Genomic DNA, 118653 nt, shown 5'->3' with positions numbered 1-118653 from the left:
TACATATACTTTAATGTAAACTTCAACTAGTATACCACTTTTATGACTTATGGACAAACTGTTTGACTCAAATAAATTAGGTTGAAGAAAAAAATAATACAATTGTGTAAAATGACCCGAATTTAATCCGGACGAATTTCGGAAATTGTTGTGCCATTCATCTGCCACCATCACCAGGCAAAGTTAATCTCCCTCGGTAGGTAATAACCTGAAATATTCAAAAGATTAGCCAGCTGGTCTGTTTGCTGGTTCTGGATTTGTCATATGCATTGATTGAGGTAAATCTTCGCCACTGATGGAACCACCTTCGCCAGCTATTGTTAATCTTTTGAATATTTCATATTATTACCTGCCGAGGGGGATAAAACTTGAGGAACTTTTTCAGATCTGAAGACTCAATACTTGTTGCCACTGTCTTTCAGGGGAAGGGTCCTGGTCGCTAACAACTTTGCCGCTTCAATGCTCTGGCACAGGCTGATGGTGTTGGACACCCACAGTCTCGTCAAGCCACTGCAGAGGATTCTGGCAGATTTATTTTGGTCAACACTGGACACGCACAGCAGTGTTAGACCTCCCTTTGCATGAGGGGGGCCAAGGGCTGGTGGTGACGGTGTCCAGAGTGAAAGCCTGTATACAAGCTGCACAGAGAGTTCTGTACCAGCAGGGGGTGTGCTGGAGAGACTGTTTGGGCAGTTCTGAGGAGAGCAGGAGATCTTGGTTACGACAGGCACTTGCTCTTGTTGAATGTTGAGCAAGTCGATATGTCAGCCATTACTTTGTTCTACCGTGCTGTGCTCGGAGGTGTGGGAGAAAAATAAAATAAAACTCTGTTCAGAGATGTTTCACAGGAGCATGGATAATGGAGGAGCCACTCCTTCACAACCAACTCATCCAGAACAGTGTGCTGACCTGTTGCTTGTGGGCCAGGCTTGTGAGTGGGGTTCACTAACTAGGGTGACCTGCAAGAATTGGCTGGGTGTAAATCTGTACGCAATGACTGAAGGTGGCTCAGAAAGACCATCTGCATGGGCTGAGGGCAATGGGACAGATGGGCCCGGGCTCTTCTCTGAGAGGATGTTGGTGCTCGGTGTATAAGCCTCCCATAGAGAAGTGTATTGCTGATCCATCTACAGCGGGGATTATTCACAGGGCTATCGCTACGAACGGATAGGTGTCACACCTTGATCCATCAGTGTGGGGGGGGTGTCTGTCCTGTTGGGAGGAGTGACGCATCTTTTATGTTGTTCCAGGCTGTAAGGGTTGTTTTCTGTCCTTGGTGGATGGTGTACAGGCCTAGGGTTGGGGCTGACTCGGGAACTATATGTTGGAGGGCCTAGGTAATGCATAGCCAAAAGGTGAAGGGACTGCATAGTAAATTGACATTTTTGCATGCCCCAACAGGTAATGTGGAAGATCAGGAAACATGAGATGCAGGGGGCGGAGTGTACGGGCCCCAGAGCTATGCTGCTGGGGAGGGCTCTGCTGGTTTGTGGATTTTCAAATGGTGTGAGGCGTCGGGGGGGCAAGCAAGCCTTTGTGCCAGCAACACTGCAGAATCCATAAAAATAAAAAAAAGACAAGATGAATCAAAGTAGTCATCACATTTCAAAGCATTGCATCTGTAGCAAAGTGCCTGTAACTCTCTGAATGGGACGGGAGGTGTGCACGCATGCATGTCTACTGTATGAACTACTCCAGTGTCATGTGTAGCCGCCTGGCTCCCAACCAACAGGCAAACACATACTTCTCCACTTGCCTCACCCTTCTATAGCAGTGTGCCCCGACCCCTCACAATGCAGCATTCCGCAAGCCCACGACTATCAGCTCTCCTAAAATAAGACCGTGACATTTTCCATCTCAGGACAGACAAACAGCAACAACAAAAAAGGTGGTGATAAAGCTGCAATGGGTAAATTGTTGAAAGACTCAGACTATACCTTGACACTAATCTTTTAGCATTGAATGCAATGTATTGACTTACAGTTGAAGTCAGAAGTTAACATACACCTTAGCCTAATACATTTAAACTCAATTTCACAATTCCTGACATTTAATGCTAGTAAAAATTCCCTGTCTTAGGTCAGTTAAAATAAAGTGGTGATCCTAAGGATGTGAAATGTCAGAATAATAGTAGAGAGTATTTCTTTCATCACATTCCCTGTGTGTCAGAAGTTGACACACTCAATTAGTATTTGGTAGCATTGCCGTTGAATTGTTTAACTTGTGTCAAACGTTTCAGGTAGCGTCCCACAATAAGTTGGGTGAATTTTGGGCCATTCCTACTGACAGAGCTGGTGTAACTGAGTCAGGTTTGTAGGCCTCCTTGTTCACACACGCTTTTTCAGTTTTGCCCACACATTTTCTATGGGATTGAGGTCAGGGCTTTGTGATGGCCACTCCAATACCTTGACTTCGTTGTCCTTAAGCCATTTTGCCACAACTTTGGAAGTATGCTTGGGGTCATTGTCCATTTGGAAGACCCATTTGCGACCAAGCTTTAACTTCCTGACTGATGTCTTGAGGTGTTGCTTCAATATATCCACATCATTTTGCTTCCTCATGATGCCATCTATTTTGTGAAGTGAACCAGTCCCTCCTGCAGCAAAGCACCCCCACAACATGACACTGCCACCCCCGTGCTTCACGGTTGGGATGGTGTTCTACGGCTTGCAAGCCTCCCCCTTTTTCCTCCAAACATAACAATGGTCATCATGGCCAAACAGTTCTATTTTTGTTTCATCAGACCAGAGGACATTCCTCCAAAAATTACAATATTTTTTCCCATGTGCAGTTGCAAACTGTAGTCTGGCTTTTTTAATGGCGGTTTTGGAGCAGTGGCTTCTTCCTTGCTGAGCGGCCTTTCAGGCTATGTCGATATAGGACTCGTTATACTGTGGATATATACAATTTGTACCCGTTTCCTCCAGCATCTTCACAAGGTCCTTTGCTGTTGTTCTGGGATTGATTTAAACTTTTAGCACCAAAGTACGTTCATCTGTAGGAGACAGAACACGTCTCCTTCCTGAGCGGTATGACGGCTGAGTGGTCCCATGATGTTTATACTTGCGTACTATTGTTTGTATAGATAAACGTGGTACCTTCAGGCGTTTGGAAATTGCTCCCAAGGATGAACCAGACTTGTGGAGGACTACCCCCCCGAGGTCTTGGCTGATTTCTTTTGATTTTCCCATTATGTCAAGCAAAGAGGCACGGAGTCTGAAGGTAGGCCTAGAAATACATCCACAGGTACACCTCCAATTGATGTCAATTAGCCTATCAGAAGCTTCTAAAGCCATGACATTTTCTGGAATTTTCCAAGCTGTTTAAAGGCACAGTCAACTTAACGATTGTAAACCTCTGACCCACTGGAATGATAGTGAATTATAAGTGAAATAATCTGTCTAAACAAATTGTTGGAAAATTTACTTGTGTCATGCACAAAGTAGATGTCCTAACCGACTTGCCAAAACTAGTTTGTTAGAAAGAAAACCAGCCCCGTCGCGGACCACGATGTCCTGCTCCCAGACAAACTAAACTTCTTTGCTCGCTTTGAGGACAATACAGTGCCAACGACACGGTCCGCTACCAAAACCTGTGGGCTCTCCCTTCACCGCAGCCAACCTGAGTAAAGCATTTAAACGTGTTAACCCTTGCAAGGCTACCAGCCCAGACAGCATCCCTAGCCGCGTCCTCAGAGCATGCGCAGACCAGCTGGCTGGTGTTTTTATGGACATATTCAATCAATTTTTATCCCAGTCTGCTGTTCCCACATGCTTCAAGAGGGCCACCATTATTCCAGTTCCCAAGAAAGCTAAGGTAACTGAGCTAAACGACTATCGCCCCGTAGCACTCACCTCCGTCATCATGAAGTGCTTTGAGAGACGAGTCTAGGATCATTTCACCTCCACCCTACCTGACACCCTAGATCCACTCCAATTTGCTTACCGCACCAATAGGTCCACAGACGACGCAAGCACACTGCCCTAACCCATCTGGACAAGAGGAATACCTATGTAAGAATGCTGTTCGTCGACTACAGCTCAGTATTTAACACCATAGTACCCTCAACTCGTCATTAAGCTCGAGACCCAGGGTCTCAACCCCGCCGTGTGCAACTGGGTCCTGGACTTCCTGACGGGCCACCCCCAGGTGGTGAGGGTAGGAAACAACATCTCCACCCTGCCGATCCTCAACACTGGGGCCCCACAAGGGTGCGTTCTCAGCCCTCTTCTGTATTCCCTGTTCACCCACGACTGCGTGGACATGCACGCCTCCAACTCAATCATCAAGTTCGCAGACGACACTACAGTGGTAGGCTTGATTACCAACAACGACGAGACGGCCTACAGGGAGGAGGTGAGGGCCCTCGGAGTGCGGTGTCAGGAAAATAACCTCACACTCAACGTCAACAAAACAAAGGAGATGATCGTGGACTTCAGGAAACAGCAGAGGGAGCACCCCCCTATCCACATCGACGGGACAGTAATGGAGAAGGTGGAAAGTTATAAATTCCTCGGCGTACACATCACGGACAAACTGAAATGGTCCACCCACACAGACAGCGTGGTGAAGAAGGCTCAACAGCCTTCTTTTGGGAGAAAAAAAAATAACCATTCCACCATGCTTCATCTTAGGGATGGTGCCAGGTTTCCTCCAGACGTGACACTTGGCATTCAGGCCAAAGAGTTCAATCTTGATTTCATCAGGCCAGAGAATCTTGTTTCTGATGGTTTGAGTCTTTAGGTGCCTTTTGTCAAACTCCAAGCAGGCTGTCATGTGCCTTTTACTATAGAGTGGCTTCCGTCTGGCCACTAACATAAAGGCCTTATTGGTGGAGTGCTGCAGAGATGGTTGTCCTTCTGGAAGGTTCTCCCATTTCCACAGAGGAACTCCAGAGCTGTCAGAGTGACCATCAGGTTCTTGGTCACCTCCCTAACCAAGGCCCTTCTCCCCCGATTTCTCACTTTGTCCGGGCGGCCATCTCTAGGAATAGTGTTGGTGGTTCCAAACTACTTCCATTTAATAAAGATGGAGGCCACCGTGTTCTTAGGGACCTTCAATGCCGCAGAAATATTTTGGCACCCTTCCCCAGATCTGTGCCACGACACAATCCTGTCTCAGATTCCTTTGACATCATCACTTGTTTTTTTTCTCTGACATGCACTGTCAACTGTGGGACTTTATATAGACAGGCATGTGCCTTTCCAAATCATGTCCAATCAATTGAATTTACCACAGGTGGACTTCAATCAAGTTGTAGAAACATCAAGGATGATCAATGCAAAATGATTTAATCAATTTTAGAATAAGGTTGTAATGCAACAAAAAGTCAAGGGGTCTGATTACTTTCCAAATCCACTGTAAAACCATACTTGCCAACGAGCTGCCTGTAAGTTACTGTCAAATTCACTCCCTCACCTTTACAGTGTAGTGTAGGCTATAGCCTAGCTGAGAATTTTCAACTCCACTAAATGCAAATCACATCTATGGAATTGAGTGGCAGCCGACACTTGTAAAAACGTAAAAAAATTATTTAATGGCTACTTGTACAGAGGTCCCAGTGTTGTAAAGCACTTAAGTAAAAATACATTTTTTTTGGGGGGGGGGGCTGTATCTGTACTTTACTAGTTATAATTGACAACTTTTACTCCACTACATTCCTAAAGAAAATAATGTACACTTCCCGAGTTACGCTTACACACAGATGTTTGGCGAATGCTAGATAACTAATTAGCACTTTGAAATATCAAATTAAATTTGTATTGGTCACATACACGTGATTAGCAGATGTTATTGCGGGTGTAGCGAAATGCTTGTGTTTCTAGCTCCGACAGTGCATTAATATCTAACAGTTTCACAACATATACCCAAAATACACATAAATCTAAGTAGGAATAAATTAAGACTATATACACATATGTTTGAGTGATGTGAGAGTGGAACAGACTAAGATACAGTAGAATACAGTATATACTATACATATGAGATGAGTAATGCAAGATATGTAAACATTAAGTGACTAAGATAGCGTAGATTACAGCGTAGATAACAGCACACACACTATTAGTGACTAGTATTCCATTCCTTAAAGTGGCCAGTAATTTCTAGTCTATGCCTCTAGGCAGCAGCCTCTAATGTGCTAGTGAAGGCTGTTTAGCAGTCTGATGGCCTTGAGATAGAAGCTGTTTTTCAGTCTCTTGGTCCCAGCTTTGATGCACCGCTACGGACCTCGCCTTCTGGATGGTAGTGGTGTGAACGGGTAGTGACTCGGGTGGTTGATGTCCTTGATGATCTTTTTGGCCTTCCTGTGACATTGGGTGCTGTAGGTATCCTGGAGGGCGGGAAGTTTGCCCCCGGTAATGCGTTGGGCAAACCACACTACCCTCTGGAGAACCTTGCGGTTGCGGGCAGTACAGCCCAACAGGATGCTTTCAATTGTGCATCTGTAAAAGTGTGTGAGGGTTTTAGGAGACAAGCCAAATTTCTTTAGCCTTCTGAGGTTGATGAGGCTCTGATGCACCTTCATCACACTGTCTGTGTGGGTGGTCCATTTCAGTTTGTCAGTGATGTGTACGCCAAGGAACTTGAAGCTTACCACCTTCTCCACTGCGGTCCCGTCAATGAAGATAGGGGGGGTGCACCCTCTGCCGTTTCCTGAAGTCCACGATCATCTCCTTTGCTTTGATGACGTTGAGTGAGAGTTTGTTTTCCTGACACCACACTCACAGAGCCGCTCACCTCCTCCCTGTAGGCTGTCTCGTCATCGTTGGTAATCAAGCCTACTACGGTTGTGTCGTCTGCAAACTTGATTGAGTTGGAGGCGTGCATGGCCACGCAGTCATGGGTGAACAGAGAGTACAGGATGGGGCTGTGCATGCACCCTTGTGGTGCCCAAGTGTTGAGGGTCAGCAGAGTGGAAGTGATGTTTCCTACCTTCACCACCTGGGGGCGGCCCATCAGGAAGTCCAGGACCCAGTTGCACAGGGTTAGGTTCAGACCCAGGACCTCGAGATTAATGATGAGCTTGGAGGGTACTATGGTGTTGAATACTGAGCTATAGTCAATAAACATCATTCTTACATAGGTATTCCTCTTGTCCAGATGAACATTAACATGGTGTGCATCTTTGTTTTTTTGAAAATTATTTATTTCTCACTATGAAAGGAGGTCCTTATGCTTCCAAAACCCTACTGCAAGCAGGGTTCAGATTTTAGCACCAGGGCTCTTAACAAAAACCCCTGTACAGAAGACACCTTCTTCCAATGACTTATGTGTAATGTAATGGAACCATGAGTCTTGAGCAAGGAGTATGCCGTTCCCAGCAATTTTGCCACCCTAGTCAAGATCCAAATACACAAAAATGGCCTAAGATATAGGTTAAAATACCAGAGATTCTCACGTGACACGTTATATTAAGCACTATTATTGAGCTATATCAGCCAATAGGGTTGACGTAGTTGTAAAGTGCAGTTAGGGCATAATATAATTTTAGGAGCAGGCCAATTTGTAAGCAGAGTAAAATACGTGTGTTAAGCTATGTAAAGGAATATTGCTATCATATAGGAAGTTAAAGACAACTGCGCCATGCTTCTCCGCCATATAATCTATTTAATTGAGACCACACGTAAGCACACTTGATATCGCATTCCAAACAAAATTGAAGGTAGGCTACAGCACATACATCAGCAAGTAGTAGGCTATTAGCGTTTGTGAATATTGCGACAGATGTGCTTTGAATACAAGGAAGTCTACAAAACAGTCTCGAAATATTCTTTCATAACTTTGATAGGAAAGGGGACAATTTGCAGGCAGACACAAATACATGTTATTAATATATATTTCCAGTCAATGACGGAACCTAAACTACAGCCTATCATATTTAGGAAGTTAATTTCCATGGAAACAACTCCGTGTGCTTCTCTGCCAAAGAGTATAGCCGACAGGCTATTTAATTGAAACCACGTAAAGGCACATTTGATCTCAGGCTAGTGTATCAGCAGCATTATCCCATGGGAGTTTGTGAATAATAAAGCAACAAAGAGGTGCTTAAATTACAGCTGTCTCCCAAAATTATCAACTGGTATGACACTTTAATCATGCCAATGTTTTAAAAAAATAATAATTACCTGTTGTTCTTACCTGACGAAGCTTTGTCTGTAGCGTCTTCTGATCTGGCCCATGCGTTCACGCCTCTTCTCATGTGAGTATTTATTTCGGCATGGCTGCGATTTTCTGGAAACCCATTTGCTGTGACTAATGCCACGTTCAAAACAACTGGGAACTCAGAAAAATACGAGGTCAAATAATGACGTCAGTGATCTTCAAGTCGGAAAGTCGGAGCTCTAGAAAGAGGCCCAAGTTCCGGAGTTGGAATTCCGAGTTGGATGACCGTTAAAACACATTTTTCCTAGTCGGAACTCGTTTTTTTTCAAGTTCCCTGTTTTTTGAACGCACTGAGGTGGGAAGTTCCGAGTTCCCAGTTGATTTGAACGCTGCATATTGCAGTTTGCAATTTCAAAAATGTGTTTTATGTAGCTACTGCCCACTTTGCTGCCTACGTAGCTGCTGCTCATGCCTTGATCAGTCCGACAGCATCATTGCATCACAACGGCATAATAAATTCTGCAGTCATACTAAAATGATGTAATCCACCATTTTAAATAAAATCAAAGTTTATTGGCTGTGTACACAGATTTGCAGATGTTATCGCGGGTGTAACAAAAATGCTTGTGTTTCTAGCTCTTACAGGTAGGAATAGCCTACCTAGCAACATAAAAAACACACCATTTTTTATACACAAAATCCCACAACATTTTTAAATGAAGAAATAGCAGAATGAGCAATGTAAAAAAAACGGAATATATATGTATATACATATATACTGAACAAAAATATAAATGCAGCATGAGCTGAAATAAAATATCCCAGAAATGTTCCATAGGCACAAAAAGCTTAATTCACTCAAATATTGTGCACAAATTTGTTTACATCCCTGTTAGTGAGTATTTATCCTTTTCCAAGATATTCCATCCACCTGACAGGTGTTGCATATCAAGAACCTGATTATTACACATGTGCAACTTGTGCTGGGGACAATAAAAGGCAACTCTAAAATGTGCAGTTATTGTCACACAACACAATGCCACAGATGTCTCAAGTTTTGAGGGGGCGTGCTATTGGCATGCTGTTAAAGGAATTTTATATCTTGATGATAATAATCAATAATCAATTCGCCTTGACTAATGCCCAAGGTTTGTAAGACAATGGGTTAAAATAATTAGGCAAGGACTCAGCTTTCAGCAAAAGGTTTCTGTAGCTTTATTCAGAGAACGTTCTGGCGTCAGGATAACAAAACAGTCATTATATAGTTCTTGCTTACTTACGCACATGCATTTACACACAATCTGTTGGTGACCTGCAACCCCCATTGACTTCTCACGCTGTTTATCACATTCTGTCTCAGCCTGTTCCTTTCCTACAAGGTTAGGAACTCTTTGAAGTTTTACTCCCTTGACCATCTGCTTCTGTAGCTCTCTATACTAATTGCATACACACATTTCTTTCCCTCTCCAGTGGTTCCTGGACTTTCCGGAACTAATCAGACCAATCGATCCCTACATTGATCATTACATTGATTATTCATTAACCATGCTGTATGACTAATAATTCATCATGGTTTATTGATTCATTTACCTTTATTAGATAATTCTCTTATCACATGCTGACTGTAGGAATGTCTACCAGAGTTGACAGAGCATTGAATGTTAATTTCTCTACCATAAGCTGCCTCCAACATCGATTTCAAGAATCTGGCAGTACGTCTAACCGACCGCGTGAAACCACACCAGCCCAGGACCTCCACATCAGGCTTCTTCACCTGTGGAATCGTCTGAGACCAGCCATGAAACAATTTATGGAGTATTGCAGTTTGGCATCGTAACTGACTTCAGTGGGCAAATGCTCAACTTTGATGGCCACTGGCACACTGGAGAAGTGTGCTCTTCAAGGATGAATCCCAGTTTCAACTGTACTGGGCAGATGGCGTGTGAAGGCGAGTGGTTTGCTAATGTCAACGTTGTGAACAGAGTGCCCCATGTTGGCGGGGTGTTATGGTATGGGCAGGCATAAGCCAAGGACAACAAACACAATTGCATTTTATCAATAGCAATTTTATCAATAGCAATTTGAATGCACAGAGAAACTGTGACGAGGCCCATTCTCGTGCCATTCATCCGCCACCATCACCTTATGTTTCAGTATGATAATGCACGGCCCCATGTCGCAAGGATCTGTACACAGTTCTTCCATGGCCGGCATACTCACCAGACATGTCACTCATTGAGCATATTTGGGATGCTCTGGATCAACGTGTACGACAGCGTGTTCCTGTTCCCGCCAATATCCAGAAACTTCGCACAGCAATTGAAGAGAAGTGGGACAACATTCCACAGGCCACAATCAACACCCTGATCTACTCTATGTGAAGATGATGTGTCATACTGCAGGAGGCAAATGTTGGTCACACCAAATACTGACTGTTTTTTTGATCCACGTCCCTACCTTTTTTTTAAGGTATCTGTGACCAACAGATGCTTACTGCTAACCTACAAAGCATTACATGGTCTTGCTCCTACCTATTTCTCTAATTTGGTCCTGCCGTACATAACTACACGTACGTTACGGTCACAAGACGCAGGCCTCCTTACTGTCCCTAGAATTTCTAAGCAAACAGCTGGAGGCAGGGATTTCTCATATAGAGCTCAATTTTTATGGAATGGTCTGCCTACCCATGTGAGACACGCAGACTCGGTCTCGACCTTTAAGTCTTTACTGAAGACTCATCTCTTCAGTAGGTCCTATAATTGACTGTAGTCTGGCCCATGGGTGCAAAGGTGAATGGTAAGCCACTGGAATAATGAACCGCCCTTGCTGTCTCTGCCTGGCCGGCTCCCCTCTCTCCGCTGGGATTCTCTGCCTCTGACCCTATTATGGGGGCTGAGTCACTGGCTTACTAGTGCTCTTCCATGCCGTTCCTAGGAATGGTGTGTTACTTGAGTGGGTTGAATCACTGACGTGATCTTCCTGTCCGTTTTGCGCCCCCTCGTGTAGTGGAGATTTTCGTTGGCTATACTCAGCCTTGTCTCAGGGTAGTAAATTGGTGGTCTGTTGATATCCCTCTAGCGGTGTGTGGGCTGTGCTTTGGCAAAGTGGGTGGGGTTATATTTACATTTACATTTACATTACATTACATTTAAGTCATTTAGCAGACGCTCTTATCCAGAGCGACTTACAAAATGGTGCATTCACCTTATGATATCCAGTGGAACAACCACTTTACAATAGTGCATCTAAATCTTTTAAGGGGGGGGGGGGGGCGCCGCTTCCTGTGTGAGGCAGGGTCATACTCTGCGAATGTTGTAGAGCATGAACCTACAGGATCGGGTCACCGCCTTGATGTTAGTGGAGAACGACAGGGTGTTGTCCAGGATCACGCCAAGGTTCTTAGCACTCTGGGAGGAGGACACAAGGGAGTTGTCAACCGTGATGGCGAGATCATGGAACGGGCAGTCCTTCCCCGGGAGGAAGAGCAGCTCCGTCTTGCCGAGGTTCAGCTTGAGCTGGTGATCCGTCATCCACACTGATATGTCTGACAGACATGCAGAGATGCGATTCGCCGCCTGGTTATCAGAAGGGGGAAAGGAGAAGATTAATTGTGTGTCGTCTGCATAACAATGATAGGAGAGACCATGTGAGGATATGACAGAGCCAAGTGACTTGGTGTATAGCGAGAATAGGAGAGGGCCTAGAACAGAGCCCTGGGGGACACCAGTGGTGAGAGCGCATGGTGCGGAGACAGATTCTCGCCACGCCACCTGGTAGGAGCGACCTGTCAGGTAGGACGCAATCCAAGCGTGGGCCGCGCCGGAGATGCCCAACTCGGAGAGGGTGGAGAGGAGGATCTGATGGTTCACAGTATCAAAGGCAGCAGATAGGTCTAGAAGGATGAGAGCAGAGGAGAGAGAGTTAGCTTTAGCAGTGCGGAGAGCCTCCGTGACACAGAGAAGAGCAGTCTCAGTTGAATGCCCAGTCTTGAAACCTGACTGATTAGGATCAAGAAGGTCATTCTGAGAGAGATAGCAGGAGAGCTGGCCAAGGACGGCACGTTCAAGAGTTTTGGAGAGAAAAGAAAGAAGGGATACTGGTCTGTAGTTGTTGACATCGGAGGGATCGAGTGTAGGTTTTTTCAGAAGGGGTGCAACTCTCGCTCTCTTGAAGACGGAAGGGACGTAGCCAGCGGTCAAGGATGAGTTGATGAGCGAGGTGAGGAAGGGGAGAAGGTCTCCGGAAATGGGCAGGTTGTTGGGCGGCCGGCCGTCACAAGACGCGAGATTTCATCTGGAGAGAGAGGGGAGAAAGAGGTCAAAGCACAGGGTAGGGCAGTGTGAGCAGGACCAGCGGTGTCGTTTGACTTAGCAAACGAGGATCGGATATCGTCAACCTTCTTTTCAAAATGGTTGACGAAGTCATCCGCAGAGAGGGAGGAGGGGGGAGGGGGAGGAGGATTCAGGAGGGAGGAGAAGGTAGAAAAGAGCTTCCTAGGGTTAGAGGCAGATGCTTGGAATTTAGAGTGGTAGAAAGTGGCTTTAGCAGCAGAGACAGAAGAGGAGAATGTAGAGAGGAGTGAGTGAAAGGATGCCAGGTCCGCAGGGGAGGCGGAGTTTTCCTCCATTTCCGCTCGGCTGCCCGGAGCCTTGTTCTGTGAGCTCGTAGTGAGTCGTCGAGCCACGGAGCAGGAGGGGAGGACCGAGCCGGCCTGGAGGATAGGGGACAGAGAAAATCAAAGGATGCAGAAAGGGAGGAGAGGAGGGTTGAGGAGGCAGAATCAGGAGATAGGTTGGAGAAGGTTTGAGCAGAGGGAAGAGATGATAGGATGGAAGAGGAGAGAGTAGCGGGAGAGAGAGAGCGAAGGTTGGGACGGCGCAATACCATCCGAGTAGGGGCAGAGTGAGAAGTGTTGGATGAGAGCAAGAGGGAAAAGGATACAAGGTAGTGGTCGGAGATTTGGAGGGGAGTTGCAATGAGATTAGTGGAAGAACAGCATCTAGTAAAGATGAGGTCAAGCGTATTGCCTGCCTTGTGAGTAGGGGGGGAAGGTGAGAGGGTGAGGTCAAAAGAGGAGAGGAGTGGAAAGAAGGAGGCAGAGAGGAATGAGTCAAAGGTAGACGTGGGGAGGTTAAAGTCACCCAGAACTGTGAGAGGTGAGCCATCCTCAGGAAAGGAACTTATCAAGGCGTCAAGCTCATTGATGAACTCTCCAAGGGAACCTAGAGGGCGATAAATGATAAATTTATATTATATTATATTTATATTTATAGTTATATCCTGCCTGGTTGGCCCTGACCAGGGGTATTGTCTGACAGGGTCACAGAGTACCCCCCCCCGTCTCAGCCTATGCTGCAATAATCTATGTGCTGGGGGGCTAGGGTCAGTCTGTCCTATCTGGTGTATTTCTCCTATCTTATCTGGTGTCCTGTGTGAACTTAAGTATGCTCTCTCGAATTCTCCAATCTCTCTCTCTTTCTCTCTTGGAGGACCTGAGCCCAAGGACTACCTGGCCTGATGACCCCTGGCTGTCCCCAGTCCAGCTGGTCATGTTGCTGATCCAGTTTCTGCTGTTTAGACTTAGGCTATGGGACCCTGACCTGTTCACCAGACATGCTACCTTGTCCCGGACCTCCTGTTATTGACCCTCTCTCTCGCTCCCTCCCCATCTATGAAAAGCCAACTGACATTTACTCCTGAGGTGCTGACCTGATGCACCCTCTACAACCACTGTGATTATTATTTGACCCTGCTGATCATCTATGAACGTTTGAACATCTTGAAGAACGATCTGGCCTTAAAATGGCCATGTACTCTAATAATCTCCACCTGGCACAGCCAGAAAAGGACTGGCCACGCCTCTTTTTTTCCCAGCCACCATGCTTCTACATCTGCATTGTTTACAGTTTGGGGTTTTAGGCAAGATTTCTGTATAAGCACTTTGTGACATCTGCTGATGTAAAAAGTGTTTTATAAATTCATTTGATTATACATTTGATTGGATGCATATCTGTATTCCCAGTCATGTGAAATCCATAGATTAGGGCCTAATGAATATATTTCAATTAACCGATTTCCTTATATGAACTATAACTCCGTCAAATCTTTGAAATTGTTGCATGTTGCATTTATATTTTTGTTCAGTGTAGTTAATAGACCAATAAGAAAGAGAATTCCAAACCTCTCTGCCAATAACAGCTAATTTTAAGTTTTCCCCTCCCCACTCTGACCACTCCCAGATAGTCCTAGCTAAATTATTTATTGAGTAATTGCTTTTTGCTAAGAGGCTATTGTTGTTTCTTTTTGACCATTTTAATTAAAAACAATCAGGTTAAGGTAATAATTGTTCCCCAGAAATTATTTGATTTTGAGATTTAAAAAACGCTGCATTGGATCTTTAATGTTGTATCTTTCATACCTCCGTACTTACCTTAGTTGTATGCGCAAAGCGTCATGGGTGTTAAATGTGGTTATCACTGCATTATATGTTATGACCCCTATGTCCAGAAAACGCGCTGCGAATAGGACCCCGCGGACTCTAAGGGACCCCGACCCCAATTTATTTTTATATACAGTGCATTCTGAAAATATTCAGACCCCTTGACTTTTTTCACATTTTGTTATGTTACAGCCTTATTATAAAATTGATTTAAAATATATATATATTCTAATCAATCTACACACAATACCCCATGTTTTGTAGACATTTTTGCAAATGTATAAAAAAACAACAACTGAAATATGACATTTACATAAGTATTCAGACCCTTATCTCAGTACTTTGTTGAAGCACCTTTGGCAGCAGTTACAGCCTTGAGTCTTCTAGAGTATGACACTACAAGCTTGGTACACCTGTATTTGGGGAGTTTCTTCCATTCTTCTCTGCAGATCCTCCCAAGCTCTGTCAGATTGGATGGGGAGCGTTGCTGTACAGCTATTTTCAGGTCTCTCCAGAGATGTTCGATCAGGTTCAAGTCCGGGCTCTAGCTGGGCTACTCAAGGACATTCAGAGACTTGTCCCAAAGCCACTCCTGTGTTGTCTTGGCTGTGTGCTTAGGGTCATTGTCCTGTTGGAAGGTGAACCTTCACCCCAGTCTGAGGTCCTGAGCAATCTGGAGCAGGTTTTCATCAAGGATCTCTCTGTACTTTGCACCGTTCATCTTTGCCTCGATCCTGACTAGCATTGACTAGCCTCCCAGTCTCTGGCACTGAAAAACATCCCCACAGCATGATACTGCCACCACCATGCTTCAACGTAGGGATGGTATTGGCCAGATGATGAGCAGTGCCTGGTTTCCTCCAGATGTGACGCTTGGCATTCAGGCCAAAGAATTCAATCTTGGTTTCATCAGACAAGAGAATCTTGTTTCTCATGGTTTGAGAGTCTTCAGGTGCCTTTTGGAAAACTCTAAGCGGGCTGTCATGTGCTTTTTATTGAGGAGTGGCTTCCGTCTGGCCACTACAATAAAGGCCTTATTGGTGGAGTGCTGCAGAGATGGTTGTCCTTCTGGAAGGTTCTCCCATCTCCACAGAGGAACTCTAGAGCTCTGTCAGAGTGACCATCGGGTTCTTGGTCACCTCCCTGACCAAGGCCCTTCTCCCCCGATGTAACGGCCGTCGTCAAAATGAGACCAAGGTGCAGCGGAGGATGTGTTCATCTTGAAAGATTTTAATGGACCGAATGAACACTTACAAAATAAACCAAAAACGACCAGCAACAGTTCTGTCAGGTTACAAAACTAAACAGAAAACATTCACCCACAAAACCCAAAGGAAAAACAGGCTGCCTAAGTATGACTCCCAATCAGCAACAACGATGTACAGCTGTTCCTGATTGGGAGCCATACCCGGCCGAAACAAAGCAATCCCAAACATAGAAAACCAGACATAGAATGCCCACCCAAATCACACCCTGACCAAACCTAAATAGAGACATAAAATGGATCTCTCAGGTCAGGGCGTGACACCCGATTGGTCAGTTTGGCCCAGCGGCCAGCTCTAGTGTCACGTATACTCCCTCTCCGGCCTCTAGGTCATCAGGCTGCTGATTATCCCACACACCTGTCACCATCATCAAGTGCACCAGCGCCTCCTGACACTCACCTGGACTGCATCACCTCCTTGATTATCTTCCCTATATCTGTCACTCCCCTTGGTTCTTTCCTCAGGTGTTATTGACTCAGTTTCATGTCGGTGCGTTGTTTGTATTTCGTGTTTATTGTTTTGTTTATTTATTAAAACACTCACTCCCTGTACTTTCTCCCCGACTCAGCACACTCGTTACAGAATAACACCTCACCTAAGGCAGGCATCAGGGAGTGTTTTGTTGTTTAATTAAAAATTAAAAATTGTCATTGTAAATGACGTCGGGTCCGGGAGCCGCTACAGGCTCTCATGCCTCCGCCAGATCGCCAGGCTCCCCTGCTTCCACCGGCTCATCAGGCTTTCATGCCTCCGCCGGATCGCCAGGCTCCCCTGCTTCCACCGGCTCATCAGGCTTTCATGCCTCCGCCGGATCGCCAGGCTCCCCTGCTTCCACCGGCTCATCAGGCTTTCATGCCTCCGCCGGATCGCCAGGCTCCCCTGCTTCCACCGGCTCATCAGGCTTTCATGCCTCCGCCGGATCGCCAGGCTCCCCTGCCTCAGCCGGTTCCCGCGCCCCATGTTATGATATGATCTATGATAGATATATTTTCGTGGTCTTGTTGTGCTACATATGAGGACATGAAGAAGGGGTCCTTGGCTTATGGTGTAGCTGACCCTGCTTATTTCCGATACATGTAGAATTTTTGAAAAATCTGGTGAAGTTGACCAAGTCTCCGGACACATTTTCTAGGAATCATAGTTTTGAGGGAAATACTCCTTAAAGTCAAAGGGCTATTGCAAGAAACGACATGAGATCCTTTTTCAGTTAATCAATCTCTGACTTTACACATACGGGGTCTATTGAATTTACTATGAGAAACATTCCTCTGGCTCTGCAGGATTAGTAAATCACACCTCAAGGGAAAGGGGAGGAGGATGAGGGACAGAGGGCTCCGGTTGCACTTTCCTGCTCCAATCCAATCCCACTTCAACTGTCTGTGGTTCTTTTCTCTCTCCCACAGGCCTTATGTCCAACCCTTGTTCCTTTCCTCCCAAACGCGCCCCTCTTCCTTAAAGGTATTTTCTTCCGAAACGTTCCCCTCCTTCTAAACGCCCTGTATGCGCCTGCATTTCTCAAGCAAGAATTTTGCTAGAACTGTCTGGGAGTGGTCTCAGTTGGGAGGGGAAAACTGAAAACTAGCTGTTTTTGGCAGATATTTGGAATTTGTTATTGATCTATTAACGAATTTACCGCCTAGTGATGTCACCAGGCAGGACAAAACTCAATCAAACTAATCCAGGCTTAACTTCTAGGAGGCCTTTTCAAACAGCTCTTACACTAAAATGGCATAATTTTCTAAATGTCACAGTATTATTCCAACCTCGTATGTAGGTTTATATACAGTACCAGTGAAATGTTTGGACACACCTACTCATTCAAGGGTTTTTATTCATTTTTACTATTTTACACATTGTAAAATAATAGTGAAGACATCAAAACTATGAAATAACACATATGGAATCATGTACTAACCAAAAAAGTGTTAAACAAATCAAAATATATTTTAGATTCTTCAAAGTAGCCACCCTTTTCCTTGACAGCTTTGCACACTCTTGGCATTCTCTCATGCAGGTTCATGAGGTAGTCACGTGGAATGCATTTCAATTAACAGGTGTGCCATGTTAAACGTTCATTTGTGGAATTTCTTTCCTTAATGCGTTAGAGCCAATCAGTTGTGTTGTTACAAGTTATGGGTGGTATACAGATGATAGCCCTATTTGGTAAAATACCAAGTCCATAAAAAAAGCTAAAATAAGCAAAGAGAAACGACAGTCCATAATTACTTTAAGACATGAACGTCAGTCAATCTGGAAAATGTCAAGAACTTTGAAGGTTTCTTTATGTGCAGTCGCAAAAAACCATCAAGCGCTATGATAAAACTGTCTCTCATGAGGACCGCCACAGGAAAATAAGACCCAGAGTTACCTCTGCTGCAGAGGATAAGTTCATTAGCGTTAACTGCACCTCAGATTGCAGCCCAAATAAATGCTTCACAGAGTTCCAGTAACAGGCACATCTCAACATCAACTGTTTAGAGGAGACTGCATGAATCAGGCCTTCATGGTCAAATTGCTGCAAAGAAACCACTACTAAAGGACACCAATAAGAAGAAGAGACTTGCTTCGGCCAAGAAACACAACCCTTGGACATTAGACCGGTGGAAGGCTGTCCTTTGGTCTGATGAGTCCAGATGTGATATTTTTGGTTCCAACCACCGTGTCTTTGTGAGATGCAGAGTAGGTGAACGGATGATCTCCGCATGTGTGATTCCCACCGTGAAGCATGGAGGAGGAGGTGTGATGGTGTGGGGATGCTTTGCTGTTGACACGGTCAGTGATTTATTTAGAATTCAAGGCACACTTAACTAGCATGGCTACTCCAGCATACAGCAGCGATACGCAATCCCATCTGGTTTGGCCTTAGTCCCACTATCATTTGTTTTTCAACAGGACAATGACCCAATCCACACCTCCAGGCTGTGTAAGGACTATTTGACCAAGAAGGAGAGTGATGGAGTGCTGCATCAGATGGCCTGGCCTCCACAATCACCTGACCCAATTGAGATGGTTTGGGATGAGTTGGACTGGAGAGTGAAGGAAAAGCAGCACGCAAGTGCTCAGCGTATGTGGGAACTCCTTCAAGACTGTTGGAAAAGCATTCCTCATGAAGCTGTATGATAGAATGACAAGAGTGTGTAAAGCTGTCATCAAGGAAAAGGGTGGCTACTTTGAAGAATCTAAAATCTAAAATATATTTTGATTTGTTTAACACCTTTTTGGTTACTACATGATTCCATGTGTCATTTCATAGTTTTGATGTCTTCACTATTATTCTACAATGTAGAAAATAGTAAAAATAAAGGAAAACCCTGGAATGAGCAGGTGTGTCCAAACCTTTGACTGGTACTGTATGTTTTGTTTGGGAATATATATACCACATAAATACTTCACTTTATGATATAATAATACAGTAATTACTATATAATTCTGTATTAAACTGTAGAATACTATAGTACTGTAGTATCCCTTGATCATGTGTAGTACTTAGTAAAGAATTTGGTAGTATACTGTAGAATACTATTGTAAATACTACAGCATTATACACCAAAAAACACTGTAGTAAATACTACAGAAATGTTCTCAAAATACTACAGTCTACAAAAACATTTTTTTGGGAACTATAGTAAATACTACAGTATTTCATTTGCCTATAACCTGCCCATTCCCTTCCCCTATATACCAATTTGTGCCACCTGTAAGTGAGAAACCTACATGCCATGTAAAGACCATACTGTGTTCCCTATGCTTACAGAAAAGAGCAGAAGCTCTGAACTCTCCGTTCAGAACCCGGTCCTACCTACTTACAGGTTATGAAAAATGTGCTCTGTCAGTATTTCTCCAGTAGGTTTCCTCAAGGAGAAAGCCCCCCACCTCTATATCAAAGATAACAACAAAAAACACTTTAATAAATACTACAGTAATGTCCCCAAAAACCCTACAGTAAATACTACAGTATACTATACTACAGCCCGCAAAAACACTACAGTAAATACTACAGTATACTACAATCAGCAAAAACACTACAGTAATTACTATAGCATTTACACTGAGTGTACAAAACATTAGGAACACCTTCCTAATAATGAGTTGGACCCTCTTTTTCCCCTCATAACAGCCTCAATTCCTCAGGGCATGGACTGTACAAGATGTCAAATGTATTCCACAGGGACGTTGGCCCATGTTGACTCCAATGCTTCCCATAGTTGTGTGAAGTTGTCTGGATGTCCTTTGGTTGGTGGACCATTCGTGATACACAAAGGAAACTGTTGAGCGTGAAAAAATCATTGCAGCTCTTGACACACTCAAACCGGTGCGCCTGGCACCTACTACTGTACCCTGTTCAAATCTTTTGTTTCTCCCATTCACCCTCTGACTGGCATATCCATGTCTCAATTTTCTCAAGGCTTGAAAATCATTATTTAACCTGTCTCCTCCACTTCATCTACACTGATTGAAGTGGATTTAACAACTGACATCAATAAGGGATCATAGCTTTCACCTGGATTCCCCTGGTCAGTCTATGTAATTGAAAGAGCAGGTGTTCCTAATGTTTTGTACACTCAGTGTACTACTCTTTTTTAACTACAATATTTATACTATAGTAAACATTAAATACTACAGTATACTACAGTGAATACTTCAGTAAAGTCCGCAAAAACACTACAGTCATGTTTTTGATTGCACTGGGCCTTTACATACTCATCACTATTGGGAGAAGACAATTTGCTTGCCCCAAGTACTTTATACAATGCATTAACATAAAGTTTTGCAGTATAAAGGACTTGCATTATGTTTTATCACTGATATACTATATAATCATGGACCATGAAAACATAGGTGTAGACATAATCTTTGGCTCCCTATCTGAAAATGTTCAGGGCCCCAAACTGTACAAGTGTACCAAGTTTCATGCTTTTATGAAAAAGTTAAAAAATGCACCTAAAATTTGCAGATATCTCCTGGACTATATTTCATCTTGCTTGGTAGTATGCCAGAAGAGATGAGCAGTGGATTATGTTTTTGTACTTTTTGAAGAAAACATATCGTTTAGTATGATTGCATGCATGTGATATCAGCTTTAGTACAGTCCTGCCCTCAGGACTATGTAACCAGTTTTATAAAATTAAAACGTTTCCAGTGATATATTTCTCTTGAATTCTGATTTCTGTCAGAAGACATGTTTCCACAGGTGAGGCACACACACCAAAAGACTGAGCAGATGGGTAAGTGTGTGTGTGAGAGAGCCCACTGTTTCTTACTTTAAGTCAGCACTTTCTAGTATTATGTGTGAGTGTGTGAGTGAGAGAATGAGAGAGAAAAGAGATAGCTGATGAGAGTGACCTCTGTTTGGAGGAAGAGGTGTAGTCATGATGACGCATGTGACCACAGGCAGGTAGAGTAGGTCAGGTGAGTGGTGCCAGGTGAGTCCGGTGAGTTCTAGGCAGCTGTATTGGTTTCCTCTGTCATCAGCTTCCTTTGTCTCTCTGCATGGTAGAAGCACATAACTTCTCTGACTGGCTGTCAATGAGAAACCTCGTTTGATCAGTCTCTATCTCTATCCAAGTATGGTGAATGCTTTGCATACATTTGTTATAACAATACATTACATTACACAGCAATGCACATCATGTTTTCTCATGTGCCTGCATAGAAGAGGGCCATAGCAGCTATTTGATAAAGTCATCTAAACCCATTAAAGACCTAAACAAGTTTGTATATAAACATTTTTATTAGAACATTTTGCAGTGTTTTTTGTTCGTCATTGTGGGCAATACTTTACTTTTCGTTCTTCACAAACACATTTTCTACACGGACGAATTACACAGACGGACAACGCTGGGGTTTCCATAGAAACATGCCAATTCACAAAAGAGAGCGGGAGAAGTCAAATTAGCATTTTTAACAAAGTGTTCAATGCAATCGGTAATACATCTATAGCTAAACAACTCTTTCATCTAAGAGCGACATTAGTTAGTTGCATGCTGCCGAGGTACGTTAGCGTTAGAAAACCAGCTGCTAGTTTAGCCCTCCTAACGGTAATGTAACGTTAGCTAAAGTAAGCTACGTACGAGCTAACGCGTTACCTAGCGAGCAACGTCTGCTTTCATTTCGGGAAATTGTGTGTGTGTCATGTAATGTGTTTTCACGATGCAGTATGTGCATTGACCCTCTAGACTTTGATGTGTGTGTGTTCTCTAGCCATGCAGGCTAATGATGGAGCTGACCTGGACACCCAGTTGGCATGTAAGGAGAAAGAGTGGAAGGAGCTCCAGACCCTACGGGTCCAGCAGCAGGATCTGTCCCTCCGTGATGCCCAGGAACAGCTCTCTCTCCTCAGGCAACGCTTCCAGCAGCTCAGGGAGGACTTCTGCTTTAACCTGGCGGTGCTGGAGGAGAGAGACAGAGAGCTGGAGAGATATGACGCCATGGCAGCCCACGCACAGACCATAGAAACTGCCAGGTCAATCATTCAATCAAATGCATTTTATAAACCCCTTTTAACATTGTGTGTGAGAGAGAGTAATGTTGTATTATTTGTTATGTATCCCATGACCCCCTGGAAAACATTGACTATTGTCACTGAGAGGACTATTCTAGCTTTAACATGTGACTTTCCTTATTGAAGGCAGGAGGAGTTGAGTCAGTTACGTATCCAGATAGCCAAGCTGCAGGAGGAGAGGGAGAGTGAGGCAAGGGAGGTGAGACACAGCCAGCAAAGAGCTGCCGAACACAGGCTGCAGCTAGAGAGGCTCCAGAGGTGAGTGGGGTGGGGTTAAGGGCAGGGGAGTGGGGTACAGGTGGGATGGTTGCCCCAATTTTATTCCAATTCAAAAGACTCACACAAACAAAGCTCTTGGGGGGGCTTCTTATCCCACACTGTTTCCCAGTAATTGTCACTGACTGACTGTAGTTAGAGGACAGCCTAACGAGAGAAGAATGCTGGTCTCAAACAAAGATGTCTATTAAGGCTGATGAGTACCCTAGATTGTTGTACACATTACATGATGCCCCAGCCCCACATTTATCCCCACTGTAACTCACCAGGCCCATCTGTATGGGTTATATTTAGACAGGAGGACCCAGTAGGGAACTTGCATGCGGATTTACAGTGCCTTCAGAAAGTATTCATACCCCTTGATTTATTCCACATTTTGTTGTGTTACAGCCTGAATTCAAATTGGATTGTGTTTTTTTCCTTACCCATCTACACACAATACCCCATAATTACAAAGCCAAACATGTTTTTAGTAAATTTGGCAAATTTATTGAAATTTCAATTAGAGGTCGACCGATTATGATTTTTCAACGCCGATACCGATTATTGGAGGGCCCAAAAAAAGCGGATACCGATTAATCGGCCGATTTTTATTTTATTTATTTATTTGTAATAATGACAATTACAACAATACTGAATTAACACTTATTTGAACTTAATATAATACATAAATACTATCAATTTAGCCTCAAATAAATAATGAAACATGTTCAATTTGGTTTAAATAATGCAAAAACAAAGTGTTGGAGAAGAAAGTAAATGTGCAATATGTGCCATGTAAAAAAGCTAACGTTTAAGTTCCTTGCTCAGAACATGAGAACATATGAAAGCTGGTGGTTCCTTTTGACATGAGTCTTCAATATTCCCAGGTAAGAAGTTTTAGGTTGTAGTTATTATAGGAATTATAGGACTATTTCTCTCTATACGATTTGTACTTCATATACCTTTGACTATTGGATGTTCTTATAGGCACTTTAGTATTGCCAGTGTAACAGTATAGCTTCCGTCCCTCTCCTCGCTCCTACCTGGGCTCGAACCAGGAACACATCGACAACAGTCACCCTCGAAGCAGCGTTACCCATGTAGAGCAAGGGGAACAACCACTCCCATGTCTCAGAGCGAGTGACGTTTGAAACGCTATTAGCGCGCACCTGGCTAACTAGCTAGCCATTTCACATGGGTTACACCAGCCTAATCTCGGGGGTTGATAGGCTTGAAGTCATAAACAGCGCAATGCTTGAAGAATTGCGAAGAGCTGCTGGCAAACGCACGAAGGGGCTGTTTGAATTAATGCTTACGAGCCTGCTGCTGCCTACCATCGCTCAGTCAGACTGCTCTATCAAATATCAAATCATAGACTTAACTATAACATAACACACAGAAATACGAGCCTTTGGTCATTAATATGGTCTAATCCGGAAACTATCATTTCGAAAACGAAACGTTTATTATTTCAGTGAAATACGGAACCGTTCCGTATTTTATCCAACAGGTGGCATCCCTAAGTCTAAATATTCCTGTTACATTGCACAACCTTCAATGTTATGTCATAATTATGTACAATTATGGCTAATTAATTACGGCCTTTGTTAGGAATAAATGGACTTCACAGTTCGCAATGAGCCAGGCGGCCCAAACTGCTGTATATACCCTGACTGCTTGTACGGAACGCAAGAGAAGTGACACAACTCCCCTAGTTATAAGAAATTCATGTTAGCAGGCAATATTAACTAAATATGCAGGTTTAAAAATATATACTTGTGTATTGATTTTAAAGAAAGGCATTGATGTTTATGGTTAGGTACATTGGTGCAACGACAGTGCTTTTTTCGCAAATGCGCATGTTAAATCGTCACCCGTTTGTCGAAGTAGGCTGTGATTCGATGAGAAATTAACAGGCACCGCATCGATTATATGCAACGCAGGACACATTAGATAAACTAGTAATATCATCAACCATGTGTAGTTAACTAGTGATTATGTTAACATTACATTACATTACATTTAAGTCATTTAGCAGACGCTCTTATCCAGAGCGACTTACAAATTGGTGCATTCACCTTATGATATCCAGTGGAACAACCACTTTACAATAGTGCATCTAAATCTTTTAAGGGGGGGTTAGAAGGATTACTTTATCCTATCCTAGGTATTCCTTAAAGAGGTGGGGTTTCAGGTGTCTCCGGAAGGTGGTGATTGACTCCGCTGTCCTGGCGTCGTGAGGGAGCTTGTTCCACCATTGGGGTGCCAGAGCAGCAAACAGTTTTGACTGGGCTGAGCGGGAACTGTGCTTCCTCAGAGGTAGGGGGCCAGCAGGCCAGAGGTGGATGAACGCAGTGCCCTTGTTTGGGTGTAGGGCCTGATCAGAGCCTGAAGGTATGGAGGTGCCGTTCCCTTCACAGCTCCGTAGGCAATCACCATGGTCTTGTAGCGGATGCGAGCTTCAACTGGAAGCCAGTGGAGAGAGCGGAGGAGCGGGGTGACGTGAGAGAACTTGGGAAGGTTGAACACCAGACGGGCTGCGGCGTTCTGGATGAGTTGTAGGGGTTTAATGGCACAGGCAGGGAGCCCAGCCAACAGCGAGTTGCAGTAATCCAGACGGGAGATGACAAGTGCCTGGATTAGGACCTGCGCCGCTTCCTGTGTGAGGCAGGGTCGTACTCTGCGAATGTTGTAGAGCATGAACCTACAGGATCGGGTCACCGCCTTGATGTTAGTGGAGAACGACAGGGTGTTGTCCAGGATCACGCCAAGGTTCTTAGCACTCTGGGAGGAGGACACAAGGGAGTTGTCAACCGTGATGGCGAGATCATGGAACGGGCAGTCCTTCCCCGTGAGGAAGAGCAGCTCCGTCTTGCCGAGGTTCAGCTTGAGGTGGTGATCCGTCATCCACACTGATATGTCTGACAGACATGCAGAGATGCGATTCGCCGCCTGGTTATCAGAAGGGGGAAAGGAGAAGATTAATTGTGTGTCGTCTGCATAGCAATGATAGGAGAGACCATGTGAGGATATGACCGAGCCAAGTGACTTGGTGTATAGCGAGAATAGGAGAGGGCCTAGAACAGAGCCCTGGGGGACACCAGTGGTGAGAGCGCATGGTGCGGAGACAGATTCTCGCCACGCCACCTGGTAGGAGCGACCTGTCAGGTAGGACGCAATCCAAGCGTGGGCCGCGCCGGAGATGCCCAACTCGGAGAGGGTGGAGAGGAGGATCTGATGGTTCACAGTATCAAAGGCAGCAGATAGGTCTAGAAGGATGAGAGCAGAGGAGAGAGAGTTAGCTTTAGCAGTGCGGAGAGCCTCTGTGACACAGAGAAGAGCAGTCTCAGTTGAATGCCCAGTCTTGAAACCTGACTGATTAGGATCAAGAAGGTCATTCTGAGAGAGATAGCAGGAGAGCTGGCCAAGGACGGCACGTTCAAGAGTTTTGGAGAGAAAAGAAAGAAGGGATACTGGTCTGTAGTTGTTGACATCGGAGGGATCGAGTGTAGGTTTTTTTCAGAAGGGGTGCAACTCTCGCTCTCTTGAAGACGGAAGGGACGTAGCCAGCGGTCAAGGATGAGTTGATGAGCGAGGTGAGGTAGGGGAGAAGGTCTACGGAAATGGTCTGGAGAAGAGAGGAGGGGATAGGGTCAAGTGGGCAGGTTGTTGGGCGGCCTGCCGTCACAAGACGCGAGATTTCATCTGGAGAGAGAGGGGAGAAAGAGGTCAAAGCACAGGGTAGGGCAGTGTGAGCAGGACCAGCGGTGTCGTTTGACTTAGCAAACGAGGATCGGATATCGTCAACCTTCTTTTCAAAATGGTTGACGAAGTCATCCGCAGAGAGGGAGGAGGGGGGGAGGGGGAGGAGGATTCAGGAGGGAGGAGAAGGTAGCAAAGAGCTTCCTAGGGTTAGAGGCAGATGCTTGGAATTTAGAGTGGTAGAAAGTGGCTTTAGCAGCAGAGACAGAAGAGGAGAATGTAGAGAGGAGGGAGTGAAAGGATGCCAGGTCCGCAGGGAGGCGAGTTTTCCTCCATTTCCGCTCGGCTGCCCGAAGCCCTGCTCTGTGAGCTCGTAGTGAGTCGTCGAGCCACGGAGCAGGAGGGGAGGACCGAGCAGGCCTGGAGGATAGGGGACAGAGAAAATCAAAGGATGCAGAAAGGGAGGAGAGGAGGGTTGAGGAGGCAGTATCAGGAGATAGGTTGGAGAAGGTTTGAGCAGAGGGAAGAGATGATAGGATGGAAGAGGAGAGAGTAGCGGGAGAGAGAGAGCGAAGGTTGGAGCGAAGGTTAAGATAAGTTTAATGCTAGCTAGCAACTTACCTTGGCTTCTTGCTGCCCTAGCATAACAGGTAGTCAGCCTGCCACGCATGCTCCTCGTGGAGTGCAATGTAAGGCAGGTGGTTAGAGCGTTGGACTAGTAACCGGAAGGTTGCAAAAACGAATCCCCGAGGTGACAAGGTAAAAATCTGTTGTTCTGCCCCTGAACAAGGCAGTTAACCCACCGTTCCTAGGCCGTCATTGAAAATAAGAATGTGTTCTTAATCTGACTTGCCTAGTTAAATAAAAGTGTTAAAAAAAAATCTGCGAATCGGTGGCCAAAAATACCGATTACCGATTGTTATGAAAACTTGAAATCGGCCCCAATTAATCGGCCATTCCGATTAATCGGTCGACCTCTAATTTAAATACAGAAATATCAAATTTACATAAGTATTCACAACCCTGAGTCAATACATGTTAGAATCACATTTGGCAGTGATTACAGCTGTGAGTCTTGCTGGGTAAGTCTCTTAAGAGTTTTGCACACCTTTAAGCTCTGTCAAGTTGGTTGTTGATCATTGCTAGACAGCCATTTTCAAGTCTTGCCATAGATTTTCAAGCAGATTTAAGTCAAAACTGTAACTAGGCCACTAAAGAACATTCAATGTCGTCTTGGTATATTTGGCCTTGCGTTTTAGATTATTGTCTTGCTGAAAGGTGAATTTGTCTCCCAGTGTCTGTTGGAAAGCCGAGTCAACCATGTATTCCTCTATGATTTTGCCTGTGCTTGGCTCTATTCCATTTATTTTTATCATAAAAAACTCCCTATTACTTGCCGATGACAAGCATACCAATAACATGGTAATAATAACATTATTTGTTATTATCCACCACCATTCTTGAAAATATGAAGAGTGGAACTCAGTGATGTGTTGTATTTGCCCCAAACATAACACTTTGTATTCAGGACAAAAAGTTCATTTTTTAGCAAAGTATTACTTTAGTGCCTTATTGCAAACAGGATGCATGTTTTGGAATATTTATACTTTTTTTGTACTTTTTACCCCTTTTTCATGATATCCAATTAGTAGTTACAGTCTTGTCCCATCGCTGCAACTCCCATACGGGAGAGGTAAAGGTCGAGAGCCATGCGTCCCCCGAAACACGACCCCGCCAAGCCGCACTGCTCGCTTACCCTGAAGCCATCTGCACCAATGTGTTGGAGAAAACACTGTACAACAGGCGACCGAAGTCGGCATGCATGCGCCAGGCCCGCCACAAGGAGCCGCTAGAGCGCAGTGGGACAAGGACATCCCGGCCAGTCAAACCCTCCCCTAACCCAGACGACGCTGGGCCAATTGCGCGCCACCTCATGGGTCTCCCGGTCACGACACAGGCTGGGATTGAACCTGGGTCTGTAGTGACGCCTCTAGAACAGCGATGCAGTGCCATAGACCGCTGCGCCACTCGGGAGGCTGGAATATTTTTATTCTCTACAGGATTCCTTCTTTTCACTCTGTCAATTACGTTAGTATTATGGAGTATCTACAATGCCTTTGTAGATCCATCCTCAGTTTTCTCCTATTACAGCCATTAAACTCAGTAACTGTTTTAAAGTCACCATTGGCCTCATGGTGAAATCCCAGAGCGGTTTCCTTCTTCTCCGGCAACTGAGTTCGGAAGGACACCTGTATTTTTGTTATGAATGTTTGTATTGATACACCTTCCAAAGTGTAATTAATAGCTTCACCATGCTCAAAGGGATATTCAATGTCTGGTTTATTTTTTGACATTTATTTTCTTCATGTACCAATAGGTGCCCTTCTTTGCGAGGCATTGGAAAATCTCTCTGGTCTTTGTGGTTGAATCTGGGTATGAAATTCACTGCTCAGCTGAGGGACCTTACATTTATCTGTATGTGTGGGGTACAGAGATGAGGTAGTCATTAAAAAATCATGTTAAACACTATTATTGCACACAGAGTAATTCCATGCAACTTATTATCTGACTTGTTAAGCACATTTTTACTCCTGAACTTATTTATGTTTGCCATAACAAAGGGGTTGAATACTTATGGACTCAAGACATTTCAGCTTTTCATTTGTAATTCATTAGTAAAACATTTTGGTTGAAAAAACATAATTCCACTTTGACATTTTTGGGTATTGTGTGTAGGCCAGAGACCAAAAATCTCAATTGAATTAATTTTAAATTCAGGCTGTAATACAATAAAATGTGGAAAAAGTAAATGAGTGTGAATACTTTCTGAAGTCACTGTATATGGCATTTAGTGCACGGTTTATATTGTAGGCTGTAAATTTACATTTGAATTATTATTAAGCTTTTACTATTATTTCACTACAGTATGTGGCTCTTTGCATACTCGGTTCCAGTGTAGCTCAGTTGGTAGAGCATGGCGCTTGCAACATCAGCGTTGTGGGTTCGATTCCCACAGGGGACCAGTACGAAATAAGTATTCAAATGTATGCAATCACTACTCTTAAGTCGCTCTGGATAAGAGTGTCTACTGAATGACTAAAATGTAAGTGATTTGAACTGTGTAACTCTTTTAGCCTCATAGCAGGCAAAACACTTAGCCTGAAATATGTGAAGTCCTCTCCATGGTACCTCTGTGTTCTCAACTTTGAGAGGTAATCTAGTGTGGTGGTTTCAGTGACTGGTGTCTGTGTATTTCCTGATGCCATGATGGCTTTTGCATCCTGTGTGTGTGTATTTGCCAATGTCATGATGGCTTCAGGGTCTGGTGTGTGACTGTGTGTGTGTGTGTCATCTTTCTGTGACTCAGCGGTCAGGCTGGGGACCTTCAGAAGCAGAGAGCGGAGTACGAAGGGATGAAACGAGATCTCCAACGCAGGGTCCAGGAGGTGGAGGGAGAGCTGGCTCTACAGAAGCAGGTACACACACACACTTGGCAAGGGGCTTTTTTATGGGGCTCCCAAGTGGTGCAGCGGTCTATGGTGCTGCATCTCAGTGCTAGAGACGTCACTACAGCCTGGAATCTAACCAGGGTCAGTATCACAACCGGCCGTGATTGGGAGTCCCATAGGGCGGCGCACAATTGGCCCAGCGTCGTCCGGGTTAAGGTTTGGCCGGGGTAGGCCGTCATTGTAAATAAGAATTTGTTCTTAACTGACTTGCCTAGTTAAATAAAGGTTAAATAAAATAAAAAATATAAGGGAAGTGGGAGGGTGCAGTGGTAGGCCACTCTTCTCTAATTTTAACAGAAGAGTGGCCTTTCCCTGTGGAAACCACATGCAGACAAGACATTTAAACCAGATCAGCCAGATGGGCGATATCTCTACAATTACAGTCTGGACAAAAAAGCAGTTAATCTACCCTGATTAAAATAGTAAATCACCATTAGACCAGCCCTTAGTAAACTTTTGGAAAAGATTGTGTTTGACCAGATACAATGTTCTTTCACTGTAAACAGATTAACAACAGATTTTCAGGATTCTTATAGGGAAGGGCACTCAACATGTACGGCACTGAGACAAATGACTGATGATTGGAAATTGATAAGAAGATTGTGGGAGCTGTATTGCTAGACTTGATATTGTCGATCATAATCTGTTGCTGAAAAAAGTTATCTGTTATGGCTTTACATCCTCTGCCATATTGTGGATTGAGAGCTACCTATCTAATAGAACACAGTCAGTGTTTTCTTTAATGGAAGCCTCTAACATTAACCAGGTAGAGTGTGGTGTTCCTCAAGGCAGCTGTCTCGGCCCTCAACTGTTCTAATTTTTTTTACTATTGACCTACTAGCGTTGAATAAAGCCTGTGTGAATCTATGTACGCAGATGACTAAACATTATACACGTCAGCTACCACAGGAAGTGAAATCACTGCAACCCTTAACAAATAGCTGTAGTCAGTTTTAGAATGTGTTGCTAGTAATAAGCTAGTCCTATATATATATATATATATATATATTGTGGCAAACCTCTTCAAAGTTAGGAGTGTTTGTCACAAATTAAGTGGGAAACTGTCACCAAAGTCAGCCCAGAATGAAAGTTCTTTCGAACATGACAGTACCTGTAGTGTTTGTTTCGCTGTCCTGGTCCACCCAGGCCGCAGGTAAGGTCAAGGATAGCAGGGTTCGGTACACAAATCTGGTTCTCGGTAGGTCCAGGTCTAAACGCCAACAGGTAAGTCCAAAACAGTCCAGCTCGTACACGGTATATCCAGCCAATGTAGATTGTCTCTTTCTCTATGGTTCATAGATCCTTCCCGCCCTCTCTCTCTCTTCCTGGTTTTTCTTGACCTTTTATCTGTGGGTCGGCTCCACCTTCTGTGGGTTCCCCTTGCTTCTGGGAATTGTAGTTTTGGCAGTCGGACATTTTGTGATCTGTAGTTCTGATCGGGGTGGCCATTTTACTGATCGGCAGAGCCCGTTTATTAGTTCTGCCCTCACATATCTGCCATTTATCACTCGCCCCCCTTCTTTGCCACAATATATATATCTATACACTGCTCAAAAAAATAAAGGGAACACTTAAACAACACAATGTAACTCCAAGTCAATCACACTTCTGTGAAATCAAACTGTCCACTTAGGAAGCAACACTGATTGACAATACATTTCACATGGTGTTGTGCAAATGGAATAGACAACAGGTGGAAATTATAGGCAATTAGCAAGACACCCCCAATAAAGGAGTGGTTCTGCAGGTGGGGACCACAGACCACTTCTCAGTTCCTATGCTTCCTGGCTGATGTTTTGGTCACTTTTGAATGCTGGCGGTGCTTTCACTCTAGAGGTAGCATGAGACGGAGTCTACAACCCACACAAGTGGCTCAGGTAGTGCAGCTCATCCAGGATGGCACATCAATGCGAGCTGTGGCAAGAAGGTTTGCTGTGTCTGTCAGCGTAGTGTCCAGAGCATGGAGGCGCTACCAGGAGACAGGCCAGTACATCAGGAGACGTGGAGGAGGCCGTAGGAGGGCAACAACCCAGCAGCAGGACCGCTACCTCCGCCTTTGTGCAAGGAGGAGCAGGAGGAGCACTGCCAGAGCCCTGCAAAATGACCTCCAGCAGGCCACAAATGTGCATGTGTCTGCTCAAACGGTCAGAAACAGACTCCATGAGGGTGGTATGAGGGCCTGACGTCCACAGGTGGGGGTTGTGCTTACAGCCCAACACCGTGCAGGACGTTTGGCATTTGCCAGAGAACACCAAGATTGGCAAATTCGCCACTGGCGCCCTGTGCTCTTCACAGATGAAAGCAGGTTCACACTGAGTACGTGACAGACGTGACAGAGTCTGGAGACGCCGTGGAGAACGTTCTGCTGCCTGCAACATCCTCCAGCATGACCGGTTTGGCGGTGGGTCAGTCATGGTGTGGGGTGGCATTTCTTTGGGGGGCCGCACAGCCCTCCATGTGCTCGCCAGAGGTAGCCTGACTGCCATTAGGTACCGAGATGAGATCCTCAGACCCCTTGTGAGACCATATGCTGGTGCGGTTGGCCCTGGGTTCCTCCTAATGCAAGACAATGCTAGACCTCATGTGGCTGGAGTGTGTCAGCAGTTCCTGCTTGAGGAAGGCATTGATGCTATGGACTGGCCCGCTCGTTCTCCAGACCTGAATCCAATTGAGCACATCTGGGACATCATGTCTCGCTCCATCCACCAACGGCACGTTGCACCACAGACTGTCCAGGAGTTGGCGGATGCTTTAGTCCAGGTCTGGGAGGAGATCCCTCAGGAGACCATCCGCCACCTCATCAGGAGCATGCCCAGGCATTGTAGGGAGGTCATACAGGCACGTGGAGGCCACACACACTACTGAGCCTCATTTTGACTTGTTTTAAGGACACTACATCAAAGTTGGATCAGCCTGTAGTGTGGTTTTCCACTTTAATTTTGAGTGTGACTCCAAATCCAGACCTCCATGGGTTGATAAATTGGATTTCCATTGATTATTTTTGTGTGATTTTGTTGTCAGCACATTCAACTATGTAAAGAAAAAAGTATTTAATAAGATTATTTCTTTCATTCAGATCTAGGATGTGTTGTTTAAGTGTTCCCTTTATTTTTTTGAGCAGATATATATATATATATATATACACACACACACAGCGGGGAGAACAAGTATTTGATACACTGCCAATTTTGCAGGTTTTCCTACTTACAAAGCATGTAGAAGTCTGTAATTTTTATCATAGGTACACTTCAACTGTGAGAGACGGAATCTAAAACAAAAATCCAGAAAATCACATTGTATGATTTTTTAAAGTAATTAATTTGCATTTTTTATTAGTTTTTATATATATAAAAACTAAAAGCATTGTATTTGGGACAAACATTCGTGAAACCCTAAACCTCATCTAAATCTAGTAATGAATAATGTGGCGATTGACCAAGTTGACAAAACTAAACTGCTTGGTGTAACACTAGATTGTAAGCTGACATGGTCAAATGCTGCAATGAAGTATATAGGCAAATTACAGTTGGCTCAGAACAGAGCAATGTCAGAGCAATGTACACGGAGGGCTAATTTATACAGCATGCATATCAACCTCTCCTGGCTCAAAGTAGAGGAGAGATTGACTGCATCACTACTGGTCTTTGTGATAGGTATTGACGTGTTAAAAATACCAAACCGTCTGTTCAATCGGTTAACACACAGCTCAGTCACTCATACATACCCCACGAGACATGCCACCAGAGGTCTCTTCACAGTCCCTAAGTCCAAAACAGAGGCTAGGAAATGCACAGTACTATATAGAGCCATGACTACATGGAACTCTTTAACCTCAAGCTAGCAGTAAAAATGTTTTAGATCAAACAACACCTCACGGCACAACGCAGACTGTGAAGAGACACATACACTCCACACTCACACATGATTATTATGTAATAATGGAGCAATGTATATTTGTATAATGCACAATGTTTTGTTGTGATGTTTTATCTCTGTTTGGACCCCAGGAAGAGTATCTGCTGCCTTGGGGATCCTATTAAAATACTAATGCTATACCAACTGCCTGCTAAACCTCTGTGTGTGTTTTTATGTGTACATGTTTGTGTTTGTGTTTGAGCATACTTGTGTGAGTGTGGTATTTCAGTCTAAACTCTGTGGCATGCAGCGTGTCCTGCTGCTGGCTGTTGTCCTGGCTCTTCGCTGTGTCACTCGATCTCTAGAGAGAATACCCCCCTTTGAGCAGCACTGTATGTGTGTGTGTGTGTGTGTGTGTGTGTGAATTTGTGTGTGTGTGTGAATTTGTGTGTGTGTGTGTGTGATAACCCCCACGGCCCCACCCAAATCTGTAACGTAAGGAGAGAAGGTGCTAACGTCTGCTGTGATGAATGAGGCTGGCTTGTCTGCTAGTTTTGGCTCTGTGTATGGCGTCTGGAATAGGTCAGCTGGAAATATACCTTTCAGGGATGTCTGTCTGGGATATTTGGAAGCTTCATCAGGAATTCATCATCCTCTCTATCCCTCACATGTTCAGGAGATGATGACAGACTTTGATAATGAGATGAGGCAGAGAGAGCACGAGTTCAACCTGAGGATGGATGAGATGAGAGCTGTGGTCCTGTCTCACGAACTCAGGGTAAGGAGCAGGTGTGTGTGTGTGTGTGTGTGTGTGTGTGTGTGTGTGTGTGTGTGTGTGTGTGTGTGTGTGTGTGTGTGTGTGTGTGTGTGTGTGTGTGTGTGTGTGTGTACCTACCTTAGGTAAAACTGCTGAGAAGGATGGGAAGATATGTGCTGATACTTTATGTGTGTGTGTGCCTCTCCCCAGGTGAAGCTGCTCTCTAAGGAAACAGAGGTCCACTCCCAGGCCCAGGCTCAGGCTGTGGAGGCCCTGAAGGCCTCAGAGGATCTCTGTCAGCACACACACACACAGCTACAGCACAGACACTGGGAGATAAAGGACATCACTGCCGTCAAGGACGCAAGGTGTGTGTGTGTCCTACCACGTTGACTTAGAATTATTCATGCCAACGTTATTTCCCATAATTTCCCATGTCTTAGATAAAATGTGATTGTCATTTCTCAGGATAAAGGAGCTAGTGGACAAACTAAAAGCTCTACAGACCAAGAGGAAGAGAGAGGAGGAAGTCTACAAAAAGAAGTGCGTCCTACTGTACAAATTCAACAGAAGACCGCAAAGACAAACTACCAGCATATCAGCAGCAGTCCTAGACTAATGGTAGTCTAATGGTGAGTCTTTTGATGTTTTCATCTATAGGCATGAGCAATTGGACCGGGGAGTGCGTGAGAGAGAGGCTCAGCTGGATGCCTTACGGGAAGCTCACAGAGAACAGCTACGACAGGCGGAGACACATACCGGTCAGCTACAGTCAAAACTGGACGCCATGGCAACACACACACACAGGACCCAGAGAGACCACGAGGACACACTGCGAGAGAGAGATCAACAGATAGACAGGTGAAACACTGTGTGTGTGTGTGTGTGTGTGTGTGTGTGTGTGTGTGTGTGTGTGTGTGTGTGTGTGTGTGTGTGTGTGTGTGTGTGTGTGTGTGTGTGTGTGTGTGTGTATGTGTGTGTGTGCTTTATTTGAGTGTGTGTCTCTGGTCCAAAGCCCTGGATGATCACAATGTTTGCACATGCTCAGTGAGTGAGAGGGAGTGTGTGAGACAGTGTGTGGCATACATTACTCTGAAGCTGTCTGTCAGGAAGCAGTGATTATGTAACAATGTGTGAAAGGAAAAAGAGCCTCCGAGGCGCTCTCTTAAAGGGATGAAACACACAGAACATTTAGAAATCATATCACATCATCACACTTTGTTCATAAATTACTCTTTACAATATACAGTGAAAATATACAGGTGTAGGATCTTAATTTGATCACCCTGTTGCAGGAGAACTTTCCTGCAATGTAGGAAATTCTAAACTTGTAGTGTATTTGAGGTCTAAAAAGGCTTTTGAAGTCTGTAATTTCCACTTTGAAATCAACCCCTACAAAAATGTACATTCATTATAATCCACGTAATAATTCACCTTTCCTGTTGCTGCAAAACACAGCTACCATTTTGTAACACAACAACACTGAATAGATTCATGGCTCACCTCCAGGATGTTAAAGGTATTCTTAATAAAAGGAGGTGAACATTTTGGTGTTGTTTTGGTACAACAACTTCAACCTGTGTGTTATTGTGTTGTGAAGGCTTCGTATGGAGCTGGAGACGACTCGTAGTGGCTGGGACACGTACATCACTCAGATCTCTAAGGAGACGGTTTTTAAGGACACAGAGCTGCTAGCCCTGCAGGAGATAGAAAGCAAATTACGGACCGAACTTGATCGGAGCAGAGGGGAGACGGAAAGGTTGGTTTGTGTGTCTTTTTTGCAGGTGAAAGGGTTATTTGTATATGTGTGTATGTCTCAGGTGTTAACACTGTGTGCGTGTGTGTGTGTGTGTGTGTGTGTGTGTGTGTGTGTGTGTGTGTGTGTGTGTGTGTGTGTGTGTGTGTGTGTGTGTGTGTGTGTGCACGTGTGTGAGAGCGTGCTTGCTTGCATGTGTATCCCAGGTACAAGCAGCAGCTGTTTGTGGGTGTGGAGCGAGAGAAAGCTCTAGAGCAGAGAAGAATCCAGGTGGAGCTGGAGTGGCAGAGACGCTGCGAAGACAACAAGACTGAACATTACCTTCACAGTGAAGAGTTAATACAGGGCCTGACACAGGCCAGAGACCAGGTGAGACTCTCCATTCCTCATACAGGTGTACTCATATACGGGTATATAGTACCCGTGGTGGAAAAAGTACCCAAATGTCATACTTGAGTAAAAGTAAAGATACCTTAAAAGAAAATGACTCGAAGTAAAAGTGAAAGTCACCCAGTAAAATACTACTTGAGAAAGTTTAAAAGGTATTTGCTTTTAAATATACTTAAGGATCAAAAGTAAATGTAATTGCTAATATATAAGTATTAAAAGTATAAATAATTTCAAATTCCTTATATTTAGCAAACCAGACGGTACAATGTTCTTGTTTTTTAATTACCGATAGCCAGGGCCACCCTCCAACACTCAGACATCATTTACAAACAAAGCATTTGTGTTTAGTGAGTCCGTCAGATCAGAGGCAATAGGGATGACCAGGGATATTCACTTAAGTGCTTGAATTTGAGCATTATCCTGTCCTGCTAGCCATTCAAAATGTAACGAGTACTTTTGGGTGTCAGGGAAAATGTATGGAGTAAAAAGTACATCATTTTCTTTAGGAATGTACTAAAGTAAAAGTTGTCAAAAATATACTGCTCAAAAAAATAAAGGGAACACTTAAACAACACATCCTAGATCTGAATGAAAGAAATAATCTTATTAAATACTTTTTTCTTTACATAGTTGAATGTGCTGACAACAAAATCACACAAAAATAATCAATGGAAATCCAATTTATCAACCCATGGCGGTCTGGATTTGGAGTCACACTCAACATTAAAGTGGAAAACCACACTACAGGCTGATCCAACTTTGGTGTAATGTCCTTAAAACAAGTCAAAATGAGGCTCAGTAGTGTGTGTGGCCTCCACGTGCCTGTATGACCTCCCTACGACGCCTGGGCATGCTCCTGATGAGGTGGCGGATGGTCTCCTGAGGGATCTCCTCCCAGACCTGGACTAAAGCATCCGCCAACTCCTGGACAGTCTGTGGTGCAACGTGACGTTGGTGGATGGTGCGAGACATGATGTCCCAGATGTGCTCAATTGGATTCAGGTCTGGGGAACGGGCGGGCCAGTCCATAGCATCAATGCCTTCCTCTTGCAGGAACTGCTGACACACTCCAGCCACATGAGGTCTAGCATTGTCTTGCATTAGGAGGAACCCAGGGCCAACCGCACTAGCATATGTTCTCACAAGGGGTCTGAGGATCTCATCTCGGTACCTAATGGCAGTCAGGCTACCTTTGGCGAGCACATGGAGGGCTGTGCGGCCCCCCCAAAGAAATGCCACCCCACACCATGACTGACCCACCGCCAAACCGGTCATGCTGGAGGATGTTGCAGGCAGCAGAACGTTCTCCACGGCGTCTCCAGACTGTCACGTCTGTCACGTACTCAGTGTGAACCTGCTTTCATCTGTGAAGAGCACAGGGCGCCAGTGGCGAATTTGCCAATCTTGGTGTTCTCTGGCAAATGCCAAACGTCCTGCACGGTGTTGGGCTGTAAGCACAACCCCCACCTGTGGACGTCGGGCCCTCATACCACCCTCATGGAGTCTGTTTCTGTCCGTTTGAGCAGACACATGCACATTTGTGGCCTGCTGGAGGTCATTTTGCAGGGCTCTGGCAGTGCTTCTCCCGCTCCTCCTTGCACAAAGGCGGAGGTAGCGGTCCTGCTGCTGGGTTGTTGCCCTCCTACAGCCTCCTCCACGTCTCCTGATGTACTGGCCTGTCTCCTGGTAGCGCCTCCATGCTCTGGACACTACGCTGACAGACACAGCAAACCTTCTTGCCACAGCTCGCATTGATGTGCCATCCTGGATGAGCTGCACTACCTGAGCCACTTGTGTGGGTTGTAGACTCCGTCTCATGCTACCACTAGAGTGAAAGCACCGCCAGCATTCAAAAGTGACCAAAACATCAGCCAGGAAGCATAGGAACTGAGAAGTGGTCTGTGGTCCCCACCTGCAGAACCACTCCTTTATTGGGGGTGTCTTGCTAATTGCCTATAATTTCCACCTGTTGTCTATTCCATTTGCACAACAGCATGTGAAATGTATTGTCAATCAGTGTTGCTTCCTAAGTGGACAGTTTGATTTCACAGAAGTGTGATTGACTTGGAGTTACATTGTGTTGTTAAGTGTCCCCTTTATTTTTTTGAGCAGTGTATAAATAGTAAAGTACAGATACTAAAAAAAATGACTTAGGTAGTACTTTAAAGTATTTTTATTAAGTACTTTTCACCACTGTATAATACCAGTGAGCCCATATACCAGTGCAAGTCAAGGTGGAAAGATATGGTCAAGATCAGTAGAGGCCTCTCCTCATCATCAGTTCATTGTGATTCTGTATTTCCTGTTGACCTCAGGCTAGTGCAGAGCTGAGAGAGAAGGAGAGAGAACTACAGGACATGGCGGTACTACTGCACACTGTTACCAAGGAGAGAGACCAGGCCCTGGGTCTGCCAATCAGAGAACAGGTGAGAGACCAACTAAAACACAGGGGAGGGATGTCGTCCAATCATGTTGGAGCTGTAACTACTTGCCACAAAGTTAAAGGTGAGAGTGATGGGTTACAGTGACAGGACAGGCCTGTTATGAGAGAGACAGAAAGAGATGATAATAATACCTAGATGTCCTACTGCGGCTCTATTTCTGTGTGCAAAAGAGAAATGTTCAGTGTTACTAACCCCTTCACCCCACAAACCAGTGTTGTTACAACAGCTATTCTAAAAATAGCACTTGAGTCCCACTTGTAGTGGGAGTTGGAGTAGGGTGTTAGACTACAGTACTGTGGGGAACTAGAGTGTGTGTGGGGGGGGTAAGAAGGGGAAGGAACTGACTTTACCCAAGAAACCCTAGCCCTTGAGTGATGTTACCACAGCTATTCTGAAGAACAGCAGGAGCCCCACATGTGTCCTGGATAGTGAGAGAAAGGGACTAGGGCGATAGGCGGAAGCATGGTGAGGAGTGGAGTTTGGGTGTGAGAGATGGATTTTGGGGGGGGCATGACTGATACGGTATCCCCTCACCCCTGTCTCCAGGCTGGTGGTTAGTCTTGAGCATGTAAAGGTCTTTAAATAGTGCAGCCTTCTGACGGAATGGCTGCACCCTCTCTCTCACATTCTGACAGCCCTTATACCACTCCAACAGACTACAGCCACCCTTACGCTTTCACGTTCTGACCAAGCTATCAGACAACAGCCAAACCACTGATCATAAGGGCAGACTGCCAGGAGTGGGGGGAGAGTGATAGACTATGGGAGACAGACACAGAGAAATAGAGACAGAGAAAATAAGCTGTTACCAGGCCAGGAGTGGTAGCCTTTAAACAGCCCTCGGCTCCTGTCAACACCACCCCTATTACCAAAGCATGTGGCTGTTGACACTGGACTCTATCCATTTGATTAATTGCCAAAGTTATACGGCTTATCTGGTTTAAACTAGAGGTCGACCGATTTCTGATTTTTCACCACCGATACTGATACCTATTATTGGAGGACCAAAAAAAAGCCAATACCGATTAAGCGGCCAATTTTTATATGCGTGTGTGTGTGTGTGTGTGTGTGTGTGTGTGTGTGTGTGTGTGTGTGTGTGTGTGTGTGTGTGTGTGTGTGTGTGTGTATATATATATGTGTATATATATATAATAATGACAATTACAACAATACTGAATGAACACTTTTATTTTAACTTAATATAATACATAAATAAAATCTATTTCGTCTCAAATAAATATTGAAACATGCTCAATTTGGTTTAAATAATGCAAAAACACAGTGTTGGGGAAGAAAGTAAAAGTGCAATATGTGCCATGTAAAAAAGCTGACGTTTAAGTTCCTTGCTCAGAACATATGAAAGCTGGTGGTTCAATATTCCCAGTTCTTCAATATTCCCAGTTAAGAAGTTTTAGGTTGTAGATATTATAGGAATTATGACGTGTCGACTATTTCTCTCTATACCATTTGTATTTCATATACATTTGACTATTGGATGTTCTAATAGGCACTTTAGTATTGCCAGCCTAATCTCAGGAGTTGAGAGGCTTGAAGTCATAAACAGCGCTGTGCATTCAAGCATTACTAAGAGCTGCTGGCAAACGCAGTAAAGTTTGAATTCATTCTTACGAGCCTGCTGCTGCCTACCACCGCTCAGTCAGACTGCTCTATCAAATCATAGACTTAATTATAATATAATAAACACAGAAATACGAGCCTTTGGTCATTACATTTACGTCATTTAGCAGACGCTCTTATCCAGAGCGACTTACAAATGGGTGGATTTATGATATCCAGTGGAACAACCACTTTACAATAGTACATCTATATCTTTATTTGGGGGGGGGGGTTAGAAGGATTACTATATCCTATCCCAGGTATTCCTTAAAGAGGTGGGGTTTCAGGTGTCTCCGGAAGGTGGTGATTGACTCCGCTGTCCTGGCGTCGTGGGGGAGCTTGTTCCACCATTGGGGTGCCAGAGCAGCGAACAGTTTTGACTGGGCTGAGCGGGGACTGTGCTTCCGCAGAGGTAGGGACGCGAGCAGGCCAGAGGTGGATGAACGCAGTGCCCTTCTTTGGGTGTAGGGACTGATCAAAGCCTGAAAGTACGGAGGTGCCGTTCCCCTCACAGCTCCGTGGGCAAGCACCATGGTCTTGTAGCAGATGTGAGCTTCAACTGGAAGCCAGTGGAGTGTGCGGAGGAGCGGGGTGACGTGAGAGAACTTGGGAAGGTTGAACACCAGACGGGCTGCGGCGTTCTGGATGAGTTGTAGGGGTTTAATGGCACAGGCCATTAAACCCCTATGGGAACTATCATTTTGAAAACAAAACGTTCATTCTTTCAGTGAAATACGGAACCATTCCATATTTTATCGAATGGGTGGCAACCCTAAGTCTAAATATTGCTGTTACATTACACAACCTTCAATGTTATGTCTTAACATTGTCATAATTATGTACAATTCTGGCAAATTAGTTCGCAACGAGCCAGGCGGCCCAAACTGTTGCATATACCCTGACTCTGCGTGCAATGAACGCAAGAGAAGTGACACAATTTCCCTAGTTAATATTTCCTGCTAACATGAATTTCTTTTAACTAAATATGCAGGTTTAAAAAAATATACTTCTGTGTATTGATTTTAAGAAAGGCATTGATGTTTATGGTTAGGTACATTCGTGCAACGATTGTGCTTTTGTTAAATCATCACCCGTTTGGTGAAGTAGGCTGTGATTTGATGACAAATTAACAGGCACCGCATTGATTATATGCAACGCAGGACAAGCTAGTTAACCTAGTAATAGCATCAACCATGTGTAGTTAACTAGTGATTATGTGAAGATTGACTGTTTTTTATAAGATAAGTTTAATGCTAGCTAGCAACTTACCGTAGCTCCTTGCTGCACTCTCGTAACAGGTGGTCAGCCTGCCACGCAGTTTCCCCATGGAATGCAATGTAATCGGCCATAATCGGCATCTAAAAAAAAATGCCGATTACCGATTGCTATAAAACCTTGAAATCGTCCCTAATTAATCGGCCATGCCGATTAATCGGTCGACCTCTAGTTTATACCCTCCTCTCCTGGCCTGGTGCTACTGAGCTTCCTGGTCTGAACTTAATCGGATACTGGACCCTCTTCTCCTTTATTTGTCCTACTCTTCCTCTTCTTCAAAGGGGCCCTTTTTCAGGGTGTACTCCAGAAATAGTACCCTAATTTTGACCTCAGAAAACATTTGTTATACAGATTTCTTTCATTCATTATTTTCTGTTTTCTATTAGTTAATACTTTCTCTGTTCTCCATTCAATAGTTTATTATTCCTTTATTCAAAGGTTCTACTGTTCTGTTTTCCATTCTCCATTGTTCACTACTTGGCTTTCTTCAATGCCCAGATTCCTCTCTTATCTAAAGCGCCTTCTCCCATTCCATCAAACGAACTCTTGCTCACAACAACACGCATACACACGCACACACACGCACACACACACACACACACACACACACACACACACACACACACACACACACACACACACACACACACACACACACTTGAGTCTTATCTCTACCCTCATGATGCCCCTCCATTCCTAGAGGGGGGCTCTGGTCCTGTCCACAGCCTTTTTTAGGAGGTGCCCTTTCCTTGAGCAGCCCAAGTGGTCTGATGCTCTTTCATATTGGCTGTCTGCCTGACAAACATGCCTGTCTTTGTGTGCTCTATGGCACTTACCCTGCACCCTGTGCAAGGCTTTAATGCCAAAATGTGTTGGGTATGAACTTGAACTTTCATTTAGTTCCCAAGAGTGGCTATCCTTTGTCAGCTTATTGGACCTAGATATCTGAGGGACAAATGGCTTTTCAAAGGGCCTTTCACAAACATCACTGAGTTTGCAGACAGTTACAGTATAACTACACATCAATGGAGGCTGGTGGGAGGAGCGATAAGAGGACGGATCATTGTAATGGCTGGAATGGAATCAATGGAATGGTACCAAACACATCAAACACATGCAAACAACATGTTTGACTCTGTTCCGTTGATTCCATTCCATTCCAGCCATTGAACCAACAGAGGAATGTTGCTGAGTTTATGAAGCTAACCGCTACCGTGTTCCACGCTACTGCGTTATATACATCTGACATCCATACGCCCTGTAAATTATATCATCGTGACCATGTCATCCTCACATACCAGCCTTCAAGGATCTCCTGTATCTATCAACTTGATGGTGGTGGAAAAGAGACCCATCTAATGTACAGTAGTGTCGTCAGATACATGGATGTAGGGGGAGACTGTGACAAAGTTTACTTTTTGTCAAACTGATAGTTTGTTGTTTGTTGAAAACCTACTACAGCCACAGATGATCTAATTTCAGGCCTCCTCGACACATTTTTCACATTTTGATCACGGAAGACTAATTTAAACTCTCATCGCTGCATTTTAGGCAGGTTGACGTTTATTGGTATGAATCTTGCCCTGTAGGCATAGCTGAGCGATTTCCACTAGATGGGGTTAGGCATAAGTTTAGCAGTGTGGTTAGGGTTAGGTTTAAAATCAGATTTGATGACTTTGTAGCTGTGCTAGCTAGTGACGACCCTGCAGAGCTGCCTCTAGTACATGAGTCATCTCAATAAATGCCACCTGCGCATTTTAGTACTGACAGAATGTCACTCTACGTTAATCTTTGGTACCCATATAGCCTGAAGACTGTGCCGCATGCTTGTTGGGTGTTTCTGCAGAGGGAGCGAGAGTAGGTAGAAGTTGTCTCTAATGACAGATCTAGGATCAGTCCATCCTATCCGTAACTCATATTCTATCCGAGCCTTAACCATCAAGATGATGGAACCGTATCTGACTCTGGATCAATAGTTAGGGCCGATTCCTACCGACTGTGTATATAGAGTGTCTGAAACGGGACACCCTATTGGCCCAGGGCCAAAGGTCTGGTGTTTATGGCTTCCTGAAAAGGTTGCTACCCCATTTTGAATTGTTAATAAGCAGAATCTGAGTATCATTTTTCACTCAGTCGTACCGGTCGTATCATCTGTCAAAGTGGTGTACTTTATTTTGGTGTTTTATCAAGGGCACTTTCCCTTTTAGAAGGAATACTTCATACCATCAACCATAATATACAATACAGTAGTCCTGGGCTAGTCTCATAATTGATTTTAATTTGAAGGTATTGGTTATATACACTACCGTTCAAAAGTTTGGAGTCACTTAGAAATGTCCTTGTTTTTGAAAGAAAAGCACATTTTTTTTCCATTAAAATAACATCAAATTGATCAGAAATACGGTGTAGACATTGTTAATGTTGTAAATGACAATTGTAGCTGGAAACAGCTGATTTTTAATGGAATATCTACATAGGCGTACAGAGGCCCATTATCAGCAACCATCACTCCTGTGTTCCAATGGCACGTTGTGTTAGCTAATCCAAGTTTATCATTATCAAAGGCTAATTGATCATTAGAAAACCCTTTTGAAATTATGTTAGCACAGCTGAAACTGTTGTTTTGATTAAAGAAGCAATAAAACTGGCCTTCTTTAGACTAGTTGAGTATCTGGAGCATCAGCATTTGTGGGTTCGATTACTGGTCAAAACTGTCCAGAAACAAAGACCTTTCTTCTGAAACTCGTCAGTTTATTCTTGTTCTGAGAAATGAAGGCTATTCCATGCGAGAAATTTCCAAGAAACTGAAGATCTCGAACAACACTGTGTACTACTCCCTTCACAGAACAGCGCAAACTGGCTCTAACCAGAATAGAAAGAGGAGTGGGAGGTCCCGGTGCACAACTGAGCAAGAGGACAAGTACATTAGAGTGTCTAGTTTGAAAAACAGATGCCTCACAAGTCCTCAACTGGCAGCTTCATTAAATAGTACCCGCATAACACCAGTCTCAACGTCAACAGTGAAGAGACGACTCCGGGATGCTGGCCTTCTAGGCAGAGTTGCAAAGAAAAAGCCATATCAGACTGACCAATAAAAAGAAAAGCCTAAGATGGGTAAAAGAACACAGACACTCGACAGAGGAACTCTGCCTAGAAGGCCAGCATCCCAGAGTCGCCTCTTCACTGTTGACGTTGAGACTGGTGTTTTGCAGGTACTATTTAATGAAGCTGCCAGTTGAGGACTTGTGAGGCATCTGTTGGCATGGTCACAGGTTTTGAGTTAACAGTGCGTGCGCTGAAGTATGTTTTGAAGATAAAAAACTATGATATATATGATGGTTCAAATGTTTGCCCGCCATTAGCCAAAAACTACAATCAGAACCTTACCTCCATCTAGTGGTCATTGGTTGAAACTGCTCACAGCCAGATATGATTGTGTATGCATCTGTGTTTATTTATGTGAGTGAGTGTGCGTGCGTGTGTATGTGCATATATGAGTGTTTGTGTGCGCGCATGCGTTTGTTCATGTCTCTGTGTGTGTGCGCGTTTATTTATTTCTCTATGTCTGTCTAGCTATCTGCACTGCAGGGCCACAGACCTGGTGGTGGTGTCTCTGTAGGAGAGCTGCCATCTGACGAGATCCATCGGCTGCAGCAGCAGAACAGCAGTCTGAGGGCTGTCATAGCCCAGATGAGGAGGGACATGGAGGATCTCAGCCAGCCTTCTCATCCTCCAGGACCCCCTGACACCTCCACCCAGATCCCTAAAGGACCTCTACCCCAGCTTCCAACACAGAGCTCAGCCAAGCCAACTGACAGCGCTGCACAGCCCAGCCTGGCAGGTATAAACACTATTTACTCACAAACCCTAGAAGCCCCAGACAGTCCTGGATCCACCCACACCTCAACCCCAACCTGTTGACAGTTCCCTAAAGCACCAGGCCAACAAGTGTCAGCACCAGCATGTCTCACTGCTTACTCTGTGTTGGCTCACACCGACACCCCTTCCCACCTGCACCACAAACAGATCTACTATGCGTGCATCCCTAACCCCATACATCCCTAGCCCCCATCCATTCACCTCCCACCACAAGAAACACCCGCACCCTACCAGAGCCTTAAAAGCACCCTATCACCATCACTACCCCCATCATCCTGCTGGCCCCTAACTAGCTCAAAGCCCAGACCAACAGCTGTCAGCAGGTGTAGACACTAACCCGTCACACAGCCGACTGCAGACCTGTAAGGAGTGTATTAATGTCAACATTAAGTTAAAGTGTAATATGAGTTTTTATGGTTACGGTTACAGCTAGCTAGTAATGGACTGGCTGTGCAGGCATAACCCTCAACCTTTAGGAAATAGAGAAGGGTATATAATATATATATATATAATATAATCACAACTCAGTCACACAAATGTGTGTGTGTGTGTGTGTGTGTGTGTGTGTGTGTGTGTTTTTGTTTGTTTGTTTGTTTGTCAGTGGTAGGTACCCCAGAGTACACCCAGGCTCTAGAAGAAGAGGTAGCAGAACTGAAGGCCAGGTGTAGGCGCTTAGAGGATCAGCTAGAGTGCTCCACCAGACCCCAGAACACCGCCACGGTTACCCCGGCAACCACACTCATCCCCATCGCCCCCGACAACGCATACCTCCAGAACCACATCCGCTCCCTCAACGAGACCATCGGTAGGACGACATTTCAATAATATACAATATAATGGTACTAGGACAGAGGTAATGGTATCACTTGTCACACCAAGTTCTGACCAGAGATCTGAGAGTGGTGGTTACTTGTTTCAGTCTACTGCTATGCTGAGAATTAAAATAAGTTTTATTTTCCATTCAACAATGATGATAGGAATTTGCCTTGGTGTTGAAATATAAAAAGCGACAACAACATAAAACTCATAGCCATTGTCTATGTAATGTTTACTGCAGGTGGCCAGCGGGTAGAGAAGGTGGCCAACACAGCAGCTCTGAGGAAACAGGAGGTCAGGGTTGCTCACCTGGAGGCTGCTCTGGCCTCGCTCACCAAACAGGTACTGACTCTCTCCATCCCAAATCCAGCCCTTCTGTCATTTAAACTGCAGGCACTGTTGTATTCAGGCAATGGTTGGTGGATTTCAAAACAGTATTAGTAGTCATTGTCCACCCGCAAGCCCCCTCTTTTTATCTCTCTTTCTCTCTCTCTCTCACTCTCGCTCTCTCTCCCCACAGTGCCACACCAAACAGATGGAGGGGGAGGAGCTGCGTCTGGAGCTAGCCAATCAGAAGAGGAGCTGGTCGTCTGAGGAGAGAGGACTACGTCAGCGTTTGGTTGCCGTGGAGATGGAGCTGGAAGAAGTGAGGCGGGAGAAAGAGGAGTACCAGAAAGGAAGCATCCTCAACAACCTGGAAACTGTTGCCCTGGGCAACCAGGTAATGCCGAGTGACAGCTTGCCTCAAACCTAAGACTTTTAATCAACCCTAAACAAACAAAGACAGGAGACAATGAGTGTAAATGGCCCAAAAAAAAAATGCCATTTTAGTTCAACATTACTGGAATCCTCTGTCAGATAGCCCACAAATCACTTTCGTAACAATGACATTTGAGGTCAGGGTATTTGTCAGCTTATTATAACAGGCTTTGCACTGCCATTACACAGACTTTTGTTGTGACCAGGTATCTGCACTGAAGATTGACATCGCCAGCAGAAGGGATCCCATCGTCTGTGAAGAGGTAAACCGTCTCAGAATGAATGACAAGACATAGAGCAGTGGTTCCCAAACTAGGGCTTATGACCCCATGTGGCGTTGCCTGATCATTTTTTTAAATCCTGAAGAAAAATACATGTATAATTTTGTATAAAACAAAATGTATAATCGTATCGTTTTTGTATCTCGAAATCATTATGTGATTAACCTTAAAAATCTAAATGAAAAATGATTAAAATCTAAAAGATTTTCAACCAGAGGGCACCCTTAGATCATGGGAAAGGGATGCACTTGTATTTTTATATTATTTAACTTGACCGTTGCAGTGAGTCTATGTTCCATGGTTTTGCTGTGTCTGTTGTGTCCACTTGTCCAAATTAATGTTGGAAACAAGCAGCCCTATGTTTTCACCCAGAATCACATTTGTTTATTTTTCAAACTCTAGCACACAATATTTCACATGAAGCAGGTTTTTAAAGGACTAAAGAGTTTAGTGTCCTTCATGTTTTTGCCATGGAAAATATGGTACTGTATTATCGCGATAATGGTATCATGACAACCCTGGTCCATATACACCTATCTTTCTCCCTATCCCTCTCTCCCTCCCTTCCTCCCTCCAGAGTGAAATGGTGAGGCAGCTCCAGGAGGAAAACCTGTGTTTGAGGCAACAGCAGCTGTCCCTGGGCCTGAGGCCTGGTGGGGCAGGCGGGTACGGGCCAGGGTGTGGGGGGGTACAGGGGGGTAAGCTCAGTGCCCCTCTCAATGCCCGTCTCCTTCACTCCAAACTGAAGCAAGCAGTGCAGTGTATCGCCCGTCTGACCAGAGACAAACAGCAACTGATTGAGATGGGCAACAGGCTCCGGGCACAACTGACCGACGCTGGACTGGAGGGTAGGACTGGCGCACAGGAGGCTGCTGAGGGGAGAATGGCTCATAGTAATGGCCGGAACAGAGCTAATGGAATGGAATCAAACACATGGAAACCATGTGTTTGATGTGTTTGATACCATTCCACTAATTCCACTCCAGCCATTACCAAGAGCCTGTTCTCCCCAATGAAGGTGCCACCAACCTCCTCTGGACTGACACTACTGTAGAAACACATACTAACAGCATTGCCATTCACAATACCATACCAGAGAATTAAAAGATACAACACTTTAGTTTACTCCAATTAGGGTAAGTATGGTAGGGTAGGATGGTTAGAGTAGGGAGGGAGCGAGGGATGGGTAGGAATGGTTAGGGTAGGGATGGTAGGGTAAGGATGGTTGGGTAGGGCAGGGATGGTAGCGTAGAGATGGTTAGGGTAGGGATGGTTAGGGTAGGGATGGTAGGGTGGGGATGGTTAGGGTTGGGTAGGGATTGTTAGGGTAGGGATGGTAGGGAGGGGTAGGGATGGTTAGGGTAGGGATGGTAGGTAGGTAGGGGAGGGGAGGGTAGGGATGGTTAGGGATGGTAGGGATGGTTAGGGTAGGGTCGGGATGGTAGGTAGGGAGTTGATGGGAGGGTAGGGATGGTTAGGGTAGGGATGGTTAGGGTAGGGAGGTGATGGGAGGGTAGGGATGGTTAGGGTAGGGATGGTTAGGGTAGGGATGGTAGGTAGGGAGGTGATGGGAGGGTAGGGATGGTTAGGGTAGGGTAGGGATGGTAGGGATGGTTAGGGTAGGGATGGTTAGGGTAGGTATGGTAGGTAGGGATGGTAGGTAGGTAGGGGAGGGTAGGGATGGTTAGGGTAGGGATGGTTAGGGTAGGTATGGTAGGTAGGGATGGTTAGGGTAGAGATGGTTACGGTAGGGATGGTAGGTAGGTAGGGGAGGGTAGGGATGGTTAGGGTAGGGATGTTAGGGAGGGGTAGGGATGGTAGGTAGGGATGGTTAGGGTAGGGATGGTAGGGAGGGGAGGGGAGGGTAGGGATGGTTAGGGTAGGGATGGTAGGGAGGGGAGGATGGGGGGGGGAAGTATATAGGAAAAAGGTATAATAAGGGGGATTAGAAATAATGCAAACAATTCAATTGATAGAACCTACAATTTATCAGCAATATTAAAGCCAATCATATTGCAAATGGCAGCTAGGCTATATAGACCAGATAACACATAACCAATACTGCATGATGACAGCTTAATCCCCCAGACTATGAACCTATTTTTAACTAGTCCATGATAACAGTCTAATGTACTCTCATTTGATTGGCCATGCTATGATAACAGTATAATGTAAACTCATTCGAATTGGCTTTGCAGGGAAAGTGTAAACAGGAAGTCCAGCTGTGTTGTGATTGGTCCGGTGGTGTGGTAGTGTTAACAGGGACAGGAAGTATTCTCTGCCGTGTTGCTCTTCCACCCCGCCGGTCACCCTGATCCCTGCTGCCCCGTGGGATTATGGGGGATTTAGCAGAGATCACACGCAGCCCCAGGGGCCGGAGGAAAAACACAAACACCCTGGACACCTCTGCTCTCTCTCACACACACACACACCAATGGAGGCTGCTCATGGGAGGACGGCTCATAATAATGGCTGGAATGGAGTAAATGGAAAGGTAGTAAACACATTCACACCATTCCAGCCATTACACTACATTACACTCATTATTATGAGCCGTCCTCCCCCAGCAGCCTCCACTGACACACGCATACGTATACACACTTCTCTCCTTGCTATTTTCTCACACTTATAACTCTCTCTTGTTATTCCTCTCTCTCTCTCTCTTTCAGTTCTTCAATCTGCTCCCAAATCCTCTCTAGCCCCAGTGTCTATGGAGCCAGAGAGAGACCCATCCAGAGACACCCAGCACCAGCAGGGTCGGCTTTCTGCCCTAGAACAACTGCAGTACCAGCTCACCACACAGGTCTGAGCGCTTACCCCTTGATGTCAATGAGACAGTAGTGTGAAAGCTACATTGTCATATCTCAGGTTAGGACTGCAATGTAGATCGTCCAACTGCTCTTAAATTCAAGCAAAACTAAATTCATGCTCTTCAACCGATCGCTGCCCGTACCCGCCCGCCCGTCTAGCATCACTACTCTGGACGGTTCTGACTTAGAATATGTGGACAACTACAAATACCTAGGTGTCTGGTTAGACTGTAAACTCTCCTTCCAGACTCATATTAAGCACCCACTGGCTCCAGGTCATCTATAAGTCTTTGCTAGGTAAAGCCCCTCCTTATCTCAGCTCACTGGTCACCATAGCAGCATACACCCGTAGCACGCGCTCCAGCAGGTATATTTCACCAGTCACCCCCAAAGCCAATTCCTCCTTTGGCTGCCTTTCCTTCCAGTTCTCTGCTGCCAATGACTGGAATGAATTGCAAAAATCACTGAAGCTAGAGACTTATATCTCCCTCACTAACTTTAAGCATCCGCTGTCAGAGCAGCTTACCGATCATTGCACCTGTACATAGCCCATCTGTAAATAGCCCACCCAACTACCTCATCCCCATATTGTTATTTGTTTTGCTCCTTTGCACCCCAGTATCTCTACTTGCACATTCATCTTCTGCACATCTATCACTCCAGTGTTTAATTGCTAAATTGTAATTATTTCGCCACTATGGCCTATTTATTGCCTTACCTCCCTAATCTTACTACATTTGCACACACTGTATATAGACTTTTCTATTGTGTTATTGACTGTACGTTTGTTTATCCCATGTGGAACTCTGTGTTGTTTGTGTCGCACTGCTTTGCTCTATCTTGGCCAGGTCGCAGCTGTAAATGAGAACTTGTTCTCAACTGGTCTACCTGGTTAAATAAAAGTGGGGGGGGAAATATCAGTACTCTGTGTGACCATCAGAGGGAGCAGCAGAGTAAATCATGATTCTCTTCAGGAGCTGCAGTATGCCCAGAGAGAGCAGAGGAAGGGGGCTCCTATCATGGTGAGGCCTCTCCTCTCAGAGAGCAAGATTGGAGACAGAGACAGGGTCACCAACCCCTGGGGCCAGGGGCACAAGGACACAGATAGACATGAGGTAACAGTAATGTCTGTCTACAGTGTCAGATACCACCTGACCTGAGGACCAATACTGCAAGAGCTTGGCTTCTCAACTCACTTCAATATACAGAGTTGATGTCTGGCCAAAAAGGCTTATCCCTCTGCCATTTTTTTGGTTGCTAAAATTGTAATAGTTTGCCTAATTTCAGTTTATGTGACTAAACAATCAAGTATAGTGTAGAGAATCATTGTACCATCTAAACTGCTGTGAAATATATTTTCAATAACCAAAAATGTTGTATTTTCAGCTGCTTGATAGTAAAAGACGCAAAAATGAAACTTTAGAACGGGACGCATAGAAATAGTCACATAGAACATATCTGCTGCTTCTTAGACTTGCTTTCAATGAGAATGACAGATCTATAACACATGTCTATGTGAATTTGGTCCATCCCCAAAAAGTTACATATTGCATTATTAACTATAGCAACAGAAATAACATAGCACTGATATCATACTCAGTTTAAAAATTCTGTGCAAAATGTAATATTACTTAAACCTGAGTAAGAAGTTGTTAAGTAAAACAAAGACAGTGTCTTCACTTCTTCATCTTCTACCTTCTCTCCTCTTCCTCAGCGTCCTAGGACTAAAGAGAACACCCCTCCTATCAGCCAATCCCAGAGCTCCCTGCAGCTGGACCTCGGGTCACGAACCGCTTCCAGCCCGTCAGGTCCTCTACTGCTGTCGTCGGTGGCGACAGAGGGTTCACTAAGGGAGGTGTGGCAGATGCTGGACAGAGGTCTCAGCCCCTCCATACTCACATCCCGGGAGAGCTGTTCTGAGAGAGGTGAGAGTTTACCTGGAGACAGTGAGGTGAAGGTATTTGTCAAATTACTTATCAGCGCTCTCCTTCCTTTCTTTCTTTCTTTCTTTCTTTCTTTCTTTCTTTCTTTCTTTCTTTCTTTCTTTCTTTCTTTCTTTCTTTCTCCCTCCTCTGTGAGTCACACCATTATAAACCAACTGGTGTGTCTGCATTCTATTGGCCATTTAGCACTTAGCGGAGTATCTGGTACAGGAAGTCCAGCATCACTCTCTCATGACACACACACACACACCAAGGTTAGCTACATCTGCCAAGTCACTACAGTACATTGGAATGTATTAACTAGGCCTCAGGCCGAAAGGCTATTTGTATGAGATGATGATAATAGTGTTTATCATTTCACCTGGCTGAGGTTTAAGTAAAGACAGAGTTGCAGTCTGGCCACAGAGGAGGAGGGAGGTTTCCCAACTGGTGGCCTTGTATCTGTCCCAAATAGCATCCTTTTTCCTAGTGCACTACTTTTGGTCCTGGACAAAATGAGTGCACTACATGGGGAATAGGGTGCCATTTGGAACATACCCTTGAGTCTGGGGCCAGATCACAGCGGTGACAGGGTGAAGGCTCTGACCAGGGACTCTGTTCTGGACTGGGAACAGTTTCTCAATCAGTGGACAGGGGAGCCACTCATGGGTTAGGTCTGGCTCTGTTGACACTGGTGTTGTTTGCAGAGCCCAGGGCACTGGCCAGGCTTGGCTGGCACCAACACAGCTACCGCCTGCTAGAAGAAGTGCTGACTGATAGCCTGGATCTATTGCTGCGTGTTCGTATGTGTCTTGCCACTGCAACAGGTCACAGACAGTAGTGAAGGTCATCCAACACAGTGTCCATCTTTCAGATTAGATTTAGAACAGAGGCATTGCCTCACCGTTGGCCCAGCAGTAGACTGCCAAGGGTTTCCACATTATACTGAGTAAACGTTGAGAAGAACACACACAGGGCTCTCATGTGTGAGGAGAATGGAGCTGGGGGGGCATGCAACAAGTGTATACCATCAGAGACTTCAACAAAGAGGGTTGTGGTATATACCAATAGCATAATTGCTGGGTAAATGATAGAGGAAAGCAATCTTTACATTACATTACATTTAAGTCATTTAGCAGATGCTCTTATCCAGAGCGACTTACAAAATGGTGCATTCACCTTATGATATCCAGTGGAACAACCACTTTACAATAGTGCATCTAAATCTTTTAAGGGGGGGGTTAGAAGGATTACTTTATCCTATCCTAGGTATTCCTTAAAGAGGTGGGGTTTCAGGTGTCTCCGGAAGGTGGTGATTGACTCCGCTGTCCTGGCGTCGTGAGGGAGCTTGTTCCACCATTGGGGTGCCAGAGCAGCGAACAGTTTTGACTGAGCTGAGCGGGAACTGTGCTTCCTCAGAGGTAGGGGGGCCAGCAGGCCAGTGGTGGATGAACGCAGTGCCCTTGTTTGGGTGTAGGGCCTGATCAGAGGCTGAAGGTATGGAGGTGCCGTTCCCTCCACAGCTCCGTAGGCAATCACCATGGTCTTGTAGCGGATGCGAGCTTCAACTGGAAGCCAGTGGAGAGAGCGGAGGAGCGGGGTGACGTGAGAGAACTTGGGAAGGTTGAACACCAGACGGGCTGCGGCGTTCTGGATGAGTTGTAGGGGTTTAATGGCACAGGCAGGGAGCCCAGCCAACAGCGAGTTGCAGTAATCCAGACGGGAGATGACAAGTGCCTGGATTAGGACCTGCGCCGCTTCCTGTGTGAGGCAGGGTCGTACTCTGCGAATGTTGTAGAGCATGAACCTACAGGATCGGGTCACCGCCTTGATGTTAGTGGAGAACGACAGGGTGTTGTCCAGGATCACGCCAAGGTTCTTAGCACTCTGGGAGGAGGACACAAGGGAGTTGTCAACCGTGATGGCGAGATCATGGAATGGGCAGTCCTTCCCCGGGAGGAAGAGCAGCTCCGTCTTGCCGAGGTTCAGCTTGAGCTGGTGATCCGTCATCCACACTGATATGTCTGACAGACATGCAGAGATGCGATTCGCCGCCTGGTTATCAGAAGGGGGAAAGGAGAAGATTAATTGTGTGTCGTCTGCATAGCAATGATAGGAGAGACCATGTGAGGATATGACAGAGCCAAGTGACTTGGTGTATAGCGAGAATAGGAGAGGGCCTAGAACAGAGCCCTGGGGGACACCAGTGGTGAGAGCGCATGGTGCGGAGACAGATTCTCGCCACGCCACCTGGTAGGAGCGATCTGTCAGGTAGGACGCAATCCAAGCGTGGGCCGCGCCGGAGATGCCCAACTCGGAGAGGGTGGAGAGGAGGATCTGATGGTTCACAGTATCAAAGGCAGCAGATAGGTCTAGAAGGATGAGAGCAGAGGAGAGAGAGTTAGCTTTAGCAGTGCGGAGAGCCTCCGTGACACAGAGAAGAGCAGTCTCAGTTGAATGCCCAGTCTTGAAACCTGACTGATTAGGATCAAGAAGGTCATTCTGAGAGAGATAGCAGGAGAGCTGGCCAAGGACGGCACGTTCAAGAGTTTTGGAGAGAAAAGAAAGAAGGGATACTGGTCTGTAGTTGTTGACATCGGAGGGATCGAGTGTAGGTTTTTTCAGAAGGGGTGCAACTCTCGCTCTCTTGAAGACGGAAGGGACGTAGCCAGCGGTCAAGGATGAGTTGATGAGCGAGGTGAGGAAGGGGAGAAGGTCTCCGGAAATGGTCTGGAGAAGAGAGGAGGGGATAGGGTCAAGTGGGCAGGTTGTTGGGCGGCCGGCCGTCACAAGACGCGAGATTTCATCTGGAGAGAGAGGGGAGAAAGAGGTCAAAGCACAGGGTAGGGCAGTGTGAGCAGGACCAGCGGTGTCGTTTGACTTAGCAAACGAGGATCGGATATCGTCAACCTTCTTTTCAAAATGGTTGACGAAGTCATCCGCAGAGAGGGAGGGGGGGGGGGGGGAGGAGGATTCAGGAGGGAGGAGAAGGTAGCAAAGAGCTTCCTAGGGTTAGAGGCAGATGCTTGGAATTTAGAGTGGTAGAAAGTGGCTTTAGCAGCAGAGACAGAAGAGGAGAATGTAGAGAGGAGTGAGTGAAAGGATGCCAGGTCCGCAGGGGAGGCGAGTTTTCCTCCATTTCCGCTCGGCTGCCCGGAGCCTTGTTCTGTGAGCTCGTAGTGAGTCGTCGAGCCACGGAGCAGGAGGGGAGGACCGAGCCGGCCTGGAGGATAGGGGACAGAGAAAATCAAAGGATGCAGAAAGGGAGGAGAGGAGGGTTGAGGAGGCAGAATCAGGAGATAGGTTGGAGAAGGTTTGAGCAGAGGGAAGAGATGATAGGATGGAAGAGGAGAGAGTAGCGGGAGAGAGAGAGCGAAGGTTGGGACGGCGCAATACCATCCGAGTAGGGGCAGAGTGAGAAGTGTTGGATGAGAGCAAGAGGGAAAAGGATACAAGGTAGTGGTCGGAGATTTGGAGGGGAGTTGCAATGAGATTAGTGGAAGAACAGCATCTAGTAAAGATGAGGTCAAGCGTATTGCCTGCCTTGTGAGTAGGGGGGGAAGGTGAGAGGGTGAGGTCAAAAGAGGAGAGGAGTGGAAAGAAGGAGGCAGAGAGGAATGAGTCGAAGGTAGACGTGGGGAGGTTAAAGTCACCCAGAACTGTGAGAGGTGAGCCATCCTCAGGAAAGGAACTTATCAAGGCGTCAAGCTCATTGATGAACTCTCCAAGGGAACCTGGAGGGCGATAAATGATAAGGATGTTAAGCTTGAAAGGGCTGGTAACTGTGACAGCATGGAATTCAAATGAGGAGATAGACAGATGGGTCAGGGGAGAAAGAGAGAATGTCCACTTGGGAGAGATGAGGATTCCAGTGCCACCACCCCGCTGGCTCGATGCTCTAGGGGTATGCGAGAACACGTGGGCAGACGAAGAGAGAGCAGTAGGAGTAGCAGTGTTATCTGTGGTAATCCATGTTTCCGTCAGCGCCAGGAAGTCTAGGGACTGGAGGGTAGCATAGGCTGAGATGAACTCAGCCTTGTTGGCTGCAGACCGGCAGTTCCAGAGGCTGCCGGAGACCTGGAACTCCACGTGGGTCGTGCGCGCTGGGACCACCAGGTTAGAGTGGCAGCGGCCATGCGGTGTGAAGCGTTTGTATGGCCTGTGCAGAGAGGAGAGAACAGGGATAGACAGACACATAGTTGACAAGCTACAGAAGTGTTGTTTCTTGTATTATTGTCTCTTGTCTTTAGAGAACTGTTTCACTTTGATATCCTTTTTCTTCTGTCCTGATTTTCTCTTTCTTTTCTTCTGTTAACTAGATATTCTTTGTTGTTCTTCGTTAGCTAGCTAGCTTCTTCCAAAAGAGTCCCTAGCAACTGCTTAGCAACTGGTAAACAATTCAGCTTGCTAAGATAACTACAATTTTATGAAAAATAGTTATTTTTTCAAAAGCCTATCTTCTTTGTTTGTTGCTTGTTTTTTCTCCTATTCAGTCTTGCAGTTTTCTTTTGCTTTTTTCCGATGTACTTCACTCTAAAAACCATGTACATTTCAATATTTGTAGGAGCTCATTTTTCAGCTGCTGCTGCTCAAATTGGAGTTCCGGAACACCTTACTTACTCACTTTAGACGCATTGGTAAAGATAGGCAATCTTTAGACGCATTGGTAAAGATAAGCAATGCCCATAAAGGTGTCCAAGTTGAATTTTATTACGAACACATACTTACTTAATATTTAGTACTCTGTCAGGAGAGGGGATAATGGTAACCATGGTGTTGTACAGTAGTATAGATAATGGAGATGTTGGTGCAATAAGCCTCTGCCTCTCTGTGTGGTGGAGAGAGATTCAGATAGGCACAATGTGAGCTCTGTCTCTAGGCAGCCATGCAGGCACTCTGCACCGCAGTCACTTTCGGTGGCAGTCCCTTAGGCCTCATCCTCGCAGATGCGTTCAGTGCTGCCCGGTACATTGTAGTCGACCTCAAATACCTTGCAGGGGGTTGGATTTCACAGCCAGCAGGCTTTTCATTGCTAACATTTTGAAAGGCGTCTCAGGTTGGAAATAATGTCCTTGACCAGGCAGCACTGAGTGAGTGTGTCTGTGTTTCTCTGTGGGAATAAGCCCTCATTCACTGTCTGTTTGGAACTGAGGGAGACAGGCACTGTACTGCAACACACAGTCTCACTCACTGTCTCATTCTGCCCATGAAACAACCTTTTACAAGGCTGGAATTGAATTTCTACACATCTGCACCCAGGTGATGGTGAGCTGAATGAGCCCAGCCCTGGGGCCCAGGCAGGGGGGGTGAAGGGGTGCAGAGCACCTGTCCTGGAGAGGATGAAACCAGCCAGGCCGTCTGCCAGGAAGACCAAGACTAGTGTGAGGGGGGGCAAGATCAGGAACTACAATATCAAAGACTGATGGAGACTTTCTGGTAGGCTAACAGAATTCAACACAGTTGGTAACTGTTGGTACCTGGTACCAAATGTTGCCTTGTTTTGCTTGATTTAACGAATACCAACATACTTAGTAGGTAGAACTGACAAGTAAATACCTAGTCATTTCTGTACTGTAAACTAGAGTGTTACTATAATATCAGAGGCTGGTGCAGAAGGTAATAGATATTGCGTGGGTGGTGCCAGGCTGGTTCTGCTCTAGCCAGGCTTGTTTGTCTTGTCATGGCCACCAGGGGAGTGGTGCTGACAGCAGATCCAGTCTGGCACCCAGATTAGGTAGATAGTAACTATCTGCTCAGGCCAGGGGGAACCACTTGGCCTTACACCTCAGGAAAGAGAGGATTCATTGAAGTTCGTACTGTGCTTCCTTTTACTGATGCTCACACTGAAAAGCACAATTTTGTACCTTCTCATGTTTTTCTCGCATCATGACAAATCAACTGTTAGGTGCTCTTGTTGTACGGGTCCTGAACAGGCCTTCTTATCTGTGTTGATTTTATACCAAATCATGAAGTTGTGATTTTTCCAATAAAACATTAATTCAATTTTTTAATTTTTTAGAAATGTTTCCTTTATTGAAAAAGTGTTACACCAAACCAGAATTGTTACAAATCTGACCTTGAAAAGGGATCTTATGAAATATGAATGTTAACACATTATGTACATATTTCTACAGGTTATCTTGATTAGAAGTTAGGTTAGTAAATAAGTACAGTCCAAGATACTGACAGAACAGTACAAAGTAAGTAGTAGTTTCTCTCCACATCATGCCATCCTCCACATGCCATCTTCACCATTGAACTCTAGTAACCCCAACAGTCAGGCAGCATTTCTGATTACATCACCATTCTTGCTGCCCTGGCAACAAGCTCCTCCCCTCACTGTCATCACATCACCCTATCTCCTAGCAACACCCTCACATCCACGCTGATTGGAAGTGCCCACACACCCCTGCTCTGTGATTGGTTCATTTTCACGTTTGTAAAATATCACAACTATGATCACAGCTGGCACGATTTGGGTGTGTGCTACCTGGTTTGTCAGCCTGACTGTACATTCGCCATAATAACCTATTTCAGGTGTGTTATGGTTGCTCCTCAAGTTCAACCTACAGAAGAAATGCCTACTGACTGAGTTTGGGTAAAATACCCATTAATAATATATAAAAATATACATGAATAAGCACAAACTATTTTATAAACTATAAAATAAGTATTTAATTATTTATTAACATTTATACTCATAAGCATTACAATTCATGAACATTTACATGTTTTATGTATAACGCATTTCTAAGTAATTATAAACATTTTATAATGACTTATTGGTGGAAGTTATTATAAAGTATTACCAAACCTCTTGTTAAACAATACAAAAGACTCTGAATACTTGGGTGGAATAAAATAAATGATTATCTTTCTATACATGCAAAACAATGGATATAAAATATTTCAATGATAAAAAAAAGAAGTTATGATGACTCCTTCAATTCGTACAGGTGATCGAACACATGCATTGATAGATATATCATTTCCACAACGTCAACCACAGGTGACCATGCAGTTCATAGAAATTATATTCAACATAGTATTGGCCTAATCTGCACTAGTAGATTTCCAAATGCGTTACACATGCTGTAAAGAATACATTCATTCATTATTAATATGTTAGGGGAAATATTTACCTTGTGTAGGCTAAATCCACCATGATTTAATGGTATATCCATCTCCAATAAATTGCATTGTCAAAAATCATACATTTGTGAATAAAAAGGGGAAAAATCTAATTGATCAAGATTGTCAAATGTGTTTCCCAAAGTCCATGGACTATTGCATGTGTCCTCCTTTCTGCAAGATTTCGAAATTAGTTATTGTTCAATCAGTGTGAAATCTGAACACAGCTCAGACCTGTAAGTGATGGTTCTGCGCTTTGAACTTGAGTGATGAACTTGGACTTGGCTTTGGGCTTTATCAATATAACGGGGCGGGGGAAACTGAGCTAGGCTACCGGTGCACTCGCACATTGGACTAGCACATAGGATACATCCAATGTACTACAGTAACCTTTCCATCGCTTTCTTCCGTTTTTTTCCGAAACTACAGCGTTCAGCGAATCACCCCATCACTGGCTGAGACTGTGAGCCCTGCCTCTTTTCTCATTGGACTGGACAGCCCAGCCAAGCTGTCAGCCCATGTGGCGTGGCCGGGGAGAGCATGTCAGACATTTAAATTAAATAGAGAAAGGGAATCAAAGAAGCGAGAGAAATTGGAAGGGCTAGGCAGGGAACGGGAAGAGCTCGCGATTCCTCCCGAACAACTGTAGCACGGGCACATCACAGGCAAGCAAGCTCTCATCTACCGAAGATAAGGAATTATCGAGGGGATTTTTGCTAACGTTAACCGTTTCTTTACTAACATTTCTCTCCTTTTTTAGTGGTTTCTACAGATATTAAAACACCTAACTACAGGTAAGCTGTTCTGATATTGCTAGACTAGCAATGTTATAGCTTCTTCATCAGGTTAGCCGGTGAGACGTTCGCTTATCATGATGACCGGCGTCGTAGCAATAAACATAAACGAACTCAAAATGGATTTCCTCGATATCGGCTGGATTGTTTTTATATCAATTACTACACTTTCTCGTTACAATGTTCATGCATTTTAATAAGAGGTAACGTTACATCAGCTAGTTGACGTATTCTCAGAAATGGTGACATTTAGCTAAGCTAGGTAACGTAAAGATGTTGGTCGCCATCCCCTGCTCAGACGTTGTTTCCACTAACCAATAGTTGCGTGCAACGTCATCGGCCGTGTGTTGGACTGAAAGGCCGCTATATGTTGCGGTTAGCTGCTACGTCAAATACCTAACCAAGCGTTTTAAAATCTGGCAGGCGTCAGCAAGGCCTGGGCAGAGGAACACGCTCATGGATTCAGGCGCAATTTCAATAGTGATGCCTGCCGCTGCTAAGGCTAGCAGTTGAGTTGCTATATGGTCATCACTACCTGGATGCCAACACGTTTTAATCATCTACTACTATTCACTGATGCCCTGGCATTTATAGGGGATTATGCTGGCTAGTTATCCGTGTGTGGCGTGCTTGTGTCCCTGGTCTAGATTTGGGAGTAGCAGGAGATAATCGAGCGTAGTTTATAAGTATTGACCTATAGGGCCCAGGAACAATGGTTTGATTAGCTATGTCTACATAAAAGGGTAATTCATAATTCAATTAATTTAGTTTTTTTGTGTGTTGATGCCTGGGATAGTATTGAATTGGATGCCTCTCCTTTTGAGAGCCCTTTTTCTGGTGCTACTCTTTCTGATATATTTTTGGTTACATTTTCTGCATGGCTAGTAGGAGGTGAGCATGATGCACTTTGCGCATCCTCTTAGTGTAATTGCAAGACAGTAATTTGATGAGTCATATTGCACAACTCATCCCTGTATCAGTGTCTCTGAAGACAATCACTTTCACTGTCATTCAGCCACTGTCATCTGAACTTCACTTAAAGGAAACTGAGTGGATTAATCTTTTGGTATTTGTTTAATTAGTCCATATCTTAAACTTGATTGCTGAATTGCAAAACATTTTAGGACTGTATCAACAGTGGACTAATGAAACCACAAATACCAAAATATAGTTTTTGAGTGGTATTTTCCTTGAATATTTCATATAGGCCTTGGCTAGTCCAAAGGGTTTAGCATGAATCTGAGGTTTTGTGCCTAAGACTTGGAAAAGAGAGCACCTAATCTAACTTGAGTATAGCCTGCACCCCTCAAACTAAACTCCAGACCTTGAAGCCGGTTCCACTGCATTTTTTTCATAGTTCCCCTCTAATCAGGGATTGCTTTAGACCTGGGACACCAGGTGCTTGCAAATAATTATCAGGTAGAACAGAAAACCAGCAGTCTCTGGACCTCGTGGGCTCAGGCTAAGAGCTGAATACCCCTGGCTTACCCAGACTAGTATCGCATTAGAAATGGACATCACTGTTTGGTGAGCCTACCCATCCCAGCCTCAGCCAGGACCCTAGCTCTCTTTATACCAGGGCTCTCCAACCCTGTTCCTGGAGAGCTACCATCCTGTAAATGTTCACTGCAACCCTAATCTAGCACACCTGATTGTAATAATTAGCCGGTTGATAAGCTGAATCGGGTTAGTTCCAACTGGAGTTAGATTGAACACCTACAGGAGGTTAGCTCTACAGGAACAAGGTATAGTCTCCCTGAGTGAAGGGGCTGGTGTTTTTTTTTGCCTACTTGACAGGCATGTAATCGAGGCACAGGATGAAATGTCCTGGCTTCTAGAGATGGATGTAGTCTTTAACTTCAGTGGAATTTGTCATACATCATGTTATTGCTATGTATAACAACTCCAGGTACTTTTCAGGTGTTTTAGTATCTATGTGACAAGTTGAGCCAAGTCAATTAGCAGCATGTTCTATTTGAGGCAGGTGAAACTATGCTACCCTGGTGTATGGCTTAGATTTGAACAGGTTTTTTTTATATATATTTTATTATAGATTGTCAATCATCCATACAGTTTCATTGTAATCTGTACAAGAACACCATTATTCTCTTCCTGCACAGATGTTGGTCTGTAGCATGTGTCACTCCCTCATAGGTTGAGTTATTATATTACACAAAATGGCTGTGGAGGACAGCGGGAGATGGGAGCACAGACAGAAAAAATGACCGACAGACTGAGTGAGTGGGGGAGAGACAGATGCACCGAGAGACGGAGAGAGAAACACACACAGGAAGGCTGTGTGCTTTGTCATCCATGGCATGGTGTCACTGTACAGTAGTTGTCATTGTGTTGCATAAGTAGATATCCAACACATGTAATCAATCAAGGCCCTGCCTTACTGTGATGAGATTCAGGTCAGGTAGATGATAATCCACCTTAATCCCTGTAGGTTTACTAGGCTACTTTACTAACGTGCTCCTACCCAGCCCTCTATGGCCAGACAGGGTGATACTCTATAGGCAGAGGAGTGGAGGGTGATTCTCATGAAACTGGCGCTTGACCAACATAATTCCTCTTGGTTCACTTAGATTAGATCTGTGTTTTTCTTTTTCGTAATTATGTTTATTTTTCATCTCCGAAACCTGCTTATTATTACTGTAATCCACCAATATTTCGGAAATATTAAGAAAAATGTAATTTATACTTTAGTAATTTTGGCTTAATCTGAGTGCCTTTTTTTCTTTATGCTTTAAGTACATTGAATGTGGTTTACACCCCCATATTTCTTGACCACTCCTACTTAATCACATAACTGACGTTTTACAAAAAATCTGTACAAAAGGTGTGAGCAGTGGTTCTAGTAAATCATTACAGTTACCAGCACAGCACACCAATCGACTATACATTAGAATGAATTTATCATTACCGAAAGGAAGGTTCTCATTACCAAAACGGACCTAAAAATGATGTCGTAGTGAGAAATGTGTGTTTTGGTAATGAGAGCCCCTTAGCGCAATCTGCAAGTAATAGATGGCAAACAATTGACCACATCACAAAAGCCCATTCATGCCTCCCAAGTTGGTACGGTAATGGTTCTCTACGTTTCTTCCAATTTGAGCTTTTTTGTAATTTTGGTAATGAGAAGGTCAAGTGTCGTAAAGAGGGTGTTTGAGAATAAGATCCTCATTCTGAAGGCATATAAATGAAGAGATTAAATTAATTTGTGCTCATCTAAAGACGATGATGATCTAGATGATGCCTCATGTGAATTAAACTTTAAAAACTTTTTTTACAGCAACTTGAAAAAGTGTTAGGGTAATGAAAAAAACATGTTCACAGATGGTGTTTTTGTGTAATAAATATTATTGTTTAATGTAAACTTCAACTAGTATACAATTTGTGTAAGTTCGGCTTTTCTAATGTAAAATTGTATAAATTGACCTGAGGATTTAATCTGGACACATTTTAGTAATGAGAATTTAGTGTGAAAATGTATAAAATTCAGGCGAAAAAGTAATACAAAAACAAGACACTGTGCCATAAACGAGGCATCTTAGTCTTCAGATTGATACTTGATTGTTGCAGATGCATCATGGTTATCTAACTCAATTTTCTCCTGCCATGGTTAAAAAAATAACTGCTTTGATGAAATCACTTGTTACTCTAGTATCACTGTGACTGTTATTTAGATTGCAGCCTATTAGTGAGAAGGTTGCTTCTCTGTACTCTCACTAGTTCAACTGTTTTCTTCAAGCCACTGTATCTGCAGCTTCTCTTTAGCCTTCTCTCCTCTGTTGGATTTTGAACAGCATTCTGTCTATTAAAAATAAATAAAAGTAACACAATACAATAACAAGGCTATATACAGGGGGTACCGAGTCAATGTTCGGGGGTACAGGTTAGTCGAGGTAATTTGTACATGTAGGTAGGGGTAAAGTGACTATGCATAGATAATAAACAGCAAGTAGCAGCAGTGTAAAAACAAAGGGGGGGGGGGGTGTCAATGTAAATAGTCGGGGTGGCCATTTGATGAATTGTTCAGCAGTCTTATGGCTTGGGTAGAAGCTGTTAGGACCCTTTTGGTCCTAGTACAGACAGTGATGGATAACTAGCAATTAAAGTGGCCCTGACCTAGCTGGTTTTATGATGGTTTTATGTCTCTGTAATACAGGCAATAAAAGTCTAAAACTGTTACAGCAGCAGCATCTGTTCTCACTTTTCAGTCTCTCTTGAGGTGTGAGAGTTTAGGACTCAGTGCTTTGGCAAGAGTTGTATAGGTTCCAATGCAATGTAGTTCTCAGCCCTGTGTGTCCATTTTGGCTGCCCTTTGAAAACCAAGATGAGGATTTTAACCGGTCAACTATTTTCTGAAGAGAATGGCTTAGGCTAGGCCTCGTTGTTTTTCATTTTATTTCTTCCTAAACAATTGATGGTTGTGTGCTATGACATCCTGATACTCTTACAGATGCATGGCCACTGCTCACAGGAAGGTGACTTCTCAGCCAATAACAGTACCAGATGTGCAGGCGTTTGTTCCAAGGCAGCACTAACAAACATAATCTAGGCCTGAAATGACATAACCTTTCTTTCCATGTGTACTATATACTTTCGAGTTAGACAGGTTTGTATTTATCCTTGGCTAGGCATTCAGACTTTAGTCTTCTAGCTAGGTATTTACATGACAATGTGCCCTAGGCTTGTAGAATGTAGGTAAATAATGCAAGTGACTTCAATGGCTGATTTCTCTGAACAGGGGAACCCCCCCTCCCCCACCAGATTCATAGTGAAGACATTACAAAGGATGAAGAAGCAATGGGTGTACTCCAAGCAGCAGCTCCATACTAGTCATCATAGAGAACTGATGCTGTATACTGGTTGTTGCGGTGGGATTGGCGTGGGGGCGTCCGTGGGTGGCTTTTGATCATTTTATTGGATTCCTCATGTCTTACTCATTGTTATGAAGATTTATGGCCCAAATCCGATGTTATGTGTTATATTTATTGAAGATTATATGAATCGTATAAAATAAAGGGCCAATTTGGGTGCTTAAAATTATATTTCAACAAAGTAATGTTTCAGGAATGCTCATTTTTATCTGTTTCTAACTACAAAAACAATTTCAGAACAATCTGAGATGGTGGGGGACATGGAATGACCCTACTGTATGTTATATGGTACGCTGTGTTATTTGGAAGGTGGGGGTCATGGAATGACCCTACTGTATGTTATATGGTACGCTGTGTTATTGGAATGGTGGGGGACTCTCAGTTCCATTCAAATATAGTTTGTTGAGTTATCAGGGAATGTAGCTATGCTTCAGTGGATGGACACACTCACACACACTGGCTAAAGAACTCACTGGGCTCTGTATTTAGATGCTACACACAGACAGTGAGAGTTAATGTAGTTAACCAATTAAGAGTGGTGATGTAGGCCCACACTGGCTCACTGTCCAATGGGCTAACTTTAAATCTGTAAGGTGTTCTTCAATGTTGGTCCTATGCACCCATAGGGTGTGCACTGTGCAGGCTTTTGTGCTATCCCAGTTAACAAACCTATAGCCTTCTAGCCTATGAAGTGCGTGGTAATTTGAATTCATGCGGACCAGAACAAAAGCCCTGTAGCTTTCCAGGGTTGAAGAGCGAGGAGTGCTGTAACGCTCCTATTAGGGGGTCATCGGTACTGTAGGGGCTCGGTTCCACCAGCTGTATTGTGTCGGTGACCCTGCCCTGTGTGAGGGCGCTAACAGTAGGCTGCTGTGTGTTCAACTAGGGAACCGTTAGCTACAACTTGGAGTAGAGCGCCTCACTGCATCGCTCAGTGAACTGGGATAAACTGATTGGCCCCTGCCGTGTCATTGGTTGGCTGGCCTGCACGGAATGGCCTGGCCCAGGAAGGAAGGTTCTGGGCTGGATGATGAGTTCACTCTCACACTACTGTTCATGCACTGTGACTGCACACAAACATGAACACACACATGCACTGAGTACCTCCTCTGCTTCTCTTCTTAAGCAGATACAGATATCTGTTTCCCTGCCCAGTCTGCTGTCGCCTGAGGTGATCTGGCTGACCTAGAAAGCACCTTTTTATAATGCTGCGCTGAACATGACTTTGTGCTAAAGAGGCTTTCAGGGCTCGTTTCCACAGACCCACTCAGTGCTGCCTGGTCAAGCAGTCAATCTATTGTTGTCAGTGTGAGACTCCTTGCAGGGGGTGAGGGAGTTCACAGTCGCAAGCTACTGTCTGTCAGAGAGTGGCTGCAAGCAATGAAATGTTTCTGTGGGGAATGGGAACTCTCCCATAGGGTTGTTTTTGTCTAGTCTTTTGTGTCTCCCCCTCTGTCTCTTTCTTAATTTCTCTGAATTCTTTCAGTCTCCTTTTCTCTCCCCTACTTGGCGTTCACAATTTTCTCAGGCTGTAGTTTTCTGATCATTTGTCACACTGCTGCCATCGTGCACCAGTTATTGTTTAAGAAACGACAATGTGCATAAATAAAGGTTAAAGGAAATTAACCTCTAACTACGATTGTGACAATACCAGTAGCCTAAATCCAAGCTTTTAAATTAAATATATATATTTTTCCATGGCAACAAAAAAAACATGAAGCAGACCAAAAATCTTTTTCAAATATTGTGTGCTATAGCTTGGAAAATAAACACATGTGACTGGGCGACAGTATTGTTTTTGGTTCCCCGAAAATGCAAATTCACTATTTACACGCAGAAGTGTTACATATTGCCTGCACATAGGCAAGGAATCAGAAAGATCAGCACTGGACTTGTTTGTATTTATGTTGCTGTCAGTCAAATAAATTCTCAGAGAAGGCTCGTCTAGCCTGACTGCCATAGTCTTCACATTAAACAATGGGGAGGAACCAGAAATATCAGTTTTTAGACTACTGGAAATCTTTGTAGTTTCATTTCAATAAAATCAACCTACCCTATTGGGAAACCTCAGAGAATGCTCAACTTCCGTGACTGCTTAGTTCACTTGCCCCAGGCAATAGAGCAACCCTTTGTCAATCCCTGCTTCTAAGTATCGTGATACTGGTATCTTCTCTTCTACATCTAACCCAATCTCTCGCTCTTCTCCTCCCACAGTAGCCCTTTTATTCCCAGGATGGAGGAGATTGTTGTAGCCGGGATATCGGGCCGGCTTCCTGAGTCTAACAACCTCGAGGAATTCTGGGAGAACCTCTTCAATGGGGTTGACATGGTAACAGAAGATGACCGAAGGTGGAAGCCAGGTGAGCCCCCGTGACCTTTCCATGACCTGGATGTGATTATGACCCATAAACATCAGACATGTTGTTGCTGTTTTTATTTGATTCTTTGCACTCTGAAAGGACTCACAACAAGCTTTGAAAATCTGACTGACATACAAGCTACCTTGCATCAGAGTGTAATCTACACCGTAAATTGATGAGTAGCTCGTATCATAAATTGGGTTGCAGATTTGAACCAAAACATACATTGTAGATGTAATGGCTGTCTTCGTGAAGAGAGGACCAAGGCGCAGCGGGTTGCGTGCTCATCATTATATTTATTTTAAATAAAGACTGTGAACACGGAAAAACAAAGAAACCACGACAGGAAACAGTTTAGCAGGCTATACACATAACAGCAGTGCTAAAGACAACTACCCACAATTAACAAACAAAACACATCCCTATATATAGGACTCTCAATCAAAGGCAACTACAAACACCTGCCTTCAATTGAGAGTCCACCCAATTACCTAACATAGAAATACTAAACTAGAAAGAACATAACCCGGAAATAATAAATCAAACACCCTTCTAAACAAACCACCACCCCAAACCACATAAAACAAATACCCTCTGCCACGTCCTGACCAAACTACAATCACATATAACCCCTATACTGGTCAGGATGTGACAGTAGACCAATATTTAATTCTAACATCTGCCATAAATGATGTGGGTGCACTGCATAGTCATGGAATGTTACATCAACCACATGATAGGAAATACCTCCCTTCCCTTGACCAAAGACCTGCTTAGCTGTACCTTTCTTTTGCATCACCATCAATGTGGGCAGGTTAATGAGTAGAATGCTGAATGCTTCCTCCAGTCTTTACTGGCCCATTTGTCAGATAGATAGAGATATATATTAATTACTCAGCAAAAAAATAAATGTTAATTACTGAGCAGAAAAATAAATGTTTCTTTTTCAGGACCCTGTCCTTCAAAGATAATTTGTAAAAATCCAAATAACTTCACAGATCTTCATTGTAAAGGGTAAACACTGTTTCCCATGCTTGGTCAATGAACCATAAACAGTTAAGGAACATGCACCTGTGGAATGGTCGTTAAGACACTAACAGCTTACATGCATACGGTAGGCAATTAAGGTCACAGTTATGAAAACTTAGGACACTAAAGAGGCCTTTCTACTGACTCTGAAAAACACCAAAAGAAAGATGCCCAGGGTCCCTGCTCATCTGCGTGAACATGCCTTAGGCATGCTGCAAGGAGGCATGAGGACTGCAAATGTGGCCAGGGCAATAAATTGCAATGTCTGTACTGTGAGACGCCTAAGACAGCGCTACAGGGAGACAGGACGGACAGCTGCACAGGATCGGTACATCCAAACATCAGACCTGCGAGACAGGTACAGGATGGCAACAACAACTGCCCGAGTTACACCAGGAACGCACAATCCCTCCATCAGTGCTCAGACTGTCCGCAATTGGCTGAGAGAGGCTGGACTGAGGGCTTGTAGGCCTGTTGTAAGGCAGGGCCTCACTGGCAACAACGTCGCCTATGGGCACAAACCCACCATCGCTGGACCAGACAGAACTGGCAAAAAGTGCTCTTTTTGAGGAATTGCAGCTTTGTCTCACCAGGGGTGAGGGTCGTATTCGCGTTTATCGTCGAAGGAATGAGGGTTACACTGAGGCCTGTACTCTAGAGCGGGATCAATTTTTGGAGGTGGAGGGTCCGTCATGGTCTGGGGCGGTGTGTGGGGTGGGGGCTGTGTTGATGCCGCCATCTTGCCACCATGCCACCACCTTCCTTATGTTGAGTTGCCGCCCCCCCCCCCCCTCATTTGCCCTCAGAACAGCCTCAATTCATCGGGGGCATGTACTCTACAGGGTGTCAAAAGGGTTCCACAGGGATGCTGGCAAATGTTGAGTCTAATGCTTCCCCACAGTTGTCAAGTTGGCTAGATGTCCTTTGGTTGGTGGACCAGGAAACTGTTGAGCATGGAAAAACCCAGCAGCGTTGCAGTTCTTGACATAAACCAGTGCGCCTGGAACCTACTTCCATACCCCTTTCAAAGGCACTTCAATCTTTTGTCTTGCCCATTCACCCTCTGAATAGCACACATACACAATCCATGTATCAACTGTCTCGAGGCTTAAAAATCCTTCTTAAACTTGTCTCCTCCCCTTCATCTACGCTGATTTTGAAGTGGATTTAACAAGTAACATCAATAGGGGATCATAGCTTTCACATTGATTCATCTTGTCATGGAAAGAGCAGGTGTTCTTCATGTTTTCTATACTCTGTGTATCATTTTTGATTATGTGAGCTAAACAAAAAATATATAACATCTTAAAATATATATATATTTTTTATAACTAATGTTCTTGTCCCCACTACAACAAAAACATACTTAAATACTTGTAATATTGTCAGTTTATTTGAAATACTGTAGAATTCCATTCATTCCTATGGAGGACTGCTCCTACTATGGAGTGCCAATAGGCTGACCGGTGGCTTCAAAGCCTCTCAATGGCCGATACATAGCATCAGCAATCCAGATGCTACACATATCATTAATCACTACCCAGTAACCCACATGAACCCAAATGAGTGCTGGTCGCCGTTAGCTGTACGACGAGCCTCTGACGTGTAAGAGTTGCTCTGTAGTCGCTGAAGGTGTCATGTCAGTCTGCTCTGCGCTGCTCTGCTTGCCGTTGCTTTTCACCACCTGGCTGAGGAGCTGGGCTGTTGGCACTGCTACTCCTTGGCTTGTCTTGCTTAGCTTCTCTCTCTCCTTCCTCTTTATTTCTCCTACTCGTTCTGGCTCTAATTCACTCCGTTTTGTTTTCTTGCTCGGTCTCTCTTTCTGCTTTTCTCCTCCATATTTTTCTTCTTAGCCCCGTCTCACCTTCCTAGCTGTCTCTCTCTCTCTTACTCCCTCGTTTGCTTGGTTTCTCTCTCTCCTCTGTTTCCTCTCTGTGAATAGCACCTCTCATCAGTCAGTGCCTGGCAACCAGCTAAAGCTCGCATTCATGTACTAAAAGGCTCCGGGCGAACGGCGCCCCTAAGACCACACACCACAGGAGAGGTGGGAAAAGCAGGGATAGAGGGAGGGAGGGAGGAGAGAAAAGGAATGGCGAAAAGAAGAGGGGAAGGGGATAGGAAAGGAAAGGCCCTTGTCTGCATAAAATTACTGAGAGGAAGGAATAGTCCTGCTTTAGGTTGTGTGTAAAATGATTACATAAATGAATATGTTCACTATTACATTCATGGGGAAATTATTCAGGTTATCCAGTCAGTCAGCGACTACAGGTAGAACACACGCTGTCTGGGGAAACCCAGTTATCCGCTTATTTATCCCTCAATGCATGTGTCATTCCCAGGTCTGTACGGTCTTCCAAAGAGGAACGGCAAGCTGAAGGACATCAGCCGGTTCGATGCAGCGTTCTTCGGGGTCCACCCCAAACAGGCCCACACCATGGACCCCCAGCTACGCCTCATGCTGGAGATCGGCTACGAAGCCATTGTCGACGGAGGTGAGGAGAGGGGTGATGAGGGGTGGATGGATGAGTAGATTTTATTTGGGAAAACTGTGTAAAGATACCAAGTCAAATGTATTTGTTTATTTGGATCCCAATTAGCTGTTCCTATCACAACAGCTACTCTTCCTGTCGTCCACACATTAGTTAGATTACCCACATGTCACGAAGTTAATGTTTTAACGTTTATAGACCTGTGTGTGTGTGAGATTCATTGGTGTAATGTGTGTGCAGGTCTGAATCCGACGGAGCTGCGTGGCAGCAGGACAGGCGTCTACATCGGCGTGAGCGGCTCGGAGGCGGGCGAGGCCTTCAGCAGAGACCCTGAGGAGTTGCTAGGATACAGCATGACGGGCTGCCAGCGTGCCATGTTCGCAAACCGACTCTCCTATTTCTTTGACTTCAACGGTATGATCTCATCTAACACGGCAGTGGGTTCTCTCAAGCAGTTTTGTCACATGGTATCAATTGTCTTAATCTAGCCCTAACTCTACAGTCTCCTGTGTTTTTGTCTCCTCTCTCTGTCCCTCCAGGCCCCAGCACAGCCATCGACACCGCCTGCTCCTCCAGCCTACTGGCTCTGGAGAATGCCTTCAACGCCATTCGCCACGGCCACTGTGATGCCGCCCTGGTGGGCGGGGTCAACCTGCTGCTCAAGCCAAACACCTCTGTGCAGTTCATGAAGCTGGGCATGCTCAGTCCGGAAGGAACCTGCAAGTCCTTTGACTCCTCAGGTAAGAGGGGGAGAGACCTGGTTCGTGTTCAGAAAATCGCAATGTACAGAACTAAATGTTGAAGATAAATGCTGAAAGCACACCCACATACAGCTGCAATATTTCCTGGTCCGACCCTGAAACCACATTAACGTTACTTCCTGGTGCGCTCCTCTCTGTGTTCCCCCAGGAAACGGGTACTGCCGTTCGGAGGCTGCGGTGGCGGTACTGTTGACCAGACGTTCCATGGCTAAGAGGGTATACGCCACGATACTCAACGCTGGTAACAACACTGACGGATACAAGGAGCAGGGTGAGCCAACACCCCATTTATATAACACAGCACGGAGGGTACCTGCCCTGTCTGGAATGAAACCCTAGGCATAGCCCCTATCCCCAAGGCACTGAGGCAGACCTCACAAACCCTAGGATTGTTTCCTGGTCTGATATCTCCTACCCCTTAACTTTCCCCAGATCTATAAGGATTTGATGACTGTAAGCAACATGGTTATATTTCTGTACAACCCTCTGGTAGGTTACGTACGACGTCCACTATATTTCTCACCCCCAACGTGTGGCCTGGCTTACGTAAGTGTCCTGTCCTGTAAATGCCAAGCAGTAGCCCAGTAGAAACTTTATTTTTGTGGAGAAACAATTGCATTTCCCATAATGTCTTTTGGCCTATTGCCCAATAGGTTGTGAGGCCTCACTGACCCACTATGACTCAACTCTTGAAGAAATAACACCACTTTTGAAGACTCTAATCAATGTAACAGGCCCGCTACACTAGACTCGTAACTTAGATCTAACGTGAGATGCTCCTATTCATGGAAACGAAGCCTGGGCGTACTCGGCATGGCTCCATGAGAGGCTTGTGTTACTCAGCGTGAAATTACACTCTGGTTCTATTTTCAAGAATTTGACGCGTGACTCACGCCCGAGAAACACTTGATAAATGAGTGGCTTTGCTCACGCTGGCAAAAAGTTCCACGTTGAGTGTGGCAGCTAAAAACCTAGTGTTTTCCTGACGCCCCAGTGTAACTCCCCTGTCATCTGTGTTTGTGGTGTAATCTAGCTAATGCCCGGCCAGTGCCAGCTCCAACTCTTTTTGAAATATAGACCTATTAATGTGGTGTAATCGACACACACACACACACACTCTAACCTTTCCCCCAATCCCTCCTCACACACTTAGCACTGCAGGCATGTGTTTATATGCGACCAAGCTGAAGAGGGGACAGATTCTCCGGAGTGGAACACACACACGCTTTCAGCATTTTAGGATGTTCAATACCACACTTCGCTCCCATGCCCCTCTGCTCTGCCCAATTTGTCTGTCTTTGTCACACACCACAATAAACACACTCCCAGACTGGTGATCCAGTCACAGCATACCAGCCTGCAGTATTTACCAGTCAATTTGAAGTGGATGACTAAGGTACAAGGGCACCATGAGCTAATGGCCCCGTAAACAGTGACATAGCTCTTAGCCGCTCCGGGGTGACGTTTCCCAAGGTACAGATCTAGGATCAGTTTTCCCTCCATCCCCCCTAGCATTTACCATTAGTGTGGAAAATGCTAAACTGACTCGAGATCAGCGTCCAGGGACAACCTTACCCTTCACCGCTCTTAGCCACTCGTGGTACTGCACGTCGGTGACATTTGTTATACCAAATTACCTAAAAGTCCTCTGAATGGCTACAAAATAGTTGTTTTAAATGAAGTCATGTATTGATTGGTGTGTTCTTCCCAGGTGTGACGTTCCCCTCAGGTGAGATGCAGCAGCGGCTGGTACGTTCTCTCTACCAGGAGGTCAACATCACACCTGACCAGGTGGAGTACATCGAGGCCCACGGCACCGGGACCAAGGTGAACACACACACACACACACACCTATCTATATACACACACACAACACTTGATTCATTGTTGTTGGATCATATCACCACCACACCCAGTAACGTAATGTTCTGTGGAAGGTGTTCTGTCACATTCCTCCGCCTGATACATCTGGTTCCCTCAGTATTTGTTTCCCCTGGTGACTTCCGTCTTTTCTCCTCCCAGGTCGGTGACCCGCAGGAAGTGAATGGCATTGTCAGTGTGTTCTGTCATTCAAAGCGTGACCCACTGCTCATTGGCTCCACCAAGTCCAACATGGGCCATCCAGAGCCTGCCTCTGGCCTGGCTGCGCTGGCCAAGGTAAGAACTGGAATGGTCTGGGCTACCTCTGTACAGGACAAAAGTGTTCTGAAGTCCCAATATGTGCAGGCAAGCCCAGCACTAACACACTTTTCTTTCCATCTCTCTCCTCCCCCTCCATATTTTATATTTTTCTCCCGGTCACTCTCTCCCTCTCTCCCAGGTTGTGTTGTCTCTGGAGCGAGGTGTGTGGGCTCCCAACATCCACTATAACAGCCCCAACACCGACATACCTGCCCTTAGTGACGGCCGCCTCCGCGTCGTCAACGAGCCCATACCAGTCCGCGGCGGCATCGTTGGCATCAACTCTTTCGGATTTGGCGGCTCTAACGTTCACGTGATCCTCCGCCCCCCTGGTTTCAACACACCAAAAAGCTTTAAAGTGCCCCCCAAGACCCCCTCTGTGTCCTCTCAAGTACCCAGGCTCCTCCAGGCCTGCGGCCGCACAGAGGAGGCTGTCTCCGCCCTCCTCAGCAAGGGGAAGGAACACTCGGGCGACGACAACTTCCTGTGTCTGCTGAACGAGGTGTCCGGGGTACCCACGGCCGGGATGCCCTACAGGGGCTACACTCTGATTGGCTCCAAGGATGATGTCACAGAGGTGCAGAAGACTGAGGCCACGCCCAGACCGTTGTGGTACATCTGCTCAGGTAAGAGAGAGGAGTTTCTCCAAGCCTCAGCCTAATGGTTAATGTTAGGATTGGGGGCAGGTTCATGTGATCAGGATATGTGGTTAAGGGTAACTTCTACCTCGAATGATGAAAGCAGTGGTTTAGGAGAAAGGTGTGTGTGTGTTAACACTTGTGTATCTCTCAGGTATGGGCACCCAATGGGGTGGGATGGGCCGCAGTCTGATGCAGCTGCCAGAGTTCAGGGAGTCCATCTTGCGTTCGGACGTAGCATTGAAGGACACGGGGATGTGTGTGTCCAGTCTGCTCATGGAGGCAGACGAGAGCACCTTCGAGGACACCGTCCAAGCCTTCGTAGGCCTTGCCGCCATACAGGTACAGCAGAGCAGCCATCTTAACTAAGGGCAAATCACCATTTTTTTTGAGGGTAGGACACCATTTTAACTAAGATTGGGGGGCACTGAAACCAAAAGGCTATGGAAATAGGACTGTATTGTCCGTTATTTGCACAGACAAAAAGCACACAATGCCTCTGACATATCAAAGGCAATCATGAAGATGACCATTTAAGATGGTCCTGTATGGCTCCGTTGGTAGAGCATGTGTAGAAATGTATCCGCGCATGACTGTAAGTCGCTTGGGATAAAAGCGTCTGCTAAAAGGCATATCATATTTATATTATTGTAGCATGCTCATAAAAGTAACCTCTGTCTGTCCCCCTCTCAGATCGCCCAGATTGACCTGCTCCAGAAGCTGGGTCTGCAGCCGGACGGCATTGTGGGCCACAGTGTGGGAGAGCTGGCCTGTGGCTACGCAGACGGATCCCTCAGTCACAGTGAGGCTATCCTGGCAGCCTACTGGAGAGGGAGGTCCATCAAGGAGGCTAACCTGCCCCCCGGGGGCATGGCTGCAGTCGGTAAGGACCAAAAAGAGAGGGTGTTTGTTTTGAATTGCCACCCGGTACTCTGCCCTGCACCTTAGACTGTTGCCCTATGTACATACAGCCATTGAACACTGGTTGCTTTAATCATGTTTCCATTTCACCCACTTTATATGTATATACTGTATTCTAGCCATGGCTCAGCTTATGTAACTTTTTGTATTTATAACTGTTCATCTTTATTGCTAGGTATTACTGCACTGTTGGATCTAGACACTCAAGCATTTTTCTGCACCTGAGATAACATCTGTGTATCCACCAATAAACTTTGATTTGGATTAATTTGTGTTGTGCTCGCTGATCTACTTTTTTCTCTCCTCACTCTCTCACTCTCTCACTCTCTCTCAGGACTGACATGGGCAGAGTGTAAGGCTCAGTGTCCTCAGGGTGTGGTTCCAGCCTGTCACAATGCTGAAGACACCGTCACCATCTCTGGCCCTGCGGTAAACACATTTTTGGTTCAAATCCTTGCATCTATCAATAGCTTTATGCGCTATTTTTAAATACCCTTTTTTTTTTTATACTAAACTATTTAGACCAATTCTGTCTGTAAGCTACATTTTTGTCCTGTAAAAGCCTGAAACTGACACGGTGCTCTTCTGTATGCAGGAGGCAGTGAGTAAGTTTGTAGCAGAGCTGAAGGAGAGTGGTGTGTTTGCCAAGGAGGTTCGTAGTGCTGGTGTAGCCTTCCATTCTTACTACATGGCTTCCATTGCTCCCGCCCTGCTGGCTGCTCTCAAGAAGGTAAGACAACGTTTATGACTGTGTGGCTCAGTCCAAAAACCTAACTTAAAAAATTCAATTCAGAAAGGGAATTGAAACTAAATGCATGAATTGAAAAAACAGACTGCTTTCCGCCTGTCTGGGAATTGAATTTCAAGTCACCTGCCAAATATACTGAATCCCCATCTCCACTCTCTTTTGTAGGTGATCAAGGAGCCGAAGCAGAGGTCTGCCAGGTGGATCAGCACATCTATCCCCCAGAAGGACTGGGACAGCTCGCTGGCTCTGTACTCCTCAGCAGATTACCATTGTAATAACCTGGTCAGCCCTGTCCTCTTCCAGGAGGGCCTCAGCCTGGTGCCTGATAATGCTGTGGTGGTGGAGATAGCACCACACGCTCTGCTGCAGGTTAGTATACACACAATGTACAAACACACACAAACATAGGATGGCCTGATAAGGCTGTGACAATTTTCTCCTCTCAAAAACACACACACACACACCAACGTCTGACAAAAATGCAGCATATTTGTCATCATTACTGTGTGAAACCTTGCTCTGTCTCCCCCTGCAGGCGATCCTGAAGCGTAGCCTGAAGCCCACGTGTTCCATCCTGCCCCTGATGAGGAGAGGCCACGCCAACAACCTGGAGTTCTTCCTCTCTCACATCGGCAAGGTCTACATGAACGGGTCAGTACCTGCTGCTGACACGCCACGCCTCTGATATCATCATTATGCAACTGATTCTATTCTCAACCTACTTTAGCTTAAACACACAGCTTTAACTGGTGTTGTGCATATTATTTTTGGCCTTCACACCTTACTTTGCCATTCTTTTACTCTTATAAACTCTGTTAGCCCCTAGTACAAGCTAAAACATGCATGTCAAAAAGCTATATTTGGGTCAGATGTCTCAATACCAAGCATCTCTCCTTTGTGTCCAGGATCAACGTGGACAGTAAGCAGCTGTACCCGCCCGTGGAGTACCCGGTGCCCGTGGGCACCCCGCTGATCTCCCCCCTGGTGCAGTGGGACCACTCCCAGACCTGGGACGTACCCAAGGCTGAGGACTTCCCTGCTGGTTCTGGAGGGTCCACCTCAGCTACCATCTATAACATTGGTGAGAGACATACAGTACCGGTCAAACGTTTGGACACACCTACTCATTCAAGGGTTTTTCTTTATTTTTACTATTTTCTACATTGTAGAATAATAGTGACGACATCAAAACTATGAAATAACACATATGGAATCATGCGGAAACCAAAGAAGTGTTAAACAAATCAAAATATCTTTGAGATTCTTCAATGTAGCCACACTTTGCCTTGGTGACAGCTTTGCACACTCTTGGCACACCGATACAGAATACACACACCCACACAGACAATAACGTAGTTGATCTCCTCTCCCCCCAGACATGAACCCAGAGTCTCCAGACTACTATATGATTGGCCACTGCATCGACGGGCGTGTCCTGTACCCGGCGACGGGTTATCTGGTACTGGCCTGGAGGACCCTGACGAGGAGCCTCGGCATTGTCATGGAAACCACCCCTGTCACCTTCGAGGACGTCACCATCCACAGGGCCACCATCTTACCCAAGACCGGTGAGGGAGGGACGGATGGTGAAGGGAGGGGAAGAGTTTGATCGTTGGTTGTCTGTCGCCTCAAGGGTGTCTGTTTGGGTTGTCAGTCTTTTACTGTGGTACATTTATGACCTTTCTTCAATGTGCTTTGTCTCGCTCCCTTTTCTCTCTTACTCCTTCCCCTCTTCTCGCTGTCAGGGTCAGTCCAGTTGGAGGTGCGTCTCATGCGTGCCACCAGTCGGTTTGAGGTCTCTGAGAACGGCAACCTGGCTGTCAGTGGTACGCATGCTTTATACTCTCCTATAAGCATCCGAGATAAATGTTTGATATGTAAAGGATTGTTTCTATGTGCTCTGTTGCATGGTAATAGCTAGTGTATATAGACTCATTCAATCTGTTACATATTATAAACTGAGCCCTGAATGCTGATTGGCTGACAGCCGTGGTATATCAGACTGTACCATGGGTATGGCTATTTATTTTTACTGTTCTAATTACATTGGTAACCAGTTTATAATAGCAATAAGGCACCTCGGGGGTTTGTGGGATATTGCCAATATACCACGGCTAAGGGCTGTGTCCAGAACAGAACAGCTCTTAGCCGTGGTATATTGGCCATTTACCACACCCCCTCTGGCCTTATTGCTTAAATAGCAACTAGTGTATACAACCATTCAAGGTCTATGACATAGTAATACATACTATAAACTCTACACGCTTTCTCCTTGGTCCTCCTCAGTCAGTCACCTATCCCATACTTCTCTCTGTCTGTGCAGGCAAGGTGAGCATTCTGGAGGACGCTGCTCTGGACTCATTCCACTCTGAGATTGGTAAGCCTGTCACCGGGGACAATGGTGACCCCAAACTGCGCCTGACAGCCCACGACATCTACAAGGAGCTCCGTCTCCGTGGTTATGACTACGGCAAGACATTCCAGGGCATCCTGGAGTCCAACAATGCAGGTGTGTGTGAGGAAAAAGTTAAACCATTGTGAACCTCTTTATGAAGTAGCCTACTTAATACTGGGTAGCAACTAAGGTGGCTAGTTGTAGATTGTACTATAAGTTATTTTCCTCAGTTATTGGTTGACTGGTTTCCCTCTGACCCTGCTCTATCCTTGTCTCTGGCTGTAGGTGACAGTGGGAAGCTGCAGTGGACGGGTAACTGGGTGACCTTCCTGGACACCATGCTGCAGATGATCGTGGTTGGCCTATCAGGACGCAGCCTTCGCCTGCCAACGCGGATCCGCTCTGTGTGTGTCGACCCCACCGTCCACCAGGAGAGGGTCACTGAATACGGAGAGGGTAACAAAGGTATAGAAATAAAACATGTACACAGGCCCACTACAAACACACACACTAATCACTTAAGGATGCCGTTACATTTCTTTAAAACTGTTTTTCTACCTTCTCTCCATCACCTAGCCGTGGTCGTCCACGTCAACCGTTGCCTTGACAACATCGTTGCGGGCGGAGTGCAGATCTGTGGTCTCCACGCCACGGTGGCACCGCGTCGCCAACAGCAACAGAGCCCGCCCACCCTGGAGGAGTTTTTGTTTGTGCCCTACCTAGAGACAGAATGCCTGTCAGCCAATGAGAAGCTGGGAGACCAGCTCAAGAACTGCAAAGGTTAGAGTTCATGTTTGTTGGCTACCTTTATCATCCAAACAGTGGGAAGTCATTTTTGCTTTCAGATTCAATGTTTAAAATCACAGTTAACGTTTTTTAATAATAGGTAGCAATCTCTTTGTATTCTCTCTTTCTACAACAGTCTCACGACAATGTAAACAGAGAAATTGCAAATCTGATGTCAAAGGCAGATCTTACTTCACATTTTGTTAGTCTAAAAAAGCCATAGTACTAAATTGATTACCCTCTGTCTGACCCTTGGTTCATGCATCTCTCCAGGTCTGATCCACAAGCTGCAGAAGAAGCTGGCTCCTCAGGGCGTTAAGCTCTCCATCCCTGGTCTAGAGGGGGTGTCTGATCCTGCTGTCCCCAGCCCTGAGTCCGCTGAGCCTGGCTTGCTGCGGCTGCTGTCCCTGCTTTGTGGTCTAGAGCTGAACGGGAACCTGCGGTCAGAGCTGGAGCAGACTGTTGAGAAGGAGAGGGATTGTCTCCTCCAGGACCCCCTGCTACATGGCCTACTGGATGGCCCAGCCCTCAGACACTGTTTGGACACAGCCCTGGAGAACACTACCCCCGGGAAGATCAAAGTCCTGGAGGTGAGAACAAAGATGTGATACAGCAGTGGTCATGAGCGCGCTCTCTCTCTCTCTCTCTCTCGCCCTCCTCTCTCTAACCCCTGCTCTGTCTCGCCCCACCTTAGGCCCTCTCCAACGACGGCCATCTCTTCTCCCGAGCCGTGCCCCTCCTTAACATCCAGCCCATGCTCCGCCTCGACTACGTCGCCACTGCCACTACCCTCGACCTCCTGACCCCCCACCAGACCACCCTGGATGCCATGGGGGTCACCTCAGCCCAGTGGGACCCCCAGCAGGGCCCTGTGCCCGGGGGTGCGGTCGGTGGGGCCGACCTGGTGGTGTGTAACCACGCCTGGGGTCCCCTGGGGGCCGGGGCTGAGGTGGTGGTGGGGAACCTGGCCTCGGGGGCCAAGGAGGGGGGCTTTGTGATGCTCCACACCCTGCTGAAGGGAGAGACGCTGGGGGAGATGGTGGCATTCCTCACCTCCAAGGACAGCCAGAACAACCAGCAGAGACTGCTCTCCCAGGTCAGTTACACTGCAGTGGAAAACTGATACCCAGATGAATCCTTAGCCCCCAGCTTCCCTTCAGATATTAAAGCAGGGCCACACGTTACGCTATTAGCTTCAGTCAGTGTTTAGTGAGTGAGGATGCATAAACTGGCCATACATATAGTCTCATTTGTGACAACATTTTATTACCTATGATGTCTAATCCTGTTATTGTTCTCTTCTCTAGACTGAGTGGGAGAAAGCCTTCTCTGATGCGTCTCTCAACTTGGTGGCTGTCAGGAAGTCATTTTATGGCTCTGCCTTATTCCTGTGTCGCCGTCGGTTACCCAGCAAACTGCCCATCTTCCTGCCTGTGGACAGCATGGACTACCAGTGGGTGGACACACTCAAGGTGAGGGAAATGTCTGTGTCTCTGTGTTAATAACTCCTTAATAAGTGCTTATAAGCCCTAATAACTCTCTCTCCCCCCCCCCCAGGCGACGTTGGCTGAGCCCTCAGACTCTCCGGTCTGGCTGACTGCTACCCAGGGCCACTCTGGGGTGGTGGGCATGGTCAACTGTCTACGCCAGGAGCCCGGGGGCAGCCGCATACGGTGAGACTAAAGCCTGGTCTGAAAAAAAAACCTTGGCCCCTCTTCCCCTTGACACTTGATCTGAAAGGATTGGATTGGTAGTAGCATTTTAAAAGCACAGGTGTGTGTGTGTGTGTGTGTGTATATATTATAAAAGTAATTGATAGGCTGTGAATCATACAGTGAGTCAGACTAATGCTGTACTTCTCTCTTCTCTCTCTCCAGGTGTGCATTTGTGTCCAACCTGTGTGAGTCTTCTGCGGCGCCCACCCTGCAGCCTGCCCATAATTCCATGCGGTCTGTGCTGGAGGGAGACCTGTGTATGAACGTGTTCAGGGATGGACACTGGGGAGTGTTCAGACACCAGCTCATCTCTCAGGGTACGACAACCACACCACCATCTGCCCTCTCTCTTGTTCTTGCTCAAGCGAGATCTCAAAAGTTACACCCAATGAGAAATCTTGAGAGAACTTTCACACGTTCAGTCATTGCATAGGAGCTTGATAAAATTGCAGTGGAAAAAAAGTGCTTCCCTAATGATAAACGCTAAAATAGCTGATAGTCACAGACTAGCCCTAGGCTCAAGAATATGCTGATTTAAAACGTTCATCTTGGACAATAATGGATTCCTAATCTTCTGTTGATCATGCTACAAAGCTTAATACCTCTCTCGCTCTCCCTTTCTCGCTCTCTCCTCAGATCTGAGTGAGGAGTTGACCGAGCAGGCTTACGTTAACGTGTTGACCCGTGGTGACCTCTCCTCGCTGCGTTGGATCGCCTCGCCCCTCCGCCATTTTGTGGCGAGCAGCCCCCATGTGCAGCTGTGTCGCGTCTACTACAGCTCCCTCAACTTCAGAGACATCATGCTGGCCACCGGGAAACTGCCACCGGACGCCATCCCAGGTAAAGAACGCACACATACATACACACATACACACACACACACACACACACACACACACACACACAGAGATGCATACAGACATGTCCTCTAGGAAACTGCCTCTGAGGCTATACCAGTAATGAACACTCATGCTCTCTCTCTCTTTTACTTACACACATCTGATTTCCCTCTGTAGGCGACCTGGCCCTACAGCAGTGCATGTTGGGTATGGAGTTCTCGGGTCGTGACCCCAGCGGTCGGCGTGTGATGGGGCTGCTGCCTGCTAAAGGCCTGGCCACCTGTGTTGACGCTGACACGCGCTTCCTCTGGGACATCCCAGATGGCTGGTAAAACAATGCGACTACCCCCAAATCACACCCTATTCCCTACATTATGTAGTGCATTTGAGTAAAAGTGCTGGTCTACGATCAGTTTTGCCTTTCAAAATAATAATGAATAAAAGGGGGGAACTGATCCTAGATCAGCATTCCTATACTTTGTGAATACAGGCCCAGAGCCACAAACGACCTCGTAGGGAGACACTGTTTTGGGATCTTGACTAACAGACTGAGGGGTATGTCCACTCAGGGGCGTACTACAAACCAGGATCAATGAGTTAGCCGGCTAACTTTTATAAACAATCAGAAATAACTATTAAAGCTGAACTTATTTATGTGTGTTTGGTTGTTGTCAATTAGACCATGCCCATTTCAAGTGTATACTTCGGGGGGGAAAAGTTATTTCTGTAAGTTAGATCCTGCTTTGCAGTATTCCCCTTTGTTGACGTCTATCTTTATGACTTAGTTATTGTTGTAAGTAACTTATGTTCTCTCTCTCTCTAGGACCCTGGAGCAGGCAGCGTCGGTGCCGGTGGTCTATGCCACAGCCTACTATTCCCTGGTGGTCCGAGGCAGGCTCCGCCCAGGGGAGAGTGTTCTCATCCACTCAGGGTCAGGGGGCGTCGGCCAGGCTGCCATCGCCATTGCACTCAGCCAGCGCTGTAGGGTCTTCACTACGGTTGGTGAGTACCAGAGACCTGTAGGTACACACACACACACACACACTTGGCCTGTTAATGTCAGAATTGTCAGTGCATTTAGCCATAGATGTAACCCGTGTTTTGTGTTGTCTCAGGTTCAGCAGAGAAGCGTGCCTACCTACAGGAGCGTTTCCCCCAGCTCACCTCTGAGTCCTTTGCCAACTCTAGAGACGCCACCTTCGAACAGCACGTCCTGCTAAACACACAGGGAAAAGGTCAGACGCACTTTAAATATCAGCTCCGATCCAAACTTGCCTCACTCAAACACACGAAACATGCCAACTATCCAACATGATACGCCTCTCACACTCACTCACATGTTCTTGTGTATCCTGTCTGTAGGAGTGGATATGGTGTTGAACTCCCTGGCTGAGGAGAAGCTTCAGGCCAGTCTTCGCTGTCTGGCTCGACACGGACGCTTCCTGGAGATCGGCAAATACGACCTGTCCAACAACTCCCCTCTGGGTCAGTACACAGCACTGCAACTGCTCTCCGTGGCAGCCATTTTGTGTCCGACTCACTGTGCCGCTGCAGCTGATTCTAATGTCTGACACGAGTCCCTGTTTCCCTCAGGTATGGCTCTCTTCCTGAAGAACGTGGCGTTCCACGGGATCCTATTGGACGCCCTGTTTGAGGAGGGGAACAGGGAGTGGGAGGAGGTGTCCCAGCTGCTGAAGCGGGGCATTGAGGGAGGTGTAGTCAAGCCACTGAGGACTACGGTGTTTGAGAGAGACCAGGTGGAGGAGGCTTTCAGATACATGGCCCAGGGAAAACACATCGGCAAAGTCCTGCTGCAGGTCACTTACTCAACAACTCCCCTTCTTTCATATTCATTCACTCTTTATTTTTCTCCCTCACAAAGCACAGCTTTTATTATTTCCTCAACTCTCTCTTTTAGACCGGTCCATCATTTATTATAACACTGTTATTACCACTTATTATACTCTTGATACATGCCGGTTTATTACAGTCCACTCGGTGTGTGTTGGGTCTGACGTGGTGGCAGGTAGCCTAGCGGTTAAGAGCGTTGGGCAACTAACCGAAAGCTTGCTGGTTGAAAAATCTAGGCAAGGCACCTAACCTCTAATTGTCTGCTAAAATGTAATTGTGTGTCTCTAGGTGCGTTCAGAGGAGAAGGGTGGTGGTACTCAGGCGGTGGGCTCGCCCCTCTCCCTCCCCGCCATCTGCCGTACCTTCTGCCCTGCTTCCCACTCTTACATCATCACCGGGGGACTGGGCGGCTTCGGCTTGGAGCTCGCTCATTGGCTGACGGAGAGAGGCGCCCGCAAACTGGTGCTCACCTCCAGATCGGGCATCCGCAACGGTAAGAGACAAGAACTCAGAACTTTGACTTGTACTTGCACATTTTTACATGTGCTGTATTGTAGCACACCAGCAAAGCCATTGTGTTCTTACATTAGCTGCACACTTGTTGTTTGTGACAGTCCAGTCACTTTTGTTAATGTCGGTTCACGTTGCTAGGTTACCAGGCGAAGCGCGTGCGTGAGTGGCAGGGGATGGGTGTACAGGTGCTGGTGTCCACCAGTGATGTCAGCACCCTGGAGGGGGGCGGAGCGACTCATCAACGAGGCCTGCAGGCTGGGGCCTGTGGGAGGAGTCTTCCACCTCGCCATGGTAATTCCCCCCCCCCCCCCAACCTGTACACGGTTGCTTTTTGTTTTCACACGTCCCCCTCTCAACTCACATACCTCACCTGTCCCCCTCTCAACTCGCATACCTCACCTGTCTTTTTCTCCTGTCTGTATGTACCAGGTGTTGAAGGATGGCATGCTGGAGAATCTGACTCCTCAGCTGTTCCTGGATGTCAACAAACCCAAATACAACGGAACCCTCCACCTGGACAGGTTAGATGATACACACAGGCATAGCAGTTAGCCTGGAGATCACTCCACCTGGTGCTTCTGTAGTTCTGCTGAGATTTACCAGTCTTTCCATTACAAGGATCTGTCAGTATCCAATGTTTTGAAGGAATGGAAAATCCAAAAGCAGTCTGAGGTAATCAAAGGTTTCCTTCCTCTCTCCCTCTTTCTCAGGGTGACCAGGAAGCTGTGTCCAGACCTCTGCTACTTTGTAGCCTTCTCCTCTGTGAGCTGCGGCCGCGGCAACGCCGGCCAGAGTAACTACGGTTACGCCAATTCCGCCATGGAGCGCGTGTGCGAGCAGCGACGCCACGATGGCCTGCCCGGATTGGCCGTCCAGTGGGGCGCCATCGGCGACGTGGGCGTTGTCCTGGAGACCATGGGCGGTAACGACGTGGTGGTGGGCGGGACTCTCCCGCAGCGCATCACTTCCTGTCTGGAGGTGCTGGACCGCTTCCTGTGCGAGCGGCGTCCGGTGATGTCGAGCTTCGTGCTGGCAGAGAGGAGCGTGGTGAAGAGCAATGGAACAGGACAGAGAGACCTGGTGGAGGCTGTCGCTCATATACTGGGTAGACCCCTCATCACCCATACACCTCCATATCACTAACCCTATAACAAACCCCAGACAGTAACCTGAGGGGTGTACTAGAAAGCAGGATCAAGGAGTACGCCAGCTAACCTTGAATAGTTTAAAATGAGCATGATCTAATTGACTGAACAACAAAAACACATTTGTATGTCAGTTTAGCTTTCTTGATGAAGCAGAAGCAGGTTTTTTTCCTGGTTGTTTATCCAAGGTAACTGGCTCACTCCTACAACGTGCTTTGTGGTAGATCTCCCTAGTGGAGGCTGTGGCTCACATACTGGGTCAGACTACAGGAAGATGTAACCAGCTCTAGATTCTTCCTGAAGTTACCCCATCACAGCTGATGGGTGGGCTGCTGTTGTGTTTTATATCAATAGAGTTGAAGCTGGTTTGGGTGTTTTCATTCCCTGTCCCCTCTAACCTTTTCAGGTGTGCGTGACGTCAGCAGCCTAAACGCTGACGCCTCATTGGCTGATCTGGGTCTGGACTCTCTGATGGGCGTGGAGGTGCGTCAGACACTGGAGCGCGATTATGACATCGTCATGGCAATGAGGGAGATCCGACAGCTCACCATCAACAAGCTCCGAGAGCTGTCCAGGCAACCGGTGGGAACAACAGGTGTGTACACAAACACTGTAAGCAATAATGACTTTGTATAGTTAGGAAGCGTGTGTGTCATGGACTTATGTGTTCTCTCTCTTTCTCTTTCTTTCTTTCTTTCTCTCTTTCTCTCCTTTCTTTCTTTCTCTCTTTCTTTCTTTCTTTCTCTTTCTTTCTCTCTTTCTCTTTCTTTCTCTCTTTCTCTTTCTTTCTCTCTTTCTCTTTCTTTCTCTCTTTCTCTTTCTTTCTTCTTTCTCTTTCTCTCTCTCTCTCTTTCCCTCTCTCTCTCCAGAGTCCTGTCAGTCTCCAGTGAAGAAGGGAGGAGTGCATTCTCTGTTGGAGTCGGACCTCAGTTTGATGCTGGTCAACCCAGACGGTCCCACGGTCTCACGTCTCAATGAGGTGCAGAGTGCTGAGCGCCCGCTGTTCCTGGTCCACCCTATAGAGGGCTCCATCGCTGCCTTCCACACACTCACCGCCAAGCTCAGTGTGCCCTGCTACGGCCTGCAGTGCACTAAAGGTACACACACGGGAACACACACGGGAACAAACACACACACACACAGGAACAAACAAACACACACACATACACACAGGAACAAACACACACACAGGAACAATCAAACACACACACAGGAACAAACAAACAAACACACACACGCACACACACGCACACACAGGAACAAACACACACAGGAACACACACACACACACACACACACACAGGAACAAACACACACAGGAACAAACTCCCTCCTCTCTCTCTCTTGCAATCATACTGATACAGTCCCACTCTCTCTCTCTAAAGTTGTGAACTTTCTCTTAATGACTGAAACTGTCTCCCCCCCATCTCTCTAGCTGCTCCTTTGGACAGTATACAGTCTCTGGCTACATACTATGTGGAGTGTATACGTCAGGTAAAAAAGATACTAACAGCTTCATTTGTATTTATATATTTACATACGTGATAGATAATTACAGTGATTTTATAAATAATGGTCTGTGCTTATGTTTTATTTGTGTAGGTGCAATCGGAGGGTCCGTACCGGATTGCCGGCTACTCCTTTGGGGCCTGCGTGGCGTTTGAGATGTGTTCTCAGCTGCAGGCCCAGGGTAGAACTGTAGATTACCTCTTCCTCTTTGACGGATCACACTCCTACGTCGCCGCTTACACACAGGTGAGACCTTATGCAGGCATATTGATACTCACACACACCGGTGATACGCATGTGTCTGTACATACTGACATACACACACACACACACACACACACAGATGAGAGGTTACGCAGGAATGCACATGTACTCTGACACATACACACATCCTCGTACTCAGTTCCTTCACAGTGAACTCCACTTGAAAAGAGTCAGTCATCTCATAAACTCAGAACTAACCGTGGGGTCTTGTGTAGCATTAACCTGATGTTTGTATTCTATTTGCCTTTCAGAGCTACAAATCCAAGCTGACCCCTGGTAAAGAGTCTGAGGCAGAGACTGAAGCACTGTGTGCTTTCATCCAGCAGTTCACTGGCATAGAGTACAACAAGGTACCACACTTTACAACAGCAGATAATGGCCTGTACTCATACTGTACTCACTGGCTATGGCATAATATTAAACTTACATACTTGAGACTGGTTCAATGTATAATTCTCACATTTCTTGTTGTGCCTCTACCTCTCCTCTCTCTGTCCAGTTGTTGGAGACCCTGCTCCCTCTGTCTGATCTGAAGGCCCGTGTCAACATGGCGGTGGACCTCATCACCTCCAGCCATAAGAACGTCAGTAAAGACTCCCTGCGATTCGCCGCCGCCACCTTCTACTACAAACTCAAGGCTGCCGACGGTTATGTACCGGCAACCAAATACCACGGCAACGTCACTCTGCTCCGCGCCAAGGCCAGCAGCGACTACGGAGACAACCTGGGGGCTGACTACAAACTGAGCGAGGTGGGTATACACAAACACACACGCATGAACACGCGCGCACGCACACACTGCTATAATAACAGGCTTTGTTCCTCTTCAGGTGTGTGATGGTAAGGTGTCGGTCCACGTCATCGAGGGAGACCACCGCAGCTTCCTAGAAGGAGAGGGGGTGGAGTCTATTAGTAGCATCATCCATAGCTCATTGGCCGAGCCACGCGTCAGTGCCCGGGAGGGTTAGACCAGTCCCGCCCTTCCCAGCCCTCTCCCCCAGTAGCACCAACTTCTGCTATCCCCAAGCCTAAACCCCATTGGGCAATACATATAATGGACGCAACCCCCAACCTATCAAAGCTTTTAGCTCGCTGCCACAGGGTATGTTCGCATGGGAACAAACAATGTGCTGTATTTTTGTGCTCTACCAATAAGGTCCTCACTCTCTTTTTATTTGTAATTTAAAAAAATCTTGTCTCTTTATCATGTTTGGAATGGTAGAATAAAGTTAGATGCTCAACTCGGTACTGGTAATCAACCCTGCTACAACTGGAAATGTGCTGGCTCAACCCTATAGCTAGCCTAGCATGTGAGCTTGGCTGTGTTGCCAACTGACTGTAGCCTAGCCCTAGATAACCTACCTAGCTGTTGTGTTATGATACTGCTCAACCCACCAGTCTGCTAAAGGGTGTTTCGTGAACTTGGTAATAAAGGTTGTGTGTGTGTGTGTGTGGACTCGGACCCTCTACCTATGCACATGCGTGCATGTTTTATCTCATGCCAAACCCTAGCAGTGCCCTAATGATGCAGACTATTCCACGTGTACATAGCCTCCTGTCTAACACCTGTTCAAGCTCTGTACCTGTTACCAAGTGACATTGGCTTAGGAGGAAACCATTGTTACATGGCTGTCTTTGTTTTGGGGTTTTGTATAAAAGGGTTTGTTTACCAGCATTGGTCATAAGTTATGATCCCTATTTTTGTTGATTTCAAAGTTGTTTGCAGTGACTGTTTGTAGTATTGTTACACTGATCTTAAGGTAGGTTCACACAGAGAAATGTATTAGACTTCCCAACGTGAGAACTAAAGGGGTTACTGTAGCAACACGCGGGAAAATGGCTAAAAATATCTGACTGACACCGTATTTGATTAAGTTAATAACTTTTTAACTATTCAGCTGTTTACTGGAAATAAGACTCCCTGTATCTTTCCATTTAAGAACTGAAATACTTTTTGAAAACAACAGTATTCTTCTGGGTTTAGATCTGGGTGTGTTGCCTTTCCTGTGTGAGTACACCTTTTTAAGAGGACTGATTGGATATCTACAGGTCACATTTCTATGATCTTGGCTTCTTTGACAAAAAAGTAATTTAAATTGCTGCTGTTTTAAAAATGCATGCTGTTCTATGTAACTGGCTACAATGGATTACTAATCATACAATTAACCTTTGTTTTTAATTTCCTTCAATGTTCCTTCAAAATGTTCTAACATTCCTGAAATATTGTTACATAAGACTAATGTTTTGAATATTACTGCTGTCCACATGCAATGCTTCAAAATGCTTTGGTACGTGTTTGAAAGGAAATAGAGCAATGAAACATCACTTGTATGGCACTACCCAAATACTGTTATGTGAAATCTATGGTGTTCAGGAGGGCACAATGGAGTAAAAGGCTTTGCAAACTAAAATGAGGCTTCTTTATTGGATAGATTCAGCTCGTACCTTCCTGTTCCGAACATTTTCTCCCATTTCGTGCCCACTGAATACCATCCGATTCACTGTCTCACTGAAAAAGTAGTAGTTGGTCCAAGCTTCCATTTTGTTTGATGTCACGTCAGAATGCCGGTGCCGTTGGGTGTGGAATCATTGACCTGAAGAACGGCCTTGTTGTTGAGGAGTAGGTAGAATTTACCTCTAACCACTGGTCCAGGAACATATATTTTACTGTCCGCCTAATGGTTCATGTTTGGACTGTGGGCAGGATAATCTGATCCTAGATCTGTGGTTTACGAGGCAACTTTCTACCTTCAGCTGTTTTTTGACTCCCATGACCTTTGCTGACCCCTGAAGTTCCTTCAAGATCAGGGGTCCAATCGCAGAATGCAACAGACTGACCTGACCTCTGAGACTTCTAATCAGGTCTATGAAGAGTCAGGTGGCTTTAATTTGAGCATGGTGATTGGCTGCAGTAAAAAGGAGGGAATTGACAGTGTGCTTTTTTTTGTAGTTTGTTTTTCCCAGTATTTATTGTATTAGTCCAAATAAAGAGCGATCACTAACATCCTGCCTCAGTGTCTGTCTGGTTTCTATGTAAACTTATTGAGGGAACTACAACAGGTCCTGATAGTTCTCTGCAAGTGGTCTCCTTAGCTTATTCAACTGTCCATAATCTTCAGGCAATCATAAAATACTCCTGGCCTTTCACACCTTCATGTTAATCCCTGTATGTAACTGACCATACATTCCTTATGCAATCAGACATACTGTATCTCCAAATGGTAATGTGTTTGTGTCATATAGAAGGTACCAGTAGAAAGCCCCACAGCAGCCAGCTATAAGGACCATCTGTCACACTACATTCAGTAGGTCATAGGTCTTTCTCTGCCTTTGAAGTTAGTATGGCCGCTTCGCCAGAGGGTGTGTTCCTTTGAGGTTCAGTACAGATGCTGTGAGTGAGAGTGATAAGATGTATGCACACGACTGTTAGTTGCTTTGGATTAAAATGCCATTTATTGTCATTATACAAACATTAGGATCACCTTTCTAATAGTGAGTTGCACCTCCCCTCCCCCTTGTTGTGTCAAGTTGGCTACCACACCCTGTTCAAATGCACTTACATTTTTTTGTCTTGTCCATTCATCCTCTGAGTGGCACACACACACATTCCCCCTTCATCTAGACTGATTTGAAGAAGATTTAATAAATGGGATCAAAGCTTTCACCTGGATTCACCTGGTCAGTCTGTCATGGGAAGAGGAGGTGTTCTTAATGTTTTGTACAGTCAGTGAATAGTATACTGGAGATGCATTGACCTTTCAGTCCACCGGGGGGGCTATCTAGCGCTCAGACATACTGTACTACTTTTGACCAGGGCCTGGTCAAATGTAGTGCACTATGTAGGGAATATGGTGCAATTTGGGACGCACTCCTACGACTGGGAAACTCATAGTGGAGCAACACGTTGTTCCTCAGATAATGACCACAGCCTTGGATGTTCAGACTGTTTTACGATGCAGAGTGAGAGAGGATTCTGCATATGCCCTCACTGGCCTCTGTTGGTGTTCATAATCTAAATAAAGTCAATGAACTGTCCTATCCTGTGACAGGTGGAATTTAACATGACGCGTGTGCATTAATAATCCCTCATTTCAGTACCTGGTCCAGACATCCTCGTAGGTGACAGAATAAGACAAAAATGTATCATTTCAGAGCTTCAGAAGAAAAGTCTTGCAGAGGAGCACAGTAATTCTATCCACGGCCACAGAGTTGAAGTAAGGACGAGTTTACAACAGACCTGCACATTAGGATTGGTCTTCCTCAACGATGATGAATGGTATATATTGGTTTTATGATGCTATCTGTGTTGGGTGGGTGGATGCATGGTGGCCTCGGACAAGGTAATGATGTTATACTGAATGATTATGAGACGACCGCTTCAGAGCTCGTCTCACAGAGGATCAGTCACAGATCCATGCCTTTTTAGTCCCAATCTACTGTAACACACTAGATCTAGACTCCATCTCCATCTCTCTCACTCTTTCTCTTTCACTCTTTCTCTCTCTGCCACTTTTGCTCTCTGTACCTCTCTCACTCTTGTATATCTAGTCTATCTCTCTCACTTTACCTCTTTCCCGGTCTTGCTTTCTCTATCTTCTTTCCTTCTCTCTGTCACTCTTTCTTCCTCTAATATTTCCTTCTCGGGTCTCTCTTGCTTTCGCTCTCTCTCGCGTCAATTCCTCTCACTTATTCTATTAGAGATCTTCAGCACAGGTCAGTGAGCTGATGTGTGTCTGGGGTGGGACCAGAGCAGGTTGTTGGATGGTAGACTTGCTCAATTCTCTCATGAACATCGCCCCTATACATCAACATTCCTTTGTTTTGAAAGTGCATAGATTGGTGTGATTCTCTGAATGGAGATTAATTACCAAAGGTGATCTTCAACTAAGACCCTGGCCTATCCCAGTGGGCAAAAGTGTTTGTGATGATGAAGTTATTTCAACCTGCTTTAACCGGTAGGATCTGATTGCTTTTGGGCGTTCTATTGTTACTGGGGGTGGAAGCATGGTTTCGGGGGGCTCGTTTTCAGTGGATGGAAACTTGTTTTCTGGGGGACTCTCTGAATTCCACCCCCATCTCTGTCCAAACAGAACCACTCACCTCATGTACACTGTCAAATTGCAACCAACACCACACCCACACAAACAGGAAATGTTCCATCTTAAAAGCAAACCAAGTTTAAAGAAACTATCTGATCTCTGATAGTCTGCTGCTCAAAATGGCATCAGCCAAGTCAGTTGGAGAACTAGTGTCAAGGAATGATGTCACCAGTCAGAAGACAAGGCCTGAACCCAAGACCAGAGAGGAGAATTTCTGAATTGAATTCAACCTGTGAACTGAACATTGGATTTGAATAGGACACATCCCACAGGAAGCTGAATTTGAATTGAATTTAAATGACAGGAAGTAGAATTTAATAAAAAACCAATTCAAAGACTTTCAAATGAGACATAAAACATAAACATTGCATTATTTTAAAACATATTTTAACATAACCACCTGCCACGTATCACTGCAAACATGTAATGAGATAGTAAGTTGTTCCAAAGAATTTATAGTTTGTTTCCTTCCATTTTGATATGCTTGATGTAATGCGTTCTGGTCAAATACATTTTTCTAATACTTAAAAGGGTAGCAGGGCTGCCAACTTTTGAAGAAAGCTTGGTGTGAGATTTGCTATGTGAATTTCATTACCCCCTGGCACAGCCCCTAGATGGGGGACTGGGGGTCCACCCCCATGAACATTTTACTTTTTTAAAGCTAATTTCCTGCAGTTCTGTTTATTTCTTAGGCCTATAACCAAGGTGGAAAATATTTTTTTTTAAACCACAGATCAGGTGTATTCAGGATGCTTTGAACATTAAATGAACACAAAAAATGTGACGACTTTGTTACTTTTATATTTTTGGGGGGATGAAATGTAAACTATGCTAATATTGTTTTAAACATTTTTTAGGTGGTTTGACATTTTATTCAGACAGTAATTAAATGACAAAGGGAGACAGGGAAATGCTAGAAACAGTGGGCAGGTTGGAAGCAGGGATTGATCTATGTTCTCATGTAGAAAGTTGTATGCGACACATGCCGGGGAGTGTTACCACAAAAAAATGACACAAAATGCACATCACATTCATATTCTTATTATTTCATGTCGCTCTTGTTGCTAGTGATTCTCTGATCCACCTCTACGCAGACGACACCATTCCGTCTACATCTGGCCCTTCTTTGGACACTGTTAACAAACCTCCAAACGAGCTTCAATGCCATACAACACTCCTTCCGTGGCCTCCAACTGCTCTTAAATGCTAGTAAAACTAAATGCATGCTCTTCAACCGATCGCTGCCCGCACCTGCCCGCCCGTCCAGCATCACTACTCTGGACGGTTCTCACTTAGAATATGCGGACAACTACAAATACCTAGGTGTCTGGTTAGACTGTAAACTCTCCTTTCAGACTCATATTAAGCATCTCCAATCCAAAATTAAATCTAGAATCGGCATCCTATTTCGCAAAAAGCCTCCTTCACTCATGCTGCCAAACATACCCTCGTATAACTGACTATCCTACCGATCCTTGACTTTGGCGATGTCATTTACAAAATAGCCTGTAACACTCAACTCAGCAAATTGGATGTAGTCTATCACAGTGCCATCTGTTTTGTCACTAAAGCCCCATATACTACCCACCACTGCAACCTGTATGCTCTCATTAGCTGGCCCTCGCCACATATCCGTCGCCAAACCCACTGGCTCCAGGTCATCTATAAGTCTTTGCTAGGTAAAGCCCCACCTTATCTCAGCTCACTGGTCACCATAGCAGCATACACCCATAGCACGCGCTCCAGCAGGTATATTTCACTAGTCATCCCCAAAGCCAACATTTCCTTTGGCCGCCTTTCCTTCCAGTTCTCTGCTGCCAATGACTGGAACGAATTGCAAAAGTCACTGAAGCTGGAGACTCCTATCTCCCTCACTAACTATAAGCATCAGCTGTCAGAGCAGCTTACCGATCACTGCACCTGTACACAGCCATCTGTAAATAGCCCACCCAACTACCTCATCCCCATATTGTTCTTTATTTTGCTCTTTTGTACCCCAGTATTTCTACTTGCACATCATCATCTGCACATATATCACTCCAGTGTTAATGCTAAATTGTAATTATTTCGCCACTATGGCCTATTTATTGCCTTACCTGCCTAATCTTACTACATTTGCACACACTGTATATAGACATTTATATTGTGTTAATGACTGTACGTTTGTCTATCCCGTGTGTAACTCTGTGTTGTTTGTGTCGCACTGCTTTGCTTTATCTTGGCCAGGTCGTAGTTGTAAATGAGAACTTGTTCTCAACTGGTCTACCTGGTTAAATAAACGTGAAATAAAAAATAAAAAAATTAAAATGTGAGCTGCACTGCAATTCAGTTTTCTGTATTGTAAACTGCTAAGTGCACCCTTGTAAAAGGCCCTTAGTGAAATCTAAAATGTTGTATTCTATAACCATTTAAAGAGAAACAAGTTATTATGTTTGTTAAGATTCGATTCTCATTGAAATTTCAGGCCTGACTCCAAGTTTGGGAACCACTTTAACCTCTCTCTCTGTCTGCTTCCTCTCTCTGTGTCTCCTCTGCATCTGCCTCAGCCTCACCACTGTCTGTCTCACTACTCTCTCTAAAGCAGTTTTAAAAATAGATGTTTATATACATGAGAAACCTATAAAATGTTCTTTATATTTCACAAAATTTTAGGTCCCACAGGCTGTGCCAATACATAATGACATGAAAGTGCATTCTAACAGTGTAAAAGGCCCTTAGTTTACTCTAGAATGTTGTATTATATACCTATTTGAAGGTAAACTAGTTATTCATTTGATAAGATTACAGATTCTCTCAGAGGACCCTATATAAACTTTAGAGGACCCCACATGGGTCCCTAACCTCAAGTTTGGGAACCAATGTACTACTAACCTTTCTTTGCTTGCATCCTTTCTGGCTCCTTTGCCTCCTGCATTTCAGCCTGCCTCACCACTCTCTGTCTCACTACTCTCCGTAAAGCAAAGTTATTTTGTTATGAGAACTTAAGTTACCTTACCATTTGTTAAGATTATAGTTTGTCTAATTTCATTCAACTGCTCCTGCTGAGGTCAGGCTCCTTGTAGCGTTATCTTCTAACTTCATAGTTATAGTTATAGCTAGCTGGCTAACAGTAGCCAGAGCCCTTGAACTAGCTAGCTAGCCATCTGACTGAAATATCATCGACTATTTACCAGATTTTATTTATTTTATTTATTAGGATCCCCATTAGCCGATGCCAACGGTGACAGCTAGTCTTACTGGGGTCCGACACATAACAAAAATACATTACAGACAAAAGACTTTACAATTTACATACATTTAAAAACGTTAACATGTGGTGTGTCTCTTGTGCATCTATCAGTTACACATACATGTCAGTACACTCACACAACAAGTAGGTCACATGGGGGAGAGGATATGTGCTGTGTGGTGTTGCTTTATTTGTTTTATGAAAGCAGGTTTGCTGTTCACTTGCGCTATATAAGATGGGAGTTCCATGCATTCATGGCTCTGTATAATACTGTACATTTCCTTGAATTTGTTCGGGACCTGGGGATTGTGAAAGACCCCTGGTGGCATGTCTGGGGGGTACGTGTGTGTGTCAGTGCTGTGTGTAAGGTGACTATGCAAACAATTAGGAATTTCCAACACATTGTTTCTTATAAAAACAAGAAGTGACACAATCAGTCTTTCCTCAACTCTTAGCCAAGAGAGACAGGCATGCATAGTATTAATATTAACCCTCTGATTACAATGAAGAGCAAGACGTGCCGCTTGGTCCGGGGCCAGCCGCAGCTTAACTAGGTCTTTCTTTGCAGCACTTGACCACATGACTGGACATCAATCAAGATAAGATAAAACTAGAGCCTGCAGGACTTTCTTTGTGGAGTGTGGTGTCAAAAAAGCAGAGCATCTCTTTACTATGGACTGACCTCTCCCCATCTTACAACCATTGAATCTATATGTTTTGACCATGACAGTTTACAATCTCAGGCAACACCAAGTAATTTAATCTCCACAACTTGTTCAACAGCCACACCATTACTTACCAGATTCAGCTGAGGTCTAGAACTCAGGCAGTGATTTATACCAAATACAATGCTCATAGTTTTAGAGATGTTCAGGACCAGTTTATTACTGGGCACCCATTACAAAACAAACTGCAAATCTTTGTTGAGGGTTTCAGTGACTTCATTAGCTGTGGTTGCTGATGCATATACAGTATGATTGAATCATCAGCATACATGGACACACATGCTTTGTTTCATGCCAGTGGCAGGTCATTGGTAAAAATAGAAAAGAGTAGAGGGCCTACAGAGCTGCCCTGCGGTACACCACACTTTACACACATATTTGACATTAGAGAAGCCGCTTCCATTAAAGAAAACCCTCTGAGTTATATTAGGTAGATAGCTCTGAATCCACAATATGACAGAGGTTGAAAAGCCATAGAACATATATTTTCTCAACAACAGGTTATGGTCAATAGTATCAAACGCTGTACTGAAATCTAACAGTACAGCTCCCACAATCTTTTTATTATCAATGTCTTTCAACCAATCATTAGTAATTTGTGTTAGTGAAGTACATGTTGAGTGCCCTTCTCTATAAGTATACTGAAAGTCTGTTGTTAATTTGTTTACAGAGAAATAGAATTGTATTTGGTCAAACACAATTTTTTCCAAACACAACAGTTTGCTAAGAGCTGGCAGCAAGCTAATAAGTCTGCTATTAGAACCAGTATAGCCGCTTTACCACTCTTGGGTTGCAGAATGACTTTGGCTTCCCTCCAGGCCTGAGGACAAAGACTTTCCTCTAGGCTCTGTTTAAAAATATGTCAGATAGGAGTGGCTATAGACTCAGCTACCATCCTCATTAGCTTTCCATCTAAGTTGTCAATGCCAGGAGGTTTTTCATTATTAATCGATAACAATAATTGTTCCACCTCTCCCACACTAACTTTACAAAATTCAAACTTACAATGAGTACGATGGCTCACTGTTCGTTGTTGGCCTGCCTAAGTTTGCCCACTTTGCCAATGAAGTAATCATTAAAATAATTGGCAACATCAAATGGTTTTTGTGATGAATAAACCATCTGAAATCAATGAAAGATGGAGTTGAATTTGTCTTTCTGCCAATAATTTCATTTAAAGTACTTAAAAGTTTTTCCCATCATTCTTTCCATCAATGATCTTGGCTTCATAATACAGTTTCTTATTCTTTTTGTTGAGTTTAGTCACACAATTTCTCAATTTGCAGTAAGTCAGCCAGTCAGATGTGCAACCAGACTTATTAGCCACTCCTTTTGGCCCATCTCTTTCAACCATACAGTTTTTCAATTATTCATCAATCCATGGAGCCTTAACAATTCTAACAGTCAGTTTCTTAACTAACAGGTGCATGTTTATCAATAATTGAAAGAAGCTATTTCATAAATTGATCAAGTGCAGTGTCTGGATGCTCCTCTTTAATCACATCAGACCAACAAATATTTTTAACATCATCCACATAATAGTCACAGCAAAATATTTTGTATGATCTCATATACTATTTTAGGGCCAGCTTTTGGAACTTTGGCTTTGCTGGATATAGCCACTATTGTGATCACTGCATCCAATGGGTACAGATTTAGAACAAAGTTCTCCAGTATTAGTAAAATGTGATCAATACATGTAGATGACCGTGTCCCTGTAGTGTTTGTAAACACCCTGGTAGTTTGGTTAATAACCTCAACAAGATTACGGTCACTGGTTACAGTGAGAAGCTTCCTCTTGAGTGGACAGCTTGATGAAAACCAGTCAATATTCAGGTCCCCAAGAAAGTAGACCTCTCTGTTTACATCACATACACTATCAAGCATTTCACACATATTATTTAGATACTGACTGTTAGCACTTTGTGGCCTATAGCAACACCCCAAAAGAAAAGGCTTTAGATGTGCCAGGTGAACCTGCAACCACAACACTTCAATAACACTTGACATAAGATCTTCTCTAAGCATTACAGGGATATGGCTCTGAACATATACAGCAACACCTCCCCCATAAGCATTCCTGTCTCAACTATAGATGTTATATCCTTGTATTGCTACTGCTGTATCATCAAATTAATTATTTAAGTGAGTCTCAGAAATGGCTAATATATGAATGTTATCTGATGTTAGCAAGTTATTGATTTCATGAACCTTATTTCTAAGGCTACGTATATTAATATGGGCTATTTTCAGCCCTTTCCTGGGTAGCTCATCAGAGATAGACATAATATGGAAAAGATCAAACAAAGCAAGAGAAAAAATATATACATTCAGCAGTCCATTAATCAGTTGGTGTGTGTAATTGTGTGTGTGTGCTGTGGGGTTGAAGCTACGAACCCATAGGCTTGGCTCTCTCATCCCTTCCAGGTTTTTGGGAGGGAGGGTGGACAATGAGCCTGTCATAGCGGATATAAGTAATGTCCCCACGCACTCTGGCACCTTTCATGGCTGGGATAAGTTCTTTCCTATTCTGGCACACAGCTTCAGGATAGTCCTAGTTGAGGAAGATGAACGTTTGTTCCTCTCAAGTTCTTGGCTCTTTCCAGAACAGCTACCTTATCCTTGAACCTTGACCACTATCGGCCTGGGCCTGTCACCTGGGCCGGTGGTGGGTTTTCCAGTCCTGTGGGTGCGCTCCACCTCAATCTTCCTTTGGTTCATCTTCAGTTTCTCCGAGATCATTTCCCTCACTTTGTCCTAAGACTCTGTCAAGGTCTCATGTGTAGTTTCTGCAATTCTCTCCACAACCATGTTGTTCCGCCTTGATTGTCCCTGGAGATTATCAGATTTTTATGTCATTATTATCATAGATCCACATACAGAACTGATGTCCTCTCTCTATGTCCTCTCTCGATGACTTACAGATTGCTGTTAACTTGCCGTTTTCCTGTTTAACTCATCGAGCTGACCCTGGGAGAACTGCAAAATGTTCTTCAGGTCCTGGACCTATCTAGTCAGGTCGTTCATTCTTTTATTAGTTGACTCCACCAGTATTTGGACACAATACTTGAAGCGATTTTCTTGTTGCTGTAACAACTGCTTTTAGAACTATTTTTGTTCGTTTAAAAGATCCTTCACCTGTGATAGAGAGACACCACTGTTCTCAACGGTACACCCACTGGCTTTGGTCTTTGTCATGGTAGCAACATACATTAGGTTACGCTGTTACTCCTCGCAGTTCCGGACATGGTAGGTCGCAGGGAAGATAGGAAACAACAAACAGCAGGGATCTAGACAGCCACAAGCCCGGGACAATCCGCAGTCCCAGCCACAATGGCTAACAGCTTCGGGGCTGTGTTCAAGCCCTCAAGAAAACCCTGCAAGCTAGCAGTTGGGCTAGTCTAATAAATATTGGATCAATCACTGTGTGTGGTGTAGTAGGAGTAGGAGTTGGAGTAGAAGTAGGAAGAGGAGGGTATTTCCACTGAGAGGTCATTGCACTCCTCTGGATATTACTGTAGTCATGGGTCCTTTCTCCTTTCTGTTGTCGAGAGATGAACCTGCAAGTAAGCTTTTTATTATACTGTGCACATCACGTGTATCCTGTGCATACGACTAATACACTTTGATTGGATTTATTTTGATTGGATTTCCTCATCCTCCCGTCCTCTCCTCCCGTCTACTCCTCCCGTCCTCATCCTCCCGTCCACTTCTAGCCTCCTTTTGAAAACATCAGAGGGGAGCAAGGAGAGGAGGAGAGGAAACGTGGAAACAATGCACTAGTAAGAAATTAGCCTTTGACACCCCTGGCCTACAGAAAAGGTACGGACAGACCACGTCCGGGAGTACTTAGCCCCTTTGAACAGAGTGCCAGCCGTAATTTGCATGTAGAAATGAGCAATAATGAAGGCTATCAGTTGCCCACTGGCAGGTGATCCCTATACACACCACGCCAACAGTAAATGAACGAACGACAAATGAACGCCCCCCTACTGTACAGGCCGACAATCGGTCTGGTGAGTTTTCTCCTTAAAACTAGCTCTACCACAGACAGCGATGGATTCTCACTGAGCTCAAGCCACAGCTGTTACAGCCCTCGAACAAAGGTACGTACACTAAGTTCAAGGAGACGGATAGGCCTAACACTTGAGCTTTGGCAGTGGAAGTTTTTTCATGGGTTGTCACTGCAAGTGAGAACTTGCTCTCTTAAAATAAATGCATCCTGCTCTATCATTCACATGTATAAAAGTGAGTAATTGACTTTCTTTCGCCATTATTTTCCTTTGAATGACAAGGAATAGAGTCATGTATCTTTCATTCTGTCTTCCAGGCAGTTTGGAGACATTAGCGTCTGTAGCCATACCCCCAGGCTTCATGCAATAGATGCATGGATCAGTATCATACCGCTAAATAATGCAGCCATAATGATTATTACCCTCAGCTTGTTCCTGTTCAGTCCTCAGTTAATAAAGACCTTGTGATAATCCACACTTTGACTCCATTATGGTTATGGATATGGAGGTGTGTGTGTGGGTGTACATGATGAGTGTGTGTGTAGACATGTCTATGTAGCAGAAGTGAGTTGTGATAAGGTCGCCTTTCCTGCGACTTCAAAATCAGTGTCACCCTCAGAATTTCCACTTGGCCTATTGGTTAGGACTTTGGTTTCTCCCATTGGAGGCCAGGGTTCAGATCACAACCGTGACATCTACTTAGGTTCTACAGTATAGAAGCATGTTTGCCCGTCTGTGTGTCCTGGACTCGTTCTCGTTCTTTCCATCTCGCTCGCCAGTGAGCTATATAATTTTGGTTTCATCGTTATTATTCTCTCAGTAGTGTGGATGAATGTAAATGACAGTTTGATCAGACAAGCGTTTATAATCGTACATTTTGTACATTTTATCTTTGGACGAGAATTGACTCACTATTGTCCGCCCTGGTAAATAAAGGAGAAAAAAATGTAATCAGGTGAAAGCACTACCGGTAGGATAAACTAATTCCAGATGGTGGTTTGATGGTTCGAAGAACCTCATTCTGGCCCCTTTGACAGCAGTGGTAGCCACTGCGCTAATGTACAAGCCATCAGATATTGTTGGTTAATCATGATTACCAGATCTGTTGGGTATACTGTACACACCCAGCTATTACCATTGAGCTCAGCAAAGATCAATCTGAAAATGGAATCAGATCTCAATAGGTTGATGTTTCCTTTCCTCCTTTGTATTGTTATTTCCCTGGCACGGGAGAGGGTGTGTGATTATCTTGATAGGATTACTGAGTCAGTACCTGTGGCCTTGCTCCTGACACTAACCCCCCCCCCACACACACATACACACACACTTATTTCTTCTTCTCCTTCTTAATCTTCTTAATCTTCTTATTATTCATCCTTCTCTCACACACTCTATCTCTCTCTCTTGCATTGCTCTATCTCTCTCTTGTCACTGTCTTTCTTTGTCTCTCTCTATGCCTCTCTCTCTCTCTCTTGCTCTCTCTCTCTCTTTCTCTATCTCAATTTCAATTCAATTCAAAGGGCTTTATTGGCATGGGAAACATATGTTTACATTGCCAAAGCAAGTGAAATAGATAATAAACAAAAGTGAAATAAACAATAAAAATGAACAGTAAACATTACACTCACAAACGTTCTAAAAGAATAAAGACATTTCAAATGTCATATTATGTGCAAATAGTTAAACTACATTTACATTTACATTTAAGTCATTTAGCAGACGCTCTTATCCAGAGCGACTTACAAAACCACAAAGGGGAAGATAAAAAACATAAATATGGGTTGTATTTACAATGGTGTTTGTTCTTCACTGGTTGCCCTTTTCTTGTGGCAACAGGTCACAAATCTTGCTGCTGTGATGGCACACTGGGGTATTTCACCCAACAGATGTGGTAGTTTATCGAAATTGGGTTTGTTTTCAGATTCTTTGTGGGTCTGTGCAATCTAAGGGAAATATGTGTCTCTAATTGTCACGCCCTGACCATAGAGAGCCCTTGGTTCTCTATGGTGTAGTAGGTCAGGGCGTGACTAGGGGGTGTTCTAGTTCAATATTTCTATGTTGGTGTTTTGTATGGTTTCCAATTAGAGGCAGCTGGTTATCGTTGCCTCTAATTGGGGATCATATTTAGGTAGCCATTTTTCCCACCTGTGTTTGTGGAATATTGTTGGTGTTGGTGCTTGTGTCACCACGTAGTCACGTTGTGTTGCTTGTTTATTGTTTTGGTTAAAGCAGTTTCACTTTAAATAAATATGTGGAACTCAACAAATGCTGCGCCTTGGTCTGTCTCTTACAACAACCGTGACACTAATATGGTCATACATTTGGCAGGAGGTTAGGAAGTGCAGCTCAGTTTCCACCTCATTTTGTGAGGAGTGTGCATATAGCCTGTTCACTCTTGAGAGCCAGGTCTGCCTACAGTTTGGGTCAGTCACACTGGTCAGGTATTCTGCCACTGTGTACTCTCTGTTTAGGGCCAAATAGTATTCTAGTTTGCTCCGTTTTTTTGTTAATTCATTCCAACGTGTCAGGTAATTATCTTTTTGTTTTCTCATGATTTGGTTGGGTCTAATTGGGTTGCTGTCTTGGGGCTCTGTGGGGTCTGTTTGTGTTTGTGAACAGAGCCCCAGGACCAGTTTGCTTAAGGGGCTCTTCTCCAGGTACAATTTTCTGTCGGTGTTGGCTTTGTTATGGAAGGTTTGGGAATCGCTTCCTGACCTCACAACCATAAAGGGCAATAGGTTATATAAGTAATTCAAGTATTTTTAGCCAGATCCTAATTGGTATGTTGAATTTTATGTTCCTTTTGATGGCATTGCCTTGTCTCTCTGATCGCTCACAGCTTTGTGAAAGTTACTTGTGGCACTGATGTTTAGGCTGAGGTATGTATCGTTTTTGTGTGCTCTAGGGTAACGGTGTCTAGATGGAATTTGTATTTGTTGTCTTGGCAACTGGACCTTTTTTGGATCACCATTATTTTTGTCTCTCTCTCTCTCTCTCTCATCCTCCTTCCTTCCCCTCTTCCTCCTTTCTTTCCCTCTCTTCCCTGAGGACAGGTTTCCATCTGTGAGTGGTAAATTAACCCTCCAAGTGGCTGTTTAGAGCAAGTGGAAAATGAATTAAGGTCGGTTTGCATCCAGGAGTGTAATTCTAACTCATCCACTTCTGTCAGAAGGAGCTGTGTTTCAGGGCTCTGGGCCAACAGACTGGCGTCATGGGAGGAGTGGGATCGGATGGTGTTTGAGGCGCCTTGCAGTCGAGAGAGGGAGAGAGCACTGCATTTTGCCTATCTGGTCCTAAATCGCCAGTACACCGTGGCTAAATATTTGACCATGGTTACTGATCAAAACCTTGACATAGTACAGGCTCAGTGAGCACAGCCTTGCTATTGAGAAGGGTAGACACAGGAAAACCTGGCTCCCTGTAGAGGAAAGGCTGTGCAACCACTGCACAACAGCAGAACCTGAGACAGAGCTTCATTTCCTGACAAAATGTCAAAAATATAAAACAATTAGAGTGTCATTTTCCCAGATTTGAAACCCTTATTCAAGGTTTCAAAGACCTCTCTGATGAGGATAGGCTACCCGTCCTGTTGGGGGAGGACACAGAGAGCTGTGGGTTGGCAGCGCACTACATTACTGCCTGCCATAAGTTGAGGGACAGTGTCTGACAGACCAATCAACCTGCACATGTACTCTACTGTATGCTTATTGTTATTGTTGAATGTATGGTTATTTTGACCCTTGGTTATTGTTGTTACTGTTGTCCCGTTGACAATTTTGATTCTCATTTTTATTTATTTTTATATTGTAAATATCCAAAATAAGCTTTGGCAATATGTACATTGTTACGTCATGCCAATAAAGCGAGTTGAATTGAGAGAGAGAGACTTGTCTGTGTATCTTTGGGAAGTAGAGGTACAAGTAAAGATTTATGAAGTAGGAAATGAAGATACCACACTTCCTGGAATATGTCTGATTCCCAGTAAACGCTAGCCTGTCCCTGGTTTACCTTCTGACAGTTAATAATGTGTGCTGAAGCTGCCTCTGTATACACACATGCCTAGACGCCTGTATCGTTTAAGTTCGGTGAAATTGAGCTGGTAAATCCTGCAGGCGACACAACAAACTCAGAAGCATGTATTAACGTTCTTGTGGAAGCTGATTTTTAGTTCCACTGGGAGAAACTCAAGGGAAACCTGTATTTTCTCTATTAGTTGTGGAAGATTACATATAATTATTTCTGCTGGCCTGATCATGATGCAGGGTTCCCATTTCATATGATGAGCCTAGCATTATAACACAAGGACCTTTTGTAAGAGATGTGCAATAAAAATGTCAAGAATTACATTTTTTCGTCAGATGTTTCCAGGGAGGAGCTGGGCAAATTGACACTCATGCATACACACACACACACACACACACACACACACACACACACACCTCATTCATGCACAAACACACACCTGCCTATTCATCCCATGACAAATGTAATCCTTTCATTTCATTGTTATCCATATGTTTATTCATATATTTCATGAACTCGTTAATTCCTTTGTGTGTATGTAGGCGAGGAGGTTCTTGGAAAGCTCTCCTAAGAGTCATTCTGTCTCTGACTCTTCTCTGAAGGGGAGGAGACCTTCTGTCCTTCTGTCTGTCTGTCCATCCATGTACCGATTCCAGGGGCAGACTAGCCATCTGGCATTTCGGGTAAATGCCAGATAGGCTGGTCCATATTTTGTTGCAAAATGATAATTATCTGGCTGATAATGGGAAAAAAAATAGGCTTGTGTGGGGGTGTAACCGATGTGAAATGGCTAGCTAGTTTGCGGGGTGCGCACTAATATCGTTTCAATCGGTGACGTCACTCGCTCTGCAAGGGCCGTGGCTTTCGTGGAGCGATGGGTAACGATGCTTCGAGGGTGGCTGTTGTTGATGTGTGCAGAGGGTCCCTGGTTCAAGCCCAGGTAGGGGTGAGGAGAGGGATGGAAGCTATACTGTTACATTGGTGCCGTGACCCTGGTTGCTGCGGCAAAAGGAGGATGAGTGTAACCGATGTGAAATGGCTAGCTAGTTTGCGGGGTGCGCGCTAATAGCATTTCAATTGGTGATGTCACTCGCTCTGAGACCTTGAAGTAGTTGTTCCCCTTGCTCTGCAAGGGCTGTGGTGCGATGGGTAACAATGCTTCGTGGGTGTCAGTTGTTGATGTGTGCAGAGGGTCCCTGGTTCGAGACCAGGTAGGGGCGAGGAGAGGGACGGAAGCTATACTGTTTCAGGGGCTTTGAGAAAATATTTTTGGGCCTTAAGGAAAGAAATGGTCCGGTGTGTTAGAAATGCCAGGGCCAATTTCTAGTGCCAGTCCGCCCCGACCCACTCCTTACAGGAGATATGACCCATGAGGGGCTGAGGATTAACACAGTGATTGCTGTAGGAGAGTCATCATGTTCAGTTGCGATGAGTTTCCGGCTCTTGGAGTTTTGAAGATGTAGACCAAGCCATTGCCAGACAGCCATTTCACTAATCTCAGTATTTAGTTGTTATTGTGTCTAGGGTTGCAAAATTCTGGGAACTTTCACTAAATTCCCCAGTATTCCCGAAATCCCAGTTGGATGATTCCCGTAATCAGGAGGGAATAAGCAGGAAATCCGGGATCCTCCTAACCAGGATTTCTGGAAAACCAGGGAATTTATTGAAAGTTCCCGGAATTTTGCAACCCTAATTGTGTCATTTTTTTGTTGTGTTCTTTTTGTCAAAATGTCTTCTGCTATTGTTAGAAATTGCTTAGATATACTAAAGAATAAAATGGGTTGCTATGTAGGCTGAATATCTGTCCCTCAGTTTCATTTCATTCAAAAACATACAATGACGACAATGCCCTCTCTCACTCTCTCGCTCTCTCGCTCTCTCTCTCTCTCTCTTCCTCCTCCTCACTTCATCCCCATCATTATGTTAACTATTAGCACCTAGCAGTAAGTACAGTACATGGGATATTTCTAGTTCCTCTTTTTCACACTCTCTCTCTCTCACCTCCCCCTCTCCAGCGTAAACCAATATCGCCTGGGCTGTATGTACTGTATACATCTGTCCTCTCAGGTGAAAAGGAAAGGAGAGTACAGGAGAGGAATGGAGCGGATAGGGGCATTCTTTGAAAGTGTTTTTTGCAACAACATATTTGAGATTTGTAATTTATATTTTCAAAATTCAAAATACTTTTCTATACCATTTTTTTTTTTTTTTACAGTTCACAATTTTGTGTCCTCCTTTCACCCTGCATTGGTGTCAGAAGTCTGATGGCATTATGGTGTGATAAGAGCGTCAGCTAAATGACCAAAATGTAAACGTAAATATGAACAATTACAAGGCACGCTGGGCATTATTCTATATCTGCCCCAAAACAAGGCCAATTGTTATTTTTAAAATGTACATTTACATTTTGGTCATATAGTAGAGGCTCTTCTCCAGAGTGACTCACAGTCAGGTCATTCAACTAAGGTAGATTTATTTTTAAAAACATCACAATCTTAGCAATTAAACGTTTTTTTTGTTACCGTTACTGAGAATGTTGTTGTAGTTAAGGCCTCTACTTGCAAATGTATTTTGAAAATACAAAATACTTAAAATACCTGTATTTTATCTAGATACAATACTTAGTAAAAGTATCTATTATTTTACTTGAATCATTTGGCCTGTCAGGTATTTTCTATTTGTAACAAGATAATTTTAGATGTAGCTTTGCCCATCTCTGGTCATAAGTTGGGACTGGAGTTTTTTTTCTGACCATGTCACCAAACCAGTAAAAACTCCAGGTCCTGGATAAAGCTATATCAATAAGGACAGAGAGTTTTTCCTGCTCTGACATTTCAGGTGCTTATAACTCTGAAATCCTTCCATATTGTTTGCTCTGATGAAAGGTTTTAGTATAAGGCCACAGACTAAATCTTTTATTACTCAACAGACCGAATAATGTGGAAGGATTTCAGAGTTTTTCAGAGGCGAAGAAATGAAACGACGTGGTTGGAGTTGTTGATCAGACATCCGCCTGCATTCAACACAGTCCTCGACGGTTCACCTGCGCTCTCCCTCTTTTTCTGTCTCCCTCCCTCATTTGAAATATCTTCCTCTCTCTCATGCTTTCTTTTCAGCTATGTCTGTCTGGAACTGAAGACATCTTGTGGCTTCTCATCTCTATCACAGGCAGACAGTATTTGTTGTTGCTATTATTATATAAGTTATATTGTGTCCATAATGTCTTTTAAGATTATACTACCTCAAAGAACGTGATATTCAAAGTCTGAGTGGCATTTCACTTAACAGCAAGTGTTTGGCTATATTGAGCCCCTTGGCATTTGAAATGTAAATTTGTAATTCAGGTTGTGTCTAGAGACAGAGTTAACCCATACTTGGACATAATTCTCAGTCTAAGGCTGTTAGAATCAATATTTGATTTGATTGAATAGATTCCCATGTGCTTGTAAAATCTGCAAGCCAATCCTTTAAAGGGACAATCTTTAATTGAAAGAAAAACCAAGCTGTGTCCCTGCCTCTGTTTTGATAAAAGCTGAGGGATGGGCCTGGAGAAATGGAACCACTCAAATTCATAGACAGAGGTATGGATGCAAGTCATGACCATCCAATATATCACAATTATAGTTCTAAGCATTGTTTGAGGGTATACAATGTTTGTTTACATTTACAAAACAAGCTTATATTTTGGGTTCTGAAGGGGTATGACAGTTGTAGGATCTTAATTTGAGCTAGTTTGCTAGAGTAGAAAATATAATCCTGCAGCAACAGGAAATGTAAATTATGTGGATTATAATTAATGGAAATTTTTGTACGGGTTGACCCGTACAAAAAAAGGGAAAATCATGTCTTAAATTTCAGAGTGGAAGCCTTTTTAAACCTCAAATACACTGCGAAGTTGCATTTCCATTTTTTTTATCAACGAAAGACTGATCAAATTTAGATCCTACATCTGTATAAGTTATATATTTCAAGAATCATATATACATATACACAGTTTATATATAAACTTAGCAAAAAAAGAAAAGTCCTCTCACTGTCAACTGCGTTTATTTTCAGCAAACTTAACATGTGTAAATATTTGTATGAACATAACAAGATTCAACAACTGAGACATAAACTGAACAAGTTCCACAGACATGTGACTAATAGAAATGGAATAATATGTCCCTGAACAAAGGGGGGGGGTCAAAATCAAAAGTAACAGTCAGTATCTGGTGTGACCACCAGCTGCATTAAGTACTGCAGTGCATCTCCTCCTCATGGACTGCACCAGATTTGCCAGTTCTTGCTGTGAGATGTTACCCCACTCTTCCACCAAGGCACCTGCAAGTTCCCGGACATTTCTGGGGAGATTGGCCCTAGCCCTCACCCTCTGATCCAGGTTCCAGACGTGCTCAATGGGATTGAGATCCGGGCTCTTCGCTGGCCATGGCAGAACGCTGACATTCCTGTCTTGCAGGAAATCATGCACAGAACGAACAGTATGGCTGATGGTATTGTTATGCTGGAGGGTCAGGATGAGCCTGCAGGAAGGGTACCACATGAGGGAGGAGGATGTCTTCCCTTTAACACACATCATTGATTGCCTGCAATGACAAAAAAGCTCAGTCCGATGATGCATTGACACATGACGGACCCTCCACCTACAAATCAATCCCGCTCCAGAGTACAGGCCTCAGTGTAACGCTCATTCCTTCGACAAAAAACGCGAATCCGACAATCACCCCTGGGGAGACAAAACCGCAACTCGTCAGTGAAGAGCGCTTTTTTGCCAGTCTTGTCTGGTCCAGCAACGGTGGGTTTGTGCCCATAGGCGACGTTGTTGCCTGCCTTACAACAGGCCTACAAGCCCTCAGTCCAGACTCTCTTAGCCTATTGCGTACAGTCTGAGCACTGATGGAGGGATTGTGCGTTCCTGGTGTAACTCGGGCAGTTATTGCCATCCTGTACCTGTCCTGCAGGTGGGATGTTCAGATGTACCGATCCTGTGCAGATGTTGTTACACGTGGTCTGCCACTGCGAGGACGATCAGCTGTCCATCCTGTCTCCCTGTAGCGAGGTCTTAGGCGTCTCACAGTACAGACATTTCAATTTATTGCCCTGGCCACATCTGCAGTCCTCATGCCTCCTTGCAGCATGCCTAAGGCATGTTCACGCAGATGAGCAGGGACCCTGGGCATCTTTCTTTTGGTGTTTTTCAGAGTCAGTAGAAATGCCTCTTTAGTGTCCTAAGTTTTCATAACTGTGACCTTAATTGCCTACCGTCTGTAAGCTGTTAGTGTCTTAACGACCATTCCACAGGGGCATGTTCATTAACTGTTTATGGTTCATTGAACAAGCATGGGAAACAGTGTTTAAACCCTTTATAATGAAGATCTGTGAAGTTATTTGGGTTTTTCTGAATTATCTTTAAAAGACAGTGTCCTGAAAAAGAATGTATATTTTTTTGCTGAGTTTATATACTATATACATACATACATACATACATACATATATATATATATATATATATATATATATATATACAGTTGAAGTCAGAAGTTTACATACACCTTAGCCAAATACATTTTAACTCAGTTTTCACAATTCCTGACATTTAATTCTAGTAAAAATTCCCTGTCTTAGGTCAGTTAGGATCACCACTTTATTTTAAGAATGTAAAATGTTAGAATAATAGTAGAGAGAACGATTTATTTCAGCTTTTATTTAGTTTGTCACATTCCCAGTGGGTCAGAAGTTTTTGGGTCGCCTTCCACAAGCTTCCCACAATAAGTTGGGTGAATTTTGGCCCATTCCTTCTGACAGAGCTGGTGTAACTGAGTCAGGTTTGTAGGCCTCCTTGCTCGCACACGCTTCTTCAGTTCTGCCCACAAATTTTCCATAGGATTCAGGTCAGGGCTTTGTGATGGCCACTCCAATACCTTGACTTTGTTGTCCTTAAGCCAATTTGCCACAACTTTAGAAGTATGCTTGGGGTCAATGTCCATTTGGATGATCCATTTGCGACCAAGCTTTAACTTCCTAACTAATGTCTTGATATGTTGCTTCCATATATACACATATTTTTCCTGCCTCATGATGCCATCGGCTGCGTGGTCCCATGGTGTTAATACTTGTGTACTATTGTTTGTACAGATGAACGTGGTACCTTCAGGCGTTTGGAAATTGCTCCCAAGGATGAACCAGACTTGTGGAGGTCTACAATTTTTTTGCTGAGGTCTTGGCTGATTTATTTGGATTTTCCCTTGATGTCAAGCAGAGGCACTGCGTTTGAAGGTAGGCTTTGAAATACATCCACAGGTACATCTCCAATTGACTCAAATTATGTCAATTAGCCTATCAGAATCTTCTAAAGCCATGACATCATTTTCTGGAATTTTCCAAGCTGTTTAAAGGCACAGTCAACTTAGTGTATGTAAACTTCTGACCCACTGGAATTGTGATAAGTGAAATAATCTCCCTGTTAAGAATTGTTGGAAAAATGACTTGTGACACGCACAAAGTAGATGTCCTAACCGACTTTCCAAAACGATAGTTTGTTAACAAGAAATGTGTGGAGTGGTTGAAAAATGAGTTTTGATGACTCCAACCTGAGTATATGTAAACTTCCGACTTCAACTGTATATATATACATACAGTACCAGTCAAAAGTTTGGACACACCTACTCATTACATATTTTTTCTTTATTTTTACTATTTTCTACATTGTAGAAAAATAGTGAAGACATCAACATGATGAAATAACACATATGGAATCACGTAGTAACCAAAAAAGTGGTAAACAAATCAAAATGTGTTTTATATTTTTTATTCTTCAAAGTAGGCACCCTTTGCCTTGATGGCAGCTTTGCACACTCATGGCATTCTCTCAACCGGCTTCACCTGGAATGCTTTTCCAACAGTCTTGAAGGAGTTGTTGGCTGCTTTTCCTTCCCTCTGCGGTCCAACTCGTCCCAAACCATCTCAATTGGGTTGAGGTCGGGTGATTGTGGAGGCCAGGTCATCGGATGCAGCACTCCGTCACTCTCCTTCTTGGTCAAATAGCACTTACACAGCCTGGAGGTGTGTTGGGTCATTGCCCTGTTGAAAAACAAATGATAGTCCCACTAAGCGCAAACCTGATGGGATGACGTATCGCTGCAGAATACTGTGGTAGCCATGCTGGTTAAGTGTGCTTTGAATTCTAAATAAATCACTGACAGTTTCACCAGCAAATCACCCCCACACCATCACATCTCCTCCTCCATGCTTCACGGTGGGAAACACACATGCGGAGATCATCTGTTCACCTACTCAGCGTCTCACAAAGACACGGCGGTTGGAACCAAAAATCTCAAATTTGGACTCATCAGACCGAAGGACAGATTTCCACCTGTCTAATGCCCATTGCTCGTGTTTCTTGGCCAAAGCAAGTATCTTCTTCTTGTTGCCCATCAGTAGTGGCAATTCGACCATGAAGGCCTGACTCACGCAGTCTCCTCTGAACAGTTGATTTTGAGATGTGTCTGTTACTTGAACTCACTGAAGCATTTATTTGAGCTGCAATTTCTGAGGCTGGGAACTCTAATGAACTTAACCTCTGTAGCAGAGGCAATTCTGGGTCTTCCTTTTCTGTGGTGGTCCTCCTGAGAGACAGTTTTATCATAGAGCTTGATGGTTTTTGCGACTGCACTTTAAGAAACTTTAAAAGTTCTTGAAATTTTCCGGATTAACATAACTTAATGTCTTAAAGTAATAATGGACTGTTGTTTCTCTTTGCTTATTTGAGCTGTTCTTGCCATAAAATGGACTTGGTCTTTAAATGGGGCTATCTTCTGTATACCACCCCTACCTTGTCACAACACAACTGATGGGCTCAAACGCATTAAGAAGGAAAGAAATTCCACAAATTACCTTTTAACAAGGCACACCTGTTGATTGAAATGCATTCCAGGTGACTAACTTATGGTTGAGATAATGCCAAGAGTGCGCAAAGCTGTCATCAAGGCAAAGGGTGGCTACTTTGAAGAATCTCAAATATAAAATATTAATTAGGGCCGATTTAAAGTTTTCATAACAATCGGTAATCTGCCTTTTTGGACGCCGATTATGGCCAATTACATTGCAACCCACGAGGAAACTGCGTGGCAGGCTGACCACCTGTTACGCGAGTGCATTGTCTTAAGGACCTTGTGGCTGCAAGGAGCCAAGGTAAGTTGATAGCTAGCATTAAACTTATCTTATAAAAAACAATCAATTTTCACATAATCACTTGTTAACTACACATGGTTGATGATATTACTAGGTTAACTAGCTTGTCCTGCGTTGCATATAATCAATGCGGTGCATGTTAATTTGTTATCGAATCACAGCCTACTTCAACTTCGCCAAACGGGTGATGATTTAACAAAAGCGCATTTGTGAAAAAAGCACAATCGTTGCAGAAATGTACCTAACCATGAACATCAATGCCTTTCTTAAAATCAATACACAGAAGTATATTTTTTTAAACCTGCATATTTAGTTAAAATAAATTAATGTTAGAAGGAAATATTAACTAGGGAAATTGTGTCACTTCTCTTGCGTTCAGTGCAAGCAGAGGCAGCGTATATGCAACAGTTTGGGCCCCCTGGCTCGTTCTTCCTAACAAAGATCGCAATTAATTTGTCCGAATTTTACATAATTATGACATACATTGCACAATCTTCAATGTTAACGCAATATTTAGACTTAGGGTTGCCACCCGTTCGATAAAATACGGAACGATTCCGTGAATTTCACTGAAAGAATAAACGTTTTGTTTTTTAAATGATAGTTTCCGGATTTTGCCATATTAATGACCAAAGGCTGGTATTTCTGTGTTCATTATATTATAATTAAGTCTATGATTTGATATTTGATAGAGCAGTCTGACTGAATGGTGGTAGGCTGCAGCAGGCTCGGAAGCATTCATTCAAACAGCACTTTCCTGCGTTTGCCAGCAGCTCTTAGCAATGCTTGAAACACAGCGCTGTTTATGACTTCAAGCCTCTCAACTCCCGAGATTAGGCTGGCAATACTAAATTGCCTATAAGAACATCCAATAGTCAAAGGTATATGAAATATAAATGGTATAGTGAGAAATAGTCGATGCGTCATAATTCCTATAATAACTACAACCTAAAACCTCTTAACTGGGAATATTGAAGAACTGGGAATATTGAACCACCAGCTTTCATATGTTCTGAACAAGGAACTTAAACGTTAGCTTTTTTACATGGCACATATTGCACTTTTACTTTCTTCTCCAACACTGTGTTTTTGCATTATTTAAACCAAATGGAACATATTTCATTATTTATTTGAGACTAAATAGATTTTATTTATGTGTTATATTAAATTAAAATAAAAGTGTTAATTGTTCATTCAGTATTGTTGTAATTGTCATTATTACAAATATATATATAAATATCGGCCGATTAATCGGTATCAGCTTTTTTTTGGTCATCCAATAATCGGTATCAGTATCAGCGTTGAAAAATCATATTCGATCAACCTCTACTGTGTACGGCTGCTAGGCCATGTAAACCCATTTCATGAAGCTCCCGACAAACAGTTCTTGTGCTGACGTTGCTTCCAGAGGCTGTTTGGAACTCGGTAGTGAGTGTTGCAACTGAAGACAGACGATTTTTACGTGCTACGCTCTTCAGCACTCAGCGGTCCCATTATGTGAACTTGTGTGGCCTACCACTTCACGGCTGAGGCGTTGTTGCTCCTAGATGTTTCCACTTCACAATAACAGAACCTACAGTTCACTGGGGCAGATCTAGCAGGGCAGAAATTTGACGAACTGACTTGTTGGAAAGGTGGCATCCTATGACGATGCCACGTTGAAAGTCACTCAGCTCTTCAATAAGGACATTATACTGCCAATGTTTGTCTTTGGAGATTGCATGGCTGTGTGCTTGATTTTATACACCTGTCAGTAATGGGTGTGGTTGGAATAGTCGAATCCACTAATTTGAAGGAGTGTCCACATACTTTTGTATGTACAGGGCACATATCATTCATTTATAAGTCCAGAAATTGATGTAGCAACTGCAGATTGCTGCTTTAAATGGCAAAGAACCTGTGGTAAGCCATAGTCCATTATTTTACATGTCTGGATACTCTAAATATGAATCTACATTTTCATTAGTGCAATTCAGAAAGCATTTCAAAATTGGACCCAAAAAGCACCAATCACATTACATTAAAATACAAAACTGTTCGCCGCCAGTAGTAACTTGGCCTTAAAAAACCCCCAGAAAAAACCAACAGCCTTTCCTGCACGAACACTTGTCTGTTCTTACTAGCTCTGACTTTGCTGATAGCAGCGTTATTGAGGCAAGTTTTAATTATGACTGTGATACGTGGTTGTTACCTAGCTAGCTACCTTAAGATGAATGCACTAACTGTAAGTCGCTCAGTTGGTAAAGCATGGCACTTGCAATGTCAGGGTTGTGGGTTTGTTTCCCAAGGGGGACCAGATTGAAAAACTATGAAAATGCACTCACTGCTGTAAGTCGCTCCGGATAAGAGCGTCTGTAAAACGTTCATCCAGGGGCGAAAATCTGACATCAACTTTGGAGGGGACAATTACATTACATTTTCTCAAGAGCAATTCTTGAGGGGGACACCAAAAGTAGTGCTGTAACACATAGCCTATGTTGTAATATGTTAAATGTATATTGAGGAACCATAATTACTACTACTGGATAATTGATAGGTACAGTAGTTAACAGAAGGGTTGTCCCAACTTGTTCAAATGTTTAAATCATCATAATACTACTACTAATAATAGTTATAGCAGTGTTCCTTATCAGTCCAGTATGTCTGCAGGTATTTGTATTTACAACCAGCAATACCAAGAAAGGCCGGTAGGTGGCAATGGTACTGTACACTGTATGGGTGCAGTTTTCGTAAATACAATGAACATGGTGTGATCTCGTCTAAAATAATCTCCATTGAGTAACATCACAAAGTTGTTCTCCGTATTGAATTGACCTTTTAATTTTACTTTTTCTGATACATTTATAAAGTCATTAAATATGTGCCACTGGCCTGAGTCTACTACAATAGCTTTACAAGAACAAAAAGCTAAAAATAAGTACAGTTCTAAAAGCAAAATAACTACTTCAATGAATAACCCAAATAAATCAACCAAAATATCCTTCAGTCTGTGTCTCAACTCTTCAAACAGCAGCTATGGACAATTGTGTCACACAAAGTATGCAATTTTAAATAAAATAACATGAAATAAATAATTAGTAAGTGTACTGTCATGTACTAAAGCCTCCTGAGGACCTCTGCTGCCTCTCCACTGCTGCTACAGGGGTATTTGTTGTGAAAGAGAGGGATCTGCACTGAAAGAGAATCTATGTTCAGCTCTGGGTACTGATCTAGAGACTCATCCAACTCCCCCGTGAGAAGCGCTCTTTCCAACTTTTGCAGGACGTTTAGACTGTCCTGGTCAGCACGGTCGCCAAACTGAACCTCCACACCATCCAACACTTAAAAAAATTCTGCCCTATAGTGATCCACTGCTTTGCCAGCAAATCGTCTTGAGTGTGTCTCAATAGATTCAATGGATTCAATAGAGTCAATCAATGTTGTTGCTTTCTCATACAGTGCAAGGTAGCTTTCGTAATTTCTCTTGCCCCTAAGAGATGACCGCACACACTCGACTGCAGCCTGCATACCAGAGACAGTCTGAGTTTTCTTCTGCAGTGAAATGTTTAGACATTCAAGCTCTCCAAGAACAGCAGAGGCAAGTGTGAGGCCCAACACAGTCTTGCCTTTGCTGAAGTGCTCGAATAAGCCACTGGCAGTTGAAGCTGTCTTGGATGCAGTTTTTGCCATCTCCTCTAGGCTGCTTAGTACCCGCTCATACTGCCCTAGCACAGCTCTAATAGCAGTATTCCGCACAGTCCACCTCGTTGGACATAGGGGTTTCAGGGTGGTCAGATTTGTATCTTTGGACGTGGCAATTGATTCAAACATGCTCTTAAACTTTCCTGACTGGCCATAGAGGACACCTAAATGATGGACCCAAGAAAGGGAATCCCGGATCAGTGGGGAGGCTGTGCAGCCAGCCTGTGTAATCAGATTACACAGTGTGCTCCACAATGCACATAGAGGGCTAATGGCTGCTGCCTCCTCACAATTGCCTGTGCACCTGTGTATTTTCCTGCCATGTTTAGAGTCACCATCGTAGCTCTGCCCACGTAAGCCAGACATGGGCAAATTGAGCCTCAACAACACATCAGTTGCCACTTTCACAATGCCCTCGCCTGTTGTCTCCGACACCCTGTATAGCCCAATAAACTCCTCGTGAGGGACAAGGTCATGGTCAACATAACGCAGGCAGACACTCTCCTGTTCAGCACCAGAGACATCTTGAGTACCATCAACAATTACTGAAAATTGTACAATCGGAAGAGACCTAATCTCAGCTGCAATGCCTTGAATGACTGTATTGGCCATGATGTTCAGAATTTCATTCTGTACTCCTAACTACCGGTACCCAAAACTACACAATTAATCAAAACAGCAATACCATTGCCTTAAACAAATCTTAGTTCAGTCACCAGTTTAAGTTGAGAGTGGGGGTATCTATGGCATTTTCCAATTATGTCCCTATTTTACAAGTTAAAAAAATTAGAACCTTTCATAATGTTGCCAAACAAAGACTCAAACTTACCTGAGACTCCCTGTCTCTGCCAGTCTGTCCCTGCATATCTGTCCCCAACTCTGCTGTCTGTGTGCCATCTGTTGCCTGCTCTGCCTAATGACATCAATGTGAAACATTTCTATTAGCATTTCACTTCTTTCTTATGAACATTTTATCAACTAGTCTTTGAGATATTAGGCTACTAGGGTTCTTACTTTGCGTTTTGGTGTACTGAAAAATACTCTGATGTCCGTCTTTCTTTTTTCTGCCATTTTTCTACCTGGCTGGCTGGCTGGCTACACATACAGTGTGTAGGTTATTTACAGTAGGAGATGGGCTTCTATCATCTTATCTTCTATCATTCTATATGGACTTCGATCTAAAAGGTAGCTAGCAAATGTGAAACGGATTAAAATGACGAGTTGACAGCTGTATGAGTTCACCATTTACACAACATATGCTGCAACCTTTTGTAATTTTAATCGTTTGTTTCATATTGGCTGGCTTCCAACAATAGCTGAATTTGCAAAGCTAGTGAGCACCAATTCCGTTTCAGTGGTGTTTGCTATAATCTTTGCTACCCGGGTTAAATAAAGTTGAAATAAAATAAATAAAAGTTCCCTTGCGACAATTTAGCTTTTGACAATGGTCTTAAATATATTTAATGGTCTCGTTGCAAAAGCTAAATTAGAAGAGAGTGTAGTTCTGTTCAGTTTGGATTTCAGTTTATCGCTAACCTTATCACAGGGACTTTGAAGCACTAATTTACATCATCTGCATGCTGATCTCGGAATAAATTGACGATAGCAAAGATTCCATCTTTGACGAGGCCACATAAATGGAATAGGTACTAGCTAGCTTAATAGTTAATATTTCCGTGCTAGCTCTGCATATTCAGCTAGTGTGTGTGCGCGATTGACTAGATTAACCTCACGTCAGTTACGTGCATTGAGTGCCTTTCAGACAGTAGATACGGCCTCTCTGTTACGGAGCAAGCTAAGGAACTGGCAGTGGATCAAACCATTGTGAGGCAAAGGGTGGGGGTGTCGCAATCTTTTGAAACTTAAAAACGCGCTATTAAGTGTCTATAATCAGCACAATTGCTTTCATTGCGTATTATTAATATTATTTAAATTACATAGTTATGTTTCAGTGATATATTGGGGGGGACAAATCATATTTTTCCCAGGATGGGGGGGTCGTGTCCCCCCCGTCCCCCCGGGATTTCCGCCCCTGCGTTCATCTATAAAAGCGTCTGCTAAATGTCTGAAATGTACATTTCAACCCAATCACTATAACATCATCAGTCTGTTCTGGTGAGGTGTGTGTGTGTGTGTGTGGTCATGTGTGTTATTATACTGAACAAAAATATAAGCGCAACATGCAACAATTGTATAGATTTTACTGAGTTACAGTTAATCAGTTAATTGAAATAAATTCATTAGGCTGGATTTCACATGACTGGGAATACAGATATGCATCTGTTTGTCACAGATACCTTAACAAACCAATTAGTATCTGGTCTGACCACCATTTGCATCATGCAGTGCGACACACTTCTTCACATAGAGTTGATCAGGCTGTTGATTGTGGCCTGTGA

The 118653-nt window shown here is 44.5% G+C and overlaps 3 protein-coding genes and 1 non-coding gene across 7 annotated transcripts in view; 3 read left to right on the top strand and 1 right to left on the bottom strand.

Moving 5' to 3' along the window:
- The window catches only part of slc16a3b (solute carrier family 16 member 3b), an 18494-nt gene extending 10208 nt beyond the window's left edge, over positions 1–8286 (bottom strand). The window contains exon 1 of one of the 2 annotated variants that reach the window (XM_014179807.2): positions 8140–8286. The gene's annotated coding sequence lies outside the window, so the exon portion shown is untranslated. Of the gene's footprint in view, positions 1–8126 lie in introns of both variants that reach the window. The other variant, XM_014179808.2, reaches the window with a different exon arrangement.
- An 11338-nt stretch (positions 8287–19624) lies between these two features.
- Positions 19625–19677, top strand: LOC123731488 (U7 small nuclear RNA). Its single transcript, XR_006762641.1, has one exon. It is a non-coding gene; the product is annotated as a U7 small nuclear RNA (small nuclear RNA).
- Positions 19678–21623: 1946 nt separating this feature from the next.
- Positions 21624–58350, top strand: ccdc57 (coiled-coil domain containing 57). Of its 3 annotated transcripts, none has more exons than XM_014179804.2 (21): positions 21624–21732; positions 22009–22270; positions 22436–22567; positions 29637–29745; positions 34310–34411; positions 34601–34758; positions 34859–34933; positions 35051–35251; positions 35991–36149; positions 36353–36515; positions 38852–38962; positions 45446–45713; positions 46353–46556; positions 46809–46909; positions 47088–47288; positions 47533–47589; positions 48185–48455; positions 50277–50410; positions 51392–51532; positions 52132–52342; positions 57599–58350. In XM_014179804.2, exons 2-21 carry the CDS (start codon positions 22011–22013, stop codon positions 57760–57762), a joined length of 3222 nt encoding a protein of 1073 aa, XP_014035279.2. In that variant the 5' UTR covers positions 21624–21732; positions 22009–22010; the 3' UTR covers positions 57763–58350. The 3 variants fall into 3 exon arrangements, with proteins under 3 accessions (XP_014035279.2, XP_014035280.2, XP_014035281.2); XM_014179805.2 differs by having other exon boundaries at positions 21627–21799; XM_014179806.2 differs by lacking the exon at positions 21624–21732 and having other exon boundaries at positions 22134–22270; positions 22440–22567.
- A 1599-nt stretch (positions 58351–59949) lies between these two features.
- On the top strand, positions 59950–90303 carry LOC106589612 (fatty acid synthase-like). Its single transcript, XM_014179802.2, is given in 44 exon segments — positions 59950–60135; positions 67365–67510; positions 70879–71031; positions 71269–71442; positions 71568–71768; positions 71938–72060; positions 73501–73616; positions 73812–73946; positions 74110–74596; positions 74763–74950; positions 75302–75491; positions 75864–75958; positions 76125–76259; positions 76443–76646; positions 76813–76928; positions 77183–77358; positions 77654–77845; positions 78023–78103; positions 78601–78786; positions 78958–79137; positions 79249–79452; positions 79732–80048; positions 80153–80554; positions 80766–80930; positions 81016–81131; positions 81336–81490; positions 81810–82013; positions 82190–82340; positions 82836–83014; positions 83128–83247; positions 83375–83497; positions 83606–83829; positions 84152–84356; positions 84515–84597; positions 84599–84667; positions 84806–84897; positions 85087–85481; positions 85928–86116; positions 86391–86618; positions 86957–87015; positions 87124–87276; positions 87546–87644; positions 87794–88045; positions 88125–90303. Coding segments are annotated over 43 exon segments (7581 nt in total). The 5' UTR covers positions 59950–60135; positions 67365–67383; the 3' UTR covers positions 88263–90303.
- Positions 90304–118653: the final 28350 nt, after the last annotated feature.

This window comes from Salmo salar, chromosome ssa28 (genome assembly GCF_905237065.1).
Source record: "Salmo salar chromosome ssa28, Ssal_v3.1, whole genome shotgun sequence".
NCBI classification, from domain to species: Eukaryota; Metazoa; Chordata; class Actinopteri; order Salmoniformes; family Salmonidae; genus Salmo; species Salmo salar.
This window is presented reverse-complemented; position numbering and strand designations above follow the sequence as displayed.

Coding starts and splice junctions, on each gene's coding strand:
- ccdc57 (XM_014179804.2), top strand. CDS start 22,011: ATGCAGGCTAATGATGGAGCTGACCTGGACACCCAGTTGGCATGTAAG. Junction 29,746..34,309: donor AGCTGGCTCTACAGAAGCAG/GTACACACACAC, acceptor TCACATGTTCAG/GAGATGATGACAGACTTTGA. Junction 36,150..36,352: donor AGCAGAGGGGAGACGGAAAG/GTTGGTTTGTGT, acceptor TGTGTATCCCAG/GTACAAGCAGCAGCTGTTTG.